We start from the raw sequence: 144,179 nt of genomic DNA on the forward strand, positions 1-144,179 counted from the left end.
TGTCGGCCTGTGGACTGAAAGGTCCCAGATTCGATTTCGGTCAAGGGCATGTACCTTGGTTGCGGGCACATCCCCAGTAGGGGGTGTGCAGGAGGCAGCTGATCGATGTTTCTCTCTCATCGATGTTTCTAGCTCTCTATTCCTCTCCCTTCCTCTCTGTAAAAAATCAATAAAATATATATATATATAAAAAGAATGTTCACTTTATATAGTCCTGTTTTTGCCTAATGCCCCCAAATGACACAAGAGCTATCTGGATGACTGAAACCACAAATCTGCATTCTGTAGAGAGGGCTGTAGGTGATAAGATACTAGTCAGCTTATTGAAACTTCTAAGTATTATTCTTTCCAAAAAAGCATAAGGATAAACTTTGTTATCAAAAATAGACCAAAAAGTGCTTTGACTATATTAAGAAGAAACTGTTATATTATCAAAAGTATATATGGTTCCAAATTATTTGGAGGGCTGTCCCAAAAAGAGAGATTTTTCTATTTCATTCCAGAAGGCAGATCTAAGGTAGTCAGTGGGAACCTGAGACAGGGAGAATTCAGTTTAATCCCTGTATACATTTTTTTTTTTGATGCTGTGGGACTTCTGGCATGTCAGTATCCCCTGGAGCAATGGCCTTCTCAGCTGATAAATAGGGATAATAGAATACCATGTAGTGCATGAGGTTATAGTAAGGATTAAACACAGCAATGTCTAAGGAAGAACTTCACAAAACATTTCAAATACTCATAGTTTTAAAATATACTTAATCTTTTAAGAGTCCTACTCAGATTTTAAAATAATGGTAAATTTTAGTTTCCTGCTATAAGTAGCATTCTTCAGATACATATAGATAAACAATATAATTTCTAATTGGCAGCACAGTTTGAAGAATTTAAAAAATTCTCACCTAAAGAGACATCTGGTATGCCTTATTTCAACCAATGCTTTACTCTCTCTTAATATCAATGGCTTTTTTCTCCATCCCGGGTCTGAAGTCTTGTGGTATGAACTCCAGCACGTTTGTGAAAACTGTCCTTACTTTAATAAAGACAATTGTGACTATTAAAATCTGCATTGTTAATGCACTTAATATCCAGTATTTTTGGGATTTGGGGAGAGCCCTACAAAGTTGCTAGTAAGACAAAGAGCATGTGAAGTTGAACCAGGAAAAGAAGATGACACCACACACACTTAAGACACATATAGTTACATCCCTGAAAACAGAGTACTATGTTGAGTTAATATATTTATTACAGCAGGTCTGTAGTCATCATTGCCATGAAAAATGTTTCATGAAATTTCACAAAATCCTTTAAGCTATTAGTATTAGCTTTTTTTTTCTTTTTATGGAGTGACACTGTTAATTTATGAAATATTTACAGCATTTAAAAAAAGAAGAGAATGTCTAATAAAATTTCTTATACATACAAAATTTATACATTATACTACTGTTTTTGAGATGTCTTATTTGATAGATCAATTAAACTATGACATAAAATAATTTACAAAGATATATTTAATCTCTCTTATTCATTGAAAACATAACCATATTAGCTATAAATAGTCCTTTACAGATCATTGTAAAACACATAATTGCTTTCACTCTAGCCTTAACTTTTACAAATATACTTACTAAATTAATTAGTTCAGATATCAAATAGAACTGCATTTGAAATTTCACTTAATACTACAGAAAAAAAAACCAAACACAAAAACCTGAAAAAGCAAACTGCCAGGTACTTCAAGTAAAAATGTGTAGAATCAGTTTTTATGCACGCTTGGGAGGAGGGGCACCCAACACCATTTGAATAGAAATCAATAAACACAATACTTTCAAGAATACGCTCAACAAATGTACATCTGCAGCTTTTATTTTTTTTTAAAAATGATGCTTTAGCAATAGCTCAAACATCCAAGATGGTCAACCCTACGCTTTGGCAGATAAGCTGGTTTGACTAGAGCAACATTTGCGAAAACATTTACCTCAGCAGCATATGACACCCGACATCCTTGCACAGTGCTATCTAAGTGGTTTCCCACAACCTGAAAACGGGTCAGAATTTTAGGCAAGCTCAAGGAAAAACTTAGAAAATAGAACCAGCAAAGTTTTAAAAAATCAAATCATATTTAACTGGGCCCCATCAGTTTTTTTAATATAAAAATATGCTTCTCTTGAAAATTAGGGGAAAACACTTCATATTTCAAAATTTCATCTACACAGCTAGTTCTCCTTAAGTCATCACTTATGATGGTATAAAATTTGGCAATTATTGAAATACCTTGCTTTTGGATAATGCCTCAGAAGTTGAGCTCAATTTGGTTTTGGCAGTAACACACCTTTCACATTTGCGTTCGTTTTAGATAATCTGAAGCAATGCTTTTAAGCAACCTGAGGAAAATCCATTTCACAAAACATTTATCCCCTTTAGTTTAAAATAATGTTGTTGCAATTAAGCCCACAAATTATATATTGTATACATAGCACTTCTAAAGAGGCAAATTAAATTTAAGCTTTATATTTTTCAAAAACTTCTTTTGAAAGGTATCAGTATTTTTCCCAAACCCCATCTGGGCTCCTTTCTTCTGACTGCCGTGTAGACACTATAGTTTTCTTGTAATATGTAATCTAGAAGGCACATATTCAAGAGTAAAATTATGTTAGTTCAAGTTCTACATGGGGGCAAATATTTTAATCTACTTTGTACAGAGGCCCCAAATGAAAGTCAACTATTTCCTTTATTCAGAGCTCGAACGCAGCACTGGGAAAGGCTCCCTCTCAGAAGTGCGTTTGCACATGGGGCAGCATCTGTGAAGGACTGGAAGGTGAAGGCGAGGGATCAGAAAGCTTGGCAGAGTTGGCAAGCTGCAACTCCTCCAGCCGCTTTATGTATTCGTCGCGCAATGCCAGGAGCTCCATGTAACGCTGCTCCACTGGATTTGGCTGCTGAAGAGAAGCATGAGCCTGAGTTACTGCTTTGTGCCCGCCTCGTCACAAAATTTCACCTGCTCCACACATATCTGCTACAGGTCCTGCTTTTTGAATAAGCCTCTAACTGAGGCTCAAAATTTATGCATACTTTCCTTCCATACAGCTTAATTTAAAAATACAGAAATGTACCAAGAATAATAAAATGCCACCAAGAAATAACTATGTACACATTTCCTTCCATATGCATCATCATCTTTTTGAAGTTTTTCAACCCAGACACAGCTCCTATCTCCTGTGCTGTCCATCCCCAGGCCTACTGGCTTTTTGCTCCCAGAGGCAACAACTCTTGTCAAGTTGGTAGGTAGAGAATTGTGACACTTTTCCTACAAGTGAATATCCAGAAACAAAATACACTATTATTTTCTATTTTTTGAAAATTCACATCAAAGGTGGTATTCTGTAGTTAGTTATCAATTGACACTTTGACCTGACATTGTGTTTCTGAATTTGATCCTTGAATTCCACTGAATGAATAAACCAGTTTATCTATCCCTTCCCACATGAATGGGTAGCTGGCAACTTTCAGTGCTCCCCACTACTACATGCAATACTCTAATATCCTTGGACACATCTCTTTGTGCACATGTGCAAATGTTTCTTGAAGGAATTTGATCAGGTATGGAACTGCTGGAGAGGATGGAAGGTATGGTCTCTCTAACTTCGCTAGATGCTGCCAAATAGCTCTGTGAGGTGGTGATACGGAACTTAGGCGCCCGCTAGTGAGTTTGGTAGTTCCTGTTGCTCCATATCCTCACTAGAACTTGGGAATAGAAGAGTGTTTGTTTGCCAATTTGAGGAGAGTAACATGGTAGTTTTCTATTGCATTGCTCTGCTCTACTACATCTTTTCATGTGCTATTGCTTATAGTAATAAATGCATGACTGAGAGCAGTGGCTCTGACACCCACTGGCCTTGGTGTGAATCTTGGGTCTGCCTCTTACCAGCTGTGTGACTTAACCTTCTGGGTGCCTCTACTTCCCATCTATCAAGTGGAAATAAAAACGACACGGACCTCACAGGGTTGTTGTGAGAGTGAAGGCAGTCAATACAGTCTGCTTTGCTACAATGCCAAAAACTTTGATTGATAAACAGTGCATTGATGGCTGTATAAAGTGAGAGGTCATCCTGGAACAGGCTGATTCTCCCCTGCACGTTAATTTTTAAAACTTTTTTACTGAGATATAAATTACACATTAATGTGCACAAATCTTAAAATGTTGAGCTCAACAAATGTTTACATATGTTGGCAATAATGTAATCACCACCCAGGCCAATGTATACAATAGAACAGCCCTCAGAAGACACCCTCACCATCACATTAATGTTCTGAAGTGACCAAGGGCAAGCTTCTGAAAAGCTGAACAATATATGAAGACATTAAGAAAAGTGCTAAAAGTCTACAGACGTGCCTTCCTTTAGTACTAACGGATTCCAGAGCTGTCCTGCTTTCCAATGATATAAGCTATCTACCAAAGCTGTGAACACCAACAAGGAAGCTGTGAAGATGATGCACTAATGAAGACTACACCTTGGATTCGACTGTCAATGCTGAGGGAAATGGTCTGGATTCGAAGTAGGTGCCCTCCAGGACCTGCACCTCAGAGGAGGGAGCATGAAGCCTAGGGTTTAAGATCATGTATGTATTAGTTTCCTGGGGTTGCTGTAACAAATTAACACAAACTTGGTGGCTTAAAGCAGAAACTTATTTTCTCACAGTTCTGCAGAGCAGAAGCCTGAAATCAGGGTGTCAGCAGGGCTGTGTTCCCTCTGGAGGTTCTAGGGGACAATCCTTCCTTGCCTCTTCCAGTTTCTAGTGGTTCTAGGCTTCCTTGGCTTGTAGCAGCATCACTCTAATCACTCCTGTTTTCACATGGTGTTCTGTATATATGTCTGTGACTCAAATCTTTCTCCGCTCTCTCTTATAAGGATACCTGTCATTGGATGTAGGGCCTACTCTAAATTCATGAGGATTTCATCTTGAGATCCTTAACTCAATTAAACCTGTAAAGACCCTTTGTACAAGTGAGGTCACATTCACAGGTTCTGAGTGGACATGTGTTTTGGGGGTCACTATTCACCCCACTACACTGGAAGCTAAGTGCAAATGCAGCAGACATGTAACTGTGCCCACATTTCTACTGCAATTGTTGCTTTCATTAGAGCTCTGGTTACAAAGGTCCATGGATTTGGACCTAATCCTATTCTTTTTATAAGCTGTGTTCTTTCTTCTGTGACTGCAGAATGTGAGATTTCTCAGAAATGCATATATGATATTAGAAGAGAAACTAGAGGCCTGTGGAATCAGGCCGAAACTGGCTCTCTGACATCCCCAAGGGGTCCCGGATTATGAGAGGGCACAGGCCAGGCCCTGGGACCGCACCGGTGCACAATTGGGGCTGGGGAGGAACGCGGGAGGTTGGCCAGCTGGGGAGGGACCACGGGAGGGCTCCAGGGCGTATCCAGCCTGTTTCCCCCAGCAGCAAGCTAACCTATTGGTGGGAGCATCTGCCCCCTGGTGGTCAGTGCACGTCATAGAGAGCTGTTGAGCAGACTTAGCATATCATTAGCATATTATGCTTTGATTGGTTGAATGGATGACCAGACAATCGGACACTTAGCATATCATACTTTTATTATATAGGCTGTTTGGTAGAGTAAGGGCTGTGCAGTGCCTGTTAATATCCTTTGCTTATTTTTCTCTTTATTCATTACACTGAGGTCCATACACTATTCTAGATGCTCAGGATTCATTTGTTTTTTATGATGTTTCTCTTCCAGCAGAGGGAGACAGATAAACAGCAAATAACAATGATCCTGTGACTTACACATAACATCCAAAGATGATGAATACTGTGGGAAAGAAGTAGGGCAGGGTGAGAGGGATGGGGAACAGTGGGGTGCCAGGTATCCTATAGACAGTGTGGTCTGGGGAGCTTCACTGAAGCGGCTCCTGGGGGGAGGGTTAAGGGAGAACAGGGAAGGATGTAGGTGGATATTAGAGTGTCTGAGGATAAGCAAGGAGCCCAGTGTGGCTGAAGCAGAGTGTGTGAGAGAGTTGTTGGTGAGAAGGTGAGGGGGTTAGAGAAGGAAGGGGTAAGGCAGGGGTCATATAAGGCCTCAGAAGTCATCATAAGGATGTTAGCTTTGACTTGGGGTGAGATAAGCAGCTACCTGGATGGTTTTGAGTAGAGGAGTGGTGGGATCTGGTGTATATTTTACAAGGACTACTTTGGCTGCTTCATTGAGAACAGAACGGAAGCAAGCAAGGGTAGAAATCAGGGAGTCCAGCAACACATGGCCGAGCGCATGGTGGGAACTGGTGAGAAGTGCTCAGAGGCCATACAGATTTTGAAGGCTGGGCCCAGCAGGCTCTCCTGACAGACTGGATGTGGAGTATGAGAGAGAAAGGCGTCAAGATGACTCTAAGGTCTCTGGCCAGAGTGACTAGGATGGAGTTGCTGAGAACTGAAAGGGGAAGACAGAAGGAGGGGCAGGTTTGGGGGAACATTAGGAGTTTTGGTTTAGACATGTTAAGTGTGATTTGCTAGGGCAGCGCCATTTACCATCCAGTCCATTTTTTCCCCCTATGCATTATGATACTACCTTCTTACCCTATCAAGTCTCCACTTCCATGTGTTCTGTTTCTGGGCGCTATTTTGTTTCAAATAAGTCTTGATAAATAGCAGGATATGCTCTTCCTTAGTATCTCCTTCAAAATTACCTTGGCTATTTTAAAAATTTCCCTGTTCCATATGACTATTATGACTATCAGTTTGTTATTGTACCAGTAAGGACAGTTAGACAAGAAAAAGAAATCAGAGTAAAAGAAATCATTTTTGCTGATGACAAGGTTGTGTAATTACAAAACTTGAGAGAGCAGATGGGAAAAAAAAACTATTAGAAATAAAAAGATAATTCAGTTTTGTAATTGGAACAAAATATATAGAAGTCATTAGCCTACAGGCAAAGAAAAATCATTTAGAGGATATAAATGTAAGTGTCCAATTGTGATAGCATACAAAAAGATAAAATAATGAAAAATGAAATTTAAACTCAAGTGACTTTAAATACTACATCTCAACTTTTTACTTGGGAAATGAATTATGAAGTAAAGAGTGTGCCAGCTCAGCACAGAAGAGAAGATAGGCAATCATCTAGGCATGGAAGTATTTTAGGCTTCAAATGATGTTTATATTAATATTCATTTTCACTTTTCTATCAGAAATGACTTACACACCACACAGGTCAGCCTATTAATATCTGGCTGTCCTTGTTCTCATCCTTGAGTTACCACTATGCAAAATGTTAACTTGCCCAGTGCAACCCTAGTAGATAGCTACATGAGGTACAGTGGTTCCCCAAATATAATATGAGGTTTACCAGCAGCTGAAGGTTCCCATTTAAGTTTATAATGTGACTAATTTATACTTCTGCTTTCGAAATGAGTAATTTCCTTATATTAAATAAAACACCAAATTTGCTTATTGATATCTTGTCAAATGTAAGTACTGGTTTTTCCATCAACTCTGCTAAGTTTTTATGTGGTAGCAAGGGTTGGTGCCTTTTGATTTTATTTATTTATTTATTTATTTGTTTGTTTGTTTATTTATTTATTTATTTATTTATATATTTTTGGCTTTTGATTTTAAAAGCACATTAACCCTGCCTTCTTCTAGGTGAACAGCTCATTATAGGGAGGGGCTGTATATGTTTTTGGGTCTGAAAGTACTGATAGCATACCGTAGTGCTGTGAACACTATAGGTACACAGGAATCGTTTTATTTTTATTTTTAAATATATTTTTACTAGAGGCCCAGTGCACGAAATTCGTGCATGGAGGGGGGTTGTCCCTCAGCCCAGCCTGTACACTCTCCAATCTGGGACCCCTCTCACAATCAGGACTGCTGGCTCCCAACTGTTTGCCTGTCTGCCTTCCTGATTGCCCCTAACTGCTTCTGCCTGCCTCTCACAATCCAAGACTGCTGGCTCCCAACTGCTTGCCTGCCTGCCTTCCTGATTGCCCCTAACCGCTTCTGCTTGCCAGCCTGATCACCCCCTAACCACTCTGCTGCCAGCCTGTTTGCCCCCAACTTCCCTCCTCTGCCGGCCTGGTCACCCCTAACTGCCCTCTCCTGCAGGGTTGATCACCTCCAACTGCCCTCCCTTGCAGGCTTGGTCCCTCTCAACTGCCCTCCCTTGCAGGCTGGGTGCCTCCCACCTGCCCTCTCCTACTGGCCATCTTGTGGTGGCCATCCTGTGTCCACATGGGGGCAGGATCTTTGACCACATGTGGGCAGCTATATTGTGTGTTGCAGTGATGATCAATCTGCATAGTACTCTTTTATTAGATAGGATAGAGGCCTGGTACAGGGGTGGGGGCCAGCTGGTTTGCCCTGAAGGGTGTCCCTGATCAGGGTGGGGTAGCCTTGGGGCGTGGGGCGGCCTGAGCGAGGGGCCTGTGGTGGTTTGCAGGCGGGCCACGCCCCCTGGCAACGCAAGCGGAGACCCTGGTATCTGGAATTTATTTTCCTTCTACAATTGAAACTTTGTAGCGTGGAGCAGAGCCAAGCCTGGGGCTCCCTCCGAGGCCCGAAGCCATTTGTGTTGGGGTTATAATTGAAACCTTGTTGCCTTAAGCGGGTGGTCCCGGCCAGGGTGTGTGGAAAGCTTTGCTTCCCCTGTTGCCGGCGGCAACCCTGGTCTGCTCTCTCAAGCTCCATTCTGCTGCCATTTGTTTGAATTTGTTTACCTTCTATAATTGAAACTTTGTAGTTTGAGTGGAGGCTTAGGCCTGCAACGGCTGGCAGAAAGCTTGGCTTCCTCTGTTACCTAGGAAACCTTGCTCTCTGTGGCTGTAGCCATCTTGGTTTGGGTTAATTTGCATAATTGCTCTGATTGGATGGTGGGCGTGGCTTATGGGCATGGCTTGTGAGTGTGTCGGAGGTATGGTCAATTTGCATATTTATCTATTATTAGATAGGATTGATTTCAGAGAGGAAGGGAGATGGAGAGAGAGATAGAAACATCAATGATGAGACAGAATCATTGATCGGCTACCTTCTGCACACCCCACACTAGGGATCAAGTCTGCAACCTGGCATGTGCCCTGACCAGGAATCGAACCATGATCTCCTGGTTCATAGGTCGACACTCAACCACTGAGCCACCATGGCTGGGCCAGGAATTGTTTTATACCAACTGGGCCACACAACTGAATAACAAGTTAACTTTTAAGTGGTGAAGTATATTCTTTTAAGTTTATATTATATAATTTTAAAAGTCCTATATGATCAAATTTTAATGTTTCTGTATGATATAATGTTCTACATAAAATCATTAAAGTAACCTAATACACACTTCATACATTTATTATAATATTTCTCCCTTAGCATAATAATAATAGGCTTATGTTCCTGGGTGCTCCCACCAGCCTGGGAGCTCCTTGTATATGAAACCACCTCTTCTTAATCTCTGTGTCCCCCTCTGTGCCTGATGCATGGGAACACTCAGTATTTGGGGGATGAAAATACAAAGTGTCGAAGCACAGAAAGATATGTGTGGAAAAATCTATATTGAAAGGATGTTATTTTCTTTTTTGAGTAAATTTCACAGATTATAATATAGACCAATTACTGTCTTAGAACAAAACAAAACCTCTACCAAGGAATACTCAGTGTATCTAGCCCAGTTCTATTTTGCTAAACTCTTTGAGAACAAGGGAATAGATACATTACAGCAAGTTATCCTACTGATGTCCCTTCCAACTTCCCTTGTCACACAATTATTATATATTACCTTTATATATTCGGAAATGAATTGCTCTAAATTCCTTGAATTTCAAGAATTTCTCTAAGTAAAAATGGGTGAGGGAAGATTATATAATCTATACAGAAATTGTCAACACTTTCTAATTACCAGTGGTTTAAAAAAAGCCACAATAAACACAGAAAAGGCTTAATGCATAGGACAAACAGTGCTCATCTATATAATCTTTTTTAATTAGAAAAGGGACATGTCCTCTGTAACAGCAGTTAAAACCCTGGAAAAAGTCCCATTTCCTCTTTACTTGATATTCCACTCAATAGAGCTACTGCTAAATAAATGTCCTAAACATGCTTCTCAAATCTCAAACTAAACAAGTGAATGTTCTCCAGCCCTGGAATCTGTCACTTTCCAAAAGATTACACATTTCAACCATTACTAAATTGCAAGAGCCTTTCATGCACGCAGCACAGACCTTGCAATGAGAGTGCCTGCTTGAACCGGGCATTTCCCCAATGAGGAGAGAGAGCACAGAATGGCGTGCAGCCAGCTGCCTGAGTGGAATAAACAATCTCAGAGACAGACTGTAGCACTGGGTCCCTGCTGTTGCCGGAAGATTTCTAGCAGGATTAAAGCTGGCACTTATGCAAGACTGGCCTGTGAGAACAGGTAGTCAACCATCCAAACTGCAGGAAAATGTGCAAATCTTTACAAAGAGCAATCACAAATACTGAATATTTATAGCACTTGGAACAAATCACTAAATGGAGGTACTTCCGAGCTTTTACAAAAAGGCTGCATTTTCCTTCTGATTTCTGATGAAGTCGGGGTGGGAAAATGGAAAGCCTGAGTGTGTATTTAATAAAATGTGGCATGTTTTCCAGCAAAAACCATTGTTTCCATTTTTGAATGGTAAATGGCCAATTGAGTGTACTATCCATTGACAGAGCAATTATCTTTATTTCAGAAGTAAAGACCCTCAGGAAAAAGCACTCTGATGTTAGTTGACCTAGTACATACTCCTGAACCAGAGAGTAGGAAATGTTTTCTTTCCTATGATGCATAAAAATTTCCCGTGATTAAAGGAAATCCCTGACTATCAAAACTCAGAAAATTTTGCCCTGGCTGGGTAGGTCAGTGGATTAGAGTATCGTCCTGATATACCAAGGTTGCAGGCTTGATCCCTGGTCAGGGCACATACAAGAATCAACAAGTGAATGCATAAATGCATAAACAACAAATTGTTCTCTCTCTCTCTCTCTCTCTCTCTCTCTCTCTCTCTCTCTCTCATCAATCAATCAATAAAAATAAAATTAAAAAAACCAGAAATTTTCCAGAGCTTTAAATCAGTTTACATTTTAGTGAAAAAAGTATTATTCCCATTGACAAAAGAATGTAAGTTTAACCCCAGTCAAAATAAATGGCTTAGTAAGGAACGAATCCTTCCCTAAATTCTTCCAGAGGAAGTGTGGCCCAGTGATATCGATTTCAGATTTCTGGCCTCCAGAACTAGAAGATAATAAATGTGTTGTTTTAAGCCAAAAAATAAAATAAAAAACAATTTTTAATAAAAGTTGAGTTTAAAAGCAAGTGTGACTTATTAGTCTGATAATTTCCCCTCATAATATTAAAAACAAACACAAAGTAACATTATCAAAGTCCAGAAGTAATCAATCGACATGACTATCTTTTAACGTCGGTTCATTTACCTGTTGTTTGATTCTGGGGTTCCATCTAATGTAGTAATTCACCCAAAGTTCCAAATGACGCATACTGGCAACTGGATATAAAACTCGATTGATTTCTTTAGTATAGAAGGGATTTTTGAATGTGTCTTTATTACTGTTTATCAGTGACCACAAAGAAACTGTTCTTTCTGTAACTTTCTATAGAGAAAGAGAAAGTAGAAAGCCTAAGTAAAACACACACACAAGCACACAAAACATTTCACAGCCTCTGGCAATACAGCTGAGTACCAACTAGAATCATACATTTACATTATCCCCATAATAGCTCAAAAAGCCTCATGGGCCAGTGAGTACTCCAAAGCCACTTACCGATATTTGTACAGATAATGGCCTAGCTTGAGAGCCACAATTTCTGCCAGAAGATAGAGATGCAGGATGCTATAATATTAAATGCAATTCACTGTTCTAAGAAGACTATTACTGGCTAGGTAAAACATTTATGAACAGATGGGCAGTATGCTTTTTTAAAAATTAAGCAGAAAGAAAAATACTCATAAGAACCCACTGACCTTTTTCATTTCTGTATTTGTTAGAACTATAAAATCTTAACCTGTATCCACTTGACAGTAGGCATCTAGATATAGAGTTATTTTAATCAATGACCCAAATGTTTAGTCTACATCATGGTAACATTAGGATATTTGAAAAAAAACCTGGGTAACTGACTTCACTGAATCTTCACTTTTTACTAGTAGTCTGGTGTCCATCATCTCATACAGATATTCACATTTTCATTATAGATTTTGACCATAAACTAAAGAAAAACCAAAGCTTTGGAAAAATGCAAGCATTAAAATTACCAAAGCTGGAATTTAAAACTCTTACTACTGATCATTCAATAAGAAAGGACCAATAAGCTAAAACTGGAAGCTAAAAAGAACAGCTTGAAATAAGAGACTGAAGAAATTTCTTTTTTTTTAAATTAATAAATCTTTATTGTTCAGACTACAAGCCCGTTGCACGAAGTTTCGTGCAATAGACTTTTCCTTCACCTGGCTGCCAGCACCAGTTTTCCGCCAGCAGCAGTTTTCCTCTGGCCACCCGCCGATCGGAGCGCCTCCAGCCAGCGCGATCGGCCACCCCGAGAGGAACTCCGATCTGGAGGCGCTCTGATCGGCGGGTGGCCAGAGGAAAACTGCTGCTGGCGGAAAACTGGTGCCGGCAGCCACGCAATCGGCCACCCTGAGTCCCGCCCCCCGCAACTCCAGCCGGCCCAATCGTGGGCGTAGCGGAGTGATGCAATTTGCATATTACCTTTTTATTATGTAGATTATAATTGTTCCTCTTTTTTCCCTCCATAGTTCACCTCCACCAGGTTCCTACCCCACCCTCTGCCCTTACCCCTCTCCGCCCCACTGTCCTCCTCCATAGGTGTACACTTTTTGTTCAATCTTTTCCTGCACCCCCCACTTTCCTTCCCCCCCCCCCCCGAGAATTGTCAGTCCACTCCATTTCTATGCCTCTGATTCTATTATATTCACCATTAATACTGTTCATCAGATTTTTTATTCCCTTGGTTTTTAGATTCATTTGTTGATAGTTATGTATTAGTTGTTCATAATTTTTATCTTTTTCTTCTTCTTCCTCTTCTTAAAGAATACCTTTCAGCATTTCATATAATTCTGGTTTGGCGGTGATGAACTCCTTTAGCTTTTTCTTATCTGTGAAGCTCTTTATCTGACCTTCAATTCTGAATGATAGCTTTGCTGGGTAGAGTAATCTTGGTTGTAGGTTCTTGCTATTCATCACTTTGAATATTTCTTGCCATTCCCGTCTGGCCTGCATGGTTTCTGTTGAGAAATCAGCTGACAATCGTATGGGTGCTCCCTTATAGGTAACTAACTGTTTTTCTCTTGCTGCTTTTAATATTCTCTCTTTGTCTTTTGCTCTTGGAATTTTAATTATGATGTGTCTTGGTGTGGTCCTCTTTGGGTTCCTTTTGTTTGGGGTTCTGTACGCTTCCTAGACTTGTAGGTCTATTTCTTTCACCAGGTGGGGTAAGTTTTCTGTCACTATTTCTTCAAACAGGTTTTCAGTATCTTGCTCTCTCTCTTCTTCTGGGACCCCCATAATTCTGATGTTGGTATACTTGAAGTTGTCCCAGAGGCTTCTTACACTATGTTCAACTTTTTGGATTCTTTTTGCTTTTTGCTTTTCCAGAGGAGTGATTTTTGCTTCTTGGTATTCCAAATCTTTGACTTGTTTCTTGCAATCCTCTAGTCTGCTTTTAGGTCTCTGTATAATATTTTTTATTTCAGTCAGTGTATGCTTAATTTCTAGTTGATCCCTTTTCATATCCTCGAGGTTCTCGTTTAATTTATCGGCCTTTTCTAGGAAATTCTTGAAAAACCTTATAACCGTGGTTTTGAACTCTATGTCCAGTCTTTTGGTTTCCTCCATTTTTTTCAATTGTGGCCTGCCTCTTTGTCTCTGCATTTTAGATGCTTCCCTGAGTTGATGGAGTTGCTTTTTGTGTTAGGTGTCCTAACAGGGCCCAGTAGCTCAGCCTCCCCAGTTCTCTGTGGTGGATGCTCTTGTTGCACCCCTTTGTGGGCTGTGTGTGCAGTCTTGTTGTAGTTAAGCCGTGCTTGTTGTTGGTATCACTGGGGGGAGTTGATCTCCAAGCCAGTTAGTTGTCTGTGAGGATCAGCAGTGTCTCCGCTGGGAGAGCTTCTGTGCTCAGCTTGGATGGGGTGGAGTCTCAGGGTGGCGCAGACAAACTTTGGTTTTCCGTCCTCACAGCCCTAAGAGGGCCGGTTTCTCCGTGCCCAAAACAATGGCTGCACGCCTCTGAGAAAAGGCTGCTCTCGAGCCTTGCCCGCTGCCAAACAGACCAATTTCTCCCTGACCGGAGCTGGATTTCAGTGCAGACCGGAGGCTTTGTTTTTCTCCCAAACGAGAAAGCTAGCCACGCGTCTGCTGCTCTCCCTCTCCGCGCACTGCGAGTAAGCCAGCCGCGTATTCAGCCACCCGCCCTTTCCGCACTCACGGATCTCCGCACCTCCACAGCTCCTGAGGCTCAGCGTCCCCCTCTCTTTTTTTCTCTAGTTGTAGGTTTTCCACTCTGCCAGATTTCCAGTGGTTCTGGACGGTGTGCGCTCTGTTTTCTAGTTGTAGTTTTAAAATTGTTGTGGTAGGCAACAATTAGGTGTTTACCTTATGCCGCCATCTTGGTTTCCTCTGAAGAAATTTCTTTAACATACATATTAGATTAATGTGAATGATAATAATGGCAGTGTAATTTGGCCTTTGTTGGAATCCACCTAAAACTTTATCTGTACGTTTCTGATAGCACATGTATATTGCATTGTATTTATTTGCATGCTTGCTTTTGTTTTTAGATATGCACATAGTTTAAAAAGCCAAATCATTCAACAAGGTTTGTTATGAAAACACAATTTAGTAGCCTATTGCCCCTTTTCCTAGAAGCAACAGTGTTTGATTTTTAAAATCAATTGATTTAATTGTTTGGTATTTACCTCCAAATCTCTAAATATCATGCTTTTCTTGCTATCTATTGGCTATCCAGTTATAGGCATTAATTATAACACTGACACACTGAGAATGTCTCCCCTCCATCTTGCCACACACACACACTTTACATCCTGCCTCATACTCCCAACATATAGCCAGCTTTGATCACATCGATGTTTAGTGTTTAGATTCCTATGACAAAGCAAGTGTTGTTGCTAGGTAAGTCACATAGTCACTCATTTTGTGATTTCTTTTCCTGAACATGTTTTTTGTTTTCCCTCTATTTAACAACTGTCTATTCTGTTTACTTTTCTTGGTGCTCATCATTAATTCAACCCCAAATTTTCCCTCCAGTTTCAAACTTCTGCCAAGATGCTGCACACCTGGAGCCTCCAGTTTCATCTTCAGAGGAGAGAAAGCAGCACTGGGTGCCCCTACACCTTGTATCCAGCTGTCATCTTGGATCTCTTCTGTTTTGCCCTGAGGATCCTTTCTTGACTCTCTCTGTACTGGAGCTCCTGCTTCCTGAATTCCATGCAGTCTTCTTTCTTATTTGCATGGAGCACATATCCTAGTAGCTTCCATATAAAGGGTGTGGTGCAGGAGGTAAATCTTTCTTGTTGCCATGCATTTCTAGGAATATCTTTGGTCTACTTTCACATTTGGTTAAGTTTGCTGGCTATAGAATTCTAGGTTGAAACCATTCTCCTTTAAATTTCTGAAATCTGCCCTGGCTAGTGTGGCTCAGTTAGTTGGACATCCTCCCGTGCACCAAAAGGTTGCTGGTTCAATTCCCGGTCAGGGCACATGCCTGGGTTGTGAGCTCAATCTCTATTAGGGGGTGTGCAGGAAGCAGCCAATCAAGGTTCCACTCTCTCATCAATGTTTCTCTTTCTCCCTCTCCCTCTAAAAATCAATTAAAATATTAAAACAAATAAAAAACATTCTGAAGGCAATGTGCCACATACTTCTAGCTTCCAATACTGCTGTTGAAGAATTCAGTCTTCCTGATCTCTGTTTGTTTGTTTTGCAAATAACCTATTTTTTTCTTTTTGGAAGCTTATCCTTTCTTTTCTTTAGTCCCCGGTGTTCTGAAACTTGACAAAGATGTGCCTTATTTCGGGTCTATTTTTGTCCACTCTGCTTGGGCACTTAGCAAGTTTGTCAATGTGGAAGCCCATGTACTTCAATTCTGGGAAATATTTTTAAGTTATTTCAGTAATTTCCTGCTCTCTGCTTTCAATATTTTCTCTTTGTAGAAGTCCTATTATTTGAATATTGGAACTCCAGGACTGATCTTCTAGTTTTCTTGTGTCCATTTGCTCCCTCTGTCTCTGCATTCTATTTTCTGGGAGATTTCAACTTTATCTTCCAACTCTTCTGGGTTTTTAATTTCTGTTTATAGTATGTTTTTACTTCAAGTTATTTTCTGATGTCTAAATGTCCTTTCCAAATAATATCCTGTTATTATTTCATGGGTTCCTATATTTATATATATTTTCTCTTTCTCAGGATAGTAAATGCTAGCTTCTTGTCTATGTTACCCCATTGTAGGTAGCTATTTTCTCCAAGCTGCTTTCTCTCTGTCTCTTGGTTGTCTGCTACTAGTATTATGTAAGAGTGGAGGCAAGAAGAGTTGACTAGAAGCTATGAGATCATGAGGCTCGTCAACTTGAGTTTCAATGTGAGGAACCCTAGGTGTTGTTATCTCTTCATGGGTTAGTCAAGTTTCCACAGAGATTCTTTTTTTTTAAATTGAGGTGGAGTTCACATACCATAAAAGTCACCATTTGAAAGTCAACAATTGAGTGGCTTTAAGTACATTCACAATGTTGTGCAATCATCACTTCTACCAAGTTCCAAGGAATTTTCATCATCCCAACTGGAAACTCTATACCCATTAACCAGTCATTTCCCCCATTCTCCCTGCCCTCTAGCCCCTGTCAACTACAGATATACTTTCTGGATATTTCATATAAACAGAATCATATAACATGTGACCTTTTTATGTCTGGCTCCATTAACTTAGTATAATGTTGTCAAGTTTCATCCATGTTGTAGCATGGATCCAAACTTCATTCCCATTTTGGGCTTAATAAGATTCCATTGTGTGTTTATTTATTCATCAGCTGATAGATATTAGGGTTGTTGCCACCTTTTAGCTATTATTAGTTGTGCTACTATGAACATTTGTGCACAAGTTTTTGTTTCAACCCCTATCTTCATTTCTCTTGGGTATATACCTAGGAATGGAATTCCTAGGTCATATGCAAATTCTATTTAGCTTTCTGAGGGCCCACCAGACTGTTTTCCACAGTTGCTGCACCATTTTATACCTCCACCAGCAATGCCAATCTTTCCAACAGAGAAACTTCTTTCATGCTCCCACCTGGAAAATAAGGGCCTGCTGCCATAATGCTGGGAGTCAGTAGAGGAAGTGAGCTGGGCCTCTCACAAGTCAGCTCATCTCCATTCACATCACTGATGACTCTGGTCCCGGCCCAGAAACCCACTCATACCCTCTCACAAAGAAATCTCAGAGTCCTTAGCTCCACAGAGTGGTAGAGGGACCTGGGGAAGCTAACTATTTATTCTAAACAGATTTCCAGGTTATCTTATTCTTCCCCCTTCATCCTACACACCTGGTACACCTTTGCACCAGAACCCCTGAGTCATCTGGAGTTCCTGCATTGTAAAATGGACTGGCTCTTGATTTCCCTGATGCTGGTTTGAGATACGGTATTTTCAAACTAAGTTATTTACCACTTATCTAATAGCTTTCCAGCTTCCAAAAGTTTGCTATTATGTATCCTTTCTCATTTTTCCTGCTCTTGTGGGTTTATGCCTTTTAAAAAATTCCCTTTACTGAGATTTTCATGGCTTTTTGGGAAGGAGACCTTGCATATCTATAAAGTTATTCCACTCCCTGAAGGCAAAGTCAATGTCTTACCCCATACAATAAATACCAGATACTCAACAAACCCTGGTTGAACTGAAAACACCCAAGCTTGAGGTAAAAAATGAGAAACTTTGAACTTACCATAAACCAAGTTACCAAATTCTTTGTATTTCATGGCTCACTAGACACATGTAACTAAAAAGATTAGCATTTTTCACTCACCTGTCTTTCTCTAGCGGATTCACAGTTGTATAAGAAAGTACCAAACCGGCAACTATACAGATGATCCAAAATTGTCATCAAAAATCGTTCATTGAATTCAAAAGCTGTAGGGAACTAGACAAAAACAAGCAAGCAAACAGAGCATGAAAACTCGGACTGACCTTTTATAAAACTGAAAAGAGATTCATAAACTTTACTACACTTTGCCTTCCAGGAAGGATAGCAGAGGCTGCAATCCGCATATGCCCATTCTCATTTATTGGTGATTTGCAGAGGACTGAAGAGTTTAAATAAGGGTCAAATAAAGGAATAATGAGGAAAATAAGCTGATTTTCTGGGTTCTCCTGAGTGTATAGGATATATTGGATGGTTTAATTATTTAAGGTATTATAAGTTATCAGAAGCCAGTATACATGGACGGAAAAGATAAATTGGTATTGTCAATTCCATTGTTCCTTCATTAGTACAGTTAATACACCTAAATATTGAATTTTAAAACTTTATTATGGAAAATCCCAGACATATAAATAGTAGTGAGAATAAAAAAGGGAAATTCATGTGTCCATTACCCGGCTTTAACAATTATTCGCACATAGCCAAACTGGTTGCAGCTCTTTTTTCTGCTCTGTTTTATTTGGATGCAAATCCCATATATCAAAATATTTAAACATTAAATTGAATGTATTTTTATCATATATATCCCTTACCTGTTTTGACATTTGCCATACACAATCAATAAACTGGAGAAAAATAGGAGATCGGTCAGCATCTGCATGATTTTTATCACCATGACCTATTCTCTGAAATAAATTGGTGGAGATGATTTGATGAAGATTAATTTATAGGTACAAAACCAAGAAAGCACATAACTCACAAAATGTGACAACACAACTCAGCGATCTCCTTTCCAAATTCCAAGTCTCTCAGAGAGTTAATAGTATATTTTCCTTGGGAATATAGAAAATAGTATAAGATTTTGAGATAATGAAAATTAAGTATACAAACTTTCATAAAATAGCAATACAAATTGGCAAAGTATCGTCATATGTGAGTTTTAGAACTCTTTCATCCAATTAGAATTTTGTCCAAGTCCTGGGCAGCTGCAGGTAGACTGGATTGGATTATCCTGCAGAATATGTTACCTGTTGCTAAGGGACCAGTCCTAAAATTTCAGGACTTAAAACCATACACAAAAGGGTGTGATTATTATAATTAAAAGTAAATTTTTTCTCTCTTAAAAACAAGACAAAAACCTAACCATTTACTCATTTTCTAAACAATGATTCTTTTTACTTAAAAATGTTATTCACACTACTTATGAAATTTGGGTGAAGGATAAAAGGTTACATAGCAGTGTTTCTGAGTATCATCTGGGGAGCTTGTGAAAAATGCTTATTAAAAGGGTGTCTAGCCGAAACTGGTTTGGCTCAGTGGATAGAGCGTCGGCCTGCAGACTGAAAGGTCCCAGGTTCGATTCCGGTCAAGGGCATGTACCTTGGTTGCGGGCACAGCCCCATTGCGGGATGTGCAGGAGGCAGCTGATCGATGTTTCTCTCTCATCGATGTTTCTAGCTCTCTATCCTTCTCTCTTCCTCTCTGTAGAAAATCAATAAAATATATTTTAAAAAAAAAAGGGTGTCTAGAAATAAGACCTGGTAATAGGAATTTTAATACCTTCTCTCGATTTAAAAAATGTGCATCAGAGAAAAATAATGACAAAAGCCTTAACTGAAAGTCTAGTATTTCTTTTTTTTAAATATATTTTTATTGATTTTTTACAGAGAGGAAGGGAGAGGGAGAGTTAGAAACATCGATGAGAGAGAAACAGATCAGCTGCCTCCTGCACACCCCCTACTGGGGATGTGCCCGCAACCAAGGTACATGCCCTTGACTGGATTCGAACCTGGGACCCTTGAGTCCACAGGCCGATGTTCTATCCACTGAGCCACACTGGTTAGGGCTGAAAGTCTAGTATTTCTATAGAATATATTTGACTCTAACAGCTATAATATTAGTTGAAAAAGTATTGTCATCCTATTTTCTTTCTTTTCTGCAATTTCAATTTAAACATTTCCATGCAGACTCTTTGTATTACTTTCAATTGAAACTTAATGGTACAAATGGATAAACATGTCTCCTAAAGAGACTTTCTAGCCCAAGGCATCACCCATTTTCAAACCTGTAAATGTTGTTTATTATACTCCTCAGATTTTCTTTTTAAGAGTGAAGATATGATTTAACAACTAGTTTTTAAATGCCAAATCGCAGTGACCTGACATTTAAAAAACAGCTTTATTGTTTACTTACAGATGCAAATTTATGTCCAAAACTTATCCATTCTTTTTGTACCAATATTTCAAACCCTTCGATGCTCCGATAGAAGCTGTCCAACATCAGCATGGCCAGAGACGTCAGCTGGGCAGTCCTGTCCCATCCATCACTGCAGTGCACAAGCACAGAGCTCCTCCCTGAAGAAACTTTGTCTGCTACTTGAATGGCTCCTGTCAAAATAAGCTGGCAAAGAAACACATGCAAGTCAGTAGGTAGCTGCAAAGTATGGCTTCAATTTGAAATGATAGTTTTTAACCTTAGAAAAAGTCCTATTTTAAAATATTATTAACTAGAGGCCCAGTGCATGATTGGATCATGCACGTGTAGGGTCCCCTACATGCTTTTGCTTTCGATCACAGGGGAGCTGGGTGCCTGTCCGCTGGTGCACCAGGCCTTTCAGAAGCCTCCAGTGCGGCGGAGGCTTCTGAAAGGCCTGGTGCCTGAGTGGACAGGCACCCAGCTCCCACGCTTTTGCTTTTGATCGCTGGTGCACCAGGCCTTTCAGAAGCCTCCGGTGTGGTGGAGGCTTCTGAAAGGCCTGGTGCCTGAGTGGACAGGCACCCAGCTCCCACGCTTTTGCTTTTGATCGCGGGGAAGCTGGGTGCCTGTCTGCTGGTGCTGGAGCGGACAGGGACCCAGCTCCCCCGCTTTTGATGGTCCGTGGTGGGACGTGAGCTCACTGCCCCAGAGGCCCCTTCTGTGCCGCAGCTCAGCATCCCGCTGGCCCAATCGGCTACCCCGAGTCCCGCCCCCCCGCGCCTCCTGGCCAATCGTGGGCATAGTGAAGGTACGGTCAATTTGCATATTTGTCTATTATTAGGTACGATTATTAGGTAGGATGTCTAGAACAGAAAGAGTCCTGAAAAATGGAAAATGAGGAGCTGTGGGATCTGTGTTCTTCTTCTACAGAAACTGCATTCAAATGCAACTTGGTATTAAAACAAACAAACAAACAAACACAAATAGTCAAACTGCATTTCAAACTCCTAATCATATATGCAACTGTATTAGTTGGCTGGGGCTGTCATAACAAAGTACCACAGACTGGGGCTTAAAAAACAGACATTATTATCTCCCAGAGGCTGGAATCTAAGATCAAGCTCTTGGCAGGGCCGTGGTCCCTCTGAAGGTTTCAAGGAATAACCTGTTCCAGGCCTGTCTCCTAGCTTCTGTTAGCTCCTTGGCTTGTGGCAGTTTAATTCCAATCTTCAGATGGTGTTCTCCCTGTACATGTCTCCGTTCAAATTTCTGCTTTTCACAAGGACTTTGGTCTTAACTGGATTCGGGGGCCATGCTACTCAATTATAACCGCATCTTATTTAATCATATCTGCAATGACCCGAATTCCAAATAAGGTCACACTCTAAGGTACTAGAGGTCAGGATTCAACATATGAATTTTGGGAGGAACACAATTAAACTGATAACAGTGATCATATTAGAAAAATCAGTGGCCCAATAGGTCCAGGTCCAGTCTAGACCTTAAAGGCCTGATGCAATGGAAATCACCTTTTAGCATATACTTGATCCAGTTTCCTAATATTGACATAATAATATGGTCTTTTTGTCACAAATAATAAATCAATGTTGATACATTAACATGTTAATAAACTTATTAACTTATTTTTAATAAAGTCCATACTTTATTCAGATTTTCTTACTTTTTACCTAATGTCATTTTTGTAATCCAGGATGCCACATTGCATTTAGCTGTCACAAGTAATATTTTTGTAATTTATTTTTGAGGATGCTAAATTAAGAAAAAATGAATGACAGGTGAGATAAAAACACGATTCCTATTGAGTTGGAAAATAAAATTTCACTAGAAAACTATTTTAATAATTCACATATTTAAAGTAGGCATGCAGAGTCAAATCTCTGTGATGTTTTGTATGCCTGTGGACTTTGGTGACAAATAATGTATGAAGCAAGTTTTTATGATCAAGGAACCTAAGTGATTGAATTTTATTATTGAAAGTTGAAACTGAACATGTATGAACAAAAACAATTAAAAATATGCTCTTTTCATGGAAAAAATAAAGTAGGCTTTTTGCTTGTTTATAGAACTAAATGGCAGCTTCTAAAAGTGTTAGCTCCCTTAGATAGCTTCAAGTACTTTTACTTTTAAAAGAAGGAAGGTTTTTGAAGTCTTTATGCAGAGAAAAGATTGAATATAATAAAGCACAAAATTTATTCTTTAAAATTAGTCAATTTGATATTGGTTTCAATACAAACAATCTCTCTGTAGGCCCTTGAGGGTCATACCAAGTACTGGTGAAACTGGCTACTTCTAAATAAACCTGAGTGAAAGACTCAACTACTTATTATTGACGAGATGGAAAATGACATCTCTAAAGAAGCTAAATATATTGTGGAGGTGATGTTGTGAAATCTTTAATTTAGGTAAGCAAATGATAAGGAAATACCATACAATACTGTCAAATGCAGAACCCTATATTATAAATATTTCTTCTTTCACTGTTTAATATTTTTAAATTTAAGGATTAAAAATTATTGTTTCACTAAACAATCACTTATTTTTTACAAATATACTTGCCTTGATATGTTCTAACCAATGAGTCGACTCCAAACTGGACAACCAGTGAGATTCTTCCACATTAGGATAAACAATGTCTTTGACTTTTTTTAAAGATTCCCGCATAACATGAATGTTATGAATGTCTAAGAAGAAAAGCTCGGTGTTATGATATGCATCATCACTTTCATATCCTCCTCCTGTTGCCTAAGAAACAAGATATACACATAGTCAGTTGTGTTTTCTATTTATTTTTTTCTAATTTATTTTTCAATTATAGTTTATATTCAATAATGTTTTTATTAGTTTCAAGTGAACAGCACAATGGATAATCATATACTTTACAAAGTGTTCGCCTCAATATTTCTAGTACTCACCTGGCACCATACATAGTTATTACAATACTAGAGGCCCGGTGCATGAAAATTCATGCACTGGAGGGGGGGTCCCTTAGACTGGTCTGCCCCCCCCTCACAGTCTGGGAGCCCTCAAGGGCAGGAGGTGACCCGGTCATCAGGGGAAGGCGACGCCCCCATCACACCCCTGCTGCTGCCACTGCCAGCAGCGCAAGCCTTGGCAGGCCCTGGTCAGCTGGGAAGTCGCCATCTGAGGCTTGCCTGTACCTCGGGCCAGCCCTGGGTGGCTGGGGGGCTGAGGGGACTGGGGAACTCCAGAGGCAGGCGTGCGGAGCAGCCGGACCCACCTGGAGGCGGGCCCAGCTGTGCTGCGCACCTGGCGGGGCTGAGGGGACTGGGCACTGCCATCTTGTGGCTGTGGGCGCCACTATCTTTGAGGGTGTGACAGTCAATTAGCATATTCCCTCCTTATTGGCTGTGGGTGCCACCATCTTTGTGATGGCTTGATGGTCAATTAGCACATTCCCTCTTTATTAGATAGGATTATTGACTATATTCCCTATATTGTACTTTACATCCCTGTGACTATTTTGTAACTACCAATTTGTGCTTCTTAATCCCTTCACCTTTTTCACACAATCCCTACAACCTCTCTTCCCTCTGGTAACCATCAGTTTGTTCTCTGTGTCTATTAGTCTGTTTTAATTTTGTTTATTTTGTTCTTTAGATTCCACATATAAGTGAAATCATATTGTATTTGTCTTTCTCTGATGGACTTACATCAGTCAGCATAATACTCTCTCTATGCCCATCCATGCTGTAGCCGATGGTAAAATTTCATTCTATTTTATGGCCGAATAATATTACACTGTATATATGTACCACAATATTTTTATCCACTCATCTATTGATGGGCAGTTGGGTTATTTCCATACCTTGGTGATTGTAAACAATGCTCAATGAACACTGGGGTGCACATATTCTTTCAAATTAATGTTTTGGGTTTCTTCAGATATATATCCAGCAGTATAAAACTGGGTCATGAGGCAGTTCCACTTTTAATTTTTTGGGGATGCTCCATACTGCTTTCCACAGTGGCTGCACCAGTCTGCACTCTCACCAACAGTGCATGAGGGTTCCCTTTTCTCCACATCCTTGCCAACACTTGTTTGTTAATTTATTGATGATAACAATTTTGACAGGTGTGAGGTGACATCCCATCGTGATTTTAATTTGCATTTCTCTGATGATTAGTGATGTTGAACATTTTTTCATGTCTATTGGCCTCTTTGGAGAAGTGTCTATTTAGGTCCTCTGCCCATCCTATCTAATAAAAGAGAAACATGCAAATTGACCGCACCTCTGCTACGCCCACAAGCCGCGCCCACCAGCCAATCAGGAGCGAGTATGCAAATTAACCCAACAAATATGGCGGTGGCCACAGAGCTGGAGAGAGCAGGAGGCTTGGGTTGCCCTGGTGATGGAGGAATCCAAGCTTTCCGCCCGCCCTGGCCTCTGCTCAAGGCTACAAAGTTTCAATTATAGAAGATAAATAAATCCCAACAAAAATGGCTGCAGCCACGGAGCTGGAGCCAGCCTGAGGCTTGGGTTTCCCCTGGCGATGGAGGAAGCCAAGCTTTCCGCCCGCCCGGGCCTGCCCTGGCCTCCGCTCAAGGCTACAAAGTTTCAATTATAGAAGATAAATAAATCCCAGATACCAGGGCCTCCGCTTGGGTCGCCGGGGGGCGTGGCCGGCCTGCAAACCACCACAGGCCCCTCACCCAGGCCTCCCCATGCCCCAAGGGAACCCCCACCCTGATCTGGGACACACTTCAGGGCAAATCAGCTGGCCCCCACCCGTGCACCAGGCCTCTATCCTATCTAATAAGAGTAATATGCAAATTGACCATCACTCCAACAAACAAGATAGCTGCCCAAATGTGGTCAAAGATGGCTGCCCCCATGTGGACACAAGATGGCCACCACAAGATGGCCAGCAGGGGAGGGCAGTTGGGAGGAACCAGGCCTACAAGGGAGGGCAGTTGTGGGCGATCAGGCCAGCAGGGGAGGGCAGTTGGGAGGGACCAGGCCTGCAAGGGAGGGCAGTTTTGGGTGATCAGGCCAGGAGAGGAGAGCAGTTGGGGGGGACCAGGCCTGCAAGGGAGGGCAGTTGGGGGCAATCAAGCCTGCAGGGGAGGGCAGTTAGGGGTGACCAGGCCGGCAGAGGAGGGAAGTTGGGGGCAACCGGGCCTGCAGGGAAGGGCAGTTGGGGGGGACCCAGCCCTGCAGGGGAGAGCAGTTGGGGGGACCATGCCTGCAGGGGAGGGCAGTTGGGGGGGAGCAGGCCTGCAGGGGAGGGCAGTTAGGGGTGACCATGCATGCAGGGGAAGGCAGTTAGGGGCAATCAGGCTGGCAGGGGAGCAGTTAGGCATCAATCAGGCTGGCAGAGGAGTGGTTAGGGGGTGATCAGGCTGGCAGGCAGAAGCGGTTAGGGCAATCAGGAAGGCAGGCAGGCTAGCAGTTGGGAGCCAGCAGTCCTGGATTGTGAGAGGGATGTCCGACTGCCTGTTTAGGCCCAATCTTATCGGGATCGGGCCTAAACGGGCAGTCGGAAATCCCTTGAGGGGTCCCAGATTGGAGAGGGTGCAGGCTGGGCTGAGGGACACTCCCCCCCATGCAAGAATTTCGTGCACCAGTCCTCTAGTTTTTAAATAGGATTGTTTGGTTTTTGGTGTTGAGTTGTATGAGTTTTTAAAAAAATACACTTTGGATATTAATTCCTTATCGGAGTATATCTTTGGCAAATATCTTCTCCCATTTAGTGACTTGTCTTTTGTTCTGTTGATGGTTTCATTTGCTGTGCAAACCTTTTTAATTTCATGTAGTCTCATTTGTTTATTTTTTCTATTGTTTCCTTTTCCAAGGAGATATATCAGAAAAAATATTGCTACAAGAAATGTCAGCAATTTTGTGTTTTCTATTTCGTCAGAAACTCACACAAATATTTGAAAAGTTACTGAGCCTCCAAATCTCAACCCCAAACCTTGCAAGTTACATAAATGAGTGACGGGACTCGCCTTCCTATCCAACACTGAGCTCCAATAACATTAGTCACACTTTGAGCTAGAAAAGGGATGGCAGGCTGGCAATTTTGTGAAGACGTGTATTTGTGAGAAAAAAAATCACTTTCAAAATGTTCTAGAATTTCTAGCTCTTCTTCCAGAATTGGAAAGGCAAGAACAGGTTCTGAATAGACCTTGTTCTCCATCAGTTTTAAAAAAGTACTTTTCAGGGTGAGGCACTGACTTTGTATTACCACTCACATGAGACACATGGGCCAGAGGAAAACAATAGGCTTTGGAGTTAGACAGAACTAGATTGATAGCTCAGCTTCAGCCCTTCCTTGCTGTGTGATCTAGGGAAAGGACCTTAACCTCTCTCAGCCTCAATGTTCTCTCCTGTAGAATACAGGATAATACTACCTAGGTCTCACAGGATTAAAAGAAGCCATACTCAATAACAGCTAACACCAGCCACTGTTTAATGAGCCTCTATGATGTCCCAGATACTGTGATTCTTGCTTTGCATGATTTTATTTAACTCTTATAGCAATGCTACAAGATAGTTATTACCATTACCATTTTGCAAATCAGAAGAAATGCTATTTAACTATCCCCAAAGTCACACAGGTAATCAGAATTTAAGTTGTCTGACTTCAATACCTGAACCCTTTCTAGTGCACCATGACTGTCTGTCTGCTATGCAAACACCAAGGACAGAGCATTGCACATAGTGGGCCCTCAAAGCACAAAAGGTGTCAAGAGGAGTGCTACTACCTACTGCAGCACCTACAAGTATAAACTGCTAGGGCAGTCACCGGTTCACCTTCACAGCATGGTGGAGATGCCCGTTTTCCACACGGACGAGAAGAAATGCTATAATTCTGTTTATAAACCTGGCTGCATTCTCCTTAATGTTTTTAAATGCCATGGAACACGTGGCCTCTAGCTCTTTAAGAAAAAGTTAAATAATTCAGAGACTTGTTAAGAAAACAACGTTCTATAAGCTGAAATGAAAGGATGATAATTAACACTGTAAAAACATCTGAATGTGTGAACTCACCAGAAAAAAAATATTATCGTCAAAGCAACATTATACTAACTTCAGAATGCCTGAAGGGAGAGGACCGGGAAACATGCTTGGAAATGAAGAGCAAAAATGAAGGCACCAGAAAAATGTGCCATCGCTACTTTATGTCCCTTTCCTTTTTATTTATAACAACAGTAGGAATATAAACTTGTAGCTCCGGATAGAAGGGCCAACACATCCTGGATTTTTTCTAGGGTTAGTTACAGAGAAGTTCTCCTGCAATAGAAATAAGGCTACCATTTGAACTTCAAACCTGGAGGCCTATGTATAAGCTAGATGCCTCGGTCTCCACAGACTCTAAGTAAGAAAGTATATTTTATTTTGACATTAATGTTTGTTTGCTTTTTGCCGAGCCCCACACATATAATATGTGTGTGTGTGTGTGTGTGTGTGTGTGTGTGTGTGTGTGTGTGTAAATAAATATATAACTCATTGCCAAATTTTCTGGCAAAACCAGACATTAATACAGTTCTACTATAATTCATCACAGTGTGCTGCTGAAAAATTAAAGCAGCTTGATGCTTGATCTTATCCAACCCTGGGTTTTGTCTGTTTGCTTGTTTAATTTAAAATGGTGTGATGTTGCTTGTTACATCTGGGGTTGTGAATATCTAAATATCCACAAGAGAGGAATGATTAGGTCCAAATAGAATAGAAGTCAGAAGGGTAAGATAAATTAGTCAGGCACAGATTAAGTTCTTAAAAGTGCAAATTATCCATCTCTGGTTAGTTTTGAAATATTCTTTTCAGTGTTCTTTTTTTCAATACAAAAAAACAACAACCCAGACTGCCTAGTATGCCGACATACAGGTCCAAGGGCCTGTTGCTATGGATATAGATGACTAGGCTAGAGACACAGCCAAGAGAGGAGGGGGACCTGAGTGTGTTTTTTTTTTAAAGAATGATGCAGAGATCTTTAAAGCCTAGGTATTTTTCCTTATTTTTTTTCTTCCCTTCATTCCTAAGGGGACTAGAAACACAGGCATATTTCCCGAGTGTTAAAAAGGCATTCAATAATTCTACTGCTATAACAATGAGCTTTATATGATGTATGCATTTTATACATTTTAATATTTTAAAATATTCTTTCTAAATACCTCATTTTAATGCTATATCTGTTTCAGGCTAAATGTATACATGAAAATATTGCATTTTCTACATGTATTCAAGTCTGAATCCCAGGAAAATAAATATATAAAGTTAAGGATAATACAAGAAGAGTAGGGGAGTGGTTAGGGGGTGTATTTAGACTTTATTTCAAAAATATTTTACTTTTATAATTCCTAATTTACTTAATGATTACACTTCCTGATTAGTTTACATATACTTTCAAGATCATATTAATTCCTCAAACAAATACCACCTGTAGTAACGAACAGCTGGTCCAAGAGCATGCAAGGGGCAGAGAGGCCCCCCGGGAGTCAGTGTGTAAGATGCACAACCATGTAAGTGGAGCCCCACACACATGCCTTCTCACAGATGCATGTGCAGACAGATAGATGCCATAGGCCCACTAAGGAAACTGCTGCAACTGTCTGAGCTGCTTAAGGACTTGTTTTGCTTTCAGGTTCTTTTTTTGTGCTCTGAATAATTGAAGATGTCAGATAGATGACCTTAGAATAAGCAAAGTATTCAAGATGATGAAATTGAAGCCTACAGCTGATGATAAACAGGAAATCTCAAAGGTGGAATGGGGATGAGCAATGCGGGGCAGGCCCACTGTGAGCACTTGTGATGGCTGGCAGTAATGGGAGAAGAACAACAACAAAACAGAAAGGAAAAAAATCAAACGTAAAAAGCATAGCATAATCTGGGGCCATTTAGTGTCGGGGCAAACAGCCTTACACCTTGCAGCAGCCTCCCGAGAGTTCCGGAAGGCAACACTATGTAGTCACTGATGTTCACAGTGACAATCCCAGTCAACTTCAGGGGCACTCGGAATTTTCTGCTTAAGAATGCTATGAAGACAACTGAGACAGATTTCTTTGATAATAATAACATTGTGTGTGTGAGATTATAAACTTCACATACATATATCTACTCATTTCTTGAATTATTTTACATAAATGAGAATACACACTGATGAATATAATGAAGAGACTGTTTTGATAAAGCAACAAATTTAGGATTTTACAATTACAGCTTCCCATAACTCCTCACAGATGCCTCAGCAGCATAGACATTGGGAATAACCATCAACAGCCTAACAGCTCCAAAGAGATTCTAACTTTTGCCTAAGATTCTGATAAAAACCCAAGTTCATTACAGTTCCAGATTTGCCTAATTTACCTAAAGAATGTTTTCATTTGATTGTAATATATTCAACTTTTAAGATACATTTTGTGATTAAAACTTTCTAGATCAGTGATCTAGTTTTCTTATTTAAACTAAGTTTAACTATTAATTTAATCCCACATGTTGCCGTGATATGGCAAAAACATTCATGTGAAACACCATACACTGTATATAAGATGTTTCTACATGTCATTAAATATACTCACCTTGTTGGCCACTGCATTGACATTGGGTCTTGCATCATAAATCGTGAGTTTAGAAATTTGTCTGTTAGTCTCCCTGATGACGTCAAGATATTTTTCATCATCTTTATTTCGTTTACCACTCATACCGACGAGAGGCTGACTGCAACGTACAATGACTGTCTTGTTTTCTGGATGAATCCATGATAGCACCTATAGTTAGTACAGAAATTTTGAGCTATTAAAACAAATCTCAAAACAATTAAAACTATAAAAATAAAGCACCAACAATCATGATAAAGTGAATCTGCTTTTGCTGAAATGGAATATTTATTCACCTATGATTTCACTGTGTGTGCCCAGAAACACACATTTAGCAATGTCTCTATTAAGAGACAATTAGAATAACCAATTGCCTTACTAGTCCTTTTTAATTAGTACCACAGCTAATAGAAGTTACATGCTTGACTAAAAAATGTTAAATCATTTAAAGGAAGTAGAAAGCTTCTGATATTATTTTAGTTCTGTAGCTTGCATTGGATTTATCGTCACAAAGAAACAACTTTAGCAAAAAGTGAGAGGTAAAGGAAATCACCTCTGATATAACCTGTTTCTATAATAACAACTCACATCTGCAAGCCATTTTCCCAACAGTCTCAATTCTAGAATAATATGAGGGGCGGAGATAACCCAAGGGAAGCAAAAAAGATGTCAGGACAGCCAAAAGAGCTGCCGGAGTCTCTACAATGAAGCATGGATACCTGGCTCTTAGGAGAGCTCTTCCAGCCTTCACTCACACCCAGTCTTCTCTAATTTTATGCACACGACTAGCACATTTGATACCTGGTTTCCCAGGTCATAGCACAGAACCAAAAGTAACTGTAAAAAGTAGCTAATAATGTAATACACCAAAAGCTATAAAACTGTCCACTTTAAATGGGTGAATTGTTTGGTGTACACCTCAAAAAAGCTATTTAAAAAAAAAGCACACAAAAGGAGCCAGGAGGTGAGAGTGTTGGGTAATAGCATGGGCACTGGGGGTGGCTCTAACCTGCATACTGAGCTCATAGCCTCTGTTGCTTCTCTTTCCTCTTTCATCAAATGGGGAGTAATCTTATCCCATGGTGCTGCTGTGAGGATGAAGGAAGAATGACTGCAGGTAAAGTACTCAGTGCAGTGCAGGGGGCTGGCTAGCTTGAGTTAGCATCTAGAGGCAGGCCAGCAGCCAGTAAAGTCAGATATGGAAAACTATGAAAAGCAGACACAAGAGCTAAAGAAACAACAATTTGAGCTCACTTAATACAAGGCCAGATACATTGTTGTCTTTTGAAGTCACCCACTCCAGGAAAGCAAATGACAAGCATTGATATTCATAAAAACTGATGTGCATAATAATGACAATGGGCTGGTGAGAATGATTATATGATAACATGAATACTCATTCATTGAATTTTTGTGCCATGCCAGAGACCAGTTAAAAACACCATTGTGGCCCCTAAGAGTCCAAAGGCTCAGAATTGTGTGGCCCTGGGAAAAAGCACTGGCCCTTACTCAACCTCCATTTTGTAATCTACAGTGTGGAGAGGAGACCTACCCCACCTACTTCCTATAGCCTTTTCTTAAAGAGAGATAAAAGACATGAGATCACTTTTATGGGTCCTATCTAATAAAAGAGTAATATGCAAATTGACCACCACTCCAACCACAAGATGGCTGCCCCATGTGGTCAAAGATGGCTACCCCCATGTGGACACAAGATGGCCACCACAAGATGGCCAGCAGGGGAGGGCAGTTGGGAGGGACCAGGCCTGCAAGGGAGGGCAGTTGTGGGCAATCAGGCCAGCAGGGGAGGGCAGTTGGGGGCGATCAAGCCTGCAGGGGAGGGCAGTTAGGGGTGACCAGGCCAGCAGAGGAGGGAAGTTGGGGGTGACCAGGCCTGCAGGGAAGGGCAGTTGGGGGGGACCCAGCCCTGCTTGGGAGAGCAGTTGGGGGGGGACCAGGCCTGCAGGGGAGGGCAGTTAGGGGTGACCAGGCCTTCAGGATAGGGCAGTTAGGGGCAATCAGGCTGGCAGGGGAGCAGTTAGGCATCAATCAGGCTGGCAGGGGAGTGGTTAGGGGGTGATCAGGCTGTCAGGCAGAAGCGGTTAGGGGCAATCAGGAAGGCAGGCAGGCGAGCAGTTGGGAGCCAGCAGTCCTGGATTGTGAGAGGGATGTCCGACTGCCTGTTTAGGCCTGATCTTATTGGGATCGGGCCTAAACGAGCAGTCGGACATCCCTCGAGGGGTCCCACATTGGAGAGGGTGTAGGCTGGACTGAGGGACACACCCCCCCCCCCATGCATGAATTTTGTTCACCGGGCCTCTACTTTATAATTGAATTGAATTTTCAGGTTAATAGAAATATAATTGACATATAATATTGTGTAATGTGTTGATTTGATTTGAGATCAGTTTTAAACAGCAAATCACTACAGATACAAGAGATTTATTATTTGAAAATGACCCTCATCAAGTTTTAAATTTAAATGAGGTCAAATGCAAGAAACTGTTCTGTACCACTAATGCTCTCCTCTCTTTCACCCTTATTCTCTGTGCTTGGGAGATTTAAGACTAGAATCACCATGCTATATTAACCCTTTGCACTCGCTTGCTTTTTTCTCGATTCCTTTATTCTACTCGGGATTTAATTTTTTAAATACCCCAGATTTTACAAAGCACGGCAGTAGAATAAAACACTGGAGTTTCTTTTCATACAAACTTATTTATTTGGATTTTTTTATATTTCAAATTATTGATACATTCAAAGAGTATAAAAAGAGCTGCTACCGATGCTAACCGTGTCGAGTCACACTGGACATCCGAGTGCAAAAGGTTAAGAAATGCTACTCTTATGAATTGTTTCACCTCTTTCGTTTTCTTTTGGGATCTCAACTAACTTTAAAAAGGATGCTTGCTGTATCCTGGTACAAATAATGCTAATTTCACAATATCAACTACTATGAGTACTTTTAAAGTATATGGAACCATATTGGGTTATTCTTCTTAAAGTATCTAATAGACATAAATAATTAAGGATATACTTTATGAGTTAGCCACCAAAAGATGTTTATCATGGCACTGTTTATAATAGCAAAAGATTAATTATTAAGAACCTTGATGACTCATAAAGAAAACTGATTAAATGCATTGTGGTATTCTATATAATAAAGAGGCAATATGCAAATTGACCATCATGCCAACACACAATATGGCTGCCCCCATGTGGACACAAGATGGCCGCCACAAGATGGCCAGCAGGGGAGGGAAGTTGTGGGCAATCAGGCCAGCAGGTGAGGGCAGTTGGGAGGGACCAGGCCTGCAGGGGAAGGCAATTGGGGGCAACCAGGCCTGCAGGGGAGGGCAGTTAGGGGCGACCAGGCCAGCAGGGAAGGGCAGTTGGGATGACTAGGCCTGTAGGGGAGGACAGTTAGGGGCGACCAGGCCGGCAGGGGAGGGCAATTAGAGGTGACCAGGACGGCAGGGGAGGGCAGTTAGAGGTGACCAGGACGGCAGGGGAGGGCAGTTAGGGGCAATCGGGCTGGCAGGGGAGCAGTTAGGTATTGATCAGGCTGGCAGGGGAGTTGTTAGGGGGTGATCAGGCTGTCAGGCAGAAGCGGTTAGGGGCAATCAGGCAGGCAGGCAGGCAGGCAGGCAGGCAGGCAAGCGGCTGGGAGCCAGCAGCCCTGGATTGGGAGAGGGATGTCTGACTGCCCATTTAGGCCCAATCCCTCGAGGGGTCCCAGATTGGAGAGGATGCAGGCTGGGCTGAGGGACACCCCCCTCCCTATGCAAAAATTTCATGCACCGGGCCTCTAGTATCTACATACTAGCCTACGAGTAGATATTTATCAGTGTGGAAACTTATTTCCAGGATAATGCCATGTAGAAAAAAAAATATTAAGACAAAGATTACAGAATTATTTTATTTTTTCCTAATAAAAATATGCATACATAGAAGGAAGGCTGGAAGGACATATACGACAATGTTAACTGTGATTCTTATAAGACATCAGACTCTTTTTTGCTTATCAGTATTTTCTAAAATATCTAAATAAAATATGTTTTACTTATGTTAAAGACTTTCATAACAATAAAATAAACATGCTTGAGGATAAAGGAGTATATATCCATTAATGGAAACATTAACACATGTGGATTATTTTATTAATCAGTGATATTTTATGTTTTTTTTCTAATTTTAAGACTGCTTTCTCATCTATTCTTTTTGTATTTTTATATGGGCTTAAAAACTAAATATCAAGTATTAATGGTTTCTCATTGAAAGCAAGTGTGTTTTCTGGGTTACAGTCAAGAGTCAGGGGTTACAAAGTACATCAGAAAGAGTACATTATGTACTATTAAATATTATTAAGCCTAGTAATCTATAAAGATATAGGAATAATGGACAGCTTAGCCTCAGTTTTGTTAGGAAAAATAAATGCCAATTGGTGGCCATCACAAAGTAAGAAGGACCCATAAAATAGTTCAACAAGTAAAAAGTTAAGCATTCTATTTGCTCTACAGTGGGCTCTCATTCACACAGAATAATGGAAACTACTGGATTAAGATGGTAGCCTGAGCATAAGGGACTGGGCACAATTGGTTCATTTCCTCTCCTGCTTCAAATCCCATGAAACATGCATATGCACGCACACACACATGCATGCACACACACACACGCACACACACACACACACACACACACACACCTTTGTTACAGTAGATGCTCAATAAACATTAACTGAATAAAGGAGTGAATAAAAGCAATTCACACTACCCTAATCCAGTTCTCCTGTGGACAAGGCACGTATTAGCAAGACAGATTGCCAGAGTAAGTGTGGAGTTTGTGGCTATGGCACAGAAAAATATGTCCAAATAGAGAACAAGAGTAGTGAACTTGTAACTAGCTTCCTTAGCACCATGTTCTAACAAAATGAGCTAAAAAACATACTTCCAAGTACAATATATATAATGAAGATATGAACAGACACTCATAATTAGAGAATCAGGTGAATTTTAAAAGTTGCAATTATTTTTTGACAGTATATAAACATTTCACACAAATGTCCTTTTAAGGATAAAAATATCTAGACTTGGGATTTAAATGCAAGGTGGCATTAAACCTTAATTTCTTCAACCCTTGTTTTTAAACCAAAACAAAACAATGTACTTATTATGACACTAGAGGCCCAGTGCACGATTGAATCATGCACGTGTAGGGTCCCCTACACGCTTTCGCTTTTTGTGGTGGAGCTGGGTGCCTGTCCACTGGTGCACCAGGCCTTTCAGAAGCCTCCGGCTCGGGGGAGGCTTCTGAAAGGCCTGGTGCTGGAGCAGAAAGGCACCCAGCTCCCCCACTTTTGATGGTCCGTGGCCGCTGAGGGGAGCTACCCTGCTGTTGAGAGGTGCAGGGGGCGGGACTCGCCCCCTGCGCCTCTCAACGGCCGCTGAGGGGGGCTGCCACGGACACCTGGCTACCCTGCCATTGAGAGGCGCAGCTGGGTGTCCGCGGCAGGCCCCCTCAGCGGCCGCGGATCTGGCTGTTGAGAGGCGCAGGGGGCGCCTCTCAACAGCAGGGTAGCCCCCCTCAGTGGCAGCGGATCCGTGCCTCTCAATGGCCGGATAGGCCACCCCGAGTCCCGCCGCCCAGCCTCCCGCCGCCCAATCGTGGGCGTAGCGGAGTGATGGTAATTTACATGTTACTCTATTATTAGATAGGATGCCCTGAAAATTAACAGAGGGGAAAACATTCTCTAAAATTTTAGTCAACTTGAAAATACAATGAGGATAAGCACATCCTAATAAAGGTGAGTATACATAAAAGCCTATACTTAAATACTCTATAACATAAGATAGTACCTTGTTTCCAGCATGACTCAGCTGACATTTATCAAGAGCCTATCATATATCAGGTATTGTGCTACAAAGATGAAAACCACAAAGACCCTGTCCTAACATCTTTCCGTCCATCTAGCACTTGGTTTACATATGATGGTAGTATTTGTACCCTCCCTTGAATAAGAATTACTTGTGTTTATTCCCCATCCTTTATTGTGAGCTCTTGGAAGGCAGGTGTTATCTTTCTTATTTTCCCAATTAGCCTGGTGTTCTGCACTCAAAAGGCACTTGACAATTACTTGTTGGATTAAAATCCTAGAGTGTTTCTCTGAATTACTTAACTATCGTTCTTATGGAATAAAAGGCACTCTGACAAAAACAACAACATTAATTGCATACTCACTGGAATTCGATTTCGGGATCTGAAAGTTGCAACTCTCTTGAGATCTTCATCCGTGGCACGAAATGGAACCACCAAGAGAGGAGGGTAAGTGTCACACAGTTCATAGCACTTATTAATAAAAGTTATTCTCCAGTGGTGATTGGGCAAGCCCTGCAGGAAAAAAGGAAGTCCAAGTAAGTACTGCATGACTTCATCTCTGCATTAGCTGTGGGTCTCCTTTCTTCATTCTAGCAGAATTTGCAAATGCATCTTTGACCACAGTGTAGTGACAGTCTACTGATTTATAATAAGGGAGCCAAATCAATAATCCAGACAACATAAGAACACAAGACAAACACTGGTGGTTTCCATAGTTCTAAACTGTCATTGGTAAATAAAGATTCTCTTGAATTTGAGATCTTCCTTTATTTCATATCAAACTATTCTTTACTACTAGTACAATAAAGATAAATGTAAGTTCATTCCCTACCCATGTACCCCCCAACCTAGAAAAAGTATATCATGTACTCTGTGTCTAATTGAGGATAGAAAAGAGATCAGGAAACTCCCTTTCCCTACTCAAAACAGAGTAAATGTTTCAGTCTGCTCAAAAAGTAGAAAGAGGCTAAGTATATGAAGAAAGTCGCAGAGGGGAAGTAAATGAAAACCCCTCTTGGGGAGGCTCATTTCGCCACCTCCTAAGAGTTTTTTCAATCAAGTTGTTTTGGATTGGTGATTGCCATATAGGTTGTGTAAGAAATAGAGTAATTTGCAGTCTACACAGACTGCACAGGGAGCTATGGAAGATACTTCCCACCCTATCATCTACCCATAAAATTTTATATATTGTGAACAAGAGCCAGAGGTGGTGGAATATTCTCTCCCCATACTCACGAATACACAAATACAGACACAAAAGTAAGCTATGTGGGTGCTTGGTTTGGGGACAGACATTGTACCTTTTCTTTAGGTCTGGTCCTATAGACCACGGACCAAACAGGTGAGTCTGATGCTGAGTCCAATTAGAAAGTTATAAGTCCCATCAGAAAGTTATAAGAAAAAAAGATGGAATGAAATGGCAGTCTGGAACAAAATACCTTCAACAGTTCATATATGCATGCAATCTTAAAAACAGGAACTGTTTTGTTTCAATCTAGAAACTTTGATCTTAAAAATGTCTTAATATTGTCAATAACATTCTTAAAATAAGGCACAAATGTTTTAACACATAATACTACAGAGATCTCCAAACCATGCAAAACGTTTGAATGGTTCTTCTTCTGCCTCAATAACCGATCCAGAACAAAGGTCACTAAAATGAGAGGTATACACAGACTTTGAAAAGAATAGTCTAAAGCTGATTTCTAGAAGCAATAGCACATACTTCCTCATACGTGTGTTCTAGAGATAAACTCCCATACCACCATTCTTGAGCATTGGATCTGCTTATGATCAAGACTAAATGGAAATCAAATGAGGTCCTTAGTAGTGGAGGTGGTGTCTAGATGTTTTTTCTCAAGTCTAGGGTTCTGCATTTTAATTTACCTTCACTGCCTTTGCATATAACACAACTGGGCTTGAATTGATTCTCAAAGGTCATTCAACAAAATTTCCCAATTATTTTAAGAGCTTTTAGAATGATAATTATGAAAACTTCCATCACAAAACTCCTAGCTGTCCTATAGATTTGGTTATACCAGAGGTCAATTTGTGGCTCTTGTTACATAACATGCACAGGATCTTCTTCACAAACATGCCACAAGAGACCTTTGTTCCTGAACAGCCAACATTATTCCAAGCCTCTTGCCTTTACTACAGCAAATAAATATGCATGTAGGTGATGTTTACATAAGAAAGCAGTAAATGGAAATTCTAATATATATTCATCAAAGCTTTCTGGGAAAAGACGTTATTATAGGAAAACAGTTCTAATTAATTTGAATCTACAAACCAGAATGTATATAATTGAAATCTGTCATTAATAGTTAGGCTCCCAAATATACAAATATATAGCGACATCAACTCCTAAATAGGAAGCTATTAGAGGTTTGACTATTTTAGACTACAAGTATTTGCTTCATTTCATGACCAACATATAACTGATATTCTTCATGTAAGGGAAGGGAACAGAACTTAGCCAGCCAGTCTTCAATGCAGCTTGAATATGGCAATGGAATAAATAGACAGAATAAGCTATATTATACCACTGCCATTAAAAACATATTTGGCAAGGATGTTATTGATCCTCAAAGAGCATGCCTGGTGACATATTGTCACCATGCCTGACTCAGATTCACTACATGCCACAGTACCTATTGGCTTACCTGCCTTCTGTATTCTTCAACTGGATTATAAACCATCCATCCATCCACGTTAAACTTTTCTTCATTTAAAAATGCAAATATTGGCTAGAAAAGGCAAACAAAAAGAATTTAAAGTTCAGTGTGAAGAAACAAATTATCTAGTGATACTACATCCTTTGATTTTTTTCACCAGATTTGCCTACTATAAAATCACAGCCAAACCTGAAACTTCCAAAAAATAAATAATAGTGAAAAAATCAGACTCAACTTATTACCTTTTATCTTCAGTAATTAGTTTTGAGACCTCAATTTTTATGGCCATGGACAGCTCTCTTAATTATTATTTGTGAATGATGTTCCACAAAAATCAGATTTTTCAGGCCAAGAAAATGCCTACTAATTTTAAATAGTATTAGAAATCAATCAGATAAAAGTCACTAAAAAAGTGAAAGGAAATTCAAGAATGGTTATTAAAAAGTGCAACCAGCTCAAAAGGGAACAATGACATGTTTATCTATTTTTAAAAGACAGGACATTAGGAAAATGCTTAATTAAATGTTCTCTGTGAATTCTGAATCAAAGCCCTGATGTCTATGAAATACCAGGATTCAGATCGCTCATCTCTTTTCTACTTATGCTCACTCTTGAGGAGTCCATATTGATGAGTTTCATGGCTTCAAATACCATCCACACCCTAAGCAATTCCTAAATATCACTCTCCAACCACTACTCTGATTCCCAGACTTAGCTATCCAGGTTCCCACTCCACAACTCCAGACTGCCTAAAAGGCATCTGGAAGACTTTGGGTAAACACATCTAATCCTGCTCCTCCCACAGCCTCCCCATTTCAGCAGATGACAGCCCCATCCTTCCAGTTGATTGAGCCAAAAACCTTATTAGCCTCATCAACTCATTGTTAACCACCCTGGTTTCAACCTCCACCATTGTCCACATGGATCATTATAATAACCTCCTAACTGATGCCTTGCTTTAATCTTAACTTCTAAAGTCAGAGTAAGAGTTGGCTTTCTGTCTTGCTTGGAGTTAAAGTGGAAGTCCTTTCAATGGCCTATGTGGCTGTCCACCACCTGGCCACATCCCCTGACATGTCTCTGTGCTCCCCCTTGCTCACTCTACTCTAGCCACACTGGCCTCCAGTGCTGCCCCTGTAAAGCACCAGGCTCTTACCAACCTCTGGGCCTTTGTGCCTGCTGTTCCAGCTGCCTGAAATCCTTTATCTTCATGGGTTCCCCCCCCCCTACTTTTTTCACATCACTGTTCAAAAGTAACCTTAATCAATGAGACTCTCTGACACCCTGTAGAAAATAAATATGCTACCTCTACAACAGCACCCCTGTTATTTCCCCCTACCCTTTATGACCATTTGACATATTATAATATATTTAATTGTTTATTTCTTCACTTTTGGACATCTATCATTCCCTCCCCTAAAACATGGGTTCCATGAAGGTAGACACTTGTGTTCACATCCTGTATCCCCAGTAACTGGAACAGTGTCTGGCCCATAGTAGGCAGAATACTAGTACATATTTATTGACTGAATGAAAATGTGAAGCCTTATACAGCCCCAGAACAACTACATTCTCTAAGGGAACCGAGTCTGGGCACTTTTCCTCCATGTATCTTCCTTCCCACCCATTTTCTGTTATAGTCTACAACTTCGAATGCAAGCAATCCCTCCCATACATTACAGAGAATTTCTGGGAAAACATCACTTAGCAGTAACAGTTTTCTGTATTTAAGTGGCAAAAGGTTTGAAATGAAAACTAGTCAAGAACATGCTCTCCAGACTGTCTTCTTGAAATTTCCAAAGCACATGGCACCCTCAGCAGGTCTCAACTCAGGCAGTGCTAGGCCTAAGTGCTGAGTATTCTGTGATAGATAGCATGTCGAAAACACATTAGTAATGGTGCTGATATAGCTAAGCAATTCTTTGAGGCATTACCTTAACATTGAATCCACAGCAATACTTAATTATTCAGTACCACTGGGAAAAACAAGATAAAGGGACTTTTGGTGAAAAGAGCACTAAAATGTATAGTGAACTTCTTTATCCAAAAACAGAATCTATAGAAGGTATCTAAGTATTCTCTTTGTGACATCTGAGCACCAGATACTACACTGGTCAGGACATGGCACAGGTAAATACTCAATATTGCTGTGTTGTTGACATACTGTGGATGACAGATGGTGTGAGACATAAGGCTGTACTGTCACTCGCTTCAGAAGAAAACCTAGGATATGCTTTCTTGAAATAAGTTCCTGATCTCAACATGGTTTTGTTAGTTTGTGTGTGTTTTTGTTGTTGTTTGTTTTTAGTTATTTGCATCTTTCCCATAAAGCTCAAGTGAATACATTGGCTTTTTAAAAACAAAGAATAAAATTGCTAACTCAAAGGTAAGATAAAGCTTTCTCTCCAGACAAATCATCATGTGTATTAATGCAATCCTTTTTGACTTGTCAGCAGCATTTTCAATGTAAATTTGGGCATTTAACCAGCAGCATTTTCAATGTAAATTACTATTTCTCAATCACTAATAATAAAGCAACTCCCTTTTTCTTAAAATATGCTCTTTTATCTTACATCAAAATCACTGGTAAGTGTAATATAAGTTTACCAGACTGTTACTATCAGAAGATAAAGGCTATATATTCCGAACAAAAATCATCTCCATATTCTCTTTAATATGTTTGATTTAAGAGAACTCAGAATATAAGTGATATTTTAAAAATTGTCTTTAATATGAGAATGCTACAATGTCCTCATGTTAGCAACATATCAGGTAGCCTTTCTCATGAAATTGTTCTAGAATGACACTTCCCATTCTGAATGATGTCCAGATATATAGGATGAGTCAAGGAACTGGCATCCTTTACCCCTGAAACATGACTATGAGAACTCTATGATGGAAACAGCTCCAAGCCAATTCTGATGCCAAGAGCCAGACTTAGACTTCAAATATTCAGGAAAATTCCATGTATTTCTTGTCATGAAATACACAGCAACACATCTAATATTGAAGTGGAGCTTCTGGTGGAAAAGTCCAAGAGCTTAAACCAATATTCTAACCATCCAAATAAATTAACTTACAAATACAAGAAAAAGATATTTTTTAAAAAGCATTACTTGTTAGTGTTCACATTGTATTTTTCTTTAAAAACTAAGTTGTTCATAAATTACTTGGCTCCATTAAAGCAATCTAAAAGGACCACAATTTTAAAAAATTGAACATACCAGAACTTACTTCCCAGATATTTTAATTTTTACCTTTTCTCCCTTAAAGATTTAAATAAGAGAACAAAGCAAGAATTTTAAAACACAAGCTCTCAAATAGAGTAACAAAAATGTGAATTATTTAAAAAAAATAAAAACTACTAGCCATTAAAGCAAGAATAACAAATCCCATTCCTCTGTACCTCATTATTAACAAGTACAAAATTCCCTACAAGTGGTAACTTGTTATAAGCCTAATTAAAGTTCTGGACTGAAAACTGTTAAAACCTAAAAGAATGGATTACATGTCAAGGTTTTTAACTGTATCTTTTTCTTCCTCTTACAGATAATACATTTGTAAGGCCTTGGGTTTTTTAGTGCTTTATTAGCAGATTGACATTATCCTTAACTAACCTTGGGTGAGTTTGGAGCCTTTCTTTGGGAAATCGAAGTCCCATGGACAAAACTGGTTCTAGAAGACTGGTAATGAAGTCCACTCCATGAACCCAACCAACACCAGTTTCATTTTATGGCATATTCACAACTCAAAAATGGTTCAGTCCCAGCTTTAGTGAGACCTCAGAGCAGAAAAGTGTTAGCTTCCAGTTGGTGCTTCCGGAAGGCCTCGTGGCTTTCTTCTAGGGCCTGGTCCTTCACCTGGGCTCTGCCTCAGATTCACTGGTGGGAGCAGTTTCCCAAGGTGTCAGTCAATGCCTGTGCCCCACCTCGCCCCCTCTGAACCAGAATCTCTAGGGGGTGATCGCCCTGATCCTGAAGGTTCATGTGGAATACACCAGAACACTTAGGAGGATAGCCTAAGGGTTCTGTGTGGTCAAGGTATTACGGGGGGCGAAGGGGTGCTTTACTTTTTTTAAAAAAAAGTTATTTGAGCCCAGCTGGCGTGGCTCAGTGGTTGAGCATCAACCTATGAACCAGGAGGTCGTGGTTTGATTCCCAGTCAGGGCACATTGCTCACATTACAGGCTTGATCCCCAGTGTGGGTGCAGGAGGCAGTCAATCAATGATTCTCTCTCATCAGTGAGGTTTCTATCCTCTTTTCCCTCTCTCTTCCTCTCTGAAATCAATAAAAAATATATATTGTTAAAAAGTTATTTGAAATAATTATAAATTTACAAGAATTTGAAAAGAAATGTACAGGGAAATCCTAGGCACCCTTCATGCAACCTCCCCAATATGAACATCTTACATAACTAGGGCACAATATCTAAATTAGGAAACTGACATCAGAAAACATACTCTCAAGTGCTTACCCCTAGCTTCAAATGAATGGGTCTTCCTTTATTTGGTTCTATATTAGTATTTGGACATTTAACCAATTCAGATTCCTTCTAGTCAAGAGATACCATGCATGGAGACTTAAAAAAACAACAACAACCCACAACAATCATGTGCATTTTTTCCAGTATTAAAAATAGCACAATGCACATTTGAAAAATGTTAAAGGACAAAGTTGAGATAAATCTCCAATTTCAACCCAGGGATAAAAACAGCTCTGACAAAGAGAATGTAACTTATCATTTTAATTTAGCTACATTTATCACTGTTGTGTCTTGGGGGGTGGGGATAGTCTGAAATAACAACAGATTTTGGCTTTCACTTAATTAGCCATTATTTTAAATAAAGATGCACCAACTTGCTTAAAGCACATCTAGATTAATTTTTATTGAGTAGAATCTATAAATGATAAGCAATTCATGAGTGCCCTTCTTTGAGGAAGGAGGGCTGTCTGTCACCAAATTAGAATTCCTAGGCTCATGAAGCTCCCTCCTGGACAGCCTCTTCCCCCAAACATATGTGATGTGTTATCTCAGAACTGGATGTTTGACAGATTTACAGAAATTAAATATCATCCAAAAGGGATACAGTTACAGAGGAAAATCATTTTCATAGTATTCAGGGCAATAAATTGATAAACCTGTAGATTTAACAGTGCTTTCAAATGGAGTTTCCACCATGCAGTGGAATGGTCATCGATGGACATGATTTTTAGGAAGAGCAGACCACTTTTTCCCCCACAAGGTTTTATTTTCTTTATTTAACAAACACTGCAGTTTAGTATTTAAATCTTCAATTAATGGTGACCCTTTTATGCAGACAGAGTCATTAAAGACAGGTATGAATCTGGGAAGAAAACTGGAAGAGACTGGGGCAGAGAGGCGGTGGGCCTGGCTCCTGATGGGTGGTGTGCACACCTGTGTTTCAGCTGGGTCAGGCAAGCCAAACTTACCAATTCCTTTTTTTTTCTTTATTGATTAAGGTATTACATATGTGTCTTTATTCCCCCATTGCCCCCCACTCCCCCACTCATGTCCTCACCACCCTGGTGTCTGTGTCCATTGGTTAGGCTTATATGCATGCATACAAGTCCTTTGGTTGATCTCTGCCCCCTTACCCCCACCCTCCTCTACCTTCCCTCTGAGGTTTGACGGTCTGATCAATGCTTCTGTCTCTGGAGCTGCTTTTGTTCACCAGTTTATGTTGTTCATTATATTCCATAAATAAGTGAGATCATGTGATATTTATCTTTCTCTGACGGGCTTATTTCGCTTAGCATAATGCTCTCCAGTTCCATCCATGCTGTTGCAAATGGTAAGAATTCCTTCTTTTTTACAGCAGCATAGAATTCCATTGTGTAGATGTACCACAATTTTTTAATCCATTCATCTGCTGATGGGCACTTAGGCTGTTTCCAAATCTTAGCTATGGTAAATTATATTACTGGTGGGAATGCAGACTGGTGCAGCCACTGTGGAGAACAGTATGGCGTTTCCTCAAAAAACTAAAAATGGAACTCCCATTTGATCCAGTGATCCCACTTCTAGGAATATATTCCAAGAAACAGAAACACCAATCAGAAAGGATATATGCACCAATTCCTCTTATTATTGACTCGAACCAACAGTGTTTCTTCCTATAAACAGCCCTCATAATAAAATCACATTTTCCAGAAGTATCCTATCTAATAAAGAGGGAATATGTTAATTGACCCTCATGCTGTCGCAAAGATGGCAGCGCCCACAGCCAATAAGGGGGGAATATGCTAATTGACTGCCATGCCCTCAAAGATGGCGGCACCCACAGCCACAAGATGGCGGCTCCCAGTCCCCTCAGCCCCGCTGGGGCGCCTGACTCCAGAGTCCCCCGGTTCCCTCAGCCCCCCAGCCACCCAGGGCCGGCCTGAGACACAGGAAAGCCTTGGATGGCGGCTGCCCAGCCACCCAGGGCCGCCCGAGGCTCAGGTAACCAGGGCCGGCCGAGGCATGCCCTGCTGGCAGTAGCAACAGCAGAGGTGTGATGGGGGCGTCACCTTCCCCTGATCGCCTCCTGCCCCTGAGGGCTCCCGGACTGTGAGATGGGGCAGGCTGGGTTGAGGGACTCCCTCTACAGTGCATGAATTTTCATGCACCGGGTCTGTAGTTATTCATAATACATTCAGAATCACTGATTGCTTTTTCTTTATCTTTTTTTTCTTTGACTGGGTAGGTGTTTCAGTCTCTTGTGTTTGTTCTTTTATGCCAGATAAGGGCTGTTTGAAAACTATTTCATTATCTTCATCATCATTCATTTCAGCCACTTCAGATTTTCGTTTATCTAAAAATGTTGGTGTACAAAGTGGTGTGGGGCCCTGGCTAACCACAGTCTCCTCAGGAGTTTTAGGGATGGCTGAAGCCTTCTTCTTCTTCTTAGCCAAATTTTTTAAACTTAAAATTCTTCTAACGCCACTTCTTCAAAATAGACTCGCCCAGGCCATGTTATTTTGTGGAAGAGCCACTCAAGGGGCCAAAGAGCTGCATGTGGCTTGCGAGCCGCAGTTTGCCGACCACGGATCTAGGGGACAACTAATTGTAGATCTAGATATCTAGAAGGCTGGTGTCTACAAAGATGTGGATCTCTGACTTGGGTTTCTGAAGGTCGGTGTTTGAAGCATTGTTTTTCTCCTTTTTATGTAAAATCAATGAATGAAAATCATAATTAATTCCCTTCTTAGTTAGTCTCTTCCTGAGTAATTTTTTCTTTTTAAATTGCTCCTCTATCCGCAGCTTTTCAAGCAGTGTCCGGTTCTGGTTATACTGTTTCACTGCTGGATAAGACGGATTCTTTTTTTTTTTTTAAGACGGATTCTTAAATGGAATATGTCACTCTCTAAAAACTTCCTTGTGTATTTTCTCAGGTGACATAAAATGCCACTTCAAGAGTCTTTCACCAAAAAGGTAGTTGTTCATTGTTTTAGCAACTACCTTGGCAACATTTTTAGATTCAAATTCCATGAAGGCATAGCCTCTGCTATTTCTAGTCCTTTTACTTCTGGACAGCCTGAATCTCATAACAGTTCCAAACTGGGAGAAATATGCTCGGATCTGGGTTTCGTAAAGTGCTGGAGGTACGTGGCCCACATAAATTACTCCAGGCATAAGTTTTCCTTTTTCTTGATTCTGTTTCTTAGTTGAGCTCTGGTGGGCCTGAGCTATCTCCTTGTGAAACTTGGCGTCCTCCTGCAGGTTCAGGGACAGGAGCGGCTCGGCTGGGCCTGTGAAGACCACCATACTGACAGCATCTAAGCCACAGAGCTCTAGAGCAGACCCTTTTTGTGCAAAAAATAAACAGCAACTCTGAATATCTGGCCTTAAAAATTCAGGGGACCACTCACTAACTACTTCTCTCCTGATAGAATTTTGCAATCTTCGAAGAGGAATTTAAGTGAGAATTTTTTTCTAATTTGATTTCTGAAATTGAAGACATCTGTCTTTATAGAAAGCTTCAATGTACCATGTAAGGGTGCAGCAAGGTAAAAATGACCTCATTTTCATCTTTTACATTATACTTGAAAAATAAGACTATCTTTATATAAGGAAAAAAGCTTTCATTAAAGTTGAAGGGAAATACCAAAAATTTTAAGGAAGAATCATAGGAAGTACTAAAACTTAACAAATATTATAATTCCAAGTAACATCTTCATGCTGGATAGTGATTTCAGCCTATTTCACATGATTTGACTCTGTAAATTAATTCTTATAATTGCATAAAAAGTAATTATATCCCCAAAGTGGACAAAAGTCTCATAGGTCAAACTCAACTAGCACATAAATTACCATTTATACTTTGTTTGCATAAATAATTATCCTCGTCCTATTTCTACCACTTTCCCTGGGGAAAATGGTTTAATATTCCTGGGTCACCACTACCTTCATATATATATTCATTTATTCAGGAAAGGACCACAAAAGTACATTTGAAATGTCATTTGAAACCATTTTGGAAAAATAGAATTCCTTACCACCTATCACAATCATAATCATTTCAGGCTGACATTTCTCAGGGTTTGCCCAATGTACCTCTCTCTTTTCACTCTAATTTTCTCGCCAGGTAATTCTGGCCACATTTATGAAAATGCCAATGATCACATCCAGACCTACCAAATGCGGCTCTCCCCAAGTCAGAGATCCACATCTTTGTAGACACCAGCCTTCTAGATGTCTATATCTACAATTAGTTGTCCCCTAGATCCGTGGTCGGCAAACTGCGGCTCGCAAGCCACATGCAGCTCTTTGGCCCCTTGAGTGGCTCTTCCACAAAATAACATGGCCTGGGCGAGTCTATTTTGAAGAAGTGGCGTTAGAAGAATTTTAAGTTTAAAAAATTTGGCTCTCAAAAGAAATTTCAATCGTTGTACTGTTGATATTTGGCTCTGTTGACTAATGAGTTTGCCGACCACTGCCCTAGATGGATATGTGACAGCATATCCAAAATGGAACTTGCCACCTCTTCCTCTTTTGATACTCCCTTTCCATATTCCACATCTCAACCACTGGCCCCACCATCAACCTGGTTATCAAGGTTGGAATCTTCCCTATTATCCCATTTCCTTCAGTGCTTTCAAATGACTTCAATCAACAAATTCTACTGATCTGACCTTCTAGATCTTTCTCAACTCTATTCTCTTCTGTCCCTTTCCATTGCCTCATTTCAAGTCCTAATCATCACACACTTAGGTGACTAACAACCATCTTCAGAAATATTCTCCTGCCCACTTCTATCCACTCTGCATGCTGCAGCCCATGTAATGCTTTTGAAATAGAAATCAAATCATGTCACTTTTCTGCTTAAAACATGGTAATGGCTCCCTACACCTTCAGATAAAAATCAAAATTTCTTGGTGTGGTATGTTAGGTTCTGCAAATTTTCACCCAGCCTTCCATTCCAGCACCATCTCTTTTTGCTACACCTACATGCACACCAACCGCAGACACCAACCTATATGCAGGTCCAGCCTGTGTCTGGCCTCTTTGCATTTGCACATACTGTTTCTGCAGTTTGCTATGTCCATTTTTTTTCTGGCCTATCCTCCTACTCATCTTTCAGAATTTGCCTCCTCCAGGAAACCTTTAACACCAACCGTACTTTTTGCTCCCCTGACACCCTGCATGTATGAATCTATGTTGTATACATCTGTCTGTCCATGTCACCTAGGAAAACTGTGCTCCTTGGGGACATGTATTATCAGCTCCCCAGGCCTACCCAAATATGCAGAGGAATTTATTATGTGACAAAGGTGGTATTTTAAATCAGTAAATTAGTCAACAAATGATATGACAACAACAGGGTACAAAAGAGTTAAATCCATACCTTACGCAGTAACCCCAAGTAAATTCTAAGTTGATCAAACATTTACATTTTAAATAAGAAATGAGCCAAAACCGGTTTGGCTCAGTGGATAGAGCGTCGGCCTGCGGACTGAAAGGTCCCAGGTTTGATTCCGGTCAAGGGCATGTACCTTGGTTGCGGGCACATCCCCGGTAGGGGGTGTGCAGGAGGCAGCTGGTCGATGTTTCTCTCTCATCGATGTTTCTAGCTCTCTATCCCTCTCCCTTCCTCTCTGTAAAAAATCAATAATATATATATATATATATATATATATATATATATATATATATTTCTAAAAAGAAATGAAAGTATTAGAGGAATTCTTTGATAACTCTGAGCAAGGAAAACCTTCCTAACTTGGATATAAAACTCAGAAGCTATAAAAGAAAGTGTTCAGGCAAGAGTTAACCTAGCAGGTCTGAGACTGCTCTCCTTAAGTCCTGCTTGCATGGTTGACACTTGGCTGCCATCTAGAAACCTGGGTTTTGGGAGAGTTCTCAACATTCCCTAACTGCTAAGAGTGGTTTATGGTACCAGAACTGTATTTTATGCTGAACCCCTGCTTTCTTTCTGGGAGTCTGAAATGTTGATATGCACTCGGCAGAGGGTGTCTACGTGAATAGTCCCCAGTGAAAACCCTGGATACTGAGTGTTGTCACAACTCGTTGCTCAGGTAATTAAGTGTATCCTGCGAGGCTCGACTGGGAGAGGACTCTGGAAGCTCATGCCTGGTTCCCCTCAGACTTCACCCCATGTGACTTTTCCTTTTGCTACAAATAAATCACACTGTGAGTACGACTACATGCTGAGTCCTATGAGTTCTCCTAGTGAATCACTGAACCTGGGGATTAGGGGACCAACATATGATTTTGGGGGAGTGAACACAAACATTCAGTCTATAACAATACCTGTTTATACTTCCTGAAATTTCCATCATAGGCATACATTATCTATTTTTAAAAATTTAAAGTAAATGCTTATTGAATAAATGCCCTTTCTAGACAGAATATTCTTATTGATAACTTGGTTGCTGCTGGTTCCCATTCATTCACTCTACTGACATTAGTATATTCATTTAACAAACACTAAGGCCTTACTATAAATAAGGAATCACTGGAGAAAATGATGAGTAAGACACTGCCACTGTCTTTAAGGAGTAAGAAATTCTTCAAAGGAGAGCGATGAGGAGGGAACAACTATTGATCATGTAAGGAGGAAAGTGGTAAATGCCATGAGCGGTATAGATAAAGCCCTATAGGGCTCTAGAGAATGCCAAGTTTACTTGGACAGATGTGCCTGGAGTGACATTTATGGCATTTGTGCTACCATGGAAGGATAAGGTGACTTTGGACATGATAACAATGATGATGACAAAAAGGTACAAATGGAAGCCAGACTCAGACACTGTATGTGGCCATCAGCAAATACTTCATTCTCTTCACCAGAGTATAGGAGGGGTAAAAAAAAATGGAGACTGTTGAGAGGTGGGGCCACACTGTGAATGAGACAGAGGTTTGCATTTACACTGACAGTGAGGCAGGAACCACTGATGTTTAAGGGAATGAGACCATTAGAGCAGCATCCCAGAGAGATTAGTTTGACAGAAGGCATTTGTAGGGTGGATTAGAGAAGAGATAGAACTGAGGTAGGAAAAAGAGTTAAAGCACTATTCCAACAGCTTAGAAGAGGAAAGAGGAAAATCTGAACTAAGTCTGGGGAAGAAGAATTCCCCAGATATTGTTAACAAAAAGGGAAATCTTCCAATGACTTTGATTTTGGAGGATGAGGAGCAAGAGGAAGGGGGAAAAGGAGGAGATAGCATTAGAGAAACTGGGAGCAGGAGAGTAGGTTTGGGGGAAAGATGAGAGGCTAATTTAATCAAACATTTAAGTGTCAGCTGAAGTTATATAGCAGTTAAAGGGAAATGTAGGAGAAACCAAGATGGCAGGATAGGTAAACACCTGAACTTGCCGCATCGCACAACAACTTCAAAACTACAACTAAAAGACAAAACAGATATCATCCAGAACCACAGGAAGGCCGGCTGAGTGGAAATTACACAACTAGAAGGAAAGAGAAAAGCACACTGAGGCTCAGAGGAGGTGCGGAGGTAAAGTGCAGAGGTACGGAGGCGTGCGCGCGTGGAAAGGGCTGGCAACCGAGTATGCGGCTGGCTTTTTCAATCGGAAGGGAGACACAAGCTCCCGACTGCTCTGAACTCCAGTCCCAGGCGACACTTTGGGGACCCAGTCTCATACGGGGAGAAACTGGACTGTCTGGCATCAGGCGGAACTCGAGGGCGGCTTTCTCTCAGAGGTGCTTGCAGTGATTACGGAGGGACACTGAGACCCAGGGACCTCTTAGGGCAGGGTTGACGGGAAGCCACTGCTGTTTGCTCCACCCGGAGACACGCCCCACCCAAGCTGTGCTCAGAGGCTTTTGCATATGAATGGCCTAGTCCTTTGAAATCTAAACTTACCTAACAAACTGCAGCTGAGTCAGAGAGACCCAGAACATCCAAAAGAAGGCCCAAGGCCCCACAGCAGCTTGCATTGCTTCACAGCTGGGCCTCATCTGGGCACCTCCAAAACCCAAACAAAGAAGAGGAATCTGAAGATCTCTCCCTAGCTCCTGCTAGGTGGCCTCAGGCAGAGGCTAAATTAGCACCTCCTTGGAGATCCAAGAGCCAGTGTACCCAGGGGTCAGAGTGGGCCCATCCAGATTACAATTCCTCAGATTCATAAGGGACACACTCAGGGGGCAGACTCAGCGAGCACCAAAGCCCCACTGAAGCAATTCTTGCCCCATAAGGGTGTCTCCAGCACAGAAGTTCTCCCATTGTGGACACAGCTGACCCTCACAGCCAATTGGACTGGAGGTCAATTTCTCCCAGTAATACCAACAACAATCAAGGCTTTAACTACAACAATACTGTGCACACAGCCCACAAAGGGGTGCACCAAGAGTGTCCACCTCAGGTAATTGGGGAGGCTGAGCCACTGGGCCCTATAGGACACCTAGCACACAAAGCCACTCTATTAACATGGGGAAGCAGCCAAAATGCGGAGACAAAGAAACATGTCACAAATGAAAGAAATGGAGGAAAGCAAACTACTGGATATAGAGTTCAAAACCACGGTTATAAGGTTTTTCAAGAATTTTCTAGAAACCGCCGATAAATTTAGTGAGACCCTCGAGGATATGAAAAAGGTCCAACTAGAAATTAAGCACACACTGACTGAAATAAGGAATAATATACAGAAATCCAACAGCAGACTAGAGGATCACAAGAATCAAGTCAAAGATTTGAAATACAAAGAAGCAAAAAACACCCAACCAGAAAAGCAAAAAGCAAAAAGAATCCAAAAATATGAAGATAGTGTAAGGAGCCTCTGGGACAACTTCAAGTGTACTAACATCAGAATTATGGGGGTGCCAGAAGAAGAGAGAGAGCAAGATACTGAAAACCTATTTGAAGAAATAATGACAGAAAACTTCCCCCACCTGGTGAAAGAAATAGACTTACAAGTCCAGGAAGCACAGAGAACCCCAAACAAAAGGGATCCAAAGAGAACCACACCAAGACACATCATAATTAAAATGCCAAGAATAAAAGACAAAGAGAGAATATTAAAAGCAGCAAGAGAAAAACAGTTAGTTACCTACAAGGGAGCACCTATACGACTGTCAGCTGATTTCTCAACAGAAACTATGCAGGCCAGACGGGAGTAGCAAGAAATATTCAAAGTGATGAATAGCAGGAACCTACAACCAAGATTACTCTACCTAGCAAAGCTATCATTCAGAATGGAAGGTCAGATAAAGAGCTTCACAGATAAGAAAAAGCTAAAGGAGTTCATCACCACCAAACCAGTATTATATGAAATGCTGAAAGGTATTATTTAAGAAGAGGAAGAAGAAGTAAAGGGTAAAGATAAAAATTATGAACAACAAATATGTATCTATCAACAAGTGAATCTAAAAATCAAGTGAATAAAATATCTGATGAACAGAATAAACTGGTGAATATAATAGAATCAGGGGCATAGCCAGGGAGTGGACTGACAATCTTCTGGGGTGTGGGGGGTGCGGGAAGATACTGGACAAAAACCATACACCTATGGATGAGGACAGTGGGGGGGGGGGATAAGGGCAGATGGTGGGGTGGGAACCGGGTGGAGGAGAACTATGGGGGGGGAAAAAGAGGAACAACTGTAATAATTTGAACAATAAAGATTTATTTCAAAAAGGGAAATGTAAAGGTATGAATTGGAAAGTCATACTCAGAAGGGCAATGCTGAGAGACAGGAAAATGAGAAAGATTGCCAAGGGGTATATAGGACAAGAAGGAGGGGAAGAATGGACTTTTATAGAAAACCCACAGAGAGCAGAAGGAAGCAAAGGAATTTAAAAAACTGTGGTACATCTACACAACGGAATACTACGCTGTGATAAAAAAGAAGGAACTCTTACCATTTGCAACAGCATGGATGGAACTGGAGAGCATTATGCTAAGCAAAATAAGCCAGTCAGAGAAAGATAAATATCACATGATCTCACTCATTTATGGAATATAATGAACAACATAAACTAGTGAACAAAAACAGATCCAGAAATAGAGAAGCATCAATCAGACCATCAAACCTCAGAGGGAAGGTAGGGGAGGGTGCGGGTAAGGGGAAGAGATCAACCAAAGGACTTGTATGCATGCATATAAGCCTAACCAATGGACACAGACACTAGGGGGGTGAGGGTATGAGTTGGGGGGTGGGCAGTAATGGGGGGGGGATAAGGACACATATGTAATACCTTAATTAATAAAAAAAATAAAAAAGAAGAAAAGAAACTAGAGATGTAGGTGGGCCAGGAGACTCAGGTGTCAGAAGCCACAGGGAGAGGTGTCTAGAAGCATGATGGTCTAGATACCCTAACGGAGACTTCTGCTAAAAACATCTAAAAATGCTGGATAAAACAGAAACCTTTTTTTTTTTTTAATAAAACGCACTAATGAGCTGGCTAGGGAGGAATAAATACTCAGAAGCCAAGCACTTACTAGAAACAGGAATGCAGAGAGCAAGAGAAGCGCATTGGCTTTTACCTTTCAAAAGAGTGGGAGGGCGAAAAGTGGGACAATGAGTTCTGAAGTGAGTGGCTGCTGAGGATTTGTAGGCAAGCACTAAACGTCCTGCTTCTGAACTTGGATGGCAATGTAGGGGGTGGCCCAGCTGGGACCACTGTTCCAGGAGGTGGGGGAGTGGGGAGAGAAACTGAGCACATCCAAAGGCTGGGCAGGAGAGGACAGTGAGGAAAGAGATGAAAAGAAGAGGGCCAAGTCTGGCAGGAGACAGGAAGGGAAGAGATTTAGTAGTATGATTAGACCCTCAATTAGCCAAGATTACTGTTTATTCAAGAAGAAAATGTCCTGGCTATAATAAAAATAGAGAACTAAGACATACTTCACTCCCAAGGCTACATCTAGGCTAAAAATCAGCTGTGTGTGTGTGTGTGTGTGTGTGTGTGTGTGTGTGTATGCAATGTTACTTTTTATTTCAATTCCCACCTGAAAAATAAACTATTTACTTTTATCTATTAATTCTGTAATTGGCCTAGAAAATAAGAATCCACTACATTTCAGTCTGATTTGAAATCTCAAAGCAATTTGTAAAAATGTCCCCATTTCTGAACTAAAAAGTGAGGTCAAAGGGAAAAGTACCCTGTGTTCTCTATTCTCTATTTGTGGGATCACTTATCTCTCTCATTCAAATGATCCAAAAAGATGCACTCCCCATAACACACTTTAGAAAGTTTTATGTGATTATTTTTACAAGCAATCACAAGTGGGATAGATCAAGAGAAGACAAAAGATAGAAATGGTACAGTACTTAAGCCATACGACAGGGTTTGATGTGGCTCACCAATGCTAGGCCAAAAGAAATAAACAGCAAAGACTATGAAAACCAAAGGCAGCAGTAACTACCACCTGCAAATGCAGATGGGCCCTAATCTCAAAGATGTTGCTGTGTCGAAGATCTGCTATAAACCTCTGCACACACTCAAAAAGCACTATGCCACTAGTCATGGAAGGCTGCTAGTCTCCATAGAATAGGTCTTGTAACCCAGCTGCTTCTCTCTAGAAATCAGAGCCAGAGAGGAGTCTTCTCTCCTGTGCCAATTCTATTGCTCATACTAAGGTCAAATTCACACATACACACACACACCCCAAAAAACTTTGCAACTATATGACTGCTCATAGAATAACAACAAGTAGGAAATAGTGTGATGCCAAGAGCTTAATCTAGAATGGCACAGAAAAGTGGGAAGTGCAGAAACACAAATTCAATGAGCCGTGTTACCCTAAAAGCAGTAGGCCTGTGTAGGATCAAAGTGGACATTTAAAAAAATGAAAAACTATTTCTGAAGGATTCTGTTTATTACATATTACTGCTGCCCATGTTTCACATTTGTAGTTAAAATGTTTTCTGGATTTAATACTCTGAAATTTAAGACTTTCAATAAATCCTTTATCAAGGTACAGCCAATGATCCTATATAATAAGAGGCTAATATGCAAATCGACTGAACGGCAGAATGACCAGTCACTATGATGCACACTGACCACCAGGAGGAAGATGCTCAATGCAGGAGCTGCCCCCTGGTGGTCAGTGCGCTCCCACAGGGGGAGCGCTGATGGGCCAGAAGCCAGGCTCATGGCTGGTAAGCACAGTGGTGATGGCAGGAGCCTCTCCCGCCTCCGCAGCAGCGCTAAGGATGTCCCACGGGGAGCAGGCCTAAGCCGTCAGTCAGACATCCCTGAGGGCTCCTGGACTGTGAGAGGGCGCAGGCTGAACTGAGGGACTCCCCCCTCCCCCGATGCATGAATTTCATGCACTGGGCCTCTAGTTTTTTAATAAAAATACTTATCTTTAGCTATATAGAATTTTTCTTTTAAAGGGCTTCAAGTATCTCACATATGATCATAATTACTTTATTAATATTCTTGGAAAAAAGTGTGTTGGGGCCCTGGCCGATGTGGCTCAGTTGGTTGAACATCGTCCTGTGCACTGAGAGGTTGCTTGTCAGGGAACATGTCCAGGTTGCAGGCTCAATCCCTGGTTGGGGGCGTGCAGGAGGTAGCTGATCAATGTTTCACTCTCACATTGATGTATCTCTCTAAAAATCACTTTCAAAAATCTTTTTTAGTAAGTGTGTTAGGGTAATTATCCTTTATTCTTTGTACCCTCTGGGAAAATGGTGTGCCAATAACAGAACAGCTGACATTTACGGGACACTTACTGCATGCCAGGCACTGTTGTAAGCATTTTACATTTAATCCTCACAAAACCCCTATGGGGTTGAGACTGTTATCCCCATTACAGACGAGAACACTAAAGCACATAAATATTATGTGAGTTTCAACGTCACCAAGTATGTAAATGACTGAGCCAAATTCAGACACAGGCTGCTGGACTCCATGGCATGTGTTCAGAACCACACACCAAAAGGGCTCTGCAGACAGGTCACCTCACTGGGCCTCTCTCATCAGTAGCTGCTGAGAGCCTGGCAGCCGGGTCTCAGGTTCCATTTCTTCTAGCCCTACACTTCCTTTATGTGAGTCTCTGTCCCATGAGTTGTCATAAATTCAAGCCCTGTACCTAGACAAAATTCAAGAAATTCCATGCATGCCTATAGCTGTAAAGATCAATTTAAGTGATTTTATTAATGCCTAAATTAACTTAAAGTACATTTTATTCTACACATTCTACCATTAGCTAAAACTGCTTTTCAAAATTTCTAGAATATGATTGAGAGCCATGCACTTTACGCCATGACCCAGACATACATATACACAGATAGCTGACAGAAACATTTCAAGAAACCATATTTATCCATATTATGTATTATGCTCCTAGTATTTTCTCTTCTATTCCATTTAAAATGCTGGTTTCAATCTAGTAAATTAACTTCATAATTCAATAATAGGTTGGGATTTGCAGTTTTTTTAAAAAAACTCAGTCAATATTTATATTACCTTTGACTGAGTAAAAAATGAGCAAACAATCCTATATAATAAAAGCCTAATATGCAAAACATCCCCTCAGGCAGTCGTTCAACCAGGAGTTTGACCGGAAGACTGGGAGTTCAACCGCTCACTATGATGTGCACTGACCACCAGGGGGCAGCAACCAACCTCCCACAGCGCCTGGGCAGGGAGCTGCGACCTCTCGCCAGCTACCTGGGGGCGGGGGTAATGGGGACAGAGGTGTGGTGAGAATGCGGGGTGTCCGCCGAGCTTGCTCTAACTCCGCCTGCTACCCTTCCCTGGAATGCCAGGGCTCGCACATCAGGGGAACCCCCCCGCCCCGCCCCCGCACTCAGGTGCTGGGTGCCCACGAGGAGCCCACCCCACACGCATGCAGCCTTTTCTGGGTGAGCTGGGCAGCAGGCACCGGGACCGCAAGGGCCAGTTGGACTCCCCGTGGGTTTGCGCAGGAGCTGGTCTGTGAGGCCAGCCAGGAGAGAGCGCGCTGCCTGCCCAGCTTCCATGCAGCGCTGCTGGGCAGCCCAGGGGCCCACTCTGTATCCTGGCCTGCGGTGTCTGGCCACGCTCACCACATCTACACGTGGGGACTCGGGCACAGTGACTCAGGTGGAGGGGAGCACAGGGGAGCCCGGGGGCCCAGGGGCTTCCCAGGGCCCAGAGGTCAGCTGGGATCTGCTCTTCCACACTAGATGCCTGCACTTCAATCGTTGTCCAGGCCTAGAGACCGCAACCATGCACTAATTTCATGCACCAGGCCTCTAGTAAATCAATAAAGGAGAAACTCTGGCATTGAACATACCACCCCAACAATCAGACTTTTATTTTTCTGTAGCACTATCAGGCTCTGTTTCTACATACCCAATTTCTGCTCCTACCATTAAAAAAAATTACCATAGTATCAGAAGCATTTCTTATCATACAAATTTACCCAGAACTAGTATTGAGTTACAATGCATCTTAAAAAGCAAAGCCAAAATAAAACAAGAAAATACATTCTTTAGCTGCAATAGAAAATGTTACCTAAACAATTTTCACGTCTTACTGGATTGACATAATACAAAAACAATCAAGTTAATGGTTTGGGGTCAATTCTGTGTGGCTAAGCTGCTCACGTTAAATTAAAAGTTTAAATCCCAACATGAATACATTTAGTGGTGAAAATACTAATGGGGCAGGAGGCAAGAGAGAGCCAAAGGAGTGGTCTGAAAGAAAAAAGCCCACTCAGACACTATTCACCCCACGGCTGGATTTGGAACCCACCTCTCTTGGCCTCCAGATACTGTTGCATACATACAATAGCAAGTTTACTTCTGACTTCAAATAGCAATAAAAGTCACTGAGTTAATCTGCAGCTGATTGAACAGTTTCAATGATATCAACAAAGTGATATTTTTTCAAGCAGGGCCTTTTGTATTGTTCAGTGCAATCAGGCTTAGATTACGCTTCCAGGAAATCCCTTTTTGGCAAACTCTCGCATTCCCCACTGTGGCAGTTTGGAAACTTTCCTTTCCCTCCTGTCTCAGAGGAACAATTGTCCCTTCTTTCCAAAACTGCCCTACAAACTGGGCTTAATCCCATCCCCCTCTGCCTTCCCCAGGATACAGCTCAAGAAAGGATCCCTTCTCTCTGTTGCCTTAAAAAGATGTGTCCACAAATACATTCATTCACCTCTCTCAGACTCTAAGGAAAACACCTTCCCTCAACCTAGCTGCTACCATTACTTTTTTAAAAACTACTCTCTCTTTATTTATTTATTTATTTTTAAATTTTTATTTTTTATTTATTTCAGAGAGGAAGGTGGAGAGAGAGACAGAAACATCAATGAGAGAGAATCATCGATCAGCTGCCTCCTGCACACCCCACACTGGGATCAAGCTCGCAACCTGGGCATGTGCCTTGACCGGGAATCGAACCATGACCTCCTGGTTCATAAGTTGATGCTCAATCACTAAGCCAGGCCAGCTGGGCCATACTCTCTCTTTAAACCCCTACAAACTGTCTTCTGTCTCCTCCACTCAGATCATTTTCCTGGATTCAAAAAAGTCCAACCAATATATGCCAGGCACTGTACTAGGCACTGGGGATACAAAGAAAGAAAGGTCCCAATCTCAAGCAGTTCAGTTAAGGAATCCGGTCCCCAGAGAGCTTGCAATCATAAAATCTGAAGGACTCTTCCTGATCCTCTCCTCTCCTTGACCCTCCACAGCATCTCACACCCATGATCATCATCTTAAACTTCACTCTGTCTTTGACTCTCTGCAGCTTGTAGGGAGTGAAGGTTGGAAAGGAGCCAACAAAGTGAATGCAAATGGTTAGAGAGATGAGAGAAGAACCTGCAGGGTGGGGTCTAGATCAGCGGTCGCCAATCTTTCAGACCTCATGGACCACCAGTGGTCCGTGGACCACTGGTTGGCGACCACTGGTCTAGATAAAAATTTTCAGATGGGCAGTGAAATGAGAAACAACACTGAGAATTTGCACACAGATATCATCTTCAGGCCACCAGTGTCCTAGTTCAACACTGTGGACCTCTTGCTTGGCCCTCTGACTTCCCTTCCTGACTTCAGGAGCTCTCTTCTCTATTTATTCTTCATGACGTTGTATTCAGTTCTAATATTTATCTGAAAACCTTCAGTGGTCTCTGCTACTTCCCAAAGTACAAACTCCTTATTCTACCAAGGATATCCACTAGATGACCTCAGATTGTCCCCTCTTCCCCACACTACAGCCAAACTTCACTCAAACACTTTGCAACACTTCTAGCGTTCCCTCTGCTACATCAAGAGTCAGGGGATTACCTCTGCTTTAAATTCTACTTCTCCCACCATCCTCACCCACTGAAAGTGATAACCATCCTTCAAGGCCCAACCCAAATGCCTATCAATTCCATATAGTCTTTTTCAATCTGGATTGGATATGCTGTCTTCATCCTGAAACTTCTCAATGGACTTCCTCTGAATTTCTCTTACAGCACCAAATGTACACTGTCCTATATTGAGGCCATACATGCTTGTCATATCACTTCTGTCACATCCCTAAATGGTACTAGGTATCATTCATCCTGTAGTACATTCATCCTCACCTGGCATCATTGCTCCCCAACACTACCCAAAACAGTACTTTGAAATGAACTTGATTTGTGAAACAGTTACACATGTTGACTTTAATAGCAGGGTCTGATATTCCAAAAGCCATGTCAGTAGCTGGTCTGTTTTTATTTGTACTTTGTATTATTTTGGTGTCCAGTCTAACTTTTTAAAAATGAATTTTAGTGGTTAGAACTCAGAGAAATTAATTTCCCAAAATTATGAATGAGCAATTCAGTTCACATTTTCTCCAGTTTTCACTTTATTAACTTCCTAAAGGAAGTAGATTCCTGGAAAAAATTTTTAAAAAGGCAAAAGTATCAGGACTTGAGAAATCAAACTCTCTGTGAACCATTCCAATAACAGCAACATCCAGAAATCCATCCATTTTTTCCCTTTAATAGACTTCCCCTTCATTTTCTATTAAACCCAAGATTAATAAAAAAATCCATCATACAACTCCCATGCAGAAGTCATCATGCTGATTAGAGAAATTAAAAAAAGGCTGATCCCTGCCTTGATAAGCTCACAGTATAGCAGGGAGGATGGGCAATTACTACATAATTATTATATAAGGCAAACTGAGATTAAGTGCTGTGATAGATTAAGTGCTGTGATAAACCTGCCAAGTTTAACAAGTGAGATGGTGAGATTAACTCCCATCAGGTGAATGCACATGACTTGGAAAAAGGACCTGGGATTGAGCAAGATGTTGGAGGGTGGGCTTTAAAGAGACAAGAGGACTGCAGGAGAAGAGGATAGAAAACCAAAGGTTCCAAGTCCAGAAAGTTCTATGTATGCCAGAAGAGTATAGTGTGGTCCCATGTAGTTGGAGTGCAGGTATAAGCTATGGGAAGTCACTGAGAAGTTTGTTTTGTGGAAAGTTGGACACAGAGTGACATGATCAAAACTGGCAGCATTGCCAGGCCAGCATGGCTCAGTGATTGAGCACCAGGCTATGAGCAAGGAGGCCATGGTTCGATTCCCGGTCAGGACACATGCCCAGGTTGCAGGCTCGATCCCCAGTGTGGGGCAGCCAATCAATGATTCTCTCTCATCATTTATGTTTCTATCTCTCTCTCCCTCTCCCTTCCTCTCTGAAATCAATAATAAAAATATCTGTTTTTTTTAAAAAAAAACTGGCAGCATTGTAGAAGATAAGTTGAAAGGAGAAGAAACTAAAAGAAGGAAAGCCTGTTGGGAAGCATGACATAAATTAGGAAGCATAAGTAGAAATGTATAAAAAATATTTGAGAGTTACTAATAAGTAGAACCTATAGGGATTTGGAACTGATGTGGGTATGAAAGGCAAGACAGGGGAAGAATAGAAAAGTTGACTTCAAGTTCTCGAACCTGAACAACTGAGAACCATCCAAATTGAGGGACATGTAGGATCAAAAGCAGGTCTGGTGAACTGCAAAGAGGATAGGGAGGTGACGAACTTGTGATCCTCATGGACTTCCAAAGAAAGATGCTTGTTAGGCTTGTTAGATTCACTCAAGGCCAATGTCAGGGCTAGATTTAGAAATCACCCATACAGCTCTGGCAGCTTAAGCTATGAGACACTAAATGAAACCATTAAGGCAAAGAAAGTAACATGAGAAGAGGGCTGACAGGGGACCACTGATGAGATTTTTACTTTTAAGGAAAAGATAGAAGCAGTGGATACTGGGAAGGAGTAGTCAAGATGGTAGAGGAACACAGAAATCAAAACTTGCAAGAGGGTGGTCAAAATGGTTGAATGCCTGGGGGAGAGAAAACAGAATTAAGACTGAAGTGAGGTACTATATTTGGCCAGTAAAAGGCCATGAGTTCCAAGTAGGTACCTCCAATAAAGCTGGATACTGCAATGGGTTGGAGGAATGAATGAACTGGAAATAAAGACAGACTACTCTTTCCAGAAGACTAAATTGAAGTGAGAGATGGGACAGTAGTTTAGGGGAAAGCTGGCCCAATACTTGACATTTGAAGAGGAGTAAACCCTAAAAGAGGCAGAAGATGCCAGAAAAAGTGGGTGAATAATAGAGCAGGATCTTATAGATGGGCTGGGGCCTCAGTTTCTTCAAACTTATGTGAGCCATTCTTTAAATTTCTGATAATTTAGGGCCAGATATGTAAAACCCAGAACACTTTCCCTAACTGAATTTTCATGGATTAGACTTATATTCTCACCTTCATAATAATTTCAAATATGTGGTCCCATAAAACTTTTTTATCCTAATAGTTAAAAATATTTAATATTGAAATATCTTTTAAATCACATATTTAATAAAAAACTGAGAAAAGGCTGAAAATGTATTGAACTCTGTGATATCACTGCATTTGTTTTAAGCATTACATTTGAATCTATAATCAAAACATGACTCATGATGAGTACTTCATATCCTTCTAAATTTCTACAGTCTTTGTGTAATTGTCCTTTTTAATCAACCATGAATTTCCTTTGACTGAAACAACTGCTGATGAAATCTGGGAAGAGAGAAGCCTTTTTCTCATTATAAAAAAACATGATACATTTATTGCAAATAAATTCATTAACTAAAAGCCATAGGAAGAAGAGCTACATTACAAAGTAGCTCTTCTATTTAATGATCTCTTTCATTACATTCAGTCTAGCTGACAACATATTGATCACATATATATGTGTGTATGTGTGTGTGTGTGTATTTTATTTTTAAAGAATTATTTCCTTGTTTACCCCTTTGAAGGTGTTTGCCTCCAAGTTTGTTTAGCACCAAGCAAAAGAGGAGAAAGGTAAGAATATGCAAGCAAAGAATGACACACACAAAAAAAGAAAAGAAACAGCAAGACCAAGGCAGAATACAAAATTGTTTTAAGGGCAAGATACATGGGAAACATTATTTCAGTCATGTGTCAAAACAAAATTAGATTATTCAGTTTAGTGACTAGAAAGGAAAAGTTCTAGGTATACACATCCTGAATCTTGTTTTAGACAAAGTCATAGATTATAAGTAAACACACACATAAGTCTGTCCTGCAAAATATACACTAAATGCTATCAAATGACATTTAAAGTGCCACTCCTTAAAAAGAAAGTCTGCACTGAACTATTGTCTGTGTCCATGGGGTATGCATATCGTTCTTTAGCTAATCATGTCACCTTCCTTATCCAGTCATCCCCACAGGGGGACAACTGCAATTATGTCAACTTTAAATATTTTTAATTTTAAAAAAAGAGCCTGCCTTACTCAGCAACTGCCTGCATTACCTGTACAATGTATCTGAATTTTAGAAGTGGGTTTGCTTAAATGACATGTAGTCTCAGAGGACTTGTTCCCATTTATAACTGGTGCCACCAAAGCCTGACATGCATCCATTCTTAGCTCCCAAGTTGAGGAAAAAGACCTTTGGGACGTGACTTCACAGTGTGGCATATCACATGGCCACCATGGCCCACTTCACAGCTTCATGCCTGTTACAGAGGGCTGGCCAAGACCCAGAGCATGCTCAGGGATGGGAGAGAATAAATTGCTCCAGGTCAAGCTCCCAGGCTCACTCAGAGTTCTAATCCACCTCCAGGCCCGCAATGCAGTCACCTGGGATGAACCATCCCGCACAGGCCGTCTACCTCTGGGAATCGTTCAATCATGTTTAAGAAATACCCTCACATACACATCACATGGGGAAATGCAGCAAAGATAGTATATGAAAGAGGAGACACCCAAGAACCTTTCGACGCTGAGAACCCTGGAATTTACCAGACTATGGGCCAGAGGAAAGGCGTGTCTCGTGAGGATCTCAAACATATCTCTTCTGCTGTGGCCTTCTTGTTTCAATGCGAACCTTAGGTTTCTCATGTCCTAAGGGGCAGGAAATTTGACATATCAGAGTTCAAATAAAGCCATATTTGTTAGCTAAAAATCTTGTATTCAACTAAGGAGTAGAAGATTCACTTACCTGAAAGGGTAATTTATCTAGATTACAAAGAAAATTACTTTGCTTTGTATGATATTTTGAAATATCTAGTTTAAGAACCCCAGAAAATATTCCCATTGTAATCATGAATGTAAAATCAAAGCAACTAGTGCTAAAGAGAAGACAGCTAAAATTCATTTTATAAAAAAACACATCAAACCTTGCCTTGCATATCATCTACTGTGTCTGTCTACTTTAACTGGTTTCTGGGATATTTTTAAATATAAAACTGTATTTTATTCATAGAACTTTTCAAATGTATGTTTGCTATCAAATATAATCTCAACATTGTCAAACATGTCATTTAAATACAGAAGCTCTTTCCCTCACTCTTTATGTTTTTAAAGTCTTATTTTTAAAAATTAGGAAATGATTGGCATTTTAAACTCTCATACAAGTAATGTGATACCTTTTTGCTATACAATTTTACTTTTATAGAGTTCTATATAACCACAGAGTTCTATGTTGCCCCATATTAGCAGTGACTATATTTCCAGGAACTAAAAATTAATGATCAAACCATATTTTAAGGATAGCTTCTATTACATATCTCTTTAATACGCAGGAAAACCTTCCTTTAAACCAAATCTAAACAGAATAAGCTCCCATAAGTATCAATTTATATTATACAGTAAAATAACATTCTATCTTATTTTTAAAGCTGGAGTTTTTAGGTTGTCTCTTAAATCAATCATGGCACTAAGAATATTCTATTGTATCCTGCATGCACTTTCAACCAGAAATAGGCACTATGTTGGACTCTGGGGATACAGATACGCATGAATGAGACAGATCCAGTCCCTGCCCTTTTGGATGTCACCAGTTTCATATTTTTCAAAGTGTTTTTAATTTATTATCTCAAGAGCAGTTTTAAAGCTTCCTAAGTCTTCAATGTGAAGGACCAGCAAAGGCCTTGCCATATATAATCCAACATGTGAATGACAGCAAAGGAAGTATAAAGAACCAGACTCTAAGACCTCTAATGAATGACCCACGATAGATTATTCTGAACACAGATAGCATCTACTGGGCCTTGGCAGCTCCCGGATTCTGTGCTTTCGTTTTTGAAAACATGTAACTGAATAAAATCCAAAAACTGATTCACAACATATCCCAAGAAAACAGTAACATTAGTTGTTGGCTCATGATGCCAAACACTAGTTAAGCAGAAGGAAAACAACTCATTTCAATAAGATGATATGCTTTTAAAGAGCATGCCATGAGATATAAGTATATCATAAGAAGTCTCAGGGCTCAAAGAGCTGTGAGGAACTTTCTTCCTAACAGCCTTGGGTCAGATGATAACTGGGCAGCATCATTCTCTTAACCACTCAGCAAGAAATTAGACCATTTCTGGGTAAATATTTATTCTGATCTATCAGTGATTCCAGCAACTACTTTCAATGTGCCAAAGCAAAAGTGATTCAAGTGACTTATTTTTGCCATCTGATGCAGATGTAATTAAAGGACAGGAAGAATTACTACCTCATCTTGCCAACAAGAAAACTGAAGTGGAAAAGGCAAATGACTAACAGAAGGCAGATCACCACATTTGTAAGAGAAATATGGGCATATACTGTTAAGTTCCAGTTGGTCTCCTTTAGAGTCTGCCTCATTAGGGAAGCACACCTGGGAAAGAGCCTTGCGGCGTAAGAATGTGGTAGTTTGACCCTCAGCTTCTTTAACAACTGGGTCACATGGGGATGCAATAAGCCTCATTATAATAAACTAGAGGCCCGGTGCACGAAATTCGTGCACGGAGGGGGTTGTCCCTCAGCCCAGCCTGTACCCTCTCCAATCTGGGACCCCTCGAGGGATGTCCGACTGCCTAAACGGGCAGTCGGACATCCCTCTCACAATCCAGGACTGCTGGCTCGCAACTGCTTGCCTGCCTGCCTTCCTGATTGCCCCTAACTGCTTCTGCCTGCCAGCCTGATCACCCCCTAACCACTCTGCTGCCAGCCTGTTTGCCCCCAACTTCCCTCCTCTGCCGGCCTGGTCACCCCTAACTGCCCTCTCCTGCACGGTTGATCACCTCCAACTGCCCTCCCTTGCAGGCCTGGTCCCTCTCAACTGCCCTCCCTTGCAGGCCAGGTGCCTCCCAACTGCCCTCTCCTGCTGGCCATCTTGTGGTGGCCATCCTGTGTCCACATGGGGGCAGGATCTTTGACCACATGGGGGCAGCTATATTGGGTGTCGCAGTGATGGTCAATCTGCATAGTACTCTTTTATTAGATAGGATAGAGGCCTGGTACAGGGGTGGGGGCCAGCTGGTTTGCCCTGAAGGGCGTCCCGGATCAGGTGGGGGTTCCCTTGGGGTGTGGGGCGGCCTGAGCGAGGGGCCTGTGGTGGTGTGCAGGCGGGCCACGCCCCCTGGCAACAGAAGAAAAGATGAGACCCTGGTATCTGGAATTTATTTTCCTTCTACAATTGAAACTTTGTAGCCTGAAGCGGAGCCAAGCCTGGGGCTCCCTCCCAGGCCTCTAGCCATTTGTGTTGGGGTTATAATTGAAACTTTGTTGCCTTAAGCGGGTGGGCCCGGCCCAGGGTGTGTGGAAAGCTTTGCTTCCCCTGTTGCCGGCGGCAACCCTGGCCTGCTCTCTCAAGCTCCATTCTGCCGCCATTTGTTTGAATTTGTTTACCTTCTATAATTGAAACTTTGTAGCTTGAGTGGAGGCTTAGGCCTGGCCAGGGCAGGCGGAAAGCTTGGCTTCCTCTGTTACCTAGGAAACCTTGCTCTCTGTGGCTGTAGCCATCTTGGTCTGGGTTAATTTGCATACTCACTCTGATTGGATGGTGGGCGTGGCTTGTGGGTATGTCGGAGAGGTATGGTCAATTTGCATATGTCTATTATTAGATAGGATGAGTGGAAGTAAACACATCCTTTTTGCAGCAACACCGAAGGGCTGATCTATTGAGGTGTCATTTCTAGAATACATCTAAAGAAATAACACCATCACTGCTGACTTCAAAATAGCACATTGTCTTTAAACTGAGTAAATGAGAATGAGGTGTGCAAGAAGACAGAAGGCTTTTTGGTGATATGGTTTGGCTTTGTGTGTTTTTTTAAGGCTCCAAGTTGTTAGCAGGGGCTACACAACCTGGGGGGGGGGGTCATAATTCACATATTCAGAGCCATCTTTTCTTCTGTTGCTAAACAACATCCATTGGGACGTATATCTACCATGTGAAAGCTGTTACACGCAAACAGAAATCCCCATGTTTAGAGCTGGTAAAACCAAATATGTAGGGGTTGTGACTACTTGCTTCAGTAGAGAAACACAGTTGTATGATGGTTACTGACTACAGATGTCAGCTGGCCTATGAGAAGCAGGAGGGTGAGTTTTTATCCCACTGCTGCAGATCCCCTTTAATAACTTCAGGTCTTACTGCGAAAATGGAACTTGATTCTCATGGCATTGGTGTTTCCAGGAAGATAACTGAGTTAAAAGGTTGTGCTACAACATTGTTCTTGGCCACTGTCTTTGAGCTTAATTCTAATTCCAAGAAATATAGGGTATGCCCCCCAAAATGTGTACATACTACTTTAACAGCTGATAACTCATTTAATAAATAGAATATTAATAAACATTGACTTTATAATCATTCAAAGTATATGTGTAACACTTGAGAATTATGCCTGGTGAAGTGTTCCCAGCCTTTTGTTCTTACAATAAAACAGTCAAAGGGTAAAAATATGCTTTCTCTTATTAATTTTGGGTGATTAATAGTCAATACAAGTTTTTCCTATTGATAAGGCAACAAATAGGATTTGTTAAAAACTCTATTAGAATAAAAGTCATTTCAAAATCATCAAAATAGCAATCCCATTTCCCTTGAGTACTATAGTATAACACTACTCCCATGGATCCTTTTACAAAAAATGCAAAAATTTTCCTTAAAAGTAAATCCCTATATTTCTAGGCCTCAAAGGGTATGTATCTGGGATCATAGATGAGGCATTAAAACAAAAACAAGAAAGACAAAGTGGGGTGTGATGGAGAATTTTAGTTCAAGTATAAAAATGCCATAATTCTTTTTTTCTGATAGGCTGTACTAGTTTTCATCTTTTATAAATCAAAGACAAAAAACTCTATTGTGTTCATAATCCAAACCAAACTGCGGGAGATTCATTTTAAGAAGCCACAGTGAATGAGACTAAGAAAAGGAGACTTAGGTTTTCATTCTGGCTCTTCCACTAGCTCCTTAGACAACCCTAGGTAAGTAATTCCACAGCAGGGGCCTCATTTCCGCATCCATAGAATAAAGGACTTGGACTTCTCAGGAGTCACCAAACTTCAGCCCAGGTGAGTCTTTGTATGGTCTTCAAGCTAAGAATGCTTTTTATATTTTAAAAGGGTTAAAATCAAAACACAGAGGTGTACATATGATGGAGATGCTATTGGCCCACAAAGCCTAAAAGTAGGATTTGGGTTAGAACCCAAAGATCAACATTTTTAAAGTGTTTTTTCAGGTTACCCTAATGCATATCTAGGTGTAAGATCCACTGGGGCAGATGGTGTCCAAAACCTTCTAGCTCCTTCTAGGATTGGGCATTCTTCTACAAAGTGTGGTCTTCTGATAATACCTTGAAACAACTTTCTTGCCAAAGAGTTTATTTTGTTCTTTGCAAAATGATTATCTCACTATATTTGGATCCCAACTTTGCCATTTGTTGGGTAATCTTAGCTAAGTTACCAAACTCTTATCCTTAGGTTCCCCATTTATAAAATGGGGACACCACTGTCCATCTCAGAGGTTTTCCCTGAGGATTGAATGCAAACCACCTAGCATGAGTTTGGAGTGACATGGATGCTCAATAGAAGATTACTATTATAACTGATTAAATTTTATTATCATTAAATCTTGGCCACTAACCATGCCAAAACAAAATGTTAGGCTACTACCTTTCAAAACTATGTATGAAAAAGTTAGAGCCGTTGTTAGAACATATCCTGTTAACAGAGAGCAAAATCTCTTGTGTTTTTCCCTTCTTTCATAGTGTGAAGGTATCTAGCTGGTAGAACATCACATGAAGGGACACTAGGAATAGACCTGGACAAAACTAAAAAGTGTGAAATTTTACTTATAAAGTTTCTTCCTACTCAGTCAAGCTAACAAAATGACCAGTTCAAGTCCTCACACTTGGTGGCAACAGCAGGTCACTTTTATAGGACTATTCCCCCAGTTGGTTTTGGAAAAGAAGAACAAAGGTCTCTGATTTTTTTAACCCACATTAACTTTTACTTATCATTCAATACTAATGTGCCTTTTATTCACGTAAGAAAGTATTGTATCTCTTACTTTACAAGTAATATCTAGACCATAGGAATTTTCTCCTCTACTTGTGGCGCCTCCCATTTTTTCAATTCTTGAGATCACTCCCAAAGGAACATCAAGTATTAGAGCAGAATCCTGTAACGGACAAAAAGATAAACGTCAATATTTCTGTCAGTTTAATTAAAACGTAAGTATAATAAAAAACAAATTTAAAACACCCATTTTTTATAAATAAAAGTATGATATAGACTATGCATGAAAGAGTAAGCATTAAAATAATCAGGGCTACAACCAAAATGCATCCCCCAAATGTGCCATTCTGCATTGCCTCCACAATGAAGATTAAACTCCTAGGTATACAATTCAAGGGCCCATGATGCTGCTTCCAGCCTGTCTTTGCAGGCTTCTATCCCATGTCATTCTGTGCACCAACTAAAGTGAACATCTTTACTGTTCTTCAAATATTTCATCTACAATCAGGCCTATGTACTCTGTGCATGGTGTTCCCTTTGCCTAGGACCGTGGTCGGCAAACTGCGGCTCGCGAGCCACATGCGGCTCTTTGGCCCCTTGAGTGTGGCTCTTTCACAAAATACCACGGCCTGGGTGAGTCTATTTTGAAGAAGTGGCGTTAGAAGAAGTTTAAGTTTAAAAAATTTGGCTCTCAAAAGAAATTTCAATCGTTGTACTGTTGATATTTGGCTCTGTTGACTAATGAGTTTGCCGACCACTGGCCTAGGATGATCTATCTTTTCCAACTGCCAAAATTCTTCCCGTGGCTTCAATCTAGGCTCAGCATGCATCACCTCTCATGAAGTCTTCCTTTCTAATTAGATCACATACTATTGACCACTTCCTACTCTGAAGTTCTACAACATTTGATTTAGACTGCTGTTACACCACTTGCTTCACTCTATCTTGTTAGCATGAACTTCAATGTCTGTTTCCCCCCACTAGAAAACAAACACCTAGAAGACGTGCCTATCTTAGGCATGAGTGCATTTCCCAAAGCGGAAGGACCTGAATGTATAGCAATGCTTCTCCATCATTTCTTATCCAATGCTGGCTGCAAAGGTTCCATAAGACTGCTGGCATGATAAAATCACGTTAGCGAAGTCATTCTACAATCCTTGCAACAAGGTAACAGCAGCTACCGTATACAGAATTCCTTGTCTGTGCAGATACTGCAACAGGGGCTTGACATGCATCATATCATTTTATCCTCACAACCATTCTGGATGTAGGTGAAGTATCCTATTCCGGGATGTGGCAATCAAGGCTTAAAAATCTTCAGTAACTTGCTTAGAAAATCTCAACCCTTGAGGAAGGGTTGAGATTCAAGATGAGGTCTCGGAACACACATCAAAGGAGCCATGAAAATAGTCCTACACTTTGACTCCACAACTGCACTTCTAAGAACTTATATTACAGCTATGGCACACCAGAAGGAAAAGCTGTATGCATAAAGATGCTCAAGGGAGCCAGAGGTGAACATCAGGGTGTAGAAAATTACATTTATTCAACTCAATTGAATTAGCATGCAGCTACTAAAATAATTATGTACATGGAAAAAAGAAGTTTAAATAGAAAAAAAGAAGCATACAAAATACACTGTGACTACAACAATGTAAAATACATATTCATATGTAGAAAGATGGGAAGGGCTTCACAATTTTTAAAATCTAATATTTTCTTTAATGCTGTGTTAGATGACTTTGATAATAAAAAAAATTTAAAGGTGCTTATTAAATTTTTGTTTTTTAAAAGATGTCTTTTCAGGGATACAAATAAAAATTAAGTTTTTTCTCTTACTTTAAATCATTCTCCTTAAAACACAAAATAAAAAATTAAGCATTTCTTCATAAAATATAGTTCATGGGTATTCCAGACATTCAAAAAGAATAAGACTGTGGTGCATTCATGCTATGGAATGCTACTTAGCTACAAAGATGAATGTACTGTGGATACATGTGACACCTGGAAGAATCTTAAGAGCATTGTGCTAAGTGAATAAAGCCAATCTCTAAAGGTCATATGCTGTATAATTCCATTTATAACATTCTTGAGATGACAAAATTGTAGAGACGGTGGTTGTCAGGGGTTGAGGGGAAGGAGAGTGTGGCTATAAAGGGGTAGAATGAGGGAGTTGGTTTATATCTTGACTGTTGATGATAATTACATAAATTTATAACTGGCATTAAAAGTGACAGAATTGAATGCAAAAATGTACAAAAAAAGGGCATGAAAAAACTGATGTGAGAGAAACCAAGATGGCAGCATAGGTAAACACCTGAACTTGCCGCCTCGCACAACAACTTCAAACCTACAACTAAAAGACAAAACGGATATCATCCAGAACCACAGGAAGGCCGGCTGAGTGGAAAATCTACAACTAGAAGGAAAGAGAAAAGCACACTGAGACTCAGAGGACCTGCGGAAGTAAAGGCAGAGATACGGAGGCGCGCGTGCGGAGAAGGCTGGCAACTGAGTACACAGCTGGATTTTTCAAGCCAGAGGGAGACACAAGCTCCCCACTGCTCTGAACTCCAGTTCTGGGTGAGACTCTGGGGACCCATACTCATACGGGGAGAAAGTGGACTGTTTGGCAGCGGGCGGAACTAGAGGGCGCCTTTCCCTCAGAGGTGCTTGCAGCGATTACCAAGGGACACTGAGACCTGGGGGCCTATTAGGGCAGGGATGACGGGAAGCCATTGCTGTTTGCTCCGCCCTGAGACTCTGCCCCATCCATACTGTGCGCAGAGGCTTTTGCATATGAATGGCCTGGTCTTTTGAAATCTAACCTTACCTATCAAACCTGCAGCTGAGTCAGAGAGACCCAGAACATCCAAAAGAAGGCCCAAGGCCCCACAGAAGCTTGTACTGCTTCACAGCTGGGCCTCATCTGGGCACCTCCAAAATCCAAACAAAGAAGAGGAATCTGCAGATCTCTCCATAGCTCCTGCTGGGTGGCCTTAGACAGAGGCTAAATTTGCACCTCCTTGGATATCCAAGAGCCAGTGGTCAGAGTGGGACCATCCAGATTACAACTCCTCAGATCCATAAGGGAATAAGGGACACACTCAGGGGGAAGACTCAGTGAGCACCAAAGCCCCACTGAAGCAAGTCTTGTCGCATAAGAGTGTCTCCAGCACAGAAGTTCTCCCATCGTAGACACAGCTGATCCTCACAGCCAATTGGCCTGGAGGTCAATTTCTCCCAGTGATACCAACAACAATCAAGGCTTTAACTACAACAAGCCTGTGCACACAGCCCACAAAGGGGTGCACCAAGAGTGTCCACCTCAGGTAATTGGGGAGGCTGAGCCACTGGGCCCTATAGGACACCTAGCACACAAAGCCACTCTATCAACTCAGGGAAGCAGCCAAAATGTGGAGACAAAGAAACACGTCACAAATGAAAGAAATGGAGGAAAGCAAACTACTGGATATAGAGTTCAAAACCACGGTTATAAGGTTTTTCAAGAATTTTCTAGAAACCGCCGGTAAATTTAGTGAGACCCTCGAGGATATGAAAAAGGACTAACTAGAAATTAAACATACACTGACTGAAATAAAAAATAATATACAGAGATCCAACAGCAGACTAGAGGATCACAAGAATCAAGTCAAAGATTTGAAATACAAAGAAGCAAAAAACACCCAACCAGAAAAGCAAAAAGCAAAAAGAATCCAAAAATATGAAGATAGTGTAAGGAGCCTCTGGGACAACTTTAAGCGTACCAACATCCGAATTATTGGGGTGCCAGAAAGAAGAGAGAGAGCAAGATACTGAAAACCTAATTGAAGAAATAATGACAGAAAACTTCCCCCACCTGGTGAAAGAAATAGACTTACAAGTCCAGGAAGTGCAGAGAACCCCAAACAAAAGGAATCCAAAGAGCACCACATCAAGACACATCATAATTAAAATGCCAAGAGCAAAAGACAAAGAGAGAATATTAAAAGCAGCAAGAGAAAAACAGTTAGTTACCTACAAGGGAGCACCCATACGACTGTCGGCTGATTTATCAACAGAAACTATGCAGCCAGATGGGAGTGGCAAGAAATATTCAGAGTGATGAATAGCAGGAACCTACAACCAAGATTACTCTACCCAGCAAAGCTATCATTTAGAATTGAAGGTCAGATAAAGAGCTTCACAGATAAGAAAAAGCTAAAGGAGTTCATCACCACCAAACCAGTATTATATGAAATGCTGAAAGGTATTCTGTACGAAGAGGAAGAAGAAGAAAAAGGTAAAGATAAAAATTATGAACAACAAATACATATCTCTCAACAAGTGAATCTAAAAATCAAGTGAATAAAAAATCTGATGAACAGAATAATCTGGTGAATATAACAGAATCAGGGGCATAGAAAGGGAGTGGACTGACAATCCTCAGGGGAAAAGGGGTGTGGGGGTGCGGTAAGAGACTGGACAAAAATCATACACCTATGGATGAGGACAGTGGGGGGGGTGGTAAGGGCATGTGGTGGGTGGAGTGGGAACCGGGTGGACGGGAGCTATGGGGGGAAAAAAAGAGGAACAACTGTAATAATCTGAACAATAAAGATAAAAAAAAAACTGATGAAACTGTATTGTGCCAATCAATTTCCTGGTTTTGATAAAGCAGTACAGTTATTGCAGAAGTTTGGTGATGCGTACACAAGAACTCTCTGCACTACTTTTCAAAGTTCTTGAAAGTTTATAATTATGCCAAAATAATAAGTTGAAAAGTATAAGAGTATGGTTATTATAATGTAGAGAAAAGAGCACACGCTATTAAGTTGGACATAAATGGTTCAAATCTGAGTTTTGACATTTATTAGCTGGATGATTTTAACAAGTTACTGTATCTCTCAGCCACATTTACCTGTAGAGTAGGGATTATCCTATCTAATAAAGAGGGAACATGCTAATCAACCATCATGCCATCACAAAGATGGCAGCGCCCACAGTCAATAAGGAGGGAATATGCTAATTGACTGCCACGCCCTGAAAGATGGTGGCACCCACAGCCACAAGATGGCAGCACCCAGTCCCCTCAGCCCCGCTGGGGCAGCAGGCACGCAGCATGGCTGGGCCCACCCCAAGGCGGGTCCAGCCGCTTAGCGTGCCTGCCTCCAGAATCCCTCAGTCCCCTCAGCCCCCCAGCCGCCCAGGGCTGGCCCGAGGTGCAGGCAAGCCTCGGATGGCGGCTGCCCAGCCACCTAGGGCCGCCCGAGGCTCAGGTAACCAGGGCCAGCTAAGGCTTGCGCTGCTGGCAGTGGCAGCAGCAGAGGTGTGATGGGGGCATTGCCTCTCACCCCTGAGGGCTCCCAGACTTTGAGAGGGGGCAGGCAGGATTGAGGGACCCCCCATCCAGTGCATGAATTTTCATGCACCCGGCCTCTAGTTAGAGATAATGTCCATAAATTATCTGGCATGGTGCCTGTCATATGGTAGCTAAAAATCAATGGAAGTCATTATTACAGCAAAGAATCCCTTATTATTTGAAAGACATAGCTGTGCTATGCAACTAGAGTGGCTCAGTATGCTTTGGCATGTAGCTACAGGTCTTTCTGTTTGTACCTTTAAGGAGGCATTTTTTTTAGCTGTTCATGGAATAATACACCTCACTACATGACTGAAATCCAAATCCCTAGATAAAAAAGACACTACTCAGTAACCATGTACATATATAGTTTTATATTATAATGTATTTATTTCTCAATACAATCTAGTTATTAAAACATACTGTCAGGCAGTCTGTTATTATGCTTAGATTATATTGAGATTTATTAGTGTCTGTTCAACTGTATTCCTAAATGCATAGAGTAGACATTAAATAAAAGGTTGACACTCTAATAGCAACACAGAAGCAAGAATACAAAAAAAGGGAGAAGAATTAAAAGTGAGATGAGACTTTGCTGTTCTTTGTCCCTGTACTAATATAGTGGGAATTCTATAGCTCTGATTGTCCTGACCCAACACAAAACATAAAATGGGACACTGAGGCCCTGGCTGGTAAAGCTCAGTTGGTTGGGCATCGTCCTGCGCACTGAAAGGTTGCCAGTTCGAGTCCAGGTCAGGGCACTTGCCCCGGTTACAGGCTGGATCCCTGGCAGGGACGTGCAGGAGACAACCTATCAATATTTCGAACTCACATGGATGTTTCTCTCTTTCTCTCTCCTTTCCTCTCTCTCTAAAAATCCATAAAAATCTGAGGAATCTCAGAGGGGAGGGGAGCAGAGGGAAGAGATTAACCAAAGGACTTATATGCATATATACATTGCTCATGGACACAGACAACAGGTTGGTGAAGGCCTGGAGCAGGGCAGGAACCGGGTGGAAGGAGGCAATGGGGAGGGGGGGAAGATGAGGAGACATCTGTAATACTCTCAACAATAAATATTTTTTAAAAAGTTTTAAAATCTTTTAAAAAATGGAACACTGAGGAAAACCAATCAGCTCCTGACCAAGGGCACCCACAGTCTAATGAGGCTACATGCCATGTACTCCCTGAATGACAGGTTCAAAATCAGATAACCCAGCCGGCCAAACTGGAAGATCCAGGAATAGGAAAACTAGCTTCCCTCTCTAGAAACCTAAGTCGTCACTATCTAAATATCATTACATATTTAAGGATTCTCAAAGGTCCATTCTAAGTCACAATTCTGTGCCTCTGACCTCTAAGTATCTAAAATAGTTCATCAGTAAATATAGCAACCTAAAAAGATGGATTCATTTACTATCTCTCTCTTGAGTGTATACTGAGTAACAGAAACTGTACTGTTCCCTAGGGACCATGGAGATGAAATAAGATACAGACATTGCCCTCAGGGAGCTCAAGGCCCAGTGTGGGAGATAAGACACATGTATCCAAATAACCACAATGCTAAGATGCAAGTGCCAAAAACCATAAAAAAAGGTCCAAAGTGGAATGAGAGGTTATAGGAGGGCAAGATGATTTCCTATCAACTGGGTCACATGAAGGTTCTGTGGTGAAGATAACATTAAAGATGATACCTAAAAAATAGAATAATATCAGTTGGAGATTACCCTTCCATGAACAGGTAACAATGATATCAGTTATCTATGTGGAAAAACATGGGGATTTTATATTTAAAAGAACACACACACAAGTAGGCCAGGGCCAGGTTTAAGATAGGGTGGCGCCGAAACCGGTTTGGCTCAGTGGATAGAGCGTCGGCCTGTGGACTGAAGGGTCCCGGGTTCGATTCCGGTCAAGGGCATGTGCCTTGGTTGTGGGCACATCCCCAGTGGGGGGTGTGCAGGAGGCAGCTGATCGATGTTTCTCTCTCATCGATGTTTCTAACTCTCTATCTCTCTCCCTTCCTCTCTGTAAAAAATCAATAAAATATATATTTTTAAAAAATTTACCAAAAAAAAAAATTTAAAAAAATAGGGTGGCTGCAGAATTCTCTGGGGAATAGTACTCCAGGGCTTGGATCAAGATGACTGGGTTCCATGGAATGTGTTTTGAGAAGAGAAATTCAATGACAGAATGATGGTTTATGAAGACTCAACTAGCAGCACTGAGCACTCCATGAATGGGAGTAGAGGGCTAAAATTCTGTACCTCTAAGTGTCTCAATGTGTATAGAGGACTATACCCATTCCTTGGAATCCTAGAGGCTAATGTTTTAGTGCAAGTGAGAGGCTATGAGGATCTGAAAGTGGAAAGTGACTAAGGTGGAAAGCAAAAGGAGATGAGTGTCTGGGGAAGAATCAAAGATGACTCAGATTTAGACTCAAGTGCCTGGGACAATGATGGTCCTACCAAGAGATGTGAAGAACATAAGAGGAGGTTCTGGAGGAAGATTAACTTTGTCAATTTTAGACACACTGGGTTTGAGGTTATGATAAATTATTCAAGAACAGATATCTAGAAGGCAGCTGGAAATACAGAACTGGCAGAGATCCCAAAGGCCACTCAAACTAAAAACATCCAGAACTAAACAAGTGATGTTTCTCTCTCCAAACTCCATCTTCCTGTCTCCATGGCTGGCACTCCAGTTACCAAAGCTGGAAACCCAGGAGTCATTCTTGTCATCACCCTTCTCCATTATCCTTAATCCAATCTCTCATGTTTCCCTCTTAAATAAATCTCCAATCTATTAACCTCTCTCCAACTCTACCAGAAACTTCTCTGGACCACTGGAAAAGGCACAGTGGTCTCTTTGCAGCTACTATTACTCAGCTTATAATCTGCTCTCCACCCAGCAGCCTGGGTGATCTTTTACAAAAGTAAATTGATGCTATCATTCCTTTTTTTTAAACCTCGTCTGAAGCTTCACATTGCTCACCTCTAAACACCCAAACCCTTAGCAGAGTCTACAAGGTCTAGGTCATCTGGCCATCATCAACCCCTCTTGCTCATCTCTCACTGCTGTCCTGGCACCCAACCCATCCACACTGTCATCTTTTCATGATCTCTTTAGTCTCAGGGCCTCTCATATGCTGTTCTCTCAGCTTATTTTCTCCAACCCAGCTGCTGCCCAGCATCTAGGTAACTCCTATTCATTCTTCATACTACGGGTCAAGCATCATTTTCTCAGGACAATTTTGCAGGCTCCTTAAACTGTTGTACCCCTGTACTATTCCCATGCAACCTACCACAGCTTGTTGTTATATATATTGGTGTGATTATCTAATTAACATCTGTCAATGGCATCAGAACTAAAGCTTCATGAGGGAGAGACTATGTCTGCTGTGTGCACCACTATTTCCTACCACCTGGCACAGTGCTTGGCACACAGCAGGCTCTGAAACAGTCAATGAATAAAAAAAGATCAGGACTAGAGCTATAGAATTGGAAAGCAAATGACAGCTGAGAAAGAAGAAGTTGAGTAGTACAGAACTCTAGGGAAATATACAGAACTCTAGGGAAAGAAATGAATTGCAATAAAGGCAGGAGACAGAAAGAAGCAGAAGAGCCAAGAATGCATTTTGAAAGGAAGGAAGGCGTAATCAACAATACCTATAGCTGCAGAGAAGTTAAAAAGTTGAGGACTCAACCAAGGCCACTGGAACTGAGCAGTGAAAGAATAGTTTCAATAGAGAACAGAAGCCAGAACACAAGAAGTGAAGGAGTTAATAGACCGGAAGTGGAAGCAGTGTGGACTAATTTTTTAGAAGAAGTCTGGCAAAGAAGGGGAAGAAAGAGGATAGTAGTATCAGGGGGTAGCAGGGATGCAAGAAGGTGTTTTAAAATAAAGAGACTGGAGTAGGTCTGTGGGGTGAGGGGAAGGGGAGGAGCCAATGAAAGCCACAAACATAAGATGTAAAGAATAATGGGGCACTAAGGCTCCAGAGAAAGGCTCAAGTAGAGGGATTTGCTTTGGACAAGATCTAGGTCCTTCCTCTCAGATAGGAGAGGAGGAAAGGATATGTGGAAACACACATCATCAGGTGATGGAGGGAAATTTATAGGAGATTTGTGAGGATGACTTTTAACTTTTCAACACAGCAAGAGATGAGGTCAGCTAAAGAACATGGAGAAGGTTAGTCACTGATATGAAGGGGGACGTAACGAGAATTCAATTCCAGATTAAAAGAATTGCCAAAACAGCAATGAGACCCTTTCTGCAGCCTAAAATGCCTGAACTGGTAGTGGAAATAATTAAATCCACAATATAACCTTCAACAGCAGGGCTCAATAGCCCCAAGAGTCTCAAGTTTAGAGAATGGCAAATTGGGATGGTATGGTAACAAGGGACAAGGGACATAAGTTATTAGCAGGAATTGTTATAAACTGAAAACAGCGTTAATTTTCCAGCAGCAATATATGATTTAAGATTGGAGTTTAAAAGAATACCTAGAGTGTGGATGCTATGTTCCCACTGATGTTCTTACCTACAGACATACTAGGATGTTTTATTATTCTAGTCTTTTTAAGATTATTTCACCTCCTTTAAAGAAAAGAGGTACCAAATCCACTAGAAAGAAGGACTTTAAAAAAGAACAATCTTGAAAAGTTTCCAATGTATTTTCCTGAAAAGATAAATACTACAGGAATCCTCTTTGTTCATGCTTATAATGAATTGGTTGGGCCTTCCCTCTGGAAAACATACAGGTCTGGCTTTGAAATGTCCACAATGGAAGGTAAACTTTGCCTCCCTTCTGGGTGGTATCCAAGACTTGCAGCTGAAATTGCAGCCAATTAGAGAGATCATGGAACCTAAGTGCGGCCACACTTGTTAGATGCCCAGCTTTTGGGTGGCATGATACCTACCACCTGTCCAAAACTCATTTCAGAACCAGATATTTTTGGGAGAGTCTGATGGACATGCAAGGTATCCAGCCATCTCAATTCTCCAAGTCCTGCCTCTGCACTGGTAAACCATCAAAAGCAAAGTAAACAGACTTGTTCTTCTGGTCCCACACAGAAATACCTTTACTGAATAAAAGTTAATGTGTGTTTTGTCTTTATAGAGGGTCTTGCATGGTATCCAAGAATCTTTGGGTGATACTCTGCCTGAAGAATAGAATCACTATGCTCCTATCTTTTAGAGGAAATCCTAACAACAAATTTGTCCTTGAATTTGATCCAGGAAGAGGTATTATTTCTGAGTTATCAACCGAAAATGAAAACTATATATATATATATATATATATATATATATATATATATATATATATATATATATATAACACTTTTCTCATCTCATCAGCAGTCCTAATTCTAGAACCAAATTATACTGCTAAGGGTTGGCAACTACTTATTTGAAAGGCTTAAAAGCTTCCTCTCCTTTAGCTTTCTTCACATCCCCTATATTCCATTCTATTTTTAAAAGAAGTGTGTGGAATGACCAGGAGTGAGAAATATCAATCTTCAGATGGTGATTACCTCTGAAGTGAAGGGAAGATGGGAATTCTTCAGCTAGGTGTTGGATCCTCAGATGGTTGTTATCCTTTATAAATTTTGTTAAATATTTCAAAATATTTTTTCAAAATGTGTGGTGGTGGTGGTGGTGGTGGGAAATGATGTTCTAGGTGGAGAATATGTCCTGAAGGAAAATCCAGAGGGGAGAAAGCATAGGGCTTGTTTAGGGAACAAGCTTGATCCAGAGTGTGTGCTGGGGCTGAATGACAGCTAGAGCTAGAATATAGAGGGAAGAGAGAGGAGTGGAGAAGGGGTGACAATGAGGCTGCATCCACATTACATGGAGAATGACATCAGATGTGTATTTCAAGAAGGGAAGTCAGATTACAGCATGTATGATGGATTAGAGAGATGAGTTGGGGGGAGGGGGGTTGCAGAGGATTGTAAGTACCTGGCCTAAAGAATAGGAAATGAGGAAGGAAAGGAGCCAATGAGAGTTTCTGAGCAAAGGAATGATAAGGTTGTGAGAATGTCTTAGGGAGCTAACAAGAATAGAGTAGGAGAAATTACTGCAATAGCCTGGGAGATAGGTGCTGGTGATAAGACCTTGGACTAGGGTGGGAAAATGTAACGAAGACTGCAGAGGAGAAGGGAGGAGGGGATTAGAGACGTGATTCTAGGGTGACTAGAAGAAAAGTAACACCATCAAGAGAAACATAATGCCAAAAGAAGGAACTGGGAAGGGAGAAAGAGCTGAGGAATTTTGGTTTGGCCATATACCTGGGCTGCCAGGTGGAAAGTCAAGGAAACTCCAGCAAGCAATAAGAAATGAGAAACTGGGGTCAGAAGAAAGGTCAGCACTAGAAAACAAAGCCAAGGGGGAGGGAGTGTCTAGGGAATGGGCTGGGTAGCGTCTGCTTTACCTGTCAGCTGTTGTCGGATGGGATGAGAGTGTGTGGAAAAAGTCTTGGTAAATTCAAGAGCTTTGTTAACATCTGGTGTTATCTGTAGAGAAGTGACTGGAGCCAGGGAGAAGATGAAGCCAAGGGGCAAAGAATGAATAGAGAGAAGTGTACTGAGGATAGGGAGTTGGCAAATCTTCCATGGGGAGGTAGAAAGAGGAGCAAGAGAGACCAATCAGATTCACATCATCACAAAATCTGTTCTACCTGGGCTCCCAGTGCCTCCTAAAGAGCACCCTGCAAGTCTCTGTTCATTCTTTTTTTTTTAAATATTCTTTATTGATTTCAGAGAGTTTCAGAGAGGGAGAGAGCGATAGAAACATCAATGATGAGAGAGAATCATTGATCAGTTGCCTCCTACACGCCCCTGCTCAACCACTGAGCCACGCTGATTGGGCTCTATTCATTCTTTATCTTACTAAACTCTGTAACATTTCACACCATGCTCTACTCCTTACTTCTTGAGATTTTTCTCTTCTACTGACTTCTACCAAAGCCTTCTCTCAGATTTTCTACTGCCTCTTCTTTCTCTTCTCCAGTGGTTCTGCTCTTCCCATCATGGAAAAATGTTCATGTCCCCTAGGGTTCTCTCCTCAGCCCACATCTCTCTGAGAGTAATCTTGTGGATGTACATGATTTTTCCCAATACTGATATGCTAATAACTTCAGAAACCTTAGTCATGTTTCCTACTGCTTCTGAGCTATTTCCACCTGGTTGTTATACTGCTGTAAGTCCACACATTCAGACTTATTTTCCCTGGGGTTTATCTCCAACACATTCCTTCTCCTATAATGTCTATTTTGATGACTGGGAGCAGTCCCAATCATTCAAGCCAAAAAATCACAGGAATCATTCTCAACTCGAATATTTTCTTCAACTCGCGCCTCTAATGGCCATGCAAATCCTGAATCTCTCAAGACGGTCCCCTCCTTTCTATTGCAACTAGGGCTGTATTAGGCTCTTATTGCTAACCTGGAAAACAAAAATAACTTCCTGCCTCCAGTCTCTCTCTCCCTAATGTATCATACATGCTGCAACCTGACTCCTCTTCCTGAAATACACATCTGATATGTCATTCTCCATGTAACATGCATACAGCTTCATTGCCTTCCATTCTCCAATCCTCCCTCTACCCCCTATATTCCAGCTCCAATAGACCACTCAGCCATTTCCACCATATATGGTATTTTTTCATATTGCTATACATGTGATATGAAAACTCTCTACCTGATATGATCCCCCACTTTCCCTCCTGTCCAGGAAATTGATACCATTCTTCAAGACTTGGTTCAAATATTACCTCCTCTGTAAAGCATTCTATGACTCATCACACAGTTAATCATCCTCTCCCTTGTAACCTCACAGCATTACGCAACCACTGCAGATTTCACCATCTTATACCACAATTACTCATCTCCACATCATTCACCTGGCATGATGTTAGATTCACCACAGGACTCAATGAAAGTTTCTGGAATAAAGATATGAACGTATGAATAAGCAAAGAGTCAATTTGTCTTTCTCATCCTCTATAGCACCTGAACTCAAAGTGTTCCTAGAAGGGAATCTGGAAGCACCCCTCCCATGGTAGTCTACCAGATTACAAAGTATTACATGCCTAAAGTGGCCTCTACTGGACTCACAAGATCAACACCAAGAAAAATTCCTGAGCACCCTCAAGATCAAAAGGTGGCTATGATCTTTGAGATGTAGTCAAATCACAGTGATGAGGCCTGTTCCCTCCCGAATTCACTCATTGGATCCGCTTTTACTGAACACCTACTGTCTACTGGACTCTGTACTAGCTAGGCACAAAGGGCCAAAAGGACCCACCATTACTTAGGACCACAGACAAAGCAGCATATAAGTAAGACAGAATTCCTTTATTTAGCACAGCCTGATTGAGTACCTTTGTGTGCCAGTCTCTGTCCTATGTGCTGAGGATAGACAAGCATTCCTGTCCTCAAAGAACAAGATAAAGCAGTGAAATATATAAAATAGGAGATAGTGGCAGGTGCTCAGGAGAAACAAATAAATATGGAAGGGAGAGAGGAAGTTTTGGGAGGGGAATTACAAGTTTAGACAGAGTGGCCAGGGAAGGTTTCATAACAAGTGTTAACATACAGATATGAGAAAAAGGGCTCTGAGGACACAAAGAGGTAGTGATATCTTTACGGGAAGCTAGAGAAGGCTTCAGAGAGGACATGATTTTGAGGTGGGTTCTGAAGGATGAATAGTGGCTTCTGAAAGGGCATTCAGGTACAGTGGGAACAACACATGCAAGGGTACAGAGACACGGGAGGACTTCTCAGGCTGGGAAAAGGGAAGAAAGAGGCTTTGTGTAGTTTGAGAACAGTATGGGAGATGTGGTAAGAGCCAAGACAAGAGAGGTTAGGAGGATTTTTATGCCATATAAAGGAAAGTGGATTTTATTCTATGGGCAGTAGGGTGCCAACAAAGGTTTTGGAACTGAGAAGTAAGCTGATCAGCCTAGGTCTAAGGAGGGTTGCTCTGGAGGCATCATGCAGGCCAGAGTGATGGGGGAAGACCATGAAGGAGGGCCACCATGACAATCTAAGGAAATGACTACTGTGCTTGGACAGCTGACTCGGAGTCAGACTGCACTTCCACTGCAGTGTTTACATACCTGAAACAAACAGGTGTCCACTTCAAAATGCCAGTGAGATGACAGCTTTGTCAAACAAAAAATTCATATTTTGCAAAATAATCCACAATTAATGTTGTTTTTTATAACTTTAAGAAACATTATGATGACTGTTTTTGGGCTTCTACATAACCACGTAAGTGGCTTTCTTTATATGATGTTTTCTGCTATTAGCTGCTTGTTTTTATACCTGGACTAAATGTTGTGTCCAATCAGTCAAAATGTTAATATAAAACTTAGTGGAAGAAGAAAAAAATTAGAAGTCAGTGTCAAATGGGCATTTTATTCACCCATTCAGCACTAATTCCCACCTTCTAGAGTATCATATGAAAACAAAATAAAGCTTGCTAAGTGTCCTCCCAATTATAAAAGGAGTATATGCTCCTTCCAAGTGGAAGGGGGAAAAACCAAAGCATGCCTAATTCCATCTGTTCTCCAAATACCCCAAGTACTAAAACTTTGGGTGTATTTCCTATGGCCTCTTTTCTACAGGTAGCTTTTTTGTTTTACATCATTTAGAACACACAATATACACAATCTTGTCATAGCACCAGTTTCAATAATTTTTCCAGTTCATCGTTAATGACAGCATAAAATGGAATCAGGCATATGTGTGGCTCAAGCCAAAAGTCTCAGAGGTGAAGGCATTATAACACTTGCATTAATTCTAAATTTTTGATGAATCTCCCCTACACAGTATTAGCATAAAATATTTTAATCTGTCCCAGTGTGACCCTTGGGAGCTGTACTGAATGAGTCTAATCTGTGCTTCACAGAAGCCACTTCATACATTCCAAGGTAGCTCTGTCATGTCTCCCTTTGTCTTCTTCTCTTCACATGAAAGATCAACATTTATTTTGATCATTGCTCATATTGCAGCACCTTTACTAGCCTGGTTCCCTTTGTCTGAACCATCTCTAGTTTGTCACTGTTCCTCTTAAAATATGGCATCAGGATGTGAACACGACACTTCAGATGGGACTACCATCTCATTTTGTCTCACCGTTATTATACTTTTCTTAATTCACCCTATAGGTCTATTAACATTTTAATCAATCATGTATAATTACTGGGTCAAATAAGAATGGGCCCCTGTTGAAACAAACCTCTTCCATCTTTATTGATACAACTATAAATGTTATTTATGCTAAACTTCATATTATTAGTTTCACTCCAAAATCCTAGCTGATTAAGATAGTTCCCAATTCCAATTCTGCTATCTAGCACATTGGCTAGTTTTGCGTTTTTCACATATTGGACACGCATGCTTTCTATGTGCTCATTTGCACTGCATTAGAAACACTGGAGGCAAAGGGCCCACACTACAAGATGTGAGTGACTGCCCTTCCTGGTTGGTAGCAAGCTTTTAATACACAGTCTATAACTCCACCTAAATGTACTGCCACTATTCGGCCCATGTTTCTTGGTTGGGGTCTGTTATATGACTTGATTCAATTAAGACAATGTGAATAATACTTCCAATGGTTTCTTTCTTTTCTTGTTACTTAAAAGTCATCTATTTAAATGATTAATTCTAGAATTGCTGCCAATTGTTGGAAATAGTTGACATCTAGCTCACTGCTCCGTTAATTTCCAGACTCTTATTTTGCAAAACGAGGAACATTTGTTTAGCTCCAGTCTTACTTAAAAGCCTGAATAGATTCACATAAATAAAATATCCAATCTCAGGACCCTATGGGTCTATGAATATTATAGAAGTAAACTCCTACAACTAAGGCAGCAGGAGTAATAAACAGAATTTTTCAGACTTTGGACACAATACTGAACATAAAAATAATCAAAAGATGCAATCTAATCTAGATTAGAACTGTCCTGAAGAAATTGCAGGGTAAAAGCAATAAAACAAAAGTGAGATTCCCCCAACAGTCTCACTGTCTCCTGTGTAAAAGCTGCTGTTGGGCTCTCTTCCATGTACCCTGGATGTATTCACTCCCCCTTGGTCCATCTCATCAAAGTAAAGCTGTCCCTTCAGGCCAGCCTGAGCAATGGCGACCCACCACATCTACTATAGGTCCTTCTGTGACAGTCACAGAGGCCATTCACTCCTTCTTTCCCTTCTGGAGCATATTGTCTCTATCTCATCTTTCCACCAGTGGAACATTACTTAAAATGTTGTGGTAAACATTTTGTGGCTCTGGAATGAAAAGGTAGAGTGGCATTAAGCCACACCATAGTCAGTCTAGTTCTAAACTGCTACCTGATGATTTGTAATCGAACACTTAAAAAGTTCTAGAGAGGTGGGCTTGAACAAGGGATTCACATCAGTATTTTCTTCTGCGATGTTTTAAAAATTACAACTGTGCCTGGACCAAAGAGCTAGATGTTCTGATGTAATAAATCTAGGACACTATAGTGTTTTTACGCTCCACAGGTGAATTTTCTCTGTGCTTCTTCTAAAGAACCACTGTTCTACACCCACCTAACTTCTCCAAACTAGCAAGTGGGTACAGTTACTAACCCCTCCCCACTATTATGAGAGACAAAACTTAATTTTTAAAATTCACTCTATTCCTACATATATAGGTGTTAGTGTGAAATAAGCTTTGCATAAGCCAAAAATTAAGAGTTGAGAAGCAATGTATCCCCCATGTTAATCTGAGCCACAGTCAATCTTGCAAGTTAGAAGAGAAACAGTTTAGCATTATCTTTAACAGTTAGGGTCATCTTTATGGTCTTGGATTCTACTTACCGTTTCCAAACTTCTTAAATAAAGACGATAATTTGTGATGTAAACTCTTCCCTTAATGGGGCCATTGAAAGGACATATGTAAATAACTTCTTTGTCTATTAAGATAAAAAAAGTACCCTAAAATAATGGAAATATATACCAAGATATACAACAAATGGCACTAATTTAATATAAACTATTTGGCTAAGAATAACTACAATAAAAGTCACTGAAAAGTTTGAAAGCAAGCATTGGCAATGTTTCTACATTACCATGCTCTGTCCAGTGAGGCCGTTAGGGAACGAGTGGGGCCACACGTCACCTGTAGGCACTAGTGGTGCTTCTCTGAGCTTGCCCACCATGTTATCACTACGTGGGGCAAGGGGATAACAGCTGGAGAGCAAAAGTGAATGAGGATACTGATGCTGCTACTCTCAAGAGGTTATAAAGGTAACTGCTGAGCTATTTCAACCAGAGGATTGCAATTCTGTAGGACAGTCTCATGGACTAACCACCAGATGGGGTTTGAGGTTTGCCAACCTCTAATCATACAAACATTGTGCTGTTTTTAATAAATGAAAGTCAGCAGTAGAGAGGTTTCGATAGTCTACTCTTTCTCTTTTAATAGTCCAGATGAGAGTTTAGCTAGATACATCTCAAACATTTAAATGATATAAAACAGATGGCCAAGAGAATAGTACAATTTTGGTAGAATCAAACATAAGGAGAAACTAAATTAGGAGAGTTAATTTATTATAAAAATGTATCTTTCTCTTATCTTTCAAGGATGTCCTTGAATGTGTTAATGGCTTTTAATTTTTTAAAACAAGCTTGAAATCCCTTTCTCCTCAGGTGCTAAATGAAAAATACCCAGTAAGGCTACCTCATGCTAATTCAGTTACTACACATCAGTTAAGGTTTTGGCACTGATACAGAGCATCAAAACTTTATATATGAGAATCACCAAAAGTAAGCTATCCTCTTTGCTCTTATCCAGAAATTGGAATGCTTGCAAGTCGGTGGACATGAAATAGTTTCTCCTGATGCATGGTTAACTAATTCACAAAGGCAACATATCTATGACCTTAATCTAATTAGCACCATCCATTTAAGCTAAACAATCAAGATCTTAGTCAATAAACCAAAGGTTCCCTGAAACAATGGTAACTATATTATCACCAAATATATGGGAATCTGAGAGGGAGTTGACCCTAATGTAAAATGTGCAAGCCTACAATATCAGCCCTTGGCTCAGAAGCTGTCAGATGTGTCTGTATTCTTAAACCAGAATAATCTGGTTCTTCCAAAGTAGATACCTTCCTCTTAATATGAATTTGTCATGAAAAAATAAGTCAACAATAAAATTATGACATCAATATTACTAACTTCAGTTATCGGGCAAATGAAAGCTATTTTAAACCATTATGGTTCCCTACATTTCAAAGAAGAGAATACTGAGATTTTAAGCCTTTAACTTGATCATTTTAAAGCATACATCATAGTCTAGAAAACCTTAATATAATTTTGTCCTTATAACCTCAAGCCATGAGAGCTTATCACTCCAATAAGTAACCTTCAAGAGATAATCCACATTTCCCCAAAAAAATAATTATGTCTTTGATACAGAGAAAAGTATATCATTATCCTGGAGAGCACAAAGCTCTTGAAAGAACTCTTTGATCAAGAAACTAATACACAGAGTTCTCTCCATATTAACACTTTTAAACAAAGCTAGCTTATTTGTCTAAATTTGACTTCTAAGAACATGAGGAATAGAAGCCACCTGATCCTGCTGGACCTCTCACCAATTTATGCAAATCCTAACTTCACAGGATCCTTACCAGTAATGCGAGTTTCTCCTGGAAGTCGAGGAACAGCCTCACTGAGATCCCGATTGACTCCATCTCTAGAAGTCTGTAAATGAAACAGTGGCATCAGAAGTAATGATATTACATTTGCTCAGGTTTTCAAGCAACGTGAAACACAACTGACCAGAAATATACTTTATAAAGGAAAAAATACAGAGAAATACTTATCATTATAGAACATTGGCACAGAAAATTTAAACTAAAACATACCCTCAAAATTCATTAGCAGTGATAACTTTTAGTCTGCAAATAATATTAGCATGCTTTTAACGAATATTAATTTTAAACACCCCTTCCAAGCACTTCACTATTAACAGCATTCAGAAAAATGACAAAAAGTAAATATTAAATGTCTTCTATAGATACATGTATACTGTGAGTTTGTTTCATATTAAATATTTAGTCATTTATCTTTTTTGTTAAGAGTAGAAATGAAAACTTCTTTCAATGGGGCCTTACCTGAGCCACAGTAATCACAGACTCTTCTTACAATGCCAGAAAATAACCTTTATTACATATTGGGTTTCTTATTTTACTAAGATCCTTCCTCATTTAGGTAACCTGATAAGAGGAAAGCTGTTATTGAACTTTGGAGCTGACAAGAGGCTTAGGTACCATCTACACAAATACTTGCCATGTCTCTAGGCCTCCTGGCTTCAGAGGTATTTCCAGGCCTGTGCCTTATTCACAGCAGCTCCCTCAGGGAGGCAAGTAGTAACCACTGAAATGCATAGTGAAGTTCTAAGTGTAATTTGACATAATTGGCCATTGTGACCCGGATGCCTGGTAATGTGTCTCTCAATCTATTCAACTGCCATAGTGTATTCATAGCAATGACGGGCTGGCTGTGTCCACTTTAGGGCATATGAGGCACATCATTAAAATTTGTTTGGGCAAAAGGTTTTTCTCAGCATTACTTTTCATTCATTTTTTTCTACTTGTTTTCCAAAATGTCACACTGCAATCATTTCATGTGTGAAGTTAGTTAATACTTCCCTCAAAGGGGTTTTGTGAATGTATTGAATTATCAAGGGCTATGTAAAGTATTATCAAATGAGAGAAATGGGAATTGTATATTTAGGTAATATACAAGCTATCAAAGAGGGGTGCTTTCCTGGGTTCTTAATGATTGTATCTTTTTTATTCAGGCACAAAATGAAAATTCTTAGCCAATTTCCAGTATGTTTTAGTGCTTGCAAGCTAAGCATTTTTAACTAGGAGGACAAGACAAGTTGTCCCCAGCCAGGAATGCCTTCCTCAATAAAGAGCAAAACCACACACCTTATATAAATAAGACTGGAAATAAATTACCATCATCCTTTAACACCACCTCTCACTAACTAAAAACAAGTATAATGAGCAAATTTAATATTCAGTATGCCTTTGAAATATCACAGTTCTGGGTCAGAAGAAAGCATAATTCAACCACAAAATAAGGAAAACACATGTTTGATTAACACAGGATAACATGAAATTAGCATAGGATATACTTTATTTTAATGTTATACCTTCTTAGAGTTACTTATTAAAAATATATTTTTATTGATTTCAGAAAGGAAGGGACAGGGAGAGAGAGAAAGAAACATCAATGATGAGAGAGAATCATTGCTCGGCTGCCTCCTGCATGCCCCCTACTGGGGATCGAGCCCATAACCCGGGCATGTGCCCTTGACCGGAATCGAACCTGGAACCCTTTAGTCCGCAGGCTGATGCTCTATCCACTGAGCCAAACCAGCTAGGGCTACTTTTGTGTTTAGAACTGATTCTTGTACCATAACATTACTAAAATACAATAAAAATGTATGTAATCTTGGTGAGTAAAGAGTCCTTATAAACATGATACCAAAAGCAGAAAATATAAAGGAAAAGCTTGGTAGATGTGATTACATAAAAACTTTAAACCTGTGACTTTAAAAATAAGAACAAAATATTATAAATATCTTTAGACAAAATCCTTAAATATAATTAAAAGGTTGACAATAAACTAGGTGAAAAAGGTGAAGGGGAGTAAGATGTACAAACTTCCAGTTATAAAATAAGCCAGCCACAGAGATGTAGTGTACAGTTCAGGGAATATAGTCAATAAAAAAGAAAAAATAATAATTAGGACAATGACTTGTAATGTATATTATAAAGAGTTGGTTATAATATATAAAGAACACTTATAAATCAATAGAAAAAGTCCTCCAAACATTCCAAAGGCAATTAGGCAAAGCACATGAATAGTCACTTCACAAAAGAAATACAAATAAACAAAAGCACATTTTCTTCTTTTTTAAAAGACCAACCTCGTTAGTAATCAGGGAAATACAAATTAAAAGACATCAGTTTTCTCCCTTTGATTGCATCCCCCTACATGGCCATTGGGAGTGTAAATAACCTTTGCGGTGGATAATCAAGAAAATGTATCAAAAGCCTTTAAAGGGCCATGAATAAAGCTTATTTTAAATTGATCCCTTACTTCCAATTTATGTTCCAAAATCTCCCTCTAGTTACATAATTTTCTCCTCAATACTTTGAACCATTTTCTGTTAATATTGTATTTGTTTTAGTCATGCAACTATTTTATCATCATAATTAGAAAATAATGCCAATATTCAGGAGGGTTTTCCAATATCTCTTTCAGAAAACTTTCAGGGGAGAGGGACTGCCTATACCTCAAATGTAATATTCACAACACAGAGATTCTCAAAAATGAAGTTACATGAAAGGATTTACAAACCAAACTCAAATAAAACATATAAGGTAGCCTGTTTTTTCTAGAACAAGGTGGGATAATAAAACCACATGTATTGAAGTATTTACATTATGTGAACGAATAATGTAATTAATAATTCAATAAATTCAAAATGACTGCCTAATATGAAAAGAGAAATGCAGAGAAAGAGATGGGATAAATCTGAAAACACGACTTACCCTCTTAATAGACTCATTTTCCAAGGAGTGTGAATTATATTTAGAAGTTGGTGCAGAAGCCATACTGGAACTCTACCAAGAAAGACAACATTCAATGTCAACGGAATTGTATGCAATTTCAGACATATGTACACCTGCTATTTAAATATTGTAATTGAGAACTAACAGTACTACACTTTACAGGCCCTATTTCTACTGTATTCTCCAGTGGGAATGACACACAGAAAGGACTAGGCACAGCACCAATCAAGGACAGAGCTCTGTGAAAGGTGCAGGGCACTATGGAGGAACAGGAAAGGGCAGCTAGCTATGTATGCATGAAGGAGCCCAGAGGAAGATCGCACACATATTCCTGGACTTTTTATTCACTGCATTCAAATAGTCATCTAAAAGAATTTAATGTTTAGCAACTGTGCAGCAGCCTCAAATTTCCACATTTCTTAATTTTTAAAGATTATTTAGAGGCAGCGGAGCAATAAAAAGGGTAGACAATTGAACTCACAGTATTTTCCCCTTTAAGAATTCTATTTTTGTCCTAGCTGGGTTTCTCAATGGTTAGAGTATTACCCCAAGGATTGAAGGGTTGTGGGTTCGATTCTGGTCAAGGGCATGTACCTTGGTTGCAGGTTCGATCCCCAGCACCGGTTGGGGCAAGTGCGGGAGGCAACCAATCAATGTGTCTCTCTCACATCAATATTTTTCTCTGTCTCTCCCCATCCCTTCCACTCTCTTTAAAAATCAATGGGAAAAAATATCCTCAGGCGAGGATTAACAACAACAACAACAAAAGAATTGTATTTTATTCAAATTAAGGCAATTTAAAGTGGCATGAATTTGATGGAAATCAAATTAGTAAGATTTGATTTAATCAGTATTTTTCTAAGGAAAGCATTCACTTACTTAATTTAAATAATGCATATTCATCACAAGACAGACATAAATGAAAGAATCATGTCAGAACATATACAATGTATGAGCCTAACCAATGGTTAAGTTCAACAGGGGGTTGGGGCATCCATGGGGAGGGGTGTGGGATGGGAATGGGGGGATGAGGACAAATATGTGACACCTTAATCAATAAAGAAATTTAAAAAAAAGAACATATACAATGTTATAATGCAAGATTTACACTTGTGAAGATTATAACAGGAATCTAAGTAATGTTTCAGTTATTTTATTAATCAAAGTTAGTGACAGAAAAGTACACTGAAGTCACAGGGAGGTACACAGCATTCAATTCAACAAAGTGACTGTTGATATTTGTGAGATCTTTTCCCCAGGCTCATTAAATGAGTAACTACTTGCTAACAAAATGCAGCAAGGAGAATATCAACACACCTTAGCATAAAAACTAGTGATCTGATAGCTTTTCAGTGTCGATCACTGTCATTAAGTAAGGCCCAAGAGAGATGACAAGATGCAGATAAGTGTAACCACGGGAATGAAGAGGCAGAGAAATGGTCAGGTGAGGACAATCTTATAAGATTCGGACTATCAGTCCCCCATCCTCAGAATTGAGCTCTCCAAGGCAAGGCTGGGGGTCCATCTGGGTCATGGCTGTATCTTGGCACACAGTTGACACTCATAACTATTTAGTGAATGAGTGATTATATGCAAAACACACAATATTGTGAAACAACATGATGGAGTTAGATGGTATATTGGTTCACCAAATCCCTGAACACTGAAACTAGGGAACTGCCGATAAGGCATAAAAATGAACAATTAGGGCAAAGTACAATACTTCTTTATAAAAAAGGGATACTAAACTTCAGAAATCTAAAACTCATACTAAGATGTGAAACAACATACAATTAGAAATAACTTTTTAAAAAGATTAATGATTGTGGAATATAATGAACAACATAAACTGATGGGGGGGGAAAAATAGATCCAGAAACAGAGAAACATCAATGAGAACTTCAAACCTCAGGGAAGAAATTGTGAGGTAACCAGAAACCCAAGAATGCCTGAGAACGCCTTTCTAGCTACGCTAGCAATCATAAGATATACGGTAATTTTACCTGGGACAAGAGTGTAAGTATTTTGGTCTTATGCTCCTGACCCTTCATGGGTAAGACCCCTTATGTGGGCTGATCCCCTGACTAATGTAGTTACCAATAATACCAAACACCCTGGACATCCAGGAGGTCCATGGGTGGGGCAAGAAAGTATAAATGCACAGGGGTCTCCACCCAGCTTCCCTTTTGTATGACACGAAATCAAAACAATGCCCCTTTGTGTGTACAATTAAAGAGAGATTTCTGGCTTGTGTGGACACCAAAGAAAGGGTGTCACTACTATCACTACGTGCCCCCAGTAGAGGTGCAAAAAATGTAAATAAGACCTTGTATATATAAAAAGAAATGGACAGCCAGTTTGAAAGGGAATTGCCATGGACTAGAACAAAGAATATCCTTACATGATATTATTCTACACTATCATTAAAATTTTTCCCAGATTTGGATCACCCCCAGTACTTATAATATATTGTTCCTCGCACCCTTGGGGATAAAAAAAAATCATCTGTTGGTGCTTGGAAACAAACTTAACACATCTCTTGATACTTTAGAATTACAACAGCATAATATACAATTATCCCAAGCAAACGTACAAACTAATTCTTTGAATGTCTGGCAGCAATTTAAAAAGGACATGTAAGGATTTAATCCTTTTCATTGTGTAGAGGGCCTCCTGGGAAGGCACCTGAGCACTCTATATTGGTCCCTCTTACCCTTTAGGCCAAGAGAGACCCTCTTCTCACAGTTCAATTGCTCACAGCTGTTGCATGAGCTCTCTGTTCATGTCAAGGTTGAAGTCTCGTGATGACTGGTGCCATGGACCTGTCTCTCACCCAGTGGGGCGAACTGAGCCCTCCCTGGAGAAGAAACCCGGGTTCCACAAGATATGTGATCATGCTGGGGCCCCGCCAGCAGGCGAGGGGATCCCAAGGCAGGTGCTGGGCATGGAGGCCATGGGGGCATAGGCTACCAAGGAGACAAAACTGAACCTCACGTCACCCTGCTTGGCCCTGGAGGATGGCTGGTTAGCCAGAGATGGGTAAGATTCCTCAAGGAAGGAACAACCTAAGACAGGCACAGTCGCAGAGGGGCCATCAGGAGAGAATTTGGGGATCAACAGAGGTGGGGCACAGACCCTCACCCCCCCAACATTGCAGGGGCCTAAAACCTAGCCCCTTCTGAGGGAGGTCTCCTGCCCCCATGGCTGCTTCGTGCTTCCCATGCCCAGCTCAGATCAGGACCCAGGTGACCGACAGAGACTTGGCCGACAGCAGCTGCCCTCTCACTCCAACAAGAATTGTTTGAGTTGTCTTGTACCCATGGTGTGGGGAAGTGGGTTTATGATATCTAAATCCAGCCTACCACCAGGAATGCTCAGGACCTACTCAAGAAGGCAAATAATCCCTTCCACCAATATTTACAGGGTAAAATAAGATTGTTGTTAGAGTAATACATTTGACAGTAAAATAGTAGTCAAGTTTTCAGGCAAATTTAAATTGGCTAGTTGAAACAAGCAAATATTCTAGAAAAATTAATTGTACTGGACAAAAAGGTGTTCCTAAAGTGTTAACTAAAATTTTTATTGGTACTTCATCTCATGATAAAATTGTGCACCATGTAATGAACCTAAAACAGTAATATTATAGCGCAAAAAATTAAAATTTAAAAGCCATCAAGACTACATTATAAAATTTTAAAAAAGACTCCTAACATTTAAATCAAAAAAGGAGGGGATAGTAGAGGAATATCATGTAAGGAAAAATATCCTGCAAGTAAATTACCTCTAGAAAATTAATACTTTAGAAAATTAATTGTAAGGCAAAAAGCAAGACACCCATGAAAAACACACAAGGTGACAAAACAAGCCAGAGGAAAATCATTTGGGCAAAAAATGAAATAGGATCCCAAGTCAAATTTATAGAAAATATTCCTTTATTAACTTTTGGTCGAGAATATGTTTGTATATTTTCAGAAAACAACTCCAAGACTATGTGGATTCCAGCAACAGAGAGGAATCGACAGGACTACTCCAGCCATGAAGACAGAAGAGAAGCAGTCCAGAGACGGAAGATGCTGATGTGGCCTTCCCATACTATCAGTTAGCAGCTGTGCATCACTGCAGGTTGCCCAGGACCAAACCAGAGAGGGTCAGACCAGCATTACCACCATTTGTCCACCATCCAGAACTGTAATGTCAGTGCTGACATGTACACATAAGGAACTGTTGGACATTGAAATTGGGTCTCAAAAGAACTGTTGGCCCAGAAAGAAACTCACTACACACTGATTCATTTGCCTGTCACCATAACCATTATTGCTTGTCTCATTTTCGGTTCTTATAAGTGTATTTCTAACTCATCTAGGGGAAATAATGAACAACATAGACTGATGAACAAGAACAGACCCAGAAACAAGGAGGCATGGATCAGACTGTCGGGCCTCAGAGGGAGGGTAGGGAAGGGTGGGGGTAAAGGGGAGAGATCAACCAAAGGACTTGTGTGCAAGCATATGAGCCTAACCAGCGGTTAAGGACAACAGGGGGATGGGGGCATGTGTGGGGAGGGGTGTGGGATGGGAATGGGGGGATGAGGACAAATATGTGATACCTTAATCAATAAAGAAATTTAAAATAATAAAAAAGATTAATGAATAACTCTAAAATGAATTAAATTTTGACAGAATATCCTTGAAAAGCTTCTCTAACATTAAATTCAAATCCTAGCAAAATAACCCTTTATTATGAGACAGGAGAATGGATAAGATGGACTAGATAGAGCAAGTAAGATGTTTTTGCTCTAAAATTATTCTATTGACTAAACAAGATTATATATTTGGGGAATTTTCTTCAGTAACAGATACAAAATCACTTTTTAATAATCAAATACTATAATATTTAAATCATTTCAAAAGTCAGTGTTTTCAAACAAAAGTTAAATTATTACTGTCAAGTCAACAGAAGAAATTGAAAATGTTCGTTATATAGTCAATTCAGTCTTCACCTTCCTGTTCCTGTTTATAAACCATAAAAGATTAATCTTCCTATTTTCAATGCTCATTTAAATTTTTCAATTTAAAATGAACTAAATATAACAGAGGAAAGTCCACATTTTCCCCTTATTTTTAACTACCTTATTGAGACATGACTCAAATATTATACAACTCACCCTCTTCCAGTGTACAATTTAATGGCTTTTAGTATATCCACAGAGTTATGCAACTATAACTGCAATAAACCTTATAACATTGTCATCACCCCAAAAGAGAAATCCCGTACCATTATTAGTCACTTATCACTCCCCATTCTCTCAACCCCGAAGCTATCATGAATTTGCTATTTCTACAGATTTGCCCATCCTGGACATTTTATATAAATGAATTAATATAATATGCAGTCTTTTCGTCTAAAGCGCTCATTTTAGAGTTACATTAACTGCTACTAAAAGTTAGATCAAGTACAAATCTGAGAAATCCGAGGGCCCAGGTAAGAAGGGTCAGTTTTGAGATGAGGTTCGCTGTAAAAGCTCATCAGTGAACCTCTTTTTGTTGAAGGTTCCAATTATTCCTGAAATACACAGAAGCTGGAACAGTGTGATGCTGCAAAGCATAGATGTTGGAGCCGACTCCATTCAAATTCTGACTCTGCATCTCAGTATTTGACCTTGGGAAGGTTATTTAACTTCTCAGCCCTTAGGTCTTAGAACAGTGCCCCGATATATTTGTTAAACAAATTATTATCACTTTTTCAATTATGAAAGGATAATTATTGAATGCTGACACCATAACCTATTCTACAAATTAGTCCTGACCCTATAAATACTAGGAAGAAAGTTAATGACTATAGGGATAATGCATTGGTGGTAGTGACCTAGCTATAAAGCTTCTCTTTAAAAAGTACATGAAAATAATGTCTCATTAGGATCACAGGAAGCAGTACAGTGCTGTGGAAAATGTACTAGATGGATGAGTACAGGCCCTAGGCTTTCTTGAACTTATCAAGCATGGAAAGTTCATCTGTACTTTCATAATATCTACATTGGTCTAAACACAGTTCAATAATAATTAGAAACTATAGTGAAGTTTACAAAAGTCAGCTACCCTTTTGGTTATAGAGTATTTTGCCCAAAGCCTCTAAAGCTCAAGTTTTAATCCTTTTTGTTTAAAAAACATTGAATTGAGGCTACCGTGGCTTTAAAGTGAAAATTGAAACTTAATTCCCTATATATATGCTAATTACAAGATTCTAACCAAAGGTAGACTTCTATCATTTTTGATCCTGAAAAACAACTTTTGTTATGATTAAAGCCCAAACCTCCCTATTATGGAGATGAGCAGGATAGCCTAGAGGGTGTGTGACAAGGCCCTGGCATGAGTTAGTGGCAGGGCCAGCTCTAGCCTAGGCTTCTTGACCAACACTGCAATGTCCTTTCCACCCAGAGAAAAGAGCTTCCAAATGGTCTCTATTTTTTTTAAAAAAACAACAACATGTTAGATGTGACTGGTCCCAAGTTCAGCAGAAAAGCAGTTTTAGACTAAGAATCATAGTTAAGAAAACAACTCACTTAAGCAAGAAATCTTTGGGGCTTCCAACCCCCTTCAAATAAAGGTGGCATTATTTAATAAATCAAAACTTTAAGTCACAACATGGCCTTAATTGTGTTTCTCCTTAAATTCAAGACAGATAACCTCAGTGGTCTCCCCCAGTTTCCCACCCTCAGCTCTTCCACCTCTCCCTCTGTCTTTGTCTTCTCTCTGCCCCTCTCCATCCCCTCTTCCTACCACTTACCAACTTTCAGATATCTGTTGTTACCCTCTACCTCCACTCATCAGAATACAAACCCCCACTAGAATACAAACCCCCACCAGAATACAAGTCCCCACTAGATAGGGATTCTGGTCTGTTTTATTTACTGCTCCATTTACAACACCTGTAACGGTGACTAGCTGGCACCCAGTAGGTACTTAATAGGCATTTGTTAAATGAATGCATGAACTGGGCAATAACTGCTATTTGCCCAATGTTTCATTTAAGGCAGAAATTCATGCAAGCTTAAAAAAAATGGTCGAACAAATCTTTGCCTAATCAAGGCATGATGGCTCTGGGCAGCAGAATGCCAGCATTAACTTATGCCTCCTTGAGGCAATAGCACTCAAAAGAACTTGAACACTACCATCCCACTTCCCAAGAAATAGACATTTCAAATTAAGGCCCTCAAACCTCTTTCATCATGCCCTTCTTCCAGACTAAGAAACTCTTCTACTCTCCATTGAATATGAAAAACAGGACTCCACAAAACACCTGCAGCAGACATAACTATAAACACTTTCAAACAAATGAGGGCCATTTTTACCCTCTTGTAAAAATCTAAAAGCAGTAGAACCAAAAAATAAGTTTGACCTCCACTTCATAGGGCCTTTGCAAGCAAAATCTAAACTCCAATTAGAGCTCTAGTTTCCATGGTATCCTCAAAGCATGCCTACTTCCATTAAAAAAAGTAAATACTCGAGTCCTAGCCCAGGGAAACTTTCCATGGGATCCCTAACATGGAGACCTTGCCTCATTACCTTCTATTCTAACCCAGGAATCTAGAAATACACTAGAGGCTTCTTAGAGTAAATCTAACTGTATTTATTCTAAAACAGTATTTCCCCCTGTTAGACACTGTTCCCAAATTAGTGGTTTTACTGAACTTTGCATGTAACAACAGAGACAAAAAGCATGCAGGCCTTCTCTTTATTTTTTTAATCAGTGTGCTTTCTTAACCTGTGTTCACATTTAAATGAAGTTTAAGAATGGTCTTTCTCTGGAGCTGCAGTGGTCAACTGGTGGTCCTCAGACCACTGGTGGTCCGTGTGGGCCGAAAGTTTGGCGACTGCTGGTTTAAGGAAACCTTTGGAACAGTGGTCACCAACTGATGGTCCGTGAGGCCCGAAAGGTTGGCGACTGCTGCTCTGGAGGGTCCCCTGAAACCTAGAAAAACTCTACCCAGTCTGAAAACTAACTTCTAAAGCCTACCAACGAGTGAGAAGTTATGCATAAGCAGCCTCTGAATCCAGAATTCCAGGTCTTCCTAAAGGAGCTCTCTTTACTTGGAAGTCTGTTTTGAAAACAAATGCCAAATACATAGGAAAGTCCCAATGCTCCTTTTCTTATAAAACAAATTTCTGTAAATCCCATTTGCTATCTTGAAACGAAAATCATAGATATTATCAATCTAAACACAATTTCAAAAAATAATCGATATAATGTCTTAACTCCAGTATAAAGGAGAAATAAATGGATACCGAATTATAATGAAATAATTTATTTTACAATACATTACACTAAAAACAAAAACACCCTCCCCCATTTCCAATGTGGCCTCTAAGGGGAGTATCACCTCTCCCCTACGAGAACTTATAGCAGGGAGTTCTGTTCTGTACCTGGAGTGCCAGGAAACACAGGATTTACTAAATCAACTTATTCTGACTTTTGCATTCAAGTTGCTCTGACTGTAGGACATCTAGGAGGCAAGAAAATGAAAAAGATGCCTTGAGATGTCTTCAACCAAACTACTCTCAGCACAAAAGAGAAATGTTCACATTCCAACCATTTTGAGACTAGTACACTATCAATTCAACTTCTACATTTGCCCAACCCACATGAAAACAAATGATGGTTTGCAAAACTAGAAATTTATTTCATTTCTATACATTTTCCTTTGAACAGGGGTTGGTAAACTTTTTCTGTAAAAGGGCACATAGTAAATATTTTAGGCTTTGTGAGCCATATTTACTCTATTGTAGCTACTGAACGCTGTTGTAGCATGAAAGTGGCCATAGGCGAAGCGGAAATGACAGAATGTGGCTGTACTCCAGAGTAAGATTTTATTTACAAAAACAAGCTGTCACCCTCTGCCTTAAACTATTAAAATAAATTATTTTAAAGTGAACTTCCCTCAGCCAAAGCAAATAATAATTGTTATTAACCTCACCATTCACAGCTTATACTTTGTAAAAATGCACTATGACGAGCTGCAAAACTGTGCCATGTAGTTGACAAAAGAAGGGGATTCTGTATTTACACCAGTTTGTGTTTCAAATACCAACTTTGTCACCTGATTAATAATAATGGTCATGTAACCCTGGATAAACCGCAGTTCCCTATCTGTGAAATGGACATAATACTACCTACTGCATGAAGCTGTGATGAGGAACATGTAAAATGCTGGCACAGCAGATGGCAAAACAGAGGCACAGGGTCCCTTCCTCTTACAGGAGATGTTTAGATAAACTCTAAGTCATTCACAAACTGGCACTAATATACTCAGCTGGATTCTTCATAAAATACATGATGTCTAACACTGCCTAACAATTCTTCATACACATTTTCTAAGATGATCCATATAATCTTGGCAAGGCTCTGAACAGCCTTAAAGCAGATTATCCTCAAAGCATGCCTACTTCCATTAAAAAAAGTAAACACTCGAGTCCTAGCCCAGGGAAACTTTCCATGGGATCCCTAACATGGAGACCTTGCCTCATTACCTACTATTCTAACTCAGGAATCTAGAAATACACTAGAGGCTTCTTAGAGTAAATCTAACTGTATTTATTCTAAAACAGTAACCCCCTGTCAAAGTAAACTGCTTATTATCCAAGTAGATAATCGCAAAACATATACATCAGAGCTTCTCAATTTGTCTTAGTGACATCAAACCTCAGGGCTAAAAGGGGTTTGTTTTGATTATTCTTATTTGGAAATTATGAAATATTAAATAGTTTATCATTTAGAAACTCACTCTGAATCATTTTTAATATTTATTATTCATTTTAAAGATCACAATACACTTACTTTTACTTAGTTATACGTTGTAAAGACCACTGGCTAAAAACAACATAATTCAGATCCAGTGGAGAACGCATTTTGAATCATTTTTTCCCATGGTTGATGATGGATTTAAGCTGATCCATTCTCCCTATTACTTGGTCCCCTCAGAACAAATGGCGTATCTTCAAGACAGCTGAATGGCTTTAGAGGCATAAGCTGTGGCTATGGAATAGAGTAACTTTAGAATGCTTCATAAATTATAATTGGTATGCTAAATAAACTATTAGAAAAGTCAACCACCATCAGGTTAACTTTTTAAAATAAAAAGGCTACCTAGTAATGATATTATATACATTTAAACAGGTCTTTAAATTCGCCAATGGATTTTGTAACCGTCAGATACCTGCCAGTAAACAAAGTTTTAAAATAGAAACAAGATCAAGTTCCCCATCCACCTGCCAATTCCCAAATTTATGAACCCAGCTGATCTGCTCCATGACAAAACTGTATTTTGTTTAACTATTTCCCCGTTAGACACTGTTCCCAAAAAGTACAATTTACATTTATCAGTAAAAAGTACCTTAAACGAAAGTTAACTGTAAATGGTGATGGTAAGAGTACACATATGCAAAGAGTCACAACTGTAATAGTAATGAAGGTGCCATTTCAAAACATCTCCTTACTAAGGACTTTCTCAGACAAAGATTCCTCCAACTGAAATTAGTGGTGGAGGGGGAGGAACAGAAAGGAACTAAAGAGCGGATGTGCAGTTTTTAGAAAAATAAAGAGAAGAGAAAAGGCTGGAGATGACAACCTGCCATTCGGACCAATTCCTCCAGGCACTTTCACTGGGGGGAGAAGCAGGGTTTTGTTGGCATAGGGTCCTTATTTATCTGCTTCAAGACAAAGGAAGATTTTACACACACACACACACACACACACACACACACACACACACACCTCATTCTCTGTACATTGTACAAATTTCTAATATTTCACTTGTCATGCTATACTCTGTGTATCATTGACGTTTTGGGTCTGTTATATCTGAGCTTCCTAAGGGCAAGGGCTGTTTCACGCTGTGGTACCAGCACAGAGCAGCTTGAGCACTCAGTCAATGAATAAATGAATACAGTATCACCCTCATAAACTTTCATGACTTTGGAGACATCAATCTTCAGCCATTAAAGGTACTCCAGCCTCCCTCTCTAGGGCTGATTTTGTGTGTTTACAACTCCTTTGAATATCTGTATAACTTTTCCACATGTGTAGTATATATCCCTAAATATTATGTTGAGTTTTAACTTTTATATATAACTGGAATTGTTACACATTCTTCTGCCCCTTGCATTGTTGTGAGAGCCATAAATGTGAATGTGTGGAGTTGTGCTCCACTCGTTTTCACTGCTGCATAGTAGTCCATTGTTCCACACTTTGTTTGCCATGCTCTTCTCAGTGGTTATTTGAACTGGTTCCAGGTTTTGCTGTTACAAACAGTGCTGTTATGAACAATCTTGTAAATGTCTCCTACTTCCAGCACACATTTAAAAACTGCAATGGGCTTTTGTGCTAGATTTTCCAATAGCTTTGTCTGATCTTGGAGTAAGAGCGTCTGTGTGTGTGTGTGTGTGCGCGCGCGTGCGCACACTCGCGCGCATTTTCATCCATTAGCCATCTTCTCAATATAATGAGATGGCTAATGGATGAAAATGTAAGCATATCAACCATTTGAGATGAAATAAAAAATAAAACCCAGGGTTGTCAACACTCTAATTCAAGCAGCAAGGGGGGAAAGGCAAAAGAATGGATGGGCCCTGTCTGAGTTTCCTGAAACTGCTGTAATAAAGTGTCACAAACTGATAGCTTACAAAATAAGTTATTCTCTCCCTATTCTAAAGGCTACAAGCCTGAAATCAGGGTGTCAGTAGGGCCATGCTCCCCTGCAGGCTTAAGGGCAGGGTCCTTCCTGTCTCTTCCAGATTTTGGTGGTTGCAACCGCAGCATTTCTCTCTCTCTCTCTCTCTGTTTGTCATCACATGACCTTCTTCTCTGTTTGTCTCTGCATATTGTTCTCCTCTAAGGACACCGGACATATTAGATTAAGGGCCCATCCTCCTCCAGTATGACCTTAAGTAGTAGTTATATCTGCAATGTCCCTATTTCCAAATAAGGTCACATTCCCAGGTACTGGGGCATAGGCCTATCATCATATCTTTCTGGGGAACACAATCTAATTCATAACAGAGATAAGAGGTTAGCTACAGAAATTAACAATCTACAAAATGATCATGTGGTTACATTCAGAACAATTTAGTTTGTCAATCCATCTATAAGCATTCACTAAATATCTATTAAATTAACCAGCACTGAAATATTAATAACACTTCTTAGAAGAAATAATGAAATGACACCAGGCCAATCATTACTGAGACACTCCTCACTCAGCATGAATAATTGTTTAATCTTGTTTCCAAAGAGGTAAAAAAAAAAATCAGTTAGTAACTATATATTGGGCAACTACTCTGGACCACAATGGGAAATTCTTAAAAAAAATTAGTCAGATCTTCAAGGAGCTAGCAACTGAGTTAGGGAGATGAATAAATGTAAGACAAATTAAATAGTCATAAAGACAATGAATAGGTATAAATTAAATAATAATAAATACAATAATACAAGTGATACTATACAACTAAGGCAAAATAGAATATCTGGTCATCAATGATCATGGCTTCCAGTTATTAATCCTTCATAATGTGCCAAGTAGTGTTTTCAGCACAGATGAACTCATTCAATGCCCCCAACAACCTCATAAGGCAACTACTATTATTACCTTCATATGAAAACACACAACTCCAAGGAACAGTAAGGTTAAAAACATGTCCACTAAGAACTGCCAATGTTAGAATTCAAACACAATCAGTCTGGCACTCTTACCCACTAATTCTCTAATAGGTGATCAAGTTAAAAATGGGGATATTATGCCTTCTGCTTACACGACTGAATAAAATTTTTTTTTGGAATTCCATCTCTATGTAACAAAATCAGATGGTCACAAAGAACTCTAGTCTTCATTTTAAAGATAAGTAAACAAATAGTTTACTTTTCAAAAAAAAACCACACATGCACTAAACCAGTATAATCCTTCGTTTGTCCATTGCAACATTATTTTGTATCATAGAAGAGTTTTTCAAACTATATTTTTAAAAGAGGAAAATTTTTATTACTAATAGACAAAAATAGACTAAATACCCCATGAAGCACAACTATGATATAATGAGGTCTTTGTTAAAATGCCCATCAGCATATATGTAGCTAGATGAGTTATTCTTCAAAGTAGTCCCTTTAGATGGTGTGCACTTATTCCAGCAACACTGTCAACTATTCCCAGTATTCTTCCAGTTCTTTTTTGTGAAACTGCCTTTAGAGTTTTTTTAAATATGTTTTTATTGATTTTAGAGATGGAGGGAGAGAGGGAGAGAGGGAGGGAGGGAGAGGGAGGGAGGGAGGGAGGGAGGGAGGGAGGGAGAGGGAGGGAGGGAGGGAGGGAGGGAGGGAGGGAGAGAGAGAGAGAGAGAGCGAGAGAGAGAGAGAGAGAGAGAGAGAGAGAGATGTGAGAGAGATATGTGAGAGAGAAACATCATTTGGTTGTGTACCTTAGGCACCATGGACAGGACCTAACTCGCAACCTGGTCATGTGCTCTGACAAGGAATCAAACCAGGAACCTTTCGGTTTTTTATGTTTTAAATATATTTTTTAAAGGATTAAACAGGACAATGCTCAACCAACTGAGACACACCAGCAAGGGCTGCCTTTACAGTTTAAAGCCACATAAAACATCTTCTTGTGAATTTTACCATATCTCAATTTTTAAATTAAACACAATGCTTCCAACAACATGAATGCTCACTCTCTCTATTTAATAGATGGGCCTCAAAATTATTTCAGCCTAGAGCCAAAAGCCAAGGCCTCACTCAAAGATTTGACACCATTGATGATATTTTTTTAAAAGTACCATGATCTCTTAAGGCAATTCTAAAGAAGAGTTCAAAAAATGGGCTGGATAATTTTGATTTGGAGCTTCCTGTTTCTTCTCTGCATGGGCTAGAAGTAAAAAGCAGAAAGTGAGATTTTTTTCAATGTTGCATAGGGTCTCCCAATTATTGAAAATGCTAAGCTTGATATATCTTAATTAGTCACAATTTACAAGAGCAGGTTGACCTTGAAGGTTCACAGAGATCAGCACCAGGACTAGAAGCCTGCCCAAGAGGCAGTTTGCCACAGTAGTTAGAGGAGTGTCCAAAAGCAATCTGTAAAGACTGGCTTCATTAGAAGCCTTGGAGATTCAGAAAGAGAAAGACTTGCAGTCACCCAGAGTATGGACAATGTTTATCTTCCTTCTTGGGGCAGTTAACTATTATTCTAGCCATACATACAAGTGGCCACCCACCCCTGCTATAGAAGAAGGTGAAAGAAACGAACAAATAAACACACACACACACACACACACACACACACACACACACACACACTTCTAGAACTTGGCACTGTTCACAGGGAGGAAGTTTTCATAGATGTGAAAGAAATAATCTAAAAGTCAGAAATAAAAAAGCAAGAAGATAAAGAGGAACCAAAACCAGTGTCAAAAGAATGGCAAAGAAAGGGAAGATGAAGAAATTCCAGTACTATTACTATAACTGTGACACATAAATCTAACACTGATAATTTCCATGGCTTTTGAAGGAGCAATATATGCTGCTCCACAGAATAATAAAAAGAATTCCCACACAGGCCAGTATGGCACAGCAGTTGGAGTGTCAGCCTGTGCACCTAAGGGTCACAGGTTTGATTTCAGGTCAAGGGCATGTACTTGGGTTGCAGGTTGGATCCCGGGTCCTGGTCAGGGGCGGTGTGGGAGGCACCCAATTCATGTGTCTCTCTCATATCAATGTTTCTCTTTCTCTCTCTCTCCCCCTCCCTTCCTCTCCCCTCCCTCCCTTCCTCCCTCCCTCTCTCCCTTCCTTCCACTCTCTCAAAAAAGAAAAAAAAAAGCAAAGGAAAAATTATCCTCGGGTGAGGATTGAAAAAAATAGAATTCCCAATAGGGCTATTCATGAGGTATATTATCTTCCTGAAGATGGTATCTGAGACATACATAATTCTACAAACATAATTCAACATCTAATCATAATAAAAATAAACTCTCAGCAGACTAGGACTAGTCAAGGGTACCTATGTAAAACCTATAGCTAACATCATTATTAATGGTGAAAGATGAAATACTTCCCCACTAAGTGTGGCAACATTGCATTCAATATCATTCAGAGATCTTAGCAAGTTTAATAAGGCAAGAGAAAGAAATAAAAGGCATAACATATTGGCAGGAAGAAGTAAAATTGTATTTGTAAATGACATGATCATGTATGTCAAAAAAATCCTAAAAATATTACAGAAAACTATCAGAACTAGTAAAATTAGTAAGGCTGCATGATACCCAAGGTCAACATAAAAATTGTATTTGTATTGTTAGCAATAAACAAATGGGCATCTATATTATAAAAGGCCTGTGGCCGTAACACCATAACAGGAGGTGCATTGATGGGTCTCACGGCCCGGCAGGTCTGGGTTCCCGCCCCCACGGCAGCACGGTGGGTCTGGGGTCCTGTCCCCACGGTGGCACGGCGAGTCTGGGACCTCGCGCGATTTTGCGCGCTGGGCCTCTAGTTAAAGTATAAAATGGGGGCTGTCTGCCACTATAGAGCTAAACATATGAGCTAAAACTGCAAAGTCCTAGAGGGAGACATAGGAGAAAATCTTTTGGAACTTAGGTTAGGCAAGGATTTCTGAGAGCACAAAAAGCACAAACCATAGAAGGAAAAAATGATAAACTGGATTTTTCAAAAATAATAGATTATTGAATTTTAGAACGAGAGAAAGAGAGAGAAACACCCATGTGAGAGAGCAACATCCATTGGCTGCCTCCTGCACGACCCCCACTGGGAATCAAGCTTGCAACCTAGACATGTACCCTGACCCGGAACTGAACCAGCAACCCTTTGGTACATGGGATGATGTCCAACAAACTGAGCCACACTAGCCAGGGCTAAACTGGATTTTTATCAAAATAAAAAACCTTTGCTCTTTCAATGGCACAGTTAAGAAAATGAAAGGATAAATCATAGTTTGGGAGAAAGTACTTGCAAATCACATATCTGATAAAGGTCTATATCTAAAATGTATGAAGACCTCTTATAACTTAATAATAAAACAATCCAATAAAAAACAGGCAAAATACTTAAGCACACACTTTACCAAAGATATATGAATAACCAATAAGATATATATGAAGATATACTCATCATCATTAGTCACAGGAATAGGCACATTAAAATCACAATGTACTACCATTACACACCCACTGGAATGGCTGCAATTTAACAAGACAGATAATAAAAAGTATTGGTGAGGATATGGCCCACACAGTGGAAATGCAAAATGGCACTTTGGAAAATAGGTTGACAGTTTCTTGTAAAGTTAAATATACACTAAGTATATGGCCCAGCAATGAAACACTTAAGTCCACACAAAAGACCTGTAAGCAAATGTTTATAGCACTCTCTTCATAATGGCAAACAAATAATAATAATAACACAAAAAACACCCAACCCAGAATAAACTCAAATGTTCATCGACATGGACAAATTATGTTACAGCCACACTTCGGAATACTACTCAGCAACAGAGTCACCAACTGCTTATACATGAGACAATGTGGATGAGTACAAAAAGCACTCTGCTAAATAAAAAATAACCACAAGATACTATATAAATCTACCCTCAACACATCTCAAATAACTACTAGTATTCAGACCACATTCTTTGACCTTAATACAGTTAAATTAGAAATCAGTTTTAAAAATACCTAGAGTTCTAGCTGGTGTGGCTCCGTTGGTTAGAGCACTGTCCCACACACTGAAGGGTCTCGGGTTCGATTCCCAGTAAAGACACATACCCAGGTTGTACCTTCGATCCCCAGTCAGGGCACAAAGGGGAGGTAACCAATCGATGTTTCTATCACATTGATGTCTCCCTCTCTATCACTTTCCCTCCCTCCCTTTCTTCCACTCCCTCTCCCTTCCTCTCTCTAGAATCAATAAAAAACATATCCTCATCCTCGGGTGAGGATTAAAAAATACTAATAATAAGTAAAAATAAAAATACCTAGAAAATGTATTTGTAAATTTAAAAATAGACTTCTAAGCAACACACAGGTGAATGAAATAATCAAAATGGAAATTAGAATATATATACTATAAATAATAAACATACTATGTTTTAAAATATCCAAAACAGCAGAATAAATCCAGACAGAAGGAAGAAGAGTGATTTCCAGAATGTATTTTAAGTGAAAAAAGCAAGAAGCTGATCAGTGTATGTAGTATGCTTTTTCAGTGTAAGAAAAGGAGGGAATATAAGTGTGTGTGTATGTGAGTGTGTACATGCTTACTCAAATTTGCAAAAGAAGAAACATAGAAGAATGAATTAAAAATTAATGATATAGTGTCTGGCCAGTGTGGCTCCGTGATTGAGCATAGACCTATAAACCAGGAGGTCACAGTTCTATTCCCAGTCAGGGCACATGCCCAGGTTGCAGGCTCGATCCCCAGTCGGGGGCGTGCAGGAGGCAGCCAATCAATGATTTACTCTCATTACTGATGTTTCTATCTCTCTTTTTCTCTCCCTTTCTCTGAAATCAATAAAAACATATTTTTTAAAAAACCACAAAAAACTAATGATAGTGACTGAGTAAGGTGGGGGTGGACAGCATGCTTGGCAGGAGACAGGTATGAAAGTAAAGCTTCCCAGAATATACATTGAAATAAATTTGACTTTAAAATCATATGAAGTTTTTAATGACTAAAAATTAATCAAAATAATGAGAATAAAATTATGCTCATTCATTTTTGTTTGCTGACAAACCTCATACTACATAACCACAACTGAAAAAAAGCCCTTGGTAAGACTAATCAAGAAAAGAGAAAGCATAAATAAATAATATTTAAGAACGAAAAAACAGATGTAACTACAGATATGGCAGATATTAACTGGTAGTTTAAAATCTTCCCATACCAAAACACTAGGCCCAGGTGGCTCTAGGGGCATGTTCTTACCAAACACTCAAGTAACAGATAACTCCAATCTTATACAAACTTCTAGAGACCAGAAAAAGGGAATCCAGTACCCTCAACCCACTTTATAGGGTTAGCAAAATGATACTAAACTAGACAGAGACAGCACAGAAAAGGAAAATTAAAGCCAAATCTCACTCACAAAGACAGATATAGAAATCCTGAAGAAAATGCTACCAACCAAATACAGCAGTAAGAAACACATTGGGTTCACGTGAGCAATACAAATTTGACTAATGCCTCAAAGTTGTATTAGAAAATCCCTTTTAATAACTCACACGTTAACAGGTTTAAATTGGGGAGGGAAACGTATCTCCATAAAGGCAGAAAAAGAAGGCTGATAAAACTCAACATCTATTTATGGAAAAAAAAAAAGTGTGCACCAGAAGTTTGCCTGCACAAAACCTAAAGTAAATATAATACTTTCTGGTGAAATACAGAAAACATTGCACCCTCTCAAATACAGATCTTGGGCCCCACCCCAAACCTACAGAATCAGACACTCCACCCTGGCTGACAGTGAACTTGTCATTTGAGCCACACACTCAGGGGATGCTGATGAGCTGGCTGCTCAAAGTCAAAGTGGGAGTCAAAGCAGCACAAGGGAAGGGTTCTCCAACAGTTGAAGACCCACTGACAATGAATCTGCATTTCAGCCTGAAGTCCAGGTGATTAGCAGGGCAGTCAGGTTGGGGACACGAATGCTCCTATCATAGCTGCTCCAGAGCAGCATGCCAGAATCACCCAAGCACTTTAAAATGCAGATGTCTGATCTCACCCATATCAAATAAATCAGAAGGTCTGTTGGGGGAGCCTGGTCAGCAGGTTGTTAAAGCTCTCTAGGTGATGCTAAAGAACAGTCAGCATGGCAAACCACTAGGTTTTCTAGCCAGGCCCTCTCCAAAGAGCCCGAGAAGAAGGAATTCTTCAAGTTCTTTGAAGATGCCCCAAGAAAGATGCTTGCATTTCACATGTATATCAATGGTGACTTCTTAAACTGGCTTACCAAACTGAAATGGAGAAAAGAATTCTCTGGTACTTAGTGGGGATGCTGTGAGGAGTCAAATTAGATGTCATAGCACTGGGCAAAGGGCTTGGCCCAGATTACACCAAACATCAACACGAGGTTTCATAGAGGTGGCAGTGGCCTTGACAGCGAATATGCTAACATCACCAGCACATTAAGGTCAAAATTATCTCTCACCCGGCCAGTGTGGCTCAGTGGTTGAGCGTTGACCTATGAACCAGAAGGTCACAGTTCGAATCCTGATCAGGGCACATGCCTGGGTTGTTGGCTTGATCCCCAGTGTGGGGCATGCAGGAGACAGCCAATCAATGATTCTCTCTCATCATTGATGTTTCTATCCCTCTCTCCCTCTCCTTTCCTCTCTGAAATCAATAAAAAATATTTTTTTAAATGTATCTCTACAAACTGTGCTGTTCAACACTGGAGCCACTAGGCCATGTAGCTCTGAAAACATGAAATATGGCTAGTCCAAATTGAAGGGTGCAGTAAATGGAAAGTACATACCAGAATTCAACAACTTAGTACAGAAGAAGGGGAAGACATCTCACTAATTATTATACTGACTAGAGTCCTGATGCACGAAATTCGTGCAAGAGTAGGCCTTTGCAGCCGCAGCGGCTGCCTCGATCCCTCCCTTTCAGCCGCAGGCCAGCTGCCTGGATCCTTCCCTCACAGCCAAGGCGGCTGCAGCCCCTGCTTGGTCCGGAAGGATGTCCGGTCAAATTAGCATATTACGCTTTTATTACTATAGGTTACATGATGAAATGATATTTTGGATATATTGGGTCAAATCAAAATCTATTATAAAATTTATTTCATCTGTTTCTTTAATTTTTTAATGTGGCTACTGGGAAAACTGATTACACATGTGGCAGTGCGGCTGATGGGTCAGTAGGGAAGCCAGGATTTGAATTGCTACTTAGTCCAGCTTCTCAAACTTTCATTTGCATACAGATCACTTGGATGGGGTCTTATTAAAATGCAGATTCTAGTTGTGCAGGTCTGGCAGGGAGCTAAGATTTTGCATGTCCCCTAAACTCCCAGGAGCTGAGGAGGAGCAGGGGCATCCGGGTACTATTTATCAACAAGGAAAAACTGTTTGGTGTCATGAAGTGATGGGAACTTCTAGAAGAATGATCACACCAATTCAGAGTTGATAATAGCAAATAAAGGAAATGGCCAGCAGGGTTATACTTAGCCTCAACTTTCAAAAATCAGTTATTATGTCTTGCAGCGAGGATTACAAAGAAGTGAGGGCCAACTCCAATTGCCTTCTACCTGTGGGGTTTGGAACTTGCTCTCAGACGGGAACCACTGATATGTACAATGAACAATTCTGGACTAGGAAGCTTGAAATGGAACCTTGACTGGGGTTTCTTATATCCTGCCTACCACATAAGCAGTGTCAAGAGCAGCACCCTTCTGGGGTCTCACTGAAACCAAGTGTAAGTCTTCCTTCTTACTATGACCCACAAATAGTACTGACATGTCATGGCCAGAGGTCACTGCTGTACAGGGTTATTTCTTATTTCAGTAAAACAACTCAGGTCAATTGCAACCCTCCTGGAATGAACCCTGAGAGCAGTCCCAGTTCTCTTCAGTCCTTATGTAAATCATCTTAGGGACATAAAGGAACTTAAAGTTCAGACAAGGACATTACAAGCACCACTACCTGATGCTAAGAATCCCCTTCAGGACCCACCTCTGCCTCCAGAGCTCCCACGAAGGGTAAAGCAGGACACCATGATCCGTTCCATTGCAAGAGGCTCTGGGAAACAAACTGTGTTTCCTTCTTACAAAAATCTCAAGGATATGATAGCAACATATAACAATGACTACAAACTAAAGAAAGGGCATCGCTGTGTTGTCAAGGTCTGCAAGCAAGGGAATCCAAGCTGGAGGAGTTACAAACAAGTTGCTTTCTCTTTACTTAAAATTATTACCTTTAACTTCCCTTACCCCTGCACACCCACAACATACCAGCAAGCAAAACCCCCCAAAATGAACCTAATTGAAAACTGTTCATGACAACAGTCCAAACATCCAGAAGCTGGGAAGAAAATGGTGGGAAAGCAATGTGTGAGACCTCTCTCAGCACTGGACTTAAAGAACTTTCTTATTCATTTGCTAATTGACCATGGAAAGAAAGGCTAAGCATGAGCTCTGTTGTTTCATCTTGCAGTCAGGGAATATAATCCTTAGACAGACAACAGAATTTCTTGAAATGAACTTATCCAAACAATTCTAAACTATGCCCCCCTTGCCCAGTGGAAGTCAAAGAATGTTTAGTAAATGTCTACTGCATGAAGAAGGCTATGTTAGGTTTAACCTGCCCAGAACAACGTCTCCAACATCAGCCGCCTTAATTACAAGTTTGGAAATTGGAAAAGGCGAATACTGAAATACACAGGTGTTACATATTAAGACGAAGAGTTGAGGAACACAATACTAAACTTACATAAGTACATGAAATTTTCAAGAACTACTTATGGAGTAATTTCAAGATACTGAGAAACAAATTCAAGTAACAAAAAAAGGAGTACTCAGCACCTGTCCTGTTTGAATAGAAGGCAGTGAGGACCTGGAGAGCGATTGAGTCATTGGATTTCTTCTTGTCCCAACACCAAGAGGCCATCAGCCAGTTTAGTATGGGTAGAGGAACTTGGCAGTGACTCAAGCTGCATTGAGGATCTAAGGTAAGGTGTTGATTTGAAAAAGGAAAGACTTCCATTTTGAGACACTGCAGAAAAAGGCAGGCACTATTCTGTGATGGAGAGATTGCCTTGCTATCTATCGCCCTGAGATTGTTGGTTTTACAATACTATCATTTTAGTAATAAAGAAAATGGGAACTTGGGAGGTGTACCAATGGCTTCAGATCCATTTGAGAGAGGCAATAAAACACTTGCATATCTCAATGCTGACAGAAGAGGGAGAGTGAGGCAGAGGCCACACCTATAGCTATGGGGGAGATGAGCTAAGAACAGGAAGGACGCTGCCCTCTAACACAAGTTCTCCCAATAATGATGGCTTATATAACACACGACTGCAATAACAATAATGCCACAGTGTTTTCAAAGGGTGCAGTTGCACATTTGACTCTCTGAATAGCTCTGGAAATTTGGTAGGGCAGGTTTTCTTAGATTTATCTTACAAACAGAAGAGCCACCAGCAGTGAGGTAAATGACTTGTCCCGTGTCATAGAGTTAAGTAGTGCAAAACTGGAACTTGAGCCTGCTTATGGAATTCAAACTCAAGAAGATTTTTACCACCTCACACAGACACAAGGCTCTTTCCCACTACTTGTTCCTCAGAAACAGAATGACAGCAATAGTGCAGGATGCCAATTTTCTAAAGAAATACTTCCCACATTCTTAAAAACAAAAATATGAGATTGTCCTGGTGCTCTTGTGAAAAAATACATTGTAAACATTTAACATGAAAAACCATCTTCCAATTACATGATGGCAACTGGATCTCCAGTTGACTAACTCCAACTGGGTCTCCTGGTACCTTCTCGCTTTCAAAGCAGAGGGATTTAAAGGATTCTCTTGTTCTATTCTTGTTTGTAATAACAAACAAAATATGGGCTCAAGTTATTTGAGTCTAAACAGTAAAGGGAACTTACACTGCAAGAACTGTGATCACTGTTGCCAACATCACATGAAACTAAATGCTCTACACAATAATGAAATGAAGACAAATGTCTAGAAAATCAGGCTTACTAGATTTCCAAAAGTTTATTAAAACATGTCTGGAATCCTTTTTTCTTTAAAAGAAAAGAATGGAGTTCCATGCAGTTCAAGTTAAAAGAAAGGAGTTCCATGTAGTTCAACTTTTCTTGAGAGCCTATTCTGAACACTTAACATAGAGTATCACTTAGTCCTGCCCAACTTCCCCTTGAGGAAGTTACAATGATTATTTTCATTTTACAGATAAGGAAACTGAGGTACAGAGTAAGTAAATCCCCTAAATTCACACAGATAATACTAGAGCCTGGATTTAAATCCAGAGTCAACAGCTTATAGGCAAATGACAGCCACTGTCACACCATCTGCCAGAAAGGAAAAATGAACTGAGAAACTAGAAAATAAAGAAAGCAGAACTTCAAAGAGGTCAGAAGCAGAGACGGGGATTACTAAAGAATAATGAAAACAACCACTTATTCTTTTATAAAAATTTAAAAAAACAACTTTAGAAATAACAAGAAACACTAGCCTTTGAAATCCTTTGGCCACCAGTTCAAAATGTCGCCTAGTAAGCCTTGAAGAGGCTCTGCTTTTCTCATTTTGGAGCCTTCAATAAGAGCAAGAACCACATGTTCTTTTGGTGGTTTTTAAAGTAACTACATTTTGTTAATCCTCCTTTTATTTTGGAACAAAGATTACTAGAGTGGTTTATGTAACTTTTATAATTTTTCAGAACCTGTACAAATGAAAACACTTGTTTTGAAGCCACTGAACATACAGAACATGAGAGAACTGAAAAGGTACTAACTAAGCAGATGAACTTTTTTTTGTCAGATGAACTTTCAGAGTAAGCCATCATTAATGCCAGTTTATTGGCACTCTTGTTCTTAAGGAGCTGAGTGCTTCTTCACTCTAGAGCTACAGGCATACCTTATGTTGTTCTTTACTTTATTGTACCTCACAGACGTGTTTTTAACAAATTGAAGGCAAAACCAAAACCCTCCACAAGCAAAAAGATGACCACTCGTTTTACTGTGATAGTCACTTTACTGTGGTGGTCTGGAACTGAACCTGCAATTTCTCCAAGGTATGCCTGTAACTTCAAAATGAACTTGTTTCTTTACAAACCACACGATATGAAGATTGACAAGCATTTCAGATAGTAGGTTCCCAGTACAAATCAGTGTGCAGGAAAAGAAATCAACAATCAACACTGACCTCAACAGAGTCTTCTGTAGCGAGAGTGAGGTAACCACTGATACAGCAAGGCACTTGAAAACTACCTCTCCAGGTATTTGAAACCACTTACTGTTTGCATATAAGGGGGAAAATTCAATTAAAAATGAGGCTGTGGTGCACTTATCATCCAAAAGGGAGTGTCTTGAGAAATGATGGACTCCACAGAATCTGAGTCAGACAGATTTACTTTTTGATTTATTTACTGTATGGAGTAGTATGTCTGTTTCAAAATTTATGTACTGTAATTAGTCGATTTATTTACAGTAATTTATTTATTGTAATTAGTCTAAAACTATCAACTCAAAGTAATGTCCAACTCACTCTCATTCATGCCAGCCTGTTGTCATCATAGAGTTCCAAAGTTCTATTTTTCTTCATATTGTTCATCTCCACTGGAAAATATAGCATTGTTTATTTTTTTATTGTCTACTTCCCTACACATTTGTTCTGTAAGGCAGGACTTCATCAGTGGTACTCTCTGCTGTCTTCCCAGTGTGTAGAACATTGTGAACAGACCACAGGCCTTCTTGGTTAAATGAATGAAACAACTGACAACTTGATAAATGTGTTAGAACTTTAAGGTAAGGAAACCAATTACTTAATAACCACACTAGAATCGGGAGCCTCCAATGAATGTTCTCCACTTTCAAACATGTCAGGAGGTTGCTATACCCTGGCAGCACCAATGGTTTGAACCTAATCCATGGTGTGGAATCTCTCAAGGATAGATTTGGTTTGTGAAATAGCCAAAAGTCCTTCAGAGTCAAATATGGTAAATAAGTTAGTTGTGCCCCAAATATATGTTGGATGAAAACAACATGTGTCTATAAATTAACAAGTTTGTCTTATTTGGCTGGTAATCTGGTTTAGAAGGAAATTCAAAACAGTTTGAGCTACAACAAAATCGCTGGCTCAGTATCAAATTCTAAGGTGGATAGTTTACAAGGAACAAAAACTGAGCCATGATTTAAAAAAGAAAGAAAAAAGAAAAGTACCCAGGCTAGACAGCCGCCAAGATATCCCCCTGAGACCTTATATTAGCTTTGCAATTAAGTTGTCTGGCAGTCTGTGTCACATTAGTTATCCTCTCTGAGCTTCAGTTTCCCCATCCAGGAAATAAATGAACTATATGAACTTCAAGGTCCCAGTCAATTCTAATATGCCATGATTCCATTCTTGTTAAGGTTTAGTATGTCTGTTTCAAAACCAGTTACAATCCACTTCGCCTCACACTTCGTATGCGTATAAAAGGCGTATAGTATGTTTTTGCAGCAGATCATTTCATCTTTGCTTAGGCAAAAACTAAAATTAGTTTTCACTTCCTGAACGCAGCGAAAGACAGTTAAGGGAGGCAACCCGGCAAACAGCGCATGCTAGTGCCTGTGCATACTTCCGACTGTGTATCAGGGAACTAACCTTTCCCTTTCAGATCTTCCTTTAACTTGCAAAAACAGACAAACCTCCCATTTGTGACAGAAACAAACACTGGCAAAGAGCGCAGATCCAGGTTTCACGGCAAATGACCGGCTGCGGCCGCTCCACAGAATACACGGGGGATGCGGCGGGCACCCACCCAGCGCACAGAGCCTCCGTGAGGACCAGCGGAGGCGCGTCGCCAGGGAGACAGGGCGGCCGTCAGGCCCACTCGCCGCCCCAGGACCGGGAAGTAAAGTCCAGGCAGCGGCCAAGACGCCCCAACCCCCATCCCTTGGCCCTCCGGCCCGGATTCCAGACCCGACCTTCGCCTTCGGTGGGCCTGGGACCTTGGACGAGGAGAACCTGGAAGCCTGAGGCACCTGCCTGCTACTCTCTGGCCTCAGCCCTGGCCGGCGGGAACAGCCAAGGCATTAGGGCAAATCCACCCACCCCCCGGGCGCTGCGAGGCACCTAGGGACCTGCCGGCCTGGGGAGTCTCATCTTCCACTTCTCGGTCTCCCATCCCCATCACACCACGGGTCCCCGCAACAGCCAGCTAGGAGACAGGCCAGCAGCAAGCACTCACCCACCTTGGGATCCGGGCGCCTCCGCCGTTGCCAGGCTGCTCGGCTCCCGGGCCCCGCTCCGCCCCCTTCAGGGTCCTCCCCCTGTGGCCTCCCCGCCTTTGGCCACCGCCCTCCGCCATTTTCTGCGCGCCAGTTGGCGAGGATTCGTCACGTGAAAGGGGCCGGGGTGGGAGGAGGGCTCCAGGAAGCCCAGGGCGCCTCTCCCAGGGGCGGGGCTCTTTGCCCAGGAGGCTGCTGGGAAACCCTCTTTGAAGGGTCTGGCGAGAGGAGGCCACTGGGAGTTGTAGTTTAATATAGGGTGCTGGGAATGGGCAGGCCAAGATGCTGGGGGCCACCCTTGGAGTAGGCTCCAAGCAGAGGCCCCTGGGAAACGTAGTCCCAGGATTCTTCTGTTTTTCTCCAAAAAGGGGAAACCCAGATGGAAAACTTCTCTAGATAAAACTTCAGCGGATGTCACTAAATTTAGCTATTATCATTGGGTACATAAGGTTGGCTACGTGAAGTTGAGATACTAAAAGGGAAAAAGAAGTTTCACTTTCTCTCGTGCAGAATCTGCAATTCACAAACCCAGCTCAAAGTTGAGGCATTCTTCATGCAATGATAGCACCTTTGCAAGAACTCTCTTGAGACTTAGTGACAAAGTTCTTCCTACTTTTTGAGGTTTGGAGCAGGCAAACATTAATAAAAGAAAGAAAAATGAAAAAAGAAAGGAGGAAGACCACTTAGAAGGAAATTCAGTGTGTAATTTAAAGCGCACACACACACACACAACACATACTTGGACTCATAGACTATGTGAAATATTCTTTATGATGCATGACAATTATACATAAGCAGTTCAGGTAAATGATGGTTAATAGGATTACTTTAACATGACCTTTTCCCTCTCCTTTTTTAGTACTCCAGCATCTAAAAGCAGATGTTTTACATACCAGTATATGTGTGTATAATCCTATATCATTATATATATACATACACACATATTAACTCTGTTGAAAAGTTCAGACTTCTCAGATGAGTAACAAGCCCTTCAGATTCCAACCCCACCTACTCTTCAAGACTTCTGCGAGTGCACCTCTTCTCTCAGGTTCTGGTCTAGGCACAGGAGCTTCTTTCTATTTTCTGGATGCACCAAGTTCTTTCCTTTCTCCAGCCCTTTATATTCATTCCTTTCTCCTGGATTGATCTAACTTCTAGAAAGGTGGCAGAATAACACTTGCTTCCGCACCAGGTAGAATTAAAAGCTCTCCCCAGAGCCCTTATCATAGCACCAGTGTCATCATTTGCTTTCTTGTTTGCCCTGCCAACTCCCCTCCCAGAACTTCTTTAATCACATTCACTTTGTACTGGATTTGAAAGAGTGCTCAGTAAATGCTTCTTGATTGCATGTATTTATGCCAGAGAGGCTTCCTGGTGTGCTACTGAATAACTGGATTCCCAAATCTCTGAATCTTGGAGCAGAGGGAAAGAGGAAAATGGATGGGTGGAGGCACTGTGTTCAAGGATGAGGCTGAAGCCTTTTGCTCCATTAGGGGAAAGCCTCATCTCAAGGCTGTAGTTGCTGGGAAGATTTCTCCAGCACCTCTAATCTGGGTCCAGCCCTAGCTCTAGAGAGAGACAACCCAAGCAGAAAGGGCCAGTAGAAGAGACCAGTCTCTGGCCTGTGAAATGGTAATAGTGACTCCTGCCATGCCTGACTCACAATGTATGTGTGGGGATCAAGTAAGGAAGAGAGAAAAGTACTTTGAAAACTGTAAAGGCCGAGGACCACAGAGTTTTCACCTTCCCTTAGCCAAGTTGCTATGTTCTGGGCCAATTTCTACCCTCTCAGGACATGTGTTGGGGGTTCTTCAGCCTTCCCTGTATAAAACACACACACACATGCACATGCACACGCACATGCACATGCACAAACACACCAAATGCAGGAGACCTGTGGAGAGATGGCCAGTCTCCTGGACAATAGGTATGAGGAGCAATAGATGTGATATAGAGCTGCTTCTTTGATAACCTTTCTGGGTGGGACATTTTTCACCTATTTCCCTAGGGTCCTCCTGCTTTTGCTAAGGCACAGGCTGGAGGTGTCTCATCCTCTGGGGCTCCATCAATTTCTCCTACTTTCTCCATAGTAGGGGTCTGTGCCCTTGGCCTGGCCAGGTGCACCCATTACCCCCACTCCTAGCCTTCTGGGTGAGAAGCAGGCCCAAGAAAGGAAATGGACTGTTTCCTGCTTCTCTCCCTTAGCACACTCACCACATGGGCCCTGCTGCTGGTGCATTTACCTCCCATTCTTCACACCTGCCAGGCTAGGGATTGCCACCACCTGGTTTTACCAGGTTCACTATATTGGGTCCCGGTGGAGGAAGGTGGAAGAAAGTGAAGGGTGTCCTTACAGAGGAAGAAGAAGGCTGAAGAAAGAGGTTGTCAGAAATGAAAACTTTAAATGTAGCTGAGACACTGTGCTCTGACAGAAAGCACTTGGATTCAGAAACCTGGATGCCTTGGGAAAATTGGTTCACCTCTCTGATCATTAGCTGCTTACTCTGGGGGGAAAAAAAAAAGGTAGTCAAATATCACCTCCCAGGGTTGCTGTGTCCTAGCACAGCAAGGACAGAGGTGAGTGTGGCGTATAGAATAACAAGACAGCAGCATTGCCAAGCTGCCAGGCTGGCTGATGGGCAGGGGATAAGCCCCTGGGTATTGGCACGAAGGCCTCTGGGCTCAAATCCTAGCTCTCCCATTTGTTAGGTATGTGACTTAGGGCAAGTAGTCCCTCACCTATGATCTAAGAATATTGGTATCTACTTCATAATCGTTTTGTGAAAAATAAACATATGAGTGCTGAGGACTAACTTCTGCTTCTAGAACCTCTGCCTCCCTCTCACCACCTCCGCCCTTTATTTGAAAAGTAGCCTCAGCAGAAGGGTTCAGCCACATTGGAAAATAGTTTGGCAGTGATTTATAAAGTTCAATGTACATATTGCTCAGCAATACCACCCCTAGGTATTTATCCAAGAAATATGGAAACTTATGTTCATGAAAAACAGTTGTATTCAAATAATTATAGAAGCCTTTTCAAAATAGTAGTAAAAAAGGTAAACAAGTCAAATGCCCATCAACCAGTAAATGGCTCAATGGTGATCTGTCCATACAGTGCAATGCTACTCAGTGATAAAAAGGAAGAACCAATTATACATGCTATATCATGAAAGAACCTCAAAAATATTATGCTAAATAAAATAAACAATACACAAAATATTATATCCTATATGACTCTATTTATATTACACTAGAGGCCCAGTGCACGGATTCGTGCACTGGTGGGGTACCCGGCCTGGCCTGCGCCCTCTTGCAATCTGGGACCACTCGGAGGATGTTGGACTGCCAGTTTCCACCTGATCCCCACAGGCCAGGCTGAGGGACCCCACCAGTACATGAATCCATGCACCAGGCCTCTACTATGCATATAAGATCTTTGGTTAATCTCTTCCCGCCCTCCCTTCTTCCCCCTTCCCTCTGAGATTCATCAGTCTGTTCCATGTTTCCATGACTGTGCACTGAGCGTCTGCCCCCTGGTGGTCAGTGCACGTCATAGCTACCAGTCGAACGGTCACTTAGGCTTTTATATGCACTGAGTGGCCAGATTATTATGATCTCTGAACACATAATAATCTGGCCACTCACTGTATATCTTATATAATAAAAGGCTAATATGCAAATTGTCCCCTCGACCAGGAGTTCGACCAGCAGTCAGGCCAGCCAACCGCCCATGCCCCCTCCCCCTGGCCAGGCTGGCCAGACCCCACCCATGCATGAATTCATGCACTGGGCCTCTAATATACATATATTTTGTATATATATATATGTATATATATATATTTGAGTGGCCAGATTATTATGTGTTCAGAGATAATAATAATCTGGCCACTCAGTGTATATAGATTTGGGGAAAGGCAAAACTATAGTGATAGCCGATTCGTGGTTGACTGGAGTCAGAGGTGTGGTAAGCAGATTGACTGCAAAGAGGCAAAGAAAGAAGTTTTAGGGCTGATGAAAATGTTCTAAGCACTGATTGTGATGGTGATTATATGATTATACAATAGTCCAAACTCATTAAACTTTAATCATAAAATGAATGAATTTCATTGTAGATAAATTATATTTTGATAAAGCTGAGGTTTAAAGGCATGAGGGATATCTTCACTTAAGGTTCCTGAGACTGCCTACAATTGTCAATCTGTTTTAGTTTAGTTGGTAGGATAGTTATTTGTGGGTGTTTTTTTTTTTTTAAGTCTTGCTCATATCATTTATTTTTTAAATTTTGTTTTTCAATTACAATTTATATTCACTATTATTTTGTATTAGTTCCAGATGTGTAGCATAGTAGCTAGCAATTATATACACTACAAAGTGGTTCCCCGATATTTCAAGCACCTACCTGGCACAGTATGTAGTTATTATAAAATTATTGACTTTATTCCCTATGCTATACTCTACATCCCAAAGACCATTTGTGAGTACCAATTTGTAGTTCCCAATCCTTTCACCCAGCCCTCCAAACCCCCTTCCCTCTGACAACCATCAGTCTGTTCTCTGTATCTATGAGTCTGTTTCTATTTTATTATTTATTTTAAAATTTATTTTTTAAATTACAATTGACATTCAATATTATTTCGTATTAGTTTCAGACATATAGAATAGTGGTTAGACAATCATATACTTTACAAGTGTTCTTCCTAATATTTCCAGTACCCACCTGGCACCATACAATGTTATTGACTATATTCCCTATGCTGTATTTTACATCCCCATTAGTATTTTGTAACTACCAACCTTAACTTCTTAATCCCTTCACTTTTTCACTCATCCCTCATCCCCTATGGCAACCATCAGTCTGTTCTCTGTATCTATGAGTCTGTTTCTGTTTTGTTTGTTTGTTTGTTTGTTTACATTGTTCTTTAGATTCCACATGTAAGTGAAATCATATGGTATTTGTCTTTCTGTATCTGACTTATTTCACTTAGCATAATACTCTCTAGGTTCATCCCTGCTGTAGCAAATGGAAAGATTTCATTCTTTTTTATGGCCAAGTAATATTCCATTGTATATATGTACCACTACATTTTTATCCATTTTTGTATTGATGGGCAATATCTGGTCTATTATAAACAACACTGCAATGAACACAGGGGTGCATATATTCTTTTGAATTAGCGTTTTGGGTTTCTTTGTATATATACCAAGAAGTGACATTACTGAGTAATAGGCAGTTCCATTTTTAATTTTTTGAGGAACCTCCATACTATTTTCCATAGTGGCTGCACCAGTCTGCATTCCCACCAACAGTGCAGTAGGTGTCCCTTTTCTCCACATTCTCAAAAAAATTGTTTGTTGTTTTATTGATGATAGCTATTCTGAGACGTGTGAGGTGATATCTCAGTTGGTTTTAATTCGCTTGTCTCTGATGATTAATGATGCTAAGAATATTTTCATGTCTATTTGCCATATGTATGTCCTCTTTGGATAAGTGTCTATTCAGGTCCTTTACTATTTTTTAAATTGAGTTGTCTGTGCTTTTTTTTTGTTTTGTTTTGTTTTGAGTAGTGTGAGTTATTTATAAATTTTGGATATTAATCCCATATGGGATGTATCATTACTGAATAATATGTTCTCCCATTCAGTAGTATGTCCTTTTGTTTTGTTGATGTTTCCTTTTACGGTGCAGAACTTTTTAGTTTGATGTAGTCCCATTTGTTATTTTTTCTTTTGTTTCCCTTGCCTGATGAGATATATCAAAAATATTGCAAAGATAAATGTCAGAGAGTTTACTGCCCGTGTTTTCTTCCAAGAGTTTTATGGTTTTGAGTTTGACATTTAAGTTTTTAATCAAACATTTTGAGTTTATTCTTAAATGTGGTGTAAAAAGTAGGTCTAGTTTCATTTTTTTTTGGCATGTATCTGTCAAATTCTCCCAACACCACTTATTGAAGAGACTGTCTTTACCCCATTGTATGCTCTTGCCTCCTTGGTCAAATATTAATTGACCATTCAGGAGTGGGTTTTTTCTGGGCTCTCTATTCTATTCCATTGATATATATGTCTGTTTTTATGCCAGTACATATGCTCTCCGGTTCCATCCATGCTGTTGCAAATGGTAAGAGCTCCTTCTTTTTTACTTCAGCATAGTATTCCATTGTGTAGATGTACCACAGTTTTTTAATCCACTCATCTGTTGTTGGGCACTTAGGCTGTTTCCAAATCCTAGCTATTGTAAATTGTGCTGCTATGAACATAGGGGTGCATATATCCTTGCTAATGGGTGTTTCTAGTTTCTTGGGATATATTCCTAGAAGTGGGATCACTGGGTCAAATGGGAGTTCCATTTTTAGTTTTTTGAGGAAACTCCATACTGTTCTCCACAGTGGCTGCACCAGTCTGCATTCCCACCAGCAGTGCACAAGGGTTCCTTTTTCTCCAAATCCTCCCCAGCACTTGTCGTCTGTTGATTTGTTTATGATAGCCATTCTGACAGGTGTGAGATATCTCATTGTTGTTTTGATTTGCATCTCTCGGATGATTAGTGACTGAGCATCCTATCAAATAATAGAGTAACATGTAAATTACCATCACTCCGCTACGCCCACGATTGGGCGGCGGGAGGCTGGGGGGCGGGACTCGGGGTGGCCTATCCGGCCATTGAGAGACATGGATCCGCTGCCAATGAGGGGGGCTACCCTGCTGTTGAGGCTTCTGAAAGGCCGGGTGCACCAGCGGACAGGCACCCAGGTCCACCGCGAAAAGCGAAAGCGTGTAGGGGACCCTACACGTGCATGATTCAATCATGCACTGGGCCTCTAGTGTTTTCATATGTCTCTTGGCCTTCCTTCTGTCTTCTTTCGAAAAATATCTATTTAGGTCCGTTGCCCATTTTTTGATTGGGTTGTTTATCTTCCTTTGTTAAGTTGCATGAGTTCCCTGTAAATGTTGGAGATTAAACCCTTATCGGTGAAAACAGTGGCAAATATGTTCTCCCATGCAGTGGGGTTTCTTGTTCTTTTGTTGATGGTTTCTTTTGCTGTGAAAAAGCTTTTTATTTTTATGTAGTCCCATTTATTTAATTTCTCTTTAGTTTCCATTGCCCTAGGAACAGTATCCATGAAGAAACTGCTTCAGCATATATCTCAGATTTTTGCTGCCTGTGGATTCCTCTAGTATTTTTATGGTTTCTCCTCTTAAGTCCTTTATCCATTTTGAGTTTATTTTTGTGTATGGTGTAAGTTGGTGGTCTAGTTTCATTTTGTTGCATGTATTGTCCAATTTTCCCAATACCCATTTATTGAAGAGACTGTCTTGACTCTATTGTATGTTCATGCTTCCTTTGTCGAATATTAATTGAGCATTGCGGATTGGGTCGATTTCTGGGTTCTCTATACTATTCCATTGATCTATATATCTGTTCTTTTGCCAGTACCAGGCTGTTTTGAGAACAGTGGCTTTGTAATACAGCTTGATACCTGGTATTGAGATCCCACATACTTTGTTCTTCTTTCTCAGGATTGCTGCAGCTATTCAGGGTCTTTTTTTAAAAAAAATAAATCTTTATTGTTCAGATTATTACAGATGTTCCTCTTTTTTCCCCCCAATAGCTCCCTTCCACCCAGCCCCGGCCCACCCCTCGCCACTGTCCTCATCCATAGGTGTAAGAATTTTGTTCAATCTTTTCCCACACTCCTCATGCCCCCTTCTCGCTGAGAATTGTCAGTCCACTCCCTTTCTATGCCCCTGATTCTATTATATTCACCAGTTTATTCTGTTCATCAGATTTTTTATTCACTTGATTTTTAGATTCACTTGTTGAGAGATATGTATTTGTTGTTCCTAATTTTTATCTTTACCTTTTTCTTCTTCTTCCTCTTCTTAAAGAATATCCTTCAGCATTTCATATAATCCTGGTTTGGTGGTGATGAACACCTTTAGCTTTTTCTTATCTGTGAAGCTCTTTATCTGCCCTTCAATTCTAAATGATAGCTTTGCTGGATAGAGTAATCTTGGTTGTAGGTTCTTGCTATTCATCACTTTGAATATTTCTTGCCACTCCCTTCTGGCCTTCATAGTTTCTGTTGAGAAATCAGCTGAAAGTCGTATGTGTACTCCCTTGTATGTAACTGTTTTTCTCTTGCTGCTTTTAAGAATCTCTCTTTGTCTTTTGCTCTTGGAATTTTAATTATGATGTGTCTTGGTGTGGTCCTCTTTGGGTTCCTCTTGTTTGTTGTTCTCTGTGCTTCCTGGACTTATAAGTCTATTTCTTTCACCAGGAAGGGGAATTTTTCTGTCATTATTTCTTCTAATAGGTTTTTCAATATCTTGCTCTCTCTCTTCTTCTGGCACCCCCATAATTCTGATATTGGTACACTTGAAGTTGTCCCAGAGGCTCCTTACACTATCTTCATATTTTTGGATTCTTTTTTCTTTTTGCTTTTCCAATTGGGTGTTTTTTGCTTCCTTGTATTTCAAATCTTTGATTTGATTCTTGGGATCCTCTAGTCTACTGATGAATTTCTGTATATTATTCTTTATTTCAGACAGTGTATGCTTAATTTCTGACTGGTCCTTTTCCATTTTTTTGGCATTCTCATTAAGATCCTTGAAGGTCTCACTAAGTTCCTCAGAGGTCTCACTAAGATCCTCAGAGGTTTCTAGAAGATTCTTGAGTAACTTTATAACTGTGGTTTTGAACTCTAAATTCAGTAGTTTGCTTTCTCCATTTCTTTCATTCATAACATGTTTCTTTGTGTCCACATTTTAGCTGCTTCCCTGTGTTGACAGAATGGCCTTGTGTGGTAAGTGTCCTATAGGGCCCAGTGGCTCAGCCTCCTCAATTACCTGAGATGGACACACTTGGTGCACCCCTTTGTGGGCTGTGTGCACAGTCTTGTTGTAGTTAAGCCTTGATTGCTGTTGGTATCACTGGGAGGAATTGACCTCTAAGACAATTGGCTGTGAGAACCCGCTGTGTCTATAATGGAAGAATTGCTATGCTGGAGTCTGCCTTATGGGGCAGAACTTGCTGCAGTGGGGCTTTGGTGCTCGCTGAGTCTGCCTCTTGAGTGTATCACATATGGATGTGAGGAGTTGAAATCTGGTATCATCTCACACTGATCACCAGGTACACTGGCTCCTGGATCTCCAAGGAGGTGCAAAGTCAGCCACTGCCTGAGGCTACCCAGCAGGAGCTACAGCAAGATCTGCAGATTTCTCCTTTTTGTTTGGGGTTTGGAAGTTTTGGAGCTCTCTGACCCAGCTGCAGTTTGTTAGCTTAGGCTGCAAAAGGACAGGCCATTCATATGCAAAAGCTGCTGCGCACTGCTTGGGTGGGCTTGTAAATTCAGTGGGGCAGGGTCTCATGGAATCACCAGGTCAGAGCAAACAGCGATGGCTGCCAGTCATCCATCTCCGTGTCTCTGTGTCCCATGCCCCCACACAGTAACAATGATCCCTACGAGCACCTCTGCAAGAAAGCCACCCTTGCTTTCTGACCCAATGCCAGACAGTCCAGTTTCTCCCTGTAGGAGTTTAGGTCCCCAGAGTATCACCGGAAACTGGAGTTCAGAGCAGTCGGGAGCTTGTATCTCCATTCAGATTGAAAAAAACAGCACATCCAGTTACCAGCCCATTTCACGTGCCTCCGTACCTCTGCTCTTCTGCTCCTCTGCACCTCCTACCCAGTCTCAATGAGCTTTTTTCTTTCCTTCTAGTTGTAGAACTTCTACTCAGCCAGCTTTCCTGTGGTTCTGGATGATAGCCATTTTGTCCTTTAGTTGTAGTCTTGGAGTGGTTGTGAGAGGTAGCACGTAGAGGTGTATATTCTATGCCTCCATCATGGTTTCCTCTCGGGGACTTTTTTTATTGCAGATGAATTTTTGGAAAGTTCCTTCTAGGTCTGTGAAATATGCCATTGATATTTTAATAGGGAGTTCATTGAATCTATAAATTGCTTTGGGTAGTATGGACATTTTGATGATGTTGATTCTACCAGTCCATGAACATGGTATGTTCTTCCTTCTGTTAATGTCTTTCTCTATCTCTTTTTTCAGTGTCCTGTAGTTTTCCACTTATAGGTCTTTTACCTCCTTAGTTAAGTTTATTCCTAGGTATCTTAATTTTTTTGGTGTGATGGTAAATAGGATTGCTTTTTTAGTCTCTCCTTCTTAAGTTCATTAATGGTGTATAGAAATGCCATAGATTTCTTGGTGTTAATTTTGTATCCTGCTACATTGCCAAATTCACTTAAGTCTAATAATTTTTAATGGAGTCTTTAGGGTTTTCTATGTACAGTATCATATCATCTGCAAATAAGGACAGCTTTACTTCTTCTTTCCCAATTTGGATGCCTTTTATTTCTTCCTCTTGTCTGATCACAGTCGCTAGTACTTTCAATACTATGTAGAACAGGAGTGGTGAGAGTAGGCATCCCTGTCTTATTCCTGTTCTTAGGGGAAATGGTTTTAGTTTTTGCCCATTGAGTATGATGTTGACTGTGTGTTTGTCACATATGGCTTTTATTATATTGAGGAATGATCCTTCTAGTCCCACCTTGCTGAGAGTTTTTATCAAGAAAGGGTGTTGGATTTTGTCAAATGCTTTTTCTGCATTAATTGATATGACTGTGATTTTTATCTCTCAATTTGTTTATGTGATGTATCACATTTATTGATTTGCGGATGTTGTACTATCCTTGCATCCCTGGGATAAATGTTACTTGGTCATGGTGTATGATTTTTCTGATGTACTGCTGGATCCAATTTGCTCGAATTTTGTTGAGGATTTTGGCATCTATGTTCATGAGGAATATTGGCCTGTAATTCTCTTTCATTGTGTTGTCTTTATCTGGTTTTGGTATTAGGGTGATGCTGGCTTTATAGAATGAGCTTGGAAGCGATCCTTCCTCTTGAATTTTTTGGAATAGTCTGAGGAGGATAGGTTTTAGTTCTTCCTTGAATGTTTGGTAAAACTCCCCTGTGAAGCTGTCTGGCCACGGGCTTTTTTTTTCTTGCTTTAAGCTTTTTGATGACTGCTTCAATTTCTTCCATAGTTATCAGCCTATTGAGATTTTAGAATCTTCCTGATTGAGTTTTGGAAGGTTGTATTTTTCTAGGAATATGTCCATTTCCCCCATGTTTTCTAGTTTGTTGGAATAGAGTTGTTCATAGCATTTTTAAACAATCCTTTGTATTTCTGTGCGGTCTGTTGTTATTTTTTCTCTTTCATTTCTGATTTTGTTTATTTCTGTCCTCTCATTTTGCCTCTTCGTGAGCCTGGCTAGAGGTTCATCAATCTTGGTTATCCTTTCAAAGAACCAGCTCTTGGTTTCATTTATCTTTTGCATTATTTTTTGGTCTCTATGTCATTCATTTCTGCTCTGATCTTTATTATTTCCTTCCTTCTGCTCACTGTGGGCTTTTCTTGTTGCTCTCTTTCTAATTCTTTGAGTTGTAGAGTTAGATGATTTATTACCATTTTTTCTTGATTTTTGTGGTAGGCCTATAGAGCTATAAACTTCCCTCTCAGGACTGCATTCATTGTGTCCCATAGCATTTGCATTTTTGTGTTTTTATAGTCATTAGTTTCCATGATATTTTGAATTTCCTCTTTGATCTCTTTGGTAACCCAATCACTGTTTAATAGCATGCTATTCAGCTTCCAAATGTTTGAATTTCTGGGCTGTTTTTATTGTAGTTTATTTATAATATTATGCCATTTGTGGTCTGAGAAGATGCTTCATATGAATTCAATCTTCTTGAATTTGGGGAGACTTTGCTTGCAGCCCAATATATTGTCTATTTTTGAAAATGTCCTAAGTGCACTTGAGAAGAACGTATATTTTGTGACTTTGGGGTGAAATGTTCTGACGATGTCAATTAAGTCCATCTACTCTAGTGAGTCATTTAGGATTGTTGTTTCTTTTCTGATTTTTTGTCTAGAGGATTTATCCAGTGATGTCAGTGGTATATTAAAGTTTTCTACTATGATTGTATTGTTGTCAGTCTCTTCCTTGATATCTTCCAGTTTTTATATGTATTAGGGTGCCCTTGCATTGGGTGCATATATGTTTATCAGGGTTTTATCCTCTTGTATCAATCCCTTTAGTATTATGAAGTGGCCTTTCTTATCTCTTGTTATGGCCTGCACTTTTAGGTCTCTTTTGTCAGATATAAGTATTGCTACCCCAGTTTTTTTTTTAATTTACAATTGCCTGATAGATATTTTTTAATCCCTTCTCTTTCAGTCTGTGTGAGTCCCTTGTTCTGAAATCTGTCCCCTTATAGACAGCATATATATGGGTCATGTTTTGTTTTGTTTTTTATTCATTCAGCCATTCGATGTCTTTTGATTGGAGCATTTAGTCCATTTACATTTAAAGTTATTATTGATAGGTACTTGTTTGTAGCCATTTTTATTTTTTGTGCCTGTGTTCCTTCTTACCTTTTTATTTCTTCTTTTTACATCACTCCCTTTAGCATTTCTTGCATTGCTGGCTTGGTAGTGATAAACTTCCTTAGTTGTTTTTTTTTTTTTTTTTGTCTGTGAAGCTTCTTATTTCCCCTTCAATTTTTCAATGATAGCCTTGCTGGATAGAGTATTCTTGGATTCAGTCCCTTGCTTTTCATCACTTTGTAAATTTCCTTCCATTCTTTTCTGGCCTGATGGGTTTCTTTTGAGAAATAATTTGATAATCTAATGGGAGATCCTTTGTTCGTAACTTTCTGTCTCTCTCTTGCAGCCTTTAAGATTCTCTCTTTGTCCTGAACATTTGCCATCATAATTATGATGTGTTTTGGTGTGGGTCTTTTTGGGTTCATCTTGGTTGGGACTCTCTGTGCTTGTGTGACTTTTTTTTCCCCACATCAGGAAAGTTTTCTGACATTATTTCTTTGAATAGGTTTTCTAACCTTGTTCCTCTTCCTGTTGTTCTGGCACCCCTATTATTTGCATGTTGCTTCATTTCATGTTGTCTTATAGCTCCCTTTGGCTCTCTTCATGTCTTTTAATTTTTTTTCTCCAATTGCAGTTCAGTTTGGGTGTGTTTTGCTTCCCTGTTTTCTAATTCGCTAATTTGGTCCTCCACTTCTCCTTGCAACTTTCCATGGTGTTTTTTATTGCAGCTATATCACTCTTCATTTCTTCTTGATTCTTACATAAGTTGTTGATTTTTTCATCTATCCAGTTTATGAAGTGTATGACCCTTATTCTGAATTCTTTTTTGACATATTGCATGCCTCTGTTTCGCTTAGCTGCTTTTCTGGCAATTCCTCTTTTCTTTCCTTTGGGGTTTTTTTTGGTCTACCCATTTTTTTTATCTCACCGACTGATCTAGATGTCGAGTTATGCAGAGGATGCTCGTTGGGTGGCTGTGGCTCCTCGGTCTGCAGTTGCTCCTCGGGTGGTTGTGGCAGTGGCTGCTCCTCACTTGGCAGCAGTTCCTCTGGTGGGTGCTGATGTAGCAGTGGTGGCTCCTCTGGCTGGTGGGTGGAGGCTGCTCACACAGCTGCTGCTCCTCGGATGGGGGTCGGCTGATCATGAGGCTGCTGCTCCTTCGATGGGGGCTGCCTTAGTGTGGCTGCTGCTCCTCAGATGGGGCGAGCTACTCGTGAGGCTGCTGCTCCTTGGACAGGGACAAGCTGCTCACTCAGGTGCTGCTCCTCAGATGGGGACGGGCTGTTTGTGCAGCTGCTGCTCCTCAGATGGGGGCCAGCTGCTCATGTGGCTGCTGCTCCTCGGACGGGGGCCGGCTGCTTGTGCAGCTCCTGCTCCATGGACATGAGAGGGCTGCTTGTGGAGCTGCTGCTCCTTGGAAGGGGGTGGGCTGCTCACACAGCTGCTGCTCCTTGGATGGGGGAAGGTTGCTCGTGCAGCTGGTGCTCCTTGGATGGGTGCAGGGTGTGGGCTGCTTGTGCGGCTACTGCTCCTTGAACGGGGCCGTGCTGCTTGCATGGTTGCCATTCCTCGGACAGGGGAGCAGGCCTCTCACACAGCTGCTGCTCCTTGGACAGGGGCAGGCCATGTGAGGCTGCTGCTCTTTCACCTGGGGTAGGCTGCTCGCGGGGCTACTGCTCCTTGGACAGGAGTGGGCTGCTCATGTGTTTGCTGCTCACGTGGTCGCAGTGCCCTGGGCTTTCTCCAGGGCTCTTCTGCCCTTCCCGGCTGCAAATTGTCTCACCAGCTGAGTCTCCTTCACCAATTCGGGGTGGATGCTATTTGTTTCAGCTGCTCATTCTATCTGCTCCAGGACAAGGCTCAGGACACATTTGTCTATTCTGCCGCCATTTTGTCTCTCTCTGAGTCTGTTCTTTATCTGTAAGTCTGTTTCTATTTTGTTTGTTAATTTTGTTCATTAGATTTCATATATGAGTGAAATCATATGGTACTTGTTTTTCTTTGACTGGTATATTTCACTTAGCACAATGCTCTTCAGGTCCATCCATGCTATTGCTAAGGGTAAGATTTCCTTCTTTTTTTACAACAGAGTTGTATTCCATTGTGTAAATATACCACAGCATTTTTATCCAATTGAATATTTCAAAAAATAAAAATGGAACTACCTTATGACCCAGTGATTCCACTTCTGATAATATATCCAAAGAACCCTGAAACACTAATTCAAAAGAATATATTCACTTTTATGTTCATTGCAGTATTATTTACAATAGCCAAGGTTTGGAAGCAGTACAAGTTCCCATTTATTTGTGCCTTCTTCAAATTCTTTTCCTAGGTCTTATAATTTTCTGAATACAGGCCTTTACCTCCTTGGTTAAATTTATACCTAGATATATTTTTGAGGCAATTGTAAATGGGATTGTTTCCTTAGTTTCCAATGGTTCATTATCTATATATGTAAAAGCCTAAGCAACTGGTCAACTGATCAACTAAATGACAGGTTGACTGGTTGCTATGACATGCACTGACCACCAGGGGAAGATGCTCAATGCAGGAGCTGCCCCCTGATGGTCAGTGTGCTCCCACAATGGGAGCGCCGCTCAGCTGACTGACGGGCACCAGATGTAGAGCTCACAGCTGGTGAGCGCTGTTATGGCAGTGTGAGCCTTTCCTGCCTCCGCGGCAGTGCTACAAAGTAGTGGTGCCACTGTGGGGCCTGGATGAATGGGAGTGGCAGGCAGGAGCAGCAGGTGACATTGGACTGCCAGTTTCAGCCAATCCCCACAAGCCATGCTGAGGGACCCCACCGATGCACAAATCCGTGCACCAGGCCTGTAGTTGGTTTATAAAAATGCAATCGATTTCTGAATATTTATTTTGTATCATGTTACTTTACTGAATTCATTTGTCAGTTCTAGTAGTTTGTTGGTGGAATCTTTGGGGTTCTCTATATACAGCATCATGTTATCTGCAAATAATGAGTTTTACTTCTTTCTTTCCAATTTGTATGCCTTTTGTTGCTTTTTATTTTCTGACTTTTGTGGCTATGACTTTCAGTACTGTCCTATATAATAAAAGGGTAATATGCAAATTAACCATCACTCCACGACAAATATGGTGGCGCCCATAGCCACAAAGATGGCAGTGTGGGCCAGAGCCACGGAGCCGGTGGAGCGGGCGGGAGGCTTGGCTTCCTTCGTCGTCGGACAATGAAGGAAGCCAAGCCTCCTGCATGCCCAGGCCAGCCGCTGAGGGACACATGCAGGGAGTGCAGTGGGGAGACATGCGGGGAGTGAGTGAGGTTCCCTGTCTGGGGGTTCCAAATCTGCCATTGGTTCCTTTCACCACTGATTCCCCTCCTCGTAGGTATCCTCCACGCAAAAGCCATTCTGTGCAAATATGTCATGTCCTAATGGGTGAATCCTAAACCGAATGAGTGTCACATCTGGGCAACCTAACTCCCATTAGAAAAAGGACATGGGAGGAGGGATTTAGGAATCACGAAGCCATCGTGACCTGCTCGGTCTCCGGAACTGCTGTCAAACACAGGCAGTCTGAGACCCTCCCAAATACCACCTGAGCTAAACCTGAGAACCAAGATATTTTCAAGGCCCAAAGTTGACGGGGGTAAGGGGACAGGGGAGCAAAGCAAGCAGAACAGCCAACTCAACCAAAGACACAGGAGCCCAAGATAATGCAGAGAAATGTCCTGGCTAGTGATGCTCTCCGGCAGACGTGGTGCCCACAACCAGCTGGGGGGAGGGGGTGTGTATGTGCAGAATTTAAGGACACCAGCAGGAGGGAAAGTGGAAGCATGCCTAAGGATTTTTTGTACATGTCCCACAGTCGCAAAACAGAGTCAGAATCAAGAAGCGAAGTCTTTCCTCAGTGCTGGGGTATTTAAAAGTTTATAAAAATAGCAGTTCCATCACCGAGTCCACTGCCATGTTTGCCAAGGACAGGAGGCACGCAGAAGACTTCCAGGGCATCCCTAGAACCTTGGGGGCAACAGTGGCTTAGGAGGAGAGGGAGAGACTGCAGCACTTCCGGTGTCCAAAGAGCTAGCGCCGCAAACTTTGGCCTATCTGGAAGCTTGGTGCTGCTGGAAGTTGCTGGCCCTGCCTTTTTTAGCATGGTGGAGAAAGGCTGAGAGAGGAGAGGCGGATACGGTGGCTCCAGTGGTCCAAATCCTGTCATTGTCTCTGTTACCTAGCCTCTGCGCCCTCCAGGACAGCCTCAGTACCAGTGCAGAGGAGGCATTGGAGAGAGTAGTGGTGAAGAGAATGCTTCTGACTTTGGATACTCAGTGAAACCGCTATCAAGAGCACTTCTAGGGCTAGCAGGAAAACGTAGCAATGAGGGAAGAATAATGTCTCAAAATGAAGAGGTTGGTATTTTTTTTCTCATCAGCAAAATGAGAATATTACCTAAACCACAGACTTTGCGAGAATTAATTGAAATAAAATTTCAGAAATTGTATAACAGCCAGGCTGAAGTGGATAGGTTGGTTGAGCATGAATGTGGTCCTGTGCATGGAAAGGTTGCAGGTTCAATTCCAGGTCAGGGAACATACCTGGCACATACCTGGGTTTCAAGTTGGATCCCTGGTCAGTGCTCCTAAGGAAGGCAATTGAAGGGATGTTTCTTACATTGATGTTTCTCTCTCTCTATCCCTCTCCCTTCCACTCTCTCTAAAAACAATGGAAAAATGAATTAATGCCATATCTACAAATGCGGATAATCTAAAAAGAAAAAAAAGAAGTCAGGGGGGGCCCTAACCAGTTTGGCTCAGTAGATAGAGCATCAGCCTGTAGACTGAAGGGTCCCAGGTTCGATTCCAGTCAAGGGCATGTACCTTGGTTGCAGGCACATCCCCAGTTGGGGGTGTGCAGGAGGCAGCTGATTGATGTTTCTCTCTCATCGATGTTTCTAACTCTCTATTCCTCTCCTTTCTTCTCCATGAAAAAAAATCAACAAGATATATTTAGAAAAAAACAGGGTAAAAGAGGTTGAATATGTACTGTATAATTTAAAGCGTGTAAAATAATATAACTTTTTTTAATATATAGGGATCGGGCCTAAACTGGCAGTCAGACATCCCCCGAGGGGTCCCAGTTTGGAGAGGGTTCAGGTTGGGCTGAGGGACACCCCCCGCCCCATGCACGAATTTCATGCACCAGGCTTCTAGTGTTGAATAAGAGTGCTGAAAGCAGACATCCCTCTCTTGTTCCTGATCTTAAGGAAACACTTAGTTTTTTCGCTATTGAGTATGATGTTAGCTGTGGGTTTGTCATATATGGCTTTTATTATGTTGAGGTATGTTCCCTCTATTCACATTTTGCTGAGAATTTCTATCATAAATGGGTGCTGGATTTTGTCAAATGCTTTTTCTACACCTGTTAATATGATCATATAATTTTTATCCTTAATTTTGTTTATGTGATGTATCACGTTAATTGATTTGCAGATTTGGGTTGGCTGTTTTTAAGAGACCCAGGGCCTTTAAGGGGTGTGTGAAGCTTGCCCTACATATAACAAGGGTGTGCTACAAGGCAAGAACTTGGGTGAGGATAGGGGAAAGCCACTACCAGCAAATGATGGTAGCCTAGGCCCCTGGGTGCAGAACTGATAGTTCTTATCTGAATGAAGGAGCCCAGAGAACTGAGTCTGGACCGACAGAGCATGACACTTGTAGACCCCAGGAACTAGAAGGTTCCTCCCCCGCCTTCTTTCTGGGAACTGCCAGTGACCTCTGAGCAAACACATGGTGGGACTCCAGAACACCATGGTGGGGCAACTGGGTTCTGGGTTCACATGCAGACAAGACTGCTATTTAGGTCTGTTGCCCATTTTTTTATTGGATCATTTATAGAACTCAGTAACTCAGTGTTGAGCTGGAGCCTCCTCAGAGAGGCCCCGCTGGTCAGCAGGATCTGTTTTCCCAGGTGTTGGGTGGATGTTTGTTCGAAGTAATGGGACATGAAAACACACACAGAGAAATCCAGCTTTTTTTTTTTGTCCCTGGGCCGTTGGGATACAAGGGGAAGATATTCAGGGATTATTGTTATGACATCAATTTTTTTCCAAGGGCCAGGACTGTTTGTCTCCCTCATTGTTAGGCAAATACAGAATGTTCAGGGATAGCTTTGAGGTTTAGTCCACAAACAGCATGATGAGAGAACTGCCCTATGCCCCAGTTAGATCACCAATCAAACCCAAATCATTCAGAAGAAAGGCCAACTCACAAGATACTTTCTCTCTGCCCCCAATTATGAGTTTTATTTTTAAAAATCTCCATTTCTTACATTAAAAAGGGTTTGAGGAAATAAGCCCATGAGGAACTGTTTTATGATACATTCAAGTGTGTTTTAGTCAAAACATATTTTTAAAAGAGCTTTATCTTTTTATTTGAAATGGTTGACCTGATTCATTTTGATATGAAGAGTATGCAACTTCTCAAACACTTCTTTGATTTCTCTGGTAACCCAGTCATTGTTTAATAGCATGCTATTTAGTCTCAATGTGTTTGATTTTTTTGGATTGTTTTTATTGTAATTGATTTCCAGTTTTATGCCACTGTGATCTGAGAAGATGCTTGATATGATTTCTATCTTCTTGAATTTGAAGAGACTTTGATTGTGACCCAATATATGGTCTGTCTTTGAAAATGACCCATGTGCACTTGAGAAAAATGTATATTCTGTGGCTTTGGGTTGAAATGTTCTGAAGATGTCAATTAATTCCATCTGGTCCAGTGCATCATTTAGAATTGATGTTTCTTTGCTGATTTTTTTTAGTGGATTTGTCCAATGGTGATAGTGGGGTATTAACGTCTCCTACTATGATTGTATTGCTGTCAATCTCTCCCTTGATATCCTTCAGGAGTTTTTTTTATGTATTTGGTTGCTCCTGTATTGGGTGCATATATGTTTACCAGAATTATGTCTTCTTGTTGGATTGCTCCCTTTAGTATAATGAAGTGGCCTTCCTTATCTCTTTTTATGTCCTTCACTTTGATATCTAATTTGTCAGATATAAGTGTTCCTACCCCAGCTTCTTTTTCATTTCCATTCTCCTGAAAAACCTTTATCCATCCCTTCACCCTCAGTCTGTGTGCATCTTTTTTTCTGAGGTGGGTTCCTCGTAGACAGCAGATATATGGGTCATGTTTTCTTATGCAATCCATTACCCTATGTCTTTTGATTGGGGCATTTAATCCATTTTCATTTAAAGTTATTATTGATAGGTTTTATTTGTTGCCATTTTTATTCTTTACCCCTGTGTTCCTTCTTCGCTTATTTCTGTTTTTTTTTTTTGTTTTGTTTTTTTGTTTGTTTTTTTTTTACAGCATTCCCTTTAGCATTTCTTGCATTGCTGGTTTGGTTGTAATAAACTCCCTTAGTCCTTTTTTGTCTATGAAGCTCCTGATTTCACCTACAATTTTGATTGATAGCCTTGCTGGGTACAGTATTCTTGGATTCAGACCCTTCCTTTGCATGACTTTGTATATTTCATTCCATTCCCTTCTGGCCTGATGAGTTTCTGTTGAGAAATCAGTCGCTAGTCTGATGTAGCATCCTTTGTAGGTAACTTTCTGTATCTCTCTGGCTGCTTTTAAGATTCTTACTTTGTCGTTGGTGCTTGCCAATTTAATTATGATGTGCCTTGGTGTCGGTCTTTTGGGGTTCAATTTGCTTGGGACTCTGTGAGCTTCTTGGATTTGTGTGAGTTTTTTCTTCCCTATATCAGAGAAGTTTTCTGTCATTATTTCTTCAAACAGGTTTTCTATTCCTTGCTCAGTTTCCTCTTCTTCTGGAACCCATATTATGCAGATGTTGTTTTGTTTTGTGTTGTCCCAAAGTTCCCTTAGGCTCTCCTCCTGCTTTTTAATTTTTTTTCTTGAAGCTGCTATGCTTGGGTATTTTTCCCCACCTTGTCTTCTAGCTCACTGATGTGGTGCTCTGCTTCTTCTAGTCTACTCTTGATGCTTTCTATTGAGTTCTTTACAGCAGCGATGTAATTTTTCATTTCTTCTTCATTTCTTCTTGGTTCTTACTCATATTGTCAAATTTGTCTTCCATTCTTTTCATCCACCTTATGACCATTTCTCTGAATTCTTTCTCTGGGAGGTTTCTTGCCTTCATTTAGTTTACTTCCTTTTCTGGTGATGCCTGCTTTTCTTTCACATTGGGGCTGTTTCTTTGTCTCCCCATGATCTCTCTTCTCCAGGTGTCTGGTTATGTAGTTCTCTCTCTCCTGCATTGATTTAAAGGCACAAAATACAACACAACAAGGTACAATGCACAAGGCACTGAACACAAATGTGTTCACGATATTAATAACCCCAAATAAATATGACCACCAGAGAAAGGTGAATTAGAGGATAGGAGATAAAGGAGAAGAGAAAAAAGAGAAGTGCAAAAATGAAATCAGGTAAAGGAAAAAAGTAAGAGAGAAAAGAGAGAGAATAAGAAAGACTAGGGAGAAAAAACTATATATATGGGGAGAAAACTCCAATAGAACAGCCACTAATCCCAACACATGCCAGCAATATGTACCTGGATATGAATGCAAACTACAAACAACAACTAATATCAAGTGAGGCAAGGGAAAACAGAAGCAAAAAAAACCCCACAAAAACAAATAAAAAAAACAAAGAGAAAAAGCAAAACAATTTCACAAACAAGCATAAAAGAATCGACATCATCAACAATCAAGCAAACAACAACAAAAGGACAGAGAGAAAAAAATTTTTTTTTGATAGTGACGAAAGTGAAGAGAGAGCTGTGTATGGACTTGGAGCACAGGATTGGAAATTAGATATATAGGTAGGGTGAAATTTCAACAGGGGGTAAAAAGAAGAAATAGGGAAAATCTAAAGCAGGAATAGGGTAAGAGAAACAGGACAACAAAAGGAGAAAAGTGAGGAAGAGAGTGATGGCATAAAGGTAAAGTTGAGATAGAGTAAAATGATGCTAAAGGAAAGATGAAAATAGAATTTAGAACACTAATCCAAAAGTAAAATAAAGAGAAAATAAAATGACACTTTTTTTAAAAAAAGGGTAAAATAGTAGTAGTAATAATACTGATTGTAAATAAAAATGTAATAATTAAAAAGGTAAAATCGAGTGAGGAAGAAAGAAAAAATATTTAATTTCTTAAGTAAAAGATGCAAAAAATAAAATTAATAGTGTAATAGTGAAGGTCATTCACTTCCTCTACTGTTCTGTTTGGCACGCCTGTTTCCTAGTCAGGAAAGTATTGAAGTTTCCTGCGTTCCACTGCTCCTCAGTGTTGTAAGCCAGTCCTGATTTTTCTTATATTCTTTTATTTGTGTTTGCACAAGAGTCAATTTGTGATTCAACCCCTGGGTGTCAGTGTTTCTGGATTGACCTCCCGGTCTCTAGGTCCTCTTTAGCTAGTGTTTAGATTTTGTTTTCCCTGTGGCACTTAATACTAGTTTGGGGGAGTGGGTTGCCCCAGAGCTGGTTCTCTGATGGTTATTCCTTGCTCTGATCAAAAACAACTTTCCCCTGCAGTCTCTTAGAGTGTCTCCAATTGGGTGATCCTATGTATTGGGCTTAGTAATCAGAAGCAAGGATTTAAAGAGGAAAAAAAAAAAAGAGCCAGAGTAAGAGTGTGAACTCTGGGGCTGTGCGCAAGTCTGTGCAGTCTTTTTTTCCCCTTGGGTCTAAGCAGCTGGCACACTTTAAAAAATTTTAAGCTGTCCTTTTGCACCTAGATCAAAATGTGTTGCTTTTTAGAGTTCCCTTCTGTTAGCAGCTCTGTGGACCCCCTTCCACATTCACAGATTACGCCAGCCCCAACTGCCACGGATTTTTCTAGGCGCAGACTTCCCCTGGTCCTCCAGCTCCCATGTGCGTGTTTCTCTCTCCTGCTGGGACCACAGACCTCACCTTATCCCAGGCGAAATCTGACCTTTCTGTGGGGGAGTGTAGAGCTCATCTGAATCCGCATGCTTGCACCACTTGTGTACCGGTGTTCTCGGGTTCGCAGCTATTCGGTGGGTGCCATAGTGTAGATTCCCCGGGCTTTTCAGGCTTCTGATAACATCCACTTTCCCCTTCAAGATGGCGCGGTCTCCGTGTCCAAGCCAGTCGCTCCGGGAGGGAACCCAGCAACAGTGGGGGCTGCCCGGTCAGTGGAGCCCCGTCTAGCAGTCCCCCACAGTCTCCTGGAGTCGGGTCAAATTATTTTTGACAAAGGTGCCAAGACCATTCAATAGTGAAAGGACAATCTTATCAACAAACAGTGCTGAGAAAACTGGATATCCACATGCAAAGTAATGAAATTGGATCCTTACCTTACATGATATATTAAAAATAACTCAAAATATATCAGAGGCCTAAATGTAAGAGCTGAAATTATAAAATACTGAGAAGAATACAGGGCAAAGTTTTCTTGACATTGCATTTAGCAATGTTTCTTGGATATGACACCAAAAATGCAGGCAACAAAAGTAAAAATAGGTCAATTAGACTACATCAGAATTAAAAACTTGTGCATCAAAGGACACAATCAGCAGAGTGAAAAGACAATCTGTGAAATCTGAGAAAATATTTGCAAATCACATATCTGATGAAGTATTAATATCCAGAATGTATAAAAAAAACTCCTACAACTCAACAGCAAAAAATCAAATAACTCAATCAAAAAATTGACAAAGGACTTGAATTAAAATTTTTCCAAAAGTGGCATACAAATGGTCAATAAACACATTAAAAGATGCTCGGGGTCACTAATCATTAGGGAAATGCAAATAAAAAACACAATGAGATATTACTTCACAGTCGTTAGGATGTCTACTATAAAAACCAAAATGAAACAAAAACAAAAACTTAAAAATAACCAGTGTTGGCAAGGGTGTGGAGAAATTGGTACTCTCATGCACTGTTGGTGGGAATGTAAAGTGGTGCAGTCACTATGAAAAACAGTATGGTGACTTCTCAAAAAATTAAACATAGAATTACTATATGATCTAGTAATTCCACTTCTGTGTATATACCAAAAGAACTGAAGATAGGGTTACAAAGACATATTTTGGACACCCATATTCATAGCAACATTATTCACAGTGTCAAAAAGGTGTAAGCAATTCAAATGCCCATTAACTGATGAATGGACAAGCAAAATGTGGTCCATCCATAAAATGGAATGTTCTTCAGCCTTAAAAAGGAAGCAAATTCTGACACATGCTACAACATGGATGAACCTTGAGGACATAACACTGAGTCAAATAAACCAGTCACAAAGGGACAAGTATTGTATGATTCCATTTATATGAGGTACCTAGAGTAACCAAATTCATAGACACAGAGTGTTGAATGGTAATTACCAGGGACTCAAGGGAGAGGAATGGGGAGTTATTGTTTAATGGGGACAGAGTTTCAGTTTTGCAAGATGAAAAGAGTTCTGGAGATTGGTTGCACAACAATGTTAATGTACTTAACACTACTGAACTCTACACTTAATAACTGTTAAGATGGTAAATTTGATGTTATGTGTATTTTACTGCATTGAGCATCTCTGATATTTGAGACACAGTAGTGGGTGCTAAAATGGACAGAGGATTAAGACAGAACCAAGACAGGCAAGAGATGCTAGCTTTAAAGGGAGTACAAGCATGTAAACAAATACCTATCATGTTATTTCATTCAAATTGTGTGCCGGAACACAAACATGGTCCCCATCACCACTGGTTGAGAGCAAGTAATGAATTACAGTAATGGATGAAAACTCCCCCAAATAGCTCATTACAGCCAGGCTACAGGCCATGAAGCGGGGCGGGGGGGGGGGGGGGGAGGGAGGAAGTCCAGGGTGCTATGAGGGTAGTGGCCAGGGCCCTGGGCCAGTCAGGACATCAGGAGGTCATCTCTGAGAAGGGCACATTTGAGCTGACATGATGTAGCGATGAACACTGTGGACTGGAGATGTATAAACTGCTCTGTGAACCCAGATGAAAAACTGATGAAATCTAGGCCAAGGTGGGGTATGTTTCTTAGAAGCAATGATGTGTAGGCTTTGGCCAATGAGTAGAAGTTTAACAAATAGAAAAGGAGAGGAGGACCACTTGAAGCTTGAGTTAGCACAGACAAGTGCTTGGGTGACCACAGAATATAATGTTCAAACTAGGACACCTTTGGAAAAAGGGCACTATTGATTATTATGCTGGCAAAACAGGCATAATCTGGGACTGTCCCTGGTAAACCCATATGGGTGATTCCCCCTAGCCAAAGCATATGATGGAAAGTGCACAGGGAGCATTTAAGGAATAGAGTACTTAGAGTGCAGGTTTGGGGGTGGAGAAAGGGGTTGGAAGAGAAGGCGAGTGTACTAATTTGCTAAGCCAACCATGGCAAATTACAAGTCTAATATCAAGCTGTTGTCAGGGCCATACTCCATCTGAAGATGCTAGGCAAGGATTTATTCCAGGCCTCCTAACTTCTGGTAGCTGCTTGGCTTGTGGCAGCATCACTCCAACCTTCACATGGCATTCTCCCTATGTACATCTGTCTCTGTGTTCAAAAATGTCTCCTGTTTATGAGGACACCAGTCATTTTAGATTAGGAACTACTCTAAAGACTTCATCCTAACTTAATCATATCAAAGTATCTATTTCCAAATAAGGTCTCATTCATAGGTACTGGGTGCTGTGACTTCAACATCTTTTGCGAGGACATAATCCAATTCTTGACAGTGAGGCAGAAGATGGTGACAGTTGTGAAAGAATGCCACACTAAAGAGTCTAGACTTTCTTCAAGATCAGGAGGACTTACTATCAGCTTGTCAATTTAGTCTAATTAGAGACGGATAATGGGTGTGTGGGTTTGTTGTTTTTTTTTGCCTTTTATCCTCCTCACAGTTACAAAAATACCTTTTTTTTTTTGTATTGCACTTTCCTTTGGAAATCAAAGAAAGCAAAATATGCACCCTAAAAACAATGAGATCCTTTAATAGAAAGGGTATTTCCTCACTCTCAAACCATTTCACCTCCTGGGCTTGCAAGATAACAATTGAGCTCTCTATTAGAATACACAGTGTAGGCTGACTTCAGTAAATGCTAGTAGAGTAGAATAAAAATCTATTTAATTTTATGGACAGACTTTTGGGGTTGGTTGTTAATGCCTTGGTGTTGTGTGTGATGTATCACTAGCATTTAAAACTCTCATTTACCTTTGATTCCTGACTTGCAACAGAAATTTTCACATGGCTCCTGGTGCCCCAGGAAGTACCTTGGGGACTGCCCAGAGGGTTGGCAGAGCCAACCAGAAGGGCTCAATGTTGATTGCTTTTACACTTGTCAGATTTATCTGAAAAATGCCTTGCACTCTTTTGTTAAAAGCTGGGAAATCCAGGGACTTTGTGCTCATGACCCTCTTCTTTCAGTTGAAAAGCAAGTCTGTTTGGCCATTGAATGGATTTCACTATATTTATTCACCTAACAAGTTTTTATTATGCATCTACTATACACCTGGCATTGTTCTGGAGACTGGCATGCAGCAGTGGATGGGTGTATTTCTGTGGTTACACCTTCAGAGGGGATTTTGGTGATAATGGAAGCCACTTTGGATCACATTTTTCTCAATCAACAATATCACCATATATAATCCTATATAATAAAAGGCTAATATGCAAATCAACCGAATAGCAGAACAATCAATTGCTATGATGTGCACTGACCACCAGGGGGCAGACACTCAACGCAGGAGCTACCCCTTGGTGATCAGTGCACTCCCATAGGGGAAGCGCCACTCAGCCAGTTGGTGAGCACAGCAGCTGTGGCAGGAGCCTCTCCTGCCTCCACGGCAGCATTAAGGATGTCCAACTGGGGGCTCCTGGACTGCAAGAGGGCGCAGATGGGCTGAGGGACCACCACCCCCCGGTGCACGAATTTCATGCACCAGGCCTCTAGTATCTAATAAAGACCAATTCTGATATGCCCACATTGGCACAAAATTCATTTAGGAGCATGTAGTGGATTAAATGGTGTCTCCCTCAAACCCATGTCCACCCAGAACCACAGAATGTGACCTTATTTGGAAATAGGTTCTTAGCAGATGTAATTAGTTGAGGATCTTGAGCTAAGACCATCCTGCAATCATGCAATGACTGGTGTTTTTATAAGAATGGGAGAGGACATAGAGAAACAGAAGAAAGCACTGTAAGAAGGAGCCAAAAGTTGGAATGATATAGCCACAGGCAAGGAATGCCTGAGGCTACCAGAAGCTGGAAGAGACAAGGAAGGATCCTCCTCTAGAACCTTCAGAGACAGCACAGACTTGCCGTCACCTTGATTTTGAACGTCTACCCTCTAGAACTGAGATAATAAATTTCCATTTTGAGCCACCCAGTTTATCATACTTTGTTCTAGCAGCTCTAGAAAGGCCTTCTGTCAAGACTTCCTATACTCGTTATGTAGCCTCCTCTCAGAAGAGGAAGGACGAAGCACTGCAGTTTCCACACACTTTGTGACATATTTTAGCCGTTAGATCTGCTGGCTGCTTTCTCACTTCCTCATCCTTTTTCTCACCTATACAGTAAGGGCTAGCCATTAGTGCTGGGGTTCCCTCAGTTCCAGAACACCACTGGGAGACGTCTATACAAGGGGGTGGGGCAACTCTGGGTCATTTCTGCTCCCACCACCTCATTTCTCAAGACAAACATGTCTCCCACACAATGATCCCGCAGCAGCTCTGGCCCTTCTGCGTACCTCAGCCTAACCAACCCAGACCTGGCAACGCAACATTGGTGACAAATTTTAACCAAAGCAGTCCCACACTCCTCTTTTGCCACTGCATGCTATCTGTTCTGTACTCTCTATCTCACAGTGTCCAACAGGCCAACAGGAAAGGGAGTGCAGTTAAGCTCATATCAGGCAGGTCTGGGTTTTTCTAATTGTGGGAGCTGTTGTTGGGAAATTCCTTTTGAGAAATCTGGCTCAATAAAATGTGAGACCTAAACATATATCTTCATATGATAGCTTATTAAATCCTCACAACTGCCCTGCAAAGTCAGGATGATTACTATACCCATTTTAGAGATGAGAAAACAAGTCCAGAGAGGTCTGGGGACTTTCCTAAGGCCACAT

At 40.6% G+C, this 144,179-nt stretch overlaps 2 protein-coding genes across 5 annotated transcripts; both read right to left on the minus strand.

The window, feature by feature from the left end:
* Window positions 1-1,249: 1,249 nt before the first annotated feature.
* Window positions 1,250-116,705, minus strand: MTM1 (myotubularin 1). 4 transcript variants are annotated; one of them, XM_079764790.1, is made up of 15 exons: window positions 116,639-116,705; window positions 90,664-90,735; window positions 87,721-87,793; window positions 85,901-85,995; window positions 68,761-68,871; window positions 63,240-63,341; window positions 38,517-38,600; window positions 36,214-36,363; window positions 29,959-30,147; window positions 22,974-23,159; window positions 20,394-20,600; window positions 18,794-18,886; window positions 18,087-18,200; window positions 11,453-11,629; window positions 1,250-2,936 (listed from the first exon to the last, which is right to left on the minus strand). In XM_079764790.1, exons 2-15 carry the CDS (start codon window positions 90,724-90,726, stop codon window positions 2,769-2,771), a joined length of 1,812 nt encoding a protein of 603 aa, XP_079620916.1. In that variant the 5' UTR covers window positions 90,727-90,735; window positions 116,639-116,705; the 3' UTR covers window positions 1,250-2,768. The 4 variants fall into 4 exon arrangements, with proteins under 4 accessions (XP_079620916.1, XP_079620917.1, XP_079620915.1 ...); XM_079764791.1 differs by having other exon boundaries at window positions 116,635-116,686; XM_079764789.1 differs by lacking the exon at window positions 116,639-116,705 and adding an exon at window positions 114,954-115,123 and having other exon boundaries at window positions 1,250-2,933.
* On the minus strand, window positions 45,604-46,343 carry LOC307096040 (MKI67 FHA domain-interacting nucleolar phosphoprotein-like; the record flags this gene model as incomplete). The annotated part of the gene is given in 3 exon segments (XM_079765629.1): window positions 45,604-45,861; window positions 45,865-45,888; window positions 45,892-46,343. Coding segments are annotated over 3 exon segments (687 nt in total). The 5' UTR covers window positions 46,297-46,343.
* Window positions 116,706-144,179: the final 27,474 nt, after the last annotated feature.

This window comes from Cnephaeus nilssonii, assembly GCF_951640355.1.
Source record: "Cnephaeus nilssonii genome assembly, chromosome: X".
In the NCBI taxonomy this organism is placed as follows: Eukaryota; Metazoa; Chordata; class Mammalia; order Chiroptera; family Vespertilionidae; genus Cnephaeus; species Cnephaeus nilssonii.

Excerpts from the sequence above, each read along its gene's own strand:
- MTM1 (XM_079764788.1), bottom strand. Across the intron at positions 68,872-85,900 it reads ATTTAAGAAGTTTGGAAACG|GATTCTGCTCTAATACTTGA; the intron begins GTAAGTAGAATC and ends TGTCCGTTACAG. Across the intron at positions 2,937-11,452 it reads ACCCCAGAATCAAACAACAG|CAGCCAAATCCAGTGGAGCA; the intron begins GTAAATGAACCG and ends GCTTCTCTTCAG.